The sequence below is a fragment of the Lepisosteus platostomus genome, chromosome 4 (assembly GCF_059453375.1).
Source record: "Lepisosteus platostomus isolate fLepPlt1 chromosome 4, fLepPlt1.hap1, whole genome shotgun sequence".
Taxonomy (NCBI): Eukaryota; Metazoa; Chordata; class Actinopteri; order Semionotiformes; family Lepisosteidae; genus Lepisosteus; species Lepisosteus platostomus.
This window is the reverse complement of record NC_142614.1, coordinates 17964623-18098762: the sequence shown is the minus strand read 5'-3', so window position 1 is coordinate 18098762 and position 134140 is coordinate 17964623. Positions and strand designations below refer to the sequence as shown.

Below are 134140 nucleotides of genomic sequence, written 5' to 3'. Positions count from 1 at the left end.
GCACTCATACATTTTATTTACTGGCTATATTACTTAAATGCGACAGAGTATACTATGAGCATGCTATCCAATACCTGTTGTTGGTATGATATTCCAGGTCCTCACAGCCGGATCTGATGAGAGTTCTGACAGTTCTACTGAGGGTCAGGTAAGATTATATTGACACAAACGATTACCATGGAAAGAAATCGTGGGCTGCTCTAAATCTAAAAAATATTTGGTAATGTTATAAAAGATGTCTTTATTCCTTATATTTCAGAAGCCAGAAGTAGCATCTAATGAAAGTGCTGATACCACTGATAGCACCGATACAGATGAGGAAAATGTAAGTGAAAATGTTAAATTCACTAACCATAACCATATAAAAACAGCAATAGCTTTGATTAAGGGTTACAAATTCAATTTATATTTTATTTGTACTGTAAATGGCATATACAGTATCATGACTTTATAAATTTAGTCTCACAAATGTAATAACTCACTCTGTACTGCTGGATAATTATGCATTAACAACTTAACCCTAATCCTGAATCACATCCCTAGCACTAATCTTTGTTTGTTTGTTCCTTCTATTATAATTTACTGTATGTATTAAGTATTTATAACTGTCTTATAATTCATTTATAAAGTTGTATTTTGCAACCCCCAGACTCAAATGTGACCCAAAAATCCTGTTTGCAATTGAGCTACATCATGTTACAGTGTAGGGTATACAGCACAGGGAAGTTTTTTTTTAATATCATTATTTTTTAAAAAAAATCAGGGTATTCAACTGCTTATGTTTATTTATAATAATTTGATTGTGATTCAGAAAGAGAAATAATAGACGTAAATTGCAGTGTCTGATTTTTTTATAAATCACATATTCCAAGAAATATACTAAAACAATATCATATTAACGATACAGTATGTTATGAATCTGCAAAATGTAGTTTCAGCCATTTACTGAAATGTTGCAATGCCCTCTGTCTATATATGATACTGTAAACCGGGGACTTTATACAGTCTAACTCTTTTTATTATTTTTTGTATAAGACTACACCAGCAAAAAATTCTAACACTGAATAATACAGATTGCAAATTTACTTCTTTCTTAAAGAATTGTTGTTCTGCTATAGTTTATCATTGTACCTGCCCCTGATGCATACAATACTCTATTTCTGATTTTGGTGGGTAAATGATTGCCTGACATTTTTACCACAATCATAATGTTATGCTTTACACCTTTCTTAAAAAAATGATAAATTAAAGTAATAATAAATATTATCCCACATATGAATACATATACCCTTTGTGTGAATAATGGCAACTGTCAAGTCATCCCTACTCTAGGTATTACTATCACTGAATTTATTCACTGTCTAGTTTGTTATTATCATTGAAAGTAATGATAAAAAGTGGATTGCATTATAATTTCAAACATAAGATGTACAAACCTTTCTGTTGTAAGGGTTACCGTGAACCAGATTAAAAACATTTCAGTGGTAGGAGACACTGTTGCAAACTTTTGTTACAGGACACAGAAGAAGCAGATGAAAGTGATGAGTCAGACTCTGCAGAAGACCTCACGACTGCCGGGACCTTCACAGCTGAGCCTCCATTCACCTCCGAGCCCACCGTTCCACCGTTCGTGCCCACCGGGAGAGGGGATGCTCGGGGCGACAGCATAGGATACTATGATGATTCGTACAGGAAAACCATGGAGTACCTGAAGAGCAACAAAATAGAAAAGGGACCTATGTACTATGACGCTGAAAAAATGGAAAAAAGCATGAACCTCATTAGCAAGAACGCTGTAGGTGGAAAGCAGAAGCCAATCAAATCCCTTCACACCAACATTGAAGAAAACGCCATTGAAAAAGACCTGAAGGTTTTTAAGGTCATTTTCTCTCTTCATTTCTAGGCATTACATGACACAACTACTTTATACCCAAACTATATAATAAACTCCAGTAAGGATACTCAAAATAGAAGGTAAAATAAATTAGTAACAAAAATTAGAAGATAAAAAGGGGCAAAGGACTTTGATAAATATTTGTGATAGCACTGTTCTGCTTGCGATAAACAAGAAACAAGAATAAACCAACAGCTTTTGTTCTGTGCTCCACAGGCCCTGCGGTTGACTGACGATTTGTTGGATGAGGACACCAGCACTCCAGAGGTGGAAAGCCAAGGGCTGGATGCACCAGGCAGCCCACCAAAAGAGCGCCAAGCCCCAGGGCCGCAGAGCAGCGAAGAAAGTAGCCAAACAGGGAGCACCGAGAGCGTGGAGGGCACCGACAGCCCCAGCAACGAGGCCCAGAGCAGCGAGGAATCGACAGCGTCGCCGGCCGCGGACAGCAACAGTGACGAAACCTCCGAGAGCGAAGAGAGCGTCTCCGCTGGTGATGTGAACCAGGGGGGCGAGAGGCCACTGGAAGTCAAATAAATGAATATGTGCTGATAATCGAGAACACAAACATGTTAGAAAACGAACCTTTGAAATGCCCTCTGCATTTCTTCATTGTAGCAGGTTACTATGAAAACGGCCCCATTGGCCCACTTACTGCAAATGTTTCTAATGGTTGAACCAGACATACATTAGGACAGAACTTCTGTTCATTGCACAATTATTATTTTAATTTTAATTTTAATTTTTGTACTGCATTTTAACATTTTTTGTTATTTCTGAATAAAATTCCCTTTGTTTCTTATGTGCTGTTCTTCTTTCAGTATAATATACATTTATAAAAAAAATATAAATATATAAAAGAGACACTAATGCTTAGAATACACGTATTTATCCTTTAAAATCTTATTAGATTCCCAAACAACAAATACTCAGCAAACCTTGATGTCTGTATTAGGGTAAAGCCTGCATAAAGGAATTGAGACCTACTGCATAGCTGTTTGGTCAGTGTTAAACTTATCAGCTACAGGTTCTGGTTCAACATACCATTAAATATTTGATATATGAAGCTTTTGACTTTAGTTGGAGTTAATTTTCACACATAGATAATTTAATCAAACACATAATATATATATATATATCAGCTGTGAAATTCATACAAAAGTCTAAAACTTGTAAACCTTCACATGGATCCAAGAGCTATAAATTGATAGTGCTCACAACTAACATACAGTAAATAGAGAGTTCTCTATATCCAATAGACTCCCTCATTGCCTCACTGTAGGCACATAAGAATAAAATAAACATTACAAAAGAGTATGCCTATTCAGCACACCTGGACTTAAGCTCAATTTGTCTAGCCCATTCTTAATATGGTATGAAAACATGGCTGGGTAGCTTGATCCAAACACCCATAATCCTTTGTGAGAAGTCCCTCCTTTTCCACTTGTGACCTCTGGTGCATGTTTCCCTGATGATTCTGAAGCAGTCCACTGTGTCTCCTTGTATTCCTCTCTGTTTAAGACTAAAAAGGTTTGCTTCTTTTAGCAGATCCTTTAAGCCAGGGAATGTGTCCTATTGCTCTTCTCTGGTCTGATTCCAGAGAAGCAAAAATATATGGATTTTCAATCAAGTGATCAAAATTTTACACATTACTCTAAATGTTGTCCTTCTAGTGCATTGTAAAATTTTAACATATGCCTTGATTTAAATTCTAAACTTTTAACAATATAGCCAAATTTGCCTTTTTTATTGCTTTGCTACATCATTGGAAGATATAAATAATATAATCATACAGTAAATACCAGGCTGTTCAAGTGGAGCGTACCCAAGTTATATCTATATGATTTTGCTATCTGCATGCCATATTCTGTATTTGTCTGCATTAAAAATTTGAGTGTTTAGTTGTATCTGCTGTAAGTCTTTGTGAATTGCATTTACTGCTTCTCTAGCATTAGTTAACAATACCATCCTAATTTGGTATCGTCTACAACTGTGCTATACCAGAATTTAGATCATTGATATAAATGTGGCACTCCTCTAATTACATGAAATCAGAATTCTCCCATTATATATATATATCTCCTATTACCTATCCATTAAGAAATGTATAATCCAACCTCAATGTCATTTCTCAATGTGTAACTCATATTCTGAAGGCCAGTCGTCCCAACATTAGAGTCTTGCTTCCATCTAGTGGCTAAAAATTATAAACGTCAGTATATCATCATTATCTTCGGAGTACAGAAACTAACCCGTGACATTCAAGCACGTACTGTAACGTTAGTGAACAGTGCTTCAGTGAAAAAAAAAACACAAACTTTTGCTAATTGTGACGATGTTATATAGAATAGTACGGAAGCGCATGTGCAGTATAGAAACTACATAAGCATAAACAATTTCTAGAGTTGACGCAAAATTGATTTTTAACCTTGGACGTAACTAAAAATGACTATCACCACTGAAATTACGCTATTGCATCTATTTTACATGTAATTTTCTATGTAACGAAACTGTATAATTTTGTATTACATTACACGTACCTGAATATCTATAGTGATTATATTGTAACGCTTACGGCCGACAGGCACTGTGTAAGAGCCGGCGTACCAGAGCGGGTGACGTCACCGCCCTTCCCTGTGATAGCAGGACCACAGCTACTGGGCTGTGAAGAGATCTCTCTTTAGCTCACGGGGCTAGGTCGCTGCAGAGAGACGCGGAAGTCCCGGGTTCGAGCCTCCAGTCGGGATGGGGCTGACCAGATGCGGCAAGGGCGCCCGCCTGAGCCCCCGTTGCGTTACATTGGTGTCAGAAGCGGGGTGGGATAGCCCTTCGCCGGGGACGGCGATTTAAGCGGGGGAGAGTGTAACGCTTACGGCCGACAAGCACTGTGTGTAAGAGCCGGCGTACCAGAGCGGGTAACGTCACCGCCCTTCCCTGTGATAGCAGGACCACAGCTACTGGGCTGTGGAGAGATCTCTCTTTAGCTCACGGGGCTAGGTCGCTGCAGAGAGACGCGGAAGTCCCGGGTTCGAGCCTCCAGTCGGGATGGGGCCGACCTGATGCGGCAAGGGCGCCCGCCTGAGCCCCCGTTGCGTTACATTGGTGTCAGAAGTGGTATGGGATAGCCCTTCGCCGGGGACGGCGATTTAAGCGGGGGAGAGTGTAATGCTTACGGCCGACAAGCACTGTGTGTAAGAGCCGGCGTACCAGAGCGGGTGACGTCACCGCCCTTCCCTGTGATAGCAGGACCACAGCTACTGGGCTGTGGAGAGATCTCTCTTTAGCTCACGGGGCTAGGTCGCTGCAGAGAGACGCGGAAGTCCCGGGTTCGAGCCTCCAGTCGGGATGGGGCCGACCTGATGCGGCAAGGGCGCCTGCCTGAGCCCCCGTTGCGTTACAATATTTTCTGTTTTGGGAAAATAATAATAATTCATTATTAGCCTGTAATACAGTATACTGTACATGTACTGTATCGTTGTTGCTGTAATATTCAATGTAATATTTACTTAACACCTACTTTTGATGTGTATTATGTTGCAATCAATTTTTTTTGCTATGAATTGTTTTAGTGTTTGTCTATTTTACAACTGCACTAACCTGTCAATATTTGTACACTGAAGTGTATTTGATTTGATAAACATATTTGGTAGTTAAATATATTTTATCTGCAATGGTTGTTGTTGATGTTATGTTATCACAGGGTGTTAGTTATATGTCGAGGTTTATATATTGCTTATTAACTGAACAACATATGCGCTCGAATAAATCAACTAAGTTTCTTAGAAATAATAATAGAAATAATGGCAGCATATTTTACTGCGTCTTTTATTTTTTGAAAATACACTGTACACTGTAATTCAATGTTTACAAATCTAAAAGAGCACAAGTACAGGTTATGTATGATGGTTTTATACAGTTCGTTGCTAATTTTGAATATAATATTAACATACATAATATACTGTAAATACAGTACTATATGAAATACGGTGTGCTTGACCGTAGGAAGATGGCGTCGCAAACAGCACATGTTGGTTTACGGCTAAAAAACAGTGCAGGGCTGTATCGAGTGCATTTTATGGGTGGTATACGCCCTCTCCCGTTATGTTGCGGTGTTTCACTGAAAAATGTCCAACTCTTAGTCTCATTTAGGACAGCTGAACACAGGGGAACATTTATATGAAACTCCAGCAAAAATGGCTGCTTCTGCGCTGGGATGTGAGCATTATGAGCGTAGCTGTTCATTAAAAGTAAGCATGATTTTCATTTCATTGCATACAAATTATTGGTTAGCTGACTTGTGGATTGTAGATCTGCTTAAAACACGCAATTTGTATACAGGGAATAACTACGACCACGAAGACGTGTAAGAGGTGCCTGTAAGCACTCATTTCGTTGTATTCTGTACAAGTCGAGTTCGAAATAATTTACAAAGAAGGGTAAATGAAAATTGCTTAAACTGGAAACTGGAACTTAAACTGGAAATCGGGGCACCTTCAGCACGTCCAATATACAGCAGGACACAGTGGTGTTTGCATTTTGGACAAACTTAACAGGCCTGGGATTCTTTGGACTGTTTAGTATGTTGTTTGATTTCTAGAAATAAAAATCGTTTTTTTCTGGGCAGGTGAATGTTTTTGCTACCCTTGTGAAGAAGGATTTAAAGGACTAGGCCGGTTAAGGACCGTACATCTGTAGTCATTGATTTTCATAATTTACCGGTGGAGCTTATCGTGTACCGGTACTTAATTGGGTGCACTGCCGTTCGATTCAATAGGCCAACTAAATTACATGATAATAAAAATAATCAAATAATGAGAGCCGAGTTAGACATAGAGGTCAAAGTGTTATGCTTCCTGCATGCGTAGCATTGTAATCTTTCCTCCTGATGAAACGTCAGATCAGCACTTTGTGCAGATTATTGTATAAGAATGGAGGTCATTCGCCCCATCAAACATTCGTTTTGTTGTAAATTAAATGCAAAATATAAACCCGCTTTTCCTGCAGCTGGAATTTTAAGACGACACTCAAAAGTGAAATGGGGCTGAATTTTTTTTGTTTTGTCTAAATAATCGTGCTGTTCAAAACTGCCATGTTTTGGCTCTGCACTCATGATTAAAGATCATGTAGGCACAACACAAAACAGAAGAAGGGAGTGGACCTGTAGCTGTGGAGAATGCTGAATGGCTGGAGTTACACATACTGTATAAGAAGCATGGTCCTATGGGAAACATTAAAATTGTGATTTTGTCTGGAACTTTTAGTTGGTAGATTAGGTATGTACTGCACCATGATTGTATATAATGTTAGTTTAATTATAGTTTTCAATACCCCAGTTCAGACTTGTCTCTCACCATAGTGTAAGTTGTTTTCAATCTTGTTTCAGTGGACAAAGCTACCGTGCCTAATACAATGTGTCCATGGTGTGTTTCTTGTTCCTATTAAGCTTATTTCCACTTTCGCTTTTGTCACTCTGCTGGGCTTGAAAATTGTGAAACGCAACAAAAATGTGCTGTCACCATCACAATTCTTGCAACTAGAGTTTTTTCCATACTCTGTAATGTGGTGTTGAAGTCCTGTACAAGATGCTGCAATCATGGTAAGCTTGTCATTGAAAATCTGGTTTCTCTCCACTCAGGCTCCATGCTGCGGTAAATTTTATGTGTGCCGTCTGTGCCACGACGCAAAAGAGAACCATCAGATGGATCGCTTTCAGGTGAAAGATGTCAAATGCTCTGTGTGCAACACAATCCAAAAGGTAAAGTCTTGGTGTTCAAACTCCAGTTAGGAATGTTTACAGTTTACATGCAGCAATTGTTTTGGAATTCTAATTCCACAGAACTCACAAAATTGAATTCCTTCCTGTGCCTTCGGACAACTAAGTGGTGGTTTTGTTTTGTTTGTTGCTTTTAGAGGAGACTTGATTAATGTGACTTGCAATGATCGAGTTCTCCTTTCACAAATGCAGGGTTATAGAGGTCTGGCTCAGCTGCTTAAAGGCTTATACTCAACCACACTCACTTTCTGAGGTTGAGTTGGTTTTATGTCCTCGACTTATCATGAAGTAGTAACCTGTTAAAAGGGAACTGCAGTCCCAATTTCTCAGACCGGTTATTAAATCTTGGTAACAAAATAAATTCATTGAGAGTATAGAAAAAATAGACAAATTTTAAATTATACCCAAAATCTTTGTGAACTTTTTGAGAGTACTGCAAGTCGCCATGTTGCCATAAACCCCTGGTCTCACCATGGGGAGAGAGTGAGAGTTCCTACGAATTGTGACGTGATGTAGCCCTTCCAGCTCGCTAGTCACTGTCATAATTAATGTGATGCAATGTACGAGCGACTAAATACAGGTTGTGCAGCAGATATTTCACTGTAGACAGTTTCCAATGTGATCTGTGTGCAGAGTTAACAAGTAAGTTCCATTTGTTGGCAAAACTGTCTTGAAGTCAAGAGCAATATTTCTATTGGATTAAATAAATGTTCTGTTTTGTGTTGTTTGCAGGACAAGTCCAGGATTTTGCTAGCATTGATTGCTTCATTTCATAGTTTGTTGTTATTCTAGCTGATTTCACAAAGTTTTATCACATTCTTCTTCTCATTGCAATTAATACATTCTTACAGTATATGCAGATGATGTTGTTCAGTGTGTCAGCTTCACCAAGTAAGCAGAACAGTGAAAGCATAAGGAGCATGTGATTTGTCATACGGGTTAAGCTAGTTGCATTAAAGATTCTGTGGTTGATTATGTGGTCATATTTTAACAAAAATATGATTTTTTAATTTTCTTTGTCTTAGGCTCAGCAGACATGTGAAGAGTGCCGAGTGAAATTTGGTGATTATTACTGTGACACGTGCCACTTGTTTGATAAAGACAAGAAACAGTATCATTGTGAACAATGTGGAATATGTAGGTAGGAACAAATTCTCAGTTTTTGTACAAGTATGTACCAATGGTAGTCTGAATTGTTTTTCATTTTGCTTTTTTGCAAGACATAAAAAAGAGCCCAGAAAAGACCCATTTTGTGTTTAAAGGTTTAACTCCATTTTTAATATTGTCATTAAAGCAGTATTAAAGTAAAAAGTAATTTTGAGCTCAGCATCACACAGAGATTGACTTGGTGTTTTAAGTTACTGTTGAATCACTAAGAAATGAGTGGTATTAATATTCAAGCCAGACAAACATCTTTGTTTAATTGCCTCAGCTTAGAGAACAAATACCACTGTTCAAAGGTGCATTAGTCTGTATATTTCCACTTATTGGTCACCTGTGACTAGTTTCTGACTTGTTTGTTTACACTGTACCTTTTAATTGTCAGTGCCCCTTTAATGCAAAAACTCATTTATGTCTCTCGGTTATACTGTATCTTTGTTCTGCACACATCTTTTTTGGTAAAGAGTAGTTACCTGTGCAGGTTAAGTAATGAAAGTTTTTGTTTTTGCCCTTTATCAATTTTTGGCCTGATTTTGGGGGGAGTTGTAACACCATATTTGTTCAGGGCAGGAGTGAATTGAAAATGGCTTAACACACTGTGGGAGTAAAATGTCACAATGTAAATCACCTTACCCCAACTACAAGGATATTATACAATGTATATCAGAAAAATTTTGATTAATAAAGGGAAAAGTAGGATCAGACCCTTTTAAGGATTTATTAGTCTCATTTAAGATCTACAAAGTTGTACTGCACAAAAACTTTTAATAGTTTTAAGTACTCTTTCAAAGAAACCCTCAAGCACAGGTTCTTTCTAATGCAAGTGGAACAAATAATGGAAGGACACCCAAGAGCCGGTTGTATCAAAAGCTTTTTCACGTGTAATGCTATAAATGCAAAAGCAATAACTGCAGGAGTGTAACAAAAGGCCATCACATCATCTTGCTGATAAATTATTTTGCAACAAGTGTAAATGCAAAATGGTTATTTAATTAGTATAATATATCTCTGGTACTATAGATTGTTACAGCTGAAGATGGTTGTCTGATTGTGGTTAATTCCAAGATCACCAACAGTTATATATTATCCAGCTATCCCAAAAAAAAGCACACACAGGCCCACAGTCACAAAACATCAGGTTGGATGGAAGAGAAGACTTTTTTTATGACCACATATTGCACATCGTTGTGAATTATTGCATTTGTTGTGTTTAGTGCCTTTAAAATAGACCTGGTATTACACTAACTCTTACACTCCCTCTAAGTACTAGTAGAGAAGCTTTCTGAACAGCACCTGACGATCTTGAACGTCTTTAGTGCCTTAATGCATATCTTCCCTTCCCTTGGACAGGTTCAGTTTTTCCCTCATCAAGATCTTTTTTACAAAGCAACCTCACCATTAGAAGTCATTACATCAAAGAGCATGCATATTAAAGCAAATTACTAAAAATATTTAGTGCAAATTAAATCAAGAAATAAATATTGGGATTTTTTAACCATGTTAGACATGATTGATAAGATTGACATTAGTGTTTGTATCTGGACTTTTGCTGACCATCAACACAGGTAAATTGGTTGGGTGGGAGGTATACTTCCTTTAGTGATAATTGTTAAGGGTGTGATATGGTCATAGGTGCCTGCGTGTTCTGGTTGGATCACATTTCATGTCTACACAAGTGTGTCTGCAAAACAATTTCACTCACTTGTTCTGACGTGCACTTTCTTAGCTAGACATGTGACCTTGTTTATTTTCCTATCTAAATATGTAAACATTTTACTTAGAAGAGGTGACTCATTTTAAGCAAAACTTGTCTTCTTGACCTATCTGTAAATGGCATAGCAAAGTTAAGATCCAGTTAAATTTTTATTTGGTTTATTTTTTTTTCAAATTGCACAAAATAATCTCTATGATAAAGCTCACCACTTTAATGTCCCACTTTCAGCATTAATATGTGTTTCACTTAGGTTATGTTTAGGTGTTTTTTTAAATACGTTGTAGTATTCTTTCATTGATTATTTTACAGTATGTCAAAATGGTAATATGATGTTTTTCTTTTTTAGAATTGGTCCCAGAGAAAAGTATTTTCACTGCCTGAAATGTAATCTGTGTTTAATCAGCGACCTGCAAGGAAATCATAAGGTATCTTATGCACACTTTTTTTTTGTAGCAATATCTAATTTTCTTGACAGTGATGTGTTTTAAGTTTAAGGTTTAAGTTAATAGCTTCAGTTATTTAAGGGCATCACAGCTTGACTACTGCCTGACCAATAACCACACACTTTGAGTTTAACAAACTTATGCAACTTTGAGTTGCAGAAATGTTTCCATGTTGTTTTTTTTTAAATTGAACTATTAATTGTATGGAGAGCAGCAAGAGACTCCTGAGTGGTTTTGCTATGCTAATTTGCAGCTTTGATTTTCTTATTTCATACTTAATTGCTTTTTTCAGTGTGTCGAAAATGTATCAAGACAAAACTGCCCTGTTTGTATGGAGGTAAGCCTATAAATCACAATTTAAGTTTTAATAAGTGTTCACATTTTTAATATTAAAAAAAAAATCTTGCTTACACATTTTTTATCAGATTTATATCAAATTAAAGGAATAAATCCTAAAACCCTGCAAAGTTAATTGGTAGCTGTCTGGGTGTCGTCCACAGATGGAAAGACTACCTTACAGCGTTAAAGGCAAGGACAGCAGTGCCATTTACCATTTCTATTTCTGTGTTAAAAAAAATATTGGATGCACTTTCAAATAACAGAATTATTCATTGTGATAGGCATGGAGTAATATTGAGCTCATGTTAAAGGAACTGTACTATATCATGCATATATTTAATATTCATGCACCTAAGTCTGTCCCTGGGCCTCTTGTTCTTTGAAATATATTTACTCATTTTTAAATTGAGTTCACGTGTCATGAGTCGTATGAGTACGGAAGAAAAAAAATCCTTCAGGTATATACAGTATTCTTAAAGCACCCATTTGGCACTTGGAGACAAAACAAATGTAAGTGTGCTTTTTTTAAAACAAATCGAGTAATGCAGCACACAAATCCCGAGTAATAGTGTTTCAGAGACACGGCATATAATTAACACCTACATAGTATGCTTGATAACTTAAGGTTTGATTTTTTAAAATCTAGATTGTCACTTCAGTTTCATTGGTCAATTGCTCAGTGGTCAATTTATACTTAGAACTTAAATCTGTAAAAAATCAAATTTTCGGTACATGTTACGTATGTCTAACTGTGTAAACGCATTTAAAGGGGAACTACAGTCCCAATTTCTCAGACCAGTTATTAAATCTCTGTAAAAAATAAATTCATTGATGTTATAGGAACAATTAACAAATTTTGAATTAAGCACAAAACTATGGACTTTGTGAAAGCACTGTAAGTCGCCATGTTGTCGCAAACTCGAGTTCCCATGAATTGCGACATGATGTGGCCCTTCTTGCTCACTAGTCACTGTATCGACTAATGTAATGTGATGTCTGCAGCACAACCTGTATTTATTCACTTGTATATTTTAACTGCAGAAATGTTGCAGTTTCATTTGCATGCAGAGTTAACAAGTAAGTGGTATCTGACGGCAAAACTGTCTGGAAATCAAAAGCAATATGTATGTTGTATTAAAGGCAGTGTATTCACAAGCCTGCTTGTTTATAATGTCATAGGGCTGCATGCGTCACTGGAAGTTTTGTTTTCTGAATTGCAGAATATGGTGCTGCAAATACCTGGACATTTTTTCTATGTTGTTATGTAAATTGGAGGCTGTACAAGTTACTGTGTGCTTCTAACTTTTATTGGAGTTTGAAGCACACTCATCAATTCTAAATCTTTCTAACCCCGGAATACAAAAAATGTGTTTTGCAGTTCCCCTTTAAATGAACCCTTTATAAGTTATTTTCTGTCAAAACAGATATAATGTTTTGCAGTTCCCCTTTAAATTAACCCTTTATAAGTTATTTTCTGTCAAAACAGATATAAATGTCTGAGTCCCACCTCCTTTTATTCCTTAGGATATTCATACGTCGAGGATTGGCGCACATGTTTTGCCGTGCGGTCACCTTCTTCACAAGTAAGCTCCAGTCCCTCAGTTAAAAACTGACTCCTGGTTAGTTCGAGCATCAGTGACACTTGGAGTCCAGTCTGAACTTCAGGTATCACGGCTTCATGTCTGAACTGTTTGATAATCCATCTATGACCCAGTAACCTTGGATCACAAGGGCAGCTTTGAAATAATAAGAAGTAGTTTTCATTTCTGTAAGGATAGTAAGCATCTATTGCATTGGACTTTTAAGTGCTTTTGATTTTGGTACATGTTGTTGTGAAGGGATTTCCCAGGTTTTGAATATATACCCTGCATCAGAACTTGTGAACTGCTTTGTAATGCTTTAGTTTGTGGTGGAACTTCAAGTTAAGATGCCAGATACCAACTTCACTTGTTCACTAAGTAATGTGGCAACTGCATTTGTTCTCTTTTCCAGAACCTGTTTCGAAGACATGTCTAAAACAGGGTAAGTTAGCAGATTGTAAGGATTGTTGGCTTCTCTGATTTGCTTTGACTTAATAAACAGATTTCCTTTTGTTTTTGTAGTTGCTTCCTTTTGTTCTGCTCCTTGCATGTTTTGCTTCTATAGTATGCAATACTTCATTTTCTTTGCTCTATAAACCTTTACTTTAGTTAGTGATGTGAGAAACCAAGACTTGCACTTGGTAAAACACACACTGTACCTAGTTGATGTAGCGGTAATGCATCACTTTACTTAGGCTACAAAATGAGCACAAATTCATGCATAACACTACGCAACTTGATTTAACAGCATGCATTATCCTTTATAACCTTTATAATCCTTTTGGTGAATGTAATGTTCTATGCAATATTGGTTTAGTAACAGCTTCTCACTCTTTCCTTTCTCTAAAAGGTTCCGATCCTCATTAAAAACTAAAATCAATTTTCTAACAAAGTAAATTTAACTCAGTGCATACAGGTGCCCACTGTGCATGCATTCTGCCTGGAATATGGAAGACTATTGGGATGAACTGGACAAAGAAATCTCGCAGACTCCAATGCCAACTGAATATCGGAATGTCACTGTAAAGGTAATATTAAAAGTAAACAGCCAAGCTGGTGTTTTTTTAATTCTCCAGAAACTGTCTAGAGCTTGTTTGACATTGAAAAATAAATTGCAAAAATAAAAATCTTTAGCTTTAAAAGGTAATCATAGTGTTTGTCTTAGTGTGAATAAATCCTCACTTAACGTTTTTCATTTAGTGAGGAGTGTCAGAAAACAGTTACCAGACAAGTAAATTAGTCCATATTTATCTCCAAAATCATTTTTTTGGTATAAACCTTGTTGTCCTGTTAAATATATACCATGCCATTTATAATAGCATTTGTCTTTTGTCATGTTTTAAAGGCAATAGCATAGGTTCTGCTTACATTGTGTGAAGTATTTCAGCTATGTCAGGCAGAATTTGCTGTTTCTGCCTTGTGCGGGAATGTTTTGTTTCCTAAATCCTGTTGTACAATAGCAACACACTTGAGCTGGTTGATGTAAAAGGATCCAATGGCATAGGTAGGGACAACAAAAGATGAGACTTGAGAACATAAGGAAGAACTTGTATTGAGAGCAGCTGATGCCTACCCCGCTGAGAGAACATTGTGACATACGGGTATAACTTCAGGACATTGAGACTGAGAACATTGTAAAATGTCTGGGACCCATATACAGATGCATAACAAGTTTCTTCAGTGGGTGCTGTTACAGATGACTTAAATGTGGATTGTCATTGCTATTTTTTACAATAGTATTTGTGACTTTTTTAATAAGTGGATGATTAAAGCTTTGAGACCTTTTTGAATATGAGGTTGATATTTTCAGACAGTCTCAAATTGTAAGAGAATAAAATTAACACCACCGTGTCTTCTATGGGCATTTGACTGTACAATATTTTTTGCTAAAATACAAGCATTGGAACCAGTTCGGCCATTGTCACATTGTGAATTGCACACCAGCTGCTCAGGTAGGGACTTGTGCCCTCCAAATATATTGACACCATTTATCACCATTACCTTAGATTACCTTTTAAAATAAAAAAGTTCTGTGTAGTGCATCTCTTTACTAGATACTCTTTATCTAGTTGCATGCACTCACATTGTTCTATTACGAGATAAAAGATAAAAGATGTTAAGTGATCTTAATCATGGAGATGCTGTATGTAACTTTTGGAATTGTATCCCTGGTGTATGAGTTACATGCGACTACAGTATATGATTGAGTGTGACATTGCATGTATATGATTTAGCCATAGTTCTATGGCTCTCTAACTGCACTCTCTCAATTCAGTAATTAATTTCAGGTCTTCTGCTATAGTATTGGCAGAAGTTCACTTGACCTCTTTTTTTTTTCCTTTAGATATTGTGTAACGACTGCCAGACTCGCTGCACAGTGCCTTTTCATGTGCTGGGAATGAAGTGCAGTGGGTGTGGATCCTACAACACGGCGCAGGATGGAGGGCTCATGCCTCAGGAGGACACACAGTGATGGACCCACTGTATTGCTGCCTAGAAGCTAGCAAAATCCCACAGTCCCACAATCCCACAGCTAGCCTAATTTGGAAAAGTGTTCATAATCTTGTAGAGATTCATTCATTGATTATTTTAATCATGTTCATTGAACTTGTTTGAATTTGGTCTGCAGTGTGCACAATCAATTTGGTTAAGCCCTGATTTGTACAAGAATATTTATTTGGCTGGTACTATAAACTTTAATTTACCATTTGTTTTAGTATGATGTTCCTATACTTATTCAAGTAGTCTAATAAGTCGATTTGTGCAGTTAGCGTTGCATTGAATGACCTGTGCAGTGAGAGTACGGAACCAGTTATATTGGAAAACCTGGATATTCTACTATGCGATACTCTGAAATATTTTTCTTTCTCCAGCTCGTTAGAAGTTGCTTTTGTTCTCTTCGAGCAAATACATGTTGGGACAGGAAACCAGAAATGCATTTTTCCAGTTGTTCAGCAGAATGCCCTTTTGTACTCCTGATGTGCCTCAAATCACGTCACAATGTAGAACAAGTCCTGTGGTGTTAGTTCAGCCCTGAGAAAAAAATGTTTTTGCATTGAAAATTGGCCACCCAGTCTGTCTTGATGAAACAACTGAAGGCAGACACTATGCAAAAGTGATAATACCTGTTTTAGCATTTTGTGATGTAACTCCTTTAAGCAGTTTCAAGACAAATCCAGTCATTTGGTCTCTAAAATACATAAAAGTAAAAATAAAAGTGGTAAAAATAGAAAAATAGTGTAATCATTATACTGTATTGAAAGGCACTTAGATTAGAAGATTTCCCTAATGCATCAACTGTTTAGACACATTTTCCATTACTTCTTGTCAGCCGCCATTTCTTGTAATGCATTTAAATCTTATAAAACATGAGATTCCACGTGTTTTAACTTTATTTTTTTTTATTAATGTCACGTTTTCTGCTCTTAATTCCTAAACTCATCAAATCTCAGGTTTACTTAATTGTTCAACTTGGTATATTGTCCAAATGCAGGTTTTAAATGGAGATATTATTGTTCTTAAACTGCAGCAGATCAAGTCTATGTGAGAAAGTCATACTTCTAGAACAGCACACAATGTTGACCTTCCATTAAATAATTGACACCCTTGGTTTCTTATTTATGAAATGTATATTGTGTAGAAAACCTAGTTTGGCTTTTTCCAGTATTATACTGTACATCATTGTTAAGGCCTTATTTTTATGCTTATTAAAATAGGATTAGTAACTTAGATTAATTGGGCAGTTATTCTGCTTCATTAAGTTATGAAGACAAAAATGTGAATGAATGGTGCATTGCTCCTGTGAAATACGTTGCTGTGTTTCCATTAGTTTCTGCTGTTTGAAAATACATTAAAAATAAGCCCTTCTTCAGCTTTGTCCTGTTATTTACACATCTTTTGCACTGTTAGTATGCCTCTGTGTTATATTAAAATTAAAAGCATTGTTTTTCTGAAACGTTTTCTACAAAGTATATAAGAACAACACATCAATTCTAGATTACTGAAGCATTAATATTTTGTAATGTCACCCGAGTGTTCACACAACTACAATTAGCAAGTTTTTTTTAAACTAATGTTAATGATGGATTCGATTAGGTTTCCATGTGTTACTGGTGAGGCATGTGGTGATGTTTATGGCCTAGTATCCCAAAACAGCAAGAACTTATGTTTAATGAATTACTATTAAACTTTTAATGATTTAAATGTATAAAACAAAATTGGAGGGAAAATTGCCAAAGCACGTGGTTTGTAAAACATTGATGACAGGAAGTTAATATAAAATACAAGATAAAGATGTCAACTACAGTAAATGTAATTGGATTTCTGGAAGACAAACTCAGGTAGCACTTATAATAGTACATTTTTAAGACAGTAAACGTTTATGCTCAGTGTTGAATTACTCTTTAGCCTGGTAAAACATTTGCTAACAATGACTGACCGTGTTACATTGGGATTAAGAGAATCTTTATATGCTTCTTTACAAGGTAAAACAAAACAGAAAAGTGCCATTGCTTAAACATGTGACAGATAAAACATTTTCACCGTAAAACATACTATTCTACATCTAAACAACAACATTCTGCCTTTTGTATTTAGTTGTTTCAAAAATCAATCGTTTTCTCATGTCACATATGGCTAAGTTATTAATATGCAGCAATTTTGGCAGTGACTAGTTTTCCTCTAGTCATGGCTTTATTTTTTAAACAGAAATACAGTAGATTTGTGGGTCACTTTTATGTATATTGAGTACTGTATGTATCCTTTTAACAAAAAGATTGCAATGAAAATATGGCATTCTAGCAGACCCTAAATTAACCTAGTTTAGAATAAAGTTTCTCCAGCTCAATTTGTGTACATTACCAAGATTGGTCACAAGAGGGATCAGTGAGATAACTTTTTAAGTCCAAAAGTCTCGACAAGAGTTGTTAAAAGCACAATTAGTGAATAAATGACAAACAACAGGATATTTTAAAAGAATCGCCTTTTAGAATGGCACCACATATTTTTACCTTAACCATGAATAAATTGCAATTCTTTGTATTGTCACTTATTTCCAGAAGAGGGAAATCCTATCTAACATATTATACTGTTTTTTTAGCCGTAGTGGTCTCAGCCACAGTCTCAGCTGTAGTTGTCTCGGCCACCGTCGTCTTGGCTGTAGTTGTCTCGGCCACTGTCGTCTCAGCTACTGTTGTCTCTGCTGCAGTTGTCTCGGCCACCGTAGTCTCGGCTATTGTTGTCTCGGCCACAGTCGTCTCTGCTATTGTTGTTTCAGCTGTAGTTGTCTCGGCCACAGTCGTCTCAGCTACTGTTGTTTCAGCTGTAGTTGTGTCGTCTAAAATAGCAGCAGTAATAAATGTTATATCTGCCGCAGCTGTTTCAGCTACTGTCATCTCAGCCACAGTCGTCTCTGGTACTGTCATCTCGGCGACAGTCGTCTCAGCTACTGTTGTTTCAGCTGTAGTTGTGTCATCTAAAATAGCAGCATTAATAAGTGTTACATCTGCTGCAGCTGTTTCAGCTACTGTCATCTCGGCCACAGTTGTCTCTGCTGCTGTCATTTCGGCCACAGTTGTCTCAGCTACTGTTGTTTCAGCTGTAGTTGCTGTTGTAGTGGCAGCTAAAGTGGTGCCAGATATGTTTTTTTCAGATATAGTGGTTTCAGCTAAAGTTGTTTTATCAACAGATACAGTTGTTATAGTTGTACTAGCTGTTGTTGTGTCGACTGTAGTCATGTCTCCTTTGGTGGTGGTAGCTACAGTTGTGGCAAGAGCGCTTGTTTTACCAACAGTGGATACAGCAGAGCTTGTAGTTGGGGAACCCGTTGTGAGGCTAGGGTGAGCCATAAGCTTTTGCTTGTGTAAACGATTATGAGGAGCAAAGACATATGGTATGACAATAATTCGACCTTGCAGATTTACAATGCTTGGGAGGGATGGGATCCTGGGCATTGAGGTTGGAATTATTGCAGGGGGAAGAGGTGGAGATGGTGGCTGGGGCTGACGTATTGTAAGACTGGGCTGTGGGCCTGGCGGAAGTCTTGGAGATGTTAAGTGTGCTGACAGGGTCTTCTGACCAGGCACAAACAATACACCAGGAAAGGCTGCGCGGTCTGTTGCAAACACAAAGCGTGGACCTGAACGCGACACCGGAGGAGGCGCCACAGCAGGAACAGCGCGGCGCAGGAAAAAGAAGAGCGGAGACACTGGCCTTTGGGCCTGAGGCGCCAATGGAGGCGATCTCACAGCGACTCGAGTGCTACACGGTTGTGCCGGGTCTGGCGCGGTAGAACGGGCATCCAGCTGAGAACCTCTGTTCTCAACAGGTGGTAAGGGTGCGGGTGCAGGTGGTCGGAATGCATAAACTTGTGGTCTGTGAAGATGTGCAGGGCCTGCTGGCGGCAGAGACAGAGATGAACCTCGTAGAGGAATAGAAACAAGTGAATTCTTGCTCATTTGAGGTCCCATGACAAACACTGTAGAGTGTCTCCGGTATGTGCCTGAAAATCTGGGTACCACAGGTATTGTTCTTTGGAGTGGGAAGAGTATTGTTTCTTTTTGGGACTGAGGCTTGTTCAATGAGGACGCATTGAAGAAACCTCCAGGAGACATGTGCAGTTTAGAGGAGAGTGGCATCCTTTTTTCTGTGGGCTGTGTTGAAGGGACAAAGAAAAAATGTTAATTATAAAGGAAAACCAAAATAAAATTTACCAACAGCAGAGGACTTTGACTCACTTTAGTTCTCAAACATAGGTTGTGAGTATGAATGTATTCTGAAAGATAACAGCTTAAATTCACAAATTAGCCCTAAGTATGATCCTTTTGAACTCATTAGTCCTTATCAACTCAGAACTGTCAGATTATCAACAATTATAAATAAGTGTACTGTATAAATGCACTCCATAAACACACAGCTGGTTTCTATGTTTACTAGCTCACATGATTCATTAACACCTCATAAAATGTATAAGACAGTGTTGTGCTCATGTAAGTACACAGAGTTTTTCACATAGCAAATCTTTTATAAGCCTATAGTACATTTCTATTCATGTACAGTACAAAAAGTGATATGTTAGGTATGGTTTCATGCTAAATAAAACTTACATAGCTCTGTCCCTTTAATGAATGAGAGAGTAGAAGTATGATAGACCCTTCTCAAAAGTTTGTTGCTTAGGATGTTTCAAACTAGTGGAAAACTCAGCTTGATATGGTGCCTCCTAATACGTTTCAAAAACCAAAGAATGTTCATATTTTTTTATTATTACTGAAGAAAGAAACACAGGCATTAGATGATCAAATCTCCAATTGGCTCCAAAGCAACAACATAACTACTGTATAAGTCACATTTAGGAACATTTAGGTACAATGGTATATGTTATCCATATTTAACGTTTTGCATAAATCGTGGTTTAATGACATTTGAAATATAATTAAAACTACCAATGTTACCATATCAAAAGCTAAAAATATATTTGAATAATAATAACAATAATAATACTTACTACAACAAAGGCTTTGCTGTCTAAAACAATCAGAAAACAAATGTAGACTTTCATCTTCTTCACTGACTGATAGAAAATCAATAGTTCTAATAAATATAACAAAAACATGTTCAGCAGTGTTCGTGCAACTGTGAGTTTTCAGTGCACCGGTTCAGTTTCTTGATGTGTGCTTGCCTTAAATCACTAAAACACCTTTACCCCCCCCACACACACTTCAAAACATCTCTTCTGCCTGCAGCCAACTAAGATTGTTTTAAACCCCATTATATTATGAATCAATGAATGTATGTTAAGTATAGATCATAAAATAAAGGATTCCAATGGACTTGAATCATGCATTCTTTCATTATTACAGTATGTATTGCTAGTCTGCTTGAGTAGATATAGAAATCACTTGTGCTATTTTGCAAAGTTCAGCCTGCCCAATAATTGAATAATGGTTAGATTAGATATTTAACTAATCAGTTATTATGCATGCCTTAGTGGCAAATGACCCAGAGAGACACTTGAATTAATGCTATTGCAATAAAATAATACAATGTGTCAATTGTATGATAGTAAAATACCAACATCTGTGGAAATAAATGTAAGTTATATTTAGGGTATTATACATAATAATACATTATAAAAAGTATTTATACAGGTTGTATTGTGAAATTTCTTAAAATATTATTAAAAATATTTGTATTATATTTTGGTTATGCAAGCCTCCTCTTATTTGTAATATCAATACCAATAAGTACTCACAAAGCTCTGGGTTAAATTTTTGGCACCAAGGAAATATACCACACATTTCCTGACTTTCTAGTACACTGTAGCAAAATTATTTTATGTCTCAAGATTTTCTAAGTGAAATATATTTTTCTGAAATCCTCTCTATTTCTTGTAACGATCAAAACATAAAGGTATGAATAATTTGTGTGTGTTATTAATTTAATACTGAGGCTCTAATGAGTTCTCATCCATCTTCTGGTCTGCCTTTAACTCAACATTAAATTTAATAATAAAAGCAGTTCTGGCATTCTACACCTAATCAACAGAAACCATGTGTTCCAGTGGCTACTTGTTAATGCTGCAGGCAATTAGTGTGATCCAGCAACTATTTACAGAAATTGCTCACATGTGTGATGTTACAAGTGTAAAGATGACAAAGCCAACATACTTCACTTACCAATAGTCCCAAGGTGTAAATTTAATTGGAGCCATAAAGAAGTCTGTGTTGTTGAATTTCAAAACCAGTGTCTTACCCATCAGGTATGTTAATATAAAAAAACATAAATCTCCAAACACTACTTTTATACATTTCAAGAACAGAATGTAAATATGTCTCATTTGATCTCTTATTTGGATCTCTTCTTAGGCTGTTTCCACAAGGTGAAACAGTGAAACAAACCAAAAACTGCATGTGATAACTACTGTATATGGAGTGTATTTAAAACTGAGCAGAGGTCATATTACTCTGCCAAAGAGGTCAGTCAAGAGTGAAGCAGGAGTGAGGCAGATCTGCCTCAGTATACCCATGTTGTAAGAGGCACATCTGCTGACAATACTACATTTTGATAAGTACAAAATAGTACAAAAATTGACAGAGGATGCTTATGTCCCTGAAACAGTTATTTTTGGGATTTCAGGATCAATATGAAGTTACAACAGCATAAAGAGTGTTAAAGTGTTAAACAGGAGGACATAAGAGAGTAGCAGACCAAAAGAACAGAGATAGAATACTGTTACTGAGCCAGCAGCCGGACAATAAAGACAAAAAACAGATTGCAGAGGGCTGACAACAGCCATAACTGCTCAAAAGGAGGAAAAGCACCAATTAACAAATTAACATCTTTGTTTGAAGTATCAAAACAAACAGGGAGAGAATTACTTGCTCATATCAGAAGGCTTCAACTTAGAGGATTTGACTGTTTAGAATTGGTCTCCTTGTAAATGTTGTGGAAGTGCTACTTAAAGCAGCAAGCTAAACATAAACAGAGAACATGCCTGCTTCTTCTCCAAGATCATTATCTCTATGTTGAAATGAAAGAGCCCTTATAGTTCACTAGCTTTATTTTTCCTTCTGTTCTATGTGGCCCTATGTGGTCATGTTGTTGTGCAATGTGAAACCACCAGGTATGGTACAGTATGTGATTATATTGACCACAGCAGGTAAAGGCAGTATGTGAAGATAAGAAAAAAAAACATTCCTCAGGGATACAAAGACAAGAATTATAGTGCCATATCTAGTTTGCAGTACCTTTTGTTTTTTTTCCTTATATTATATCTTTGTATGCAAACATTTAATGCATGTACATTTCGTAAAAGAATATGGTATACCACCCATTATTAGAGAAAAAAGGTTTATCTAAAACCTAGCTTTTTATTTTTTTCTGTCTGCTAACATTTTTATAAAAATTAAATCATTTGAGCATTTACCATATGTTCTTATTCTATATGTTTTCATTTAATGCACTAAATGGGGGGTTATAATAGGAATGTGCACTGTGTTCTCTATTGTAAGTAACTGTCCTACAGTATACACCTCTTCAGACTCCTGTGGTCTGAGATTACTGTTGAAACCAGGAGAGAGAAGATCTTGCACAAACCCCAGTGCATTCACTTTAATTTCAGTCCTTAATATCAGGTTATTGTCTTTTCACCAGCTGCAATGTTATTAAGAGAGCCCTCCCTGTTTGTTCGATTTTTCTTAACAGTTTAAATACTAATCTATCATATGGCCTTAGAAGCTACAGTTAATTCATTTTTGAACGGGAACACCAATGTCTTTAAGTGACATAAAAAGTGAAAAAGAATCGACATAAAGCAGCCATTTGGAAGAGCAGTAGTGAAAGTAAAAATAAAAATGACTAACAAGTGCAATTATGTTGACTTTCTCTTGATGTTGACTTTATGAAGGTCCTTCCCTTTTCAGATTATTTCAGCTAAATGTATGCTTTTTCTACAATTTAAAGAAACACAAAGTAAAAAGAAGGTTTCTGATATTAACATGGATTTTGTAATGTATGTTTTCTTAGTATTTGATTTCATTTGCTTAAAACAATGATATCAATCTGTATATTTTTAGTTTATTTTAAAGACAATATAATCTTCCAACATTTATATCTGAAACGGAACATTTGCACAATGCAAAGATCCAGGATTTGCAGACCACACTATTTTATGCTGACAAGACTGAACCTGTTTCACACTTCAAGGCAAACACAATTTTCCCCACTGGCTACTGGTTTGGTTATGTACTCACAGCCTGTCAATGTTTTCTTAAATTGTTCTGATAAAAATTTGTGGGATTTGTAAATGACTAAGTACTGCATTTAAAATATTTTAATTTAAATATTCAAAAATAACACTGTTTATAACGTAAAAAATAGTACCCTACATTGTATATAATTTAAAGTTAGAATGACTAAAAATGTGTAATCCATAGTAAATCTATTTTTCCACGCTTCTTGTGCATTTCAGTACCATATAGAATTAAAAACAGATGATTAAATTCAGAATGCCGAATTAGTGAAATCAGTAAAATGGAATTATCTTGCTTCTGAAGAACTTTCTATATTATAGAACTCATTTCTGCCTTAATTAGAAATGGTTATTTGATAACAGTGCTACTGTAGGATACTATGGAAAGGATATCCTGAATGTTATTTTTGGAAAATTCCAGAGAATTATTCTATAATTCTATTATTTCTCACAGAAGTTTTTTAAATACAAATTCAATGGATACCAATTTAAGAAAATCAAATCCAGCATAGATATATTGTATCCATGCTTTAATTACCTTTCCCTGGAACATTACTACCACAAAAGTGTGACTTTATGTATTAACGGCACTATGCATTAACAGAATTATGCATTAACGGCACTATTGCACTTTCTGATTGTTATTTAATTCTCAAGTTTTGTATGCACTGCTATGCACTGCTAGCTCTCTACTGTCACCTACTGAACTGACATCTTTCTATGAGACTCCCTGTTAAGAGGAGAAAACTGAAATCTAAAGTGGTTAAAGAGGCATATGGTTAACAGTGTCTTTGTCTTATGATGTATGAAGTATGATGTTATTATGATATCCTAAATTAAATGACTGGCTTGATCAACTTTACCAAATAACAAACAACAACTCAGCTCTAATAAAAACAAAATTAGAAATGTGAAATGTCCATGACTAAGACTGTGTATACGTCACGATTGTAATCCCTCCTCTTAAGGGCACTCTGGCTCTTTCACATTTCAGTTGATCATGTGCACCTGTTTCCAATCCTGCCCCTCCTTATTTAAGCCAGGCGCTCTCGCTACTCCTGGCTCTGCATTGGAAAATGGACGCCCGGAGACCCGCCTACCATCAAGTTGCCCTACATCCGCGGCTTGAGGGCATAGGCCTCCTATTGGCATCCTGACCCAGCTGAGTCCGGGGCTCAGAGCGCCTGGCCCCGTCATCCCATTTTTATTCCCTCTCCCTGCACCGGATCTCATTCCGGTTTTTAACTTTGTCTTGTCTTGGATGGATCACCTGGTTCTGGACTATTGGACTTCATCCTGGATTTTCCCTTGGACTCCTCTGGACTTGTCTGCCATGGCCACACACCCTGATTTCAACCTGCCCTGATCCTTGTGTCCTCCCCGTTGTCCTTTTCCACCTACTTCAGGATTATGCTGTCTGCATAGGGTCTTTAATAACGCACATCGCAGGTGTCAGTACTGGCTTCCATAACAGTAAAATTCAAAACATACAGTTTAATGAGTTGAGAAATTCTACTAATTGACATACAGTATATATGCTGTATATACTACGTATATATAAAGGTAAGGCCTGCAAATATATCTAAACACTTATTTTACACTCTTAAAATTGTACTCTTTTGCTTTTGGTCAGTGCTAATCACCACAATATACTGTACAGTAAATGTGATTAAAATGAAAATGTTTAGAGGTTAAGTGAAGATGTCAAGCAGACGTCTTCAGTGTGAGAAAGCTTTGGAGAGCTTTATCGACAGTTAATCTTCTTTTAAGATTTAGCTTGATTAGGCAAACATTTCAATTGCTTGGGCTTCATTAATAAAATTCTGAATTATCATTCAAAAATGTTTAAAGTAAATAAACCAACCAAGCCTTTGCTGATGCTGAAAGACCTTTAATGCACATTCACAGTACAGAGAGTAGACTGTTTACTGTAAAACATAGCACTGACAAGATGACAAAACAAAGCTTTCAATTTAACATGGCAAAGACTAAAACTGGAGATAGCATTACCATTTAAAAGAAATAAAAACTATTTTTCAAGCAAAACTAAATAATAACCACTGTTCCCTGTGATCTTGTATTGTTTGCTGTTGGACACCAAGAAAAGCTTGTATACTGTACATATGCAAGATTTACTGTTTACTGTATATACTGTATTTTATCATTTTCACTATTTTGCTCACTATGCTATTAAACTAAATTACAGATTTGATATCAAACAATATACAGCAGTCATACTATTACTAATACAACCACTATCATACTACTATCAGATTTAAGAACAATTATAAGTCTTCTAATTAAGGAAAGACTAAAATTGATAAAAACCATAATTGACAATGCTGAGACTTCTTTCAGTAATCTCTGAGTTTCCTTCCAATTATATTTTGTACAACGCAAAACAGTAAACATCATATTGTGGTAGTTCTGAGTGGTGTTCAACAAAACGTAAATTGACATATAGAATATATATGCAAAAGTAAAGTCTAGATGATTATCTGCAGAAGGATTACAGTAGATATAAATTAATGTTATTTTATTTTCTATTAGTAAAGGTCAAATATTAATTTCTGTGAAAAAGCCTGGAGTTAAGAAATCAAAAAATCATGCTGCACATCTTGCTTCGCACATAGTGAAGTGTGGAATTGTGGTTGAACTAATGGACAAGAGGTTTAAATCTACAAAGTTTAGCAGGTATGAGACAGTGTTATTCCTCGGCACAGGGAAGTGTTGACCACTCTACTAGCTCTAGTAATCACTTAAGTGTAGTGGCAGTAGGAGGTAATGTTGTAGCCGTAGTACTAGTGAGGGTGGTTGTAGACTGTACTGTAGTACTTGTTGTAACAGGGGTTGTTCTAGTAGTGACGGTGGTGGTTGAAGTTGGCGCGGTTGTAGTTTTTCCCTTGCAGTGTGGGTCTCTTCCGGGGAATTTAGGGTGCTCCCCATGGGGGGGGGGAGGCCTCCTATCACCATGTCTCCCTGGTCCCGGCAGAGGTGGCCCTCTTGGGAATGCCTGTTGAAGTAAAAGCCCTTTTAATTCTCATGTAGCACAACAGCCAAGGTGTATCAAAAGCTGCAGAAAATCTACTATGCTTCATTATTCCTAATTTAAAAAAGGGGATGTTTAAGTGTTAAAATATATATTTCTGCCAGGTATCTTACTATGTATTTCAATTATGATTATAATTATATAATAATCATTCCTAGATACAGAATATAATGTAGAAACCGTATAACTGAAATATCCCCAAATACCAGTGATTTACAGCAATACAGATCATATAAAAAGAGTAAATTTTAATGATTTAGGAATAAAGAACGGCAGCAGGAAAAAAACATAGATAAAAGGATAATTAAAATGTGATGATTTATATTACCTTTTCTAATTTAAACATGGCTGTGTTATACTGAACTGAGCAAACTTATTTATTTAAAAGATACTTACAGAAACGCTGACAGCTGCAACCACGCAGAATAAAGTAAGCACAAAAAACTTCATGGTTGATGCAATCACCTGAAAAATAGGCGACTTTATTAATACATTATATTTGTTAGCACTTACATAAGAATGTATATCCTTGCGTGGGTTTTAATCTGTACATTTTTGTCACATTTTACACATGTTGAAAAGACATCCTTAAGCTAATGTGAAGTTATTGGTTACAAACAAAAGGAGACCATTTAGCCCACTAGCTCATTAATCAAATAAATTTAAATTAGGGCTTTAGGAACCATGGGACAAGCATTTAGAAATTTCCAGAAGTGTATTCTATTAGGTTCATCAGGGATTTTGGCTTGGAGAGCTGTGCCAAAGAAGCTAGCGTCTTGTACAGTAATTCTATGACCGGATTCTGCAGTGCCCATGAACAATCACCACACCCCAGCATAGTGCTGAGAGTAAGCATGCACCTTCTTTAGTTTCTTTGCACCAAGGTTAATTTTATTCTACTGTCAGGGTGGAAAGAGACTATAATTATGCCTGAAAAAGCAGAATACTATACATATGCCATCTTGGGGCAGAGCAGTGGCACTGTGGCTAAGGATCCATGCCTGTGGCTGGAAGGTTACTGGTTCAAATCCAGCAGCTGGCAGAAGAATCCTACTCTGTTGGGCCCCTGAGCAAGGCCCTTAACCCCAACTGCTCCAGGGGAGCTGTACAACGGTTGACCCTGTGCTCTGACCCCAAGCTTCTCTCTCTGTCTGTGTGTCTGTATCTCATGGAGAGCAAGCTGGGGTATGCTAAAGGACAAATTCCTAATGCCAGAAATTGTATATGGCTAATAAAGTGATCTTATCTTATGTTTGGGCTCACAGATTTCTGAGGAAAGGTCAGTTTGTTTACACCTGAGTGACTGAACACCAAATGACTAAGGCTGTTCTGGGGTGCAGGAAGGCTTTTTTTACCCTGTCTGTTTGTGCCTTTGTCATATTGTGCATGAATCTGCTATGGAGAAAATGGCAGAGTATAAAGGAGCAGTGTCATTTAAGAAGGACTACAGTTTAGCTTATTGTCTTCTGCTCCAGAAAGAGCAGCAAAAGCACCACAAGTAAATCTACAGCCACTGTGCCTCCTTCCATAATGTGCTACTCAAAATATATATTTACAGTAGATAATCTCATGTTGCTTTGAATGGAATTTCACTGTTCTGAGATGTGTCATTTAAATTACGTTTTGGTTTTATAAGCTTGTTTTTTGGGATTGCAATGGGTGTTGCTCATCTTGTTCATTGCAGCTCTGTCACCTCGGGGCAACACAGAAACACAGTACAGTGTTAATGGAAATCTATTGTGTGCAACATGCTAAACTATGACAGTATTAGGTATATATACTGGAAATTATTACAAATTATATGTAAGTTATATATTAGAAATATGTACATATGATATACTGTATAAATTATTAAAAATACATACTCATAGTATTAACTGTATAATTAAAAATTATGAATTGAATAATAAATTCGATCTGTAAGTTTGGCAAACTAATATGTGGTTGTGCTGTTGGAGTCTTGGGACAGACTGTCACTGGTCTGACTGTTCTTTGAGTTACAGTACATTTTACAGACAGGGCTGGAACTGTCTACTATTCTCTTTCACAGCTAATCAGTAAAAACATCTGTTCATTTTAATTATCTATAATGTTCAAGCTGAGCTAAAAGGTAAATGAAATAGTAAGAGTTCACAAGTAACCTATTTGCAGCATTACAATACAACTGAGCAGGTATTTTGAAGATATCCCGTGCAGAGATATTAATATTAATATTAACAGTATAAAGAGGTAAGAAGCTGTGAACAGATACTTTGAAAATATTTTAAACATCGCTCTTACCTGTAGCTTTGACTGTAACCCTCTGTGTGGTTATGAGTGGATTTCCAATTCTTTCTGTCGCAAAGTCTTACAATGTAATGCAGGTCTGTAGAATAAAAAAAGGAGCATCACAGGCTCTTAATATTTTCACTCAGACATTTTAATCATGGTAACCTCTCTGATTTATGATGATAAAACAAAATTCATAGAATAATACCATTCCATCTACTGTTACTATATATCATAAAGAATAAAATCTGCTATTGGAAATGCAGGAAATTGAAAAAATGAGAAACAAAGGCTTTTAGCTCTGGTATTATAAGTAGATATTTTACCTAAAACAGTATGAAAATAATCATGCATGCAATTCAGCCAAGCACACCATAGACTTTCTGTTTTTTTCTGATGTTAAAAACAGATGTTAAAGTTAATACATTTTTTTACCTGTCAATTGTAATAAATGTTTTACCTGTTGGCTTGTTGAGAGAGCAGATTAGTGAAGTTCAAATGTATTGCTCTTTATATAGTTACCCATGTGCGTGTAAATCTACTTGTGTGGGCCACAGGGATTTGTAATGGAAAGCTTTAATTGGAGAAAAATCTTGAGCATAATAGGAATAATTATCCCATCATGTTGAAATGGCTTAGTTATAATATTGCACAAACAATGTAGGAATTATAAGAACATACACAAACAAAAGGAGACTATTTGGCCCAGTTTTCTCATTAATTTGGTTGGTAGGTTAGTAACCAAGCACAATTCCTCAACTAGTGCAATCTGCACAGCTGCTCTTTCAGTCCCACCTTCAGTTACCCCACCCTTTGAAAGCTTAAACAGGGTCTTTTCTATTGCAATGTCGGACATTATTCTTAAAATTAAAACAACTACATGTTCCTTGGATCATATTCCTATGCCTGTGTTTAAAGCCTGCTTCTGTTCTGATTCAGTTTACCACAGACCTGATTAATTAATCCCTTGAGACTGGAGAAGTGCCATTCCTGTTCAAAACAGATGCTGTTAACCCCTCTTGAAGAAATCTAAACTTGACCCCAACCTACTCTCCAGTTAAAGGCCTATCTCTGACCTCCACTTCATCTCAAAGGTTCTCTAGAAGGCAGTAGATACTCAGCTACAGTTTCACATGAGTTCCCTCCAACTCTTTCAAAAATTCCAGTCAGGTTTCCAACCCTTTAACAGCACAGGGACCGTCCTTGTGAAAGCTTCCAACAATCTACGAATGTCTTGTCTGACTTTTTCTCTCAGAAGCCTTCAACACTGTGGATGAAAATATTCTTCTGCAGAGAGCAATGTTGGACTACACGGCACATCTCTGACCTGGTTTTTCTCCTATCTTTTCTACTGGAGAAACAAGATCAGAGTTGTTGCCAGTGACTTGTGGTGTTCCACAAGGGTCAGTTCTGGAACCCATATTGTTTCTTATTTACTGTACTGGCTCCCTCTGGGAAAGATTATGCAACATTGGGGCATTAACTTTCACATATATGCAGATGGCACACAGCTGTATATTAACACCAAACCTGATGTGTCCACTGCATTGGAAAATTATCAGGATACGGATGAGCCAGTTTTCTCATACTTAATAACACCACAACATAAGCCATGCTAATTTTACCAAAACTAGAAACTGCAGTCATCATCGAAATGTTATCTCCATGTCCTCAATGGACAAAAATTTGATGCTTCCTCATTTTTTTGGATCATGTGTAAAACATCTGTAAGTTCTCATAATTGCATTTGGAAAATACCTCCTGGCTAAGGTTTTCTCAATTTTGCAATTTAAGTCATACCTTCATTAGCTTCATCAAGCTTCAGGAGCTTGGCCTACCAGTGCCTGATCACTGGTACAATCACCAGCCTGAAAAAACTGTGGAGACGGAGAACATCACCATCATGCATGACATGGCTGTTAACACCGATCTTACCATTGGAGCAAACCGATCGGACATCATCCTCCATGATCAGAGCAAGAAGCAATGTTTTCTCATCGATTTAGATGTTCCAGATGACGCCAATGTCTGTCTTAAGGAGGTTGAAAAATTAAGCCAATACAAGGACCTTGAGATTGAGATATCACGCATGTGGAACACAAAGGCACCACTTCCAACAGCAACCTTCAAATTTTTCCAGGAGGTCTCCCATCAAGGTTCTGACCAGGATCACACTTACTTAGCTTCAGTGGGATGCCAGTGGTGAGCTGCAGCCTGAAATGGCTGCTGACAATTAGATTAATTAAACTGCTTGAGAACAGCACTGTCGGGGTACTCACTAGAGCAAGGCAGTCAGGCCATATTATCCTTATTCTAGCAAAGCTCCATTAGCTTCCCATCCACCAGAGAGAGGATTTTAAAGTATTGTAATGGTCCTGAATACCTCACGGACCTTCTACTATTTCAAATTTCACCCCGGTTGTTAAAATCTTGAAAATTTAATTTGAAAATGGAATCCCCAGAACCAAACTAATGCATAAATGACCATGCCTTCTCCACCTATGCCCCTTGTTTGATAACCTTCTAATCATCTCAGACAAACAGCTTCAACTTTGACTGTTAGAAAAAAACATAAAATCCTTTTATACCTTATCAACTTTCTGTACCATAAACTGTTTTATTGACAATTGTTTTCCTTCTCGGTTATTGTTAAGCTGACTTCAGTAAATTACCCATGTGCTTAGGCAAGTACAAATGTAAGATTTATTTTCATTTATGCCTCAGCCAAATAAGATTCTAAATATTTGTACATTTATTTGTCTCACTACGCACAGTCTCACTAAAACATTAAAACATTACACATGTAGTGGTTTGATGGGTTTACTGAGACAATTATTAATTGTAGCAGTAATCACGAGGTTGTTCGTTGGGGCTTTTAGAAAATCAATCGTCAGAACAACTAACAACGCACACACACGGGTTCAATACACGGGATACATTTATTAATATAAACTGTGCACCAAACATATACTAGTCTGCCTGGATACGAGCGGCAGACCTTACTGTGAGGGTTATCAATATACAAGGTATATAATCTCGAAGAGATGCAAACACAAAGAGATACACAACAGAGAATATATGTCAATATATATCGTTCGGTTACCAAATCGCTAATCAGTGTTATTACCCACTGTTACTCTAAACTCGGAAGTAAATACATTACTCATGAATTAAATTGATAACAACTTGTGTTGAGGTACAATTGAATTCTCGAGACGCAATGTAGAACATGGGGTTTACTTATCCACTGTGTTTGGATTTGGAATTTCCGGCACGAACACCAAACCAGCTGACAGGCTCTGTTGCAGCCTCTGTTCCAGCGGTTGTCCAATGGGCGTTGTGTCGGCGTCCTCTAGCTACCGGCCAACCAGTCGAGGTGCAGCTCGGAGTAGGACGGGTGGAGGAATCTAACTGCGGCGCGCAGGGCAGTCGTTGCTCCGAGGGGATCTACCAGCAGTCCGGCTGGCTAGTAGAAAGTCTCTATGCACAGAGTGTGACTGCGAGTCCTCACAAGTCACTCTTTTGCCTGGGAAGAAACTGGTTCGTTCCCGGTCCAGCGCTGCTCCTGAATAAGCTATTCAGGTTGTCGACGAGGGTCCAACTGTAGGCTGCCGTTGATCAAGCGGAGCATTCACGTTGGTAGAATTCTGAGTACGTACGGGATCCTCGGCCTCGCGCTTAGAACAAAGTCCAAGTCCTTTTGCAGACAACAGCAGTTGTCACGTGATTGTCTCTGAGGATGCGCGAAAATGGCCAAGGAGAGCTCAGAACTGAGCTTGCGCTCCCTTTTTGATCAAGACCCAGATGTGTGCTGATTGGTTGAGAGTTTGGCGGGCATTGGAGACCCACGTGGTATTACCACGCCCTGCCAGTCCCTGATTGGTTGGTCAAGGTGAGATATAAGTCACTTACTCTTGACACTTAGGAATGCAGTCCAGATGTCCATTCGGCACTCCCTAGACTGATAGGCGCCAATGGATGACCATTGATCATGATAGCCAGGCTTAGCTAATTGCATCCCCGTCTGGGAGCTTGTTTCTTATCAAAAGAAAACATCTTAAATCAGCCTGCATGAATTCTTTCTCTGTGGCTGCACCACAGAGATGGAGGGTGAGATGGGGCCTCCTTTAGGAGCATACCAACGCTTAATTCTGTCTTATTAACAAGCATTGCCGCTACACACATTAAAACCTGAATAATGTTCTACATCAAGATTGTATGATCTTTGTTGATAGTATGATTCCTCCATCCTGGAAGAACTTTAGAATACAAATTCTATATGTCCTATTTGTGTGATGTTGAATATCAAAGAACACCCCTCTTGCTTCTAGTATGATAAAACAAAAGTATTATTGCTGCTACTGTATAGGGTTTACATAAGCTGCCAGCTTGATTTTATTTCAGGGTGTCAGAGAAACCTTTGCACTTTTTAACAAACATATACAGTACACCGGAAGTAAATGTTACAGGGTATTGGGTAATGTAATGTTAAAAAACTCCCACATCAAAATTACTCAATAATGAAGTTACACATAGAGATGAACAAATACTGCTAACAATATTCAGACATCATAATTAGGGCTTTTAACTCTGTCACAATTTCTGTTCAATAATAAAAGGTTTTCTCAATTTTGCAATTTAAGTCATACCTTCATTACATCTTGTCTGGACTTGTCTTTGAGGAATATAATAATAATAATAATAATAATAATAATAATAATAATAATAATAATAATAATAATAATAATAATTGGATGGCTACAAAGCTCTGGACTAAAAGGACAGACAGAGAGTCTTATCGCGGCAGTTGAACATCAGGCACTGAACACTCACTATCATCAGAGGAATAACCTCAAGATGTGGATGCAGGCTGTGTCACCAACAAGAGGAGCATATCTGACATATTATTGCTGGATGCTCTATGCTAGCGCTGAAAGAATAAACGCATCGGCACAATAGAATAGCTAAATATTAATTTTAGAATAAAAATTCTATATGTCCTATTTGTGTGATGTTGAATATCAAAGAACACCCCTCTTGCTTCTAGTATGATAAAACAAAAGTGTTATTGCTGCTACTGTATAGGGTTTGCATAAGCTGCCAGCTTGATTTTATTCAGAGAAACCTTTGCACTTTTTAACAAACATATACACCAAAAGTAAATTTTACAGGGTATTGGGTAAAGTAATGTTCAATAACCCCCACATCAAAATTGCTCAATAATGAAGTTACACATAGAGATGAACAAATACTGCTATTCAGACATCATAATTAGGGCTTTTAACTCTGTCACAATTTCTGTTCAACAAAATGGCACAAGATAATGAATGTGGAAAGAGAACGTTAAACAAACAATGTGGACAAGCTTCTAATTGCCAATAATTCCAATTGATTTTGCAATGATAGGGAGCATGAGGAGCTGTCAGATTAACATCTCAGAGTACATTTATTTTATTTTATTTTATTTTATTTTATGTGAAATAGGAATAATGACAATGAATGGATGGATGCAAGCACATTTGGAGCCCCCTATACTTCATTTATTAAATCGTATTCCAATCAATGGTAAACCTATAGTAGATAAGAACCAAACTCATTGCTGCTGACAGAACAGATTTTATTTCAGATTTATAGCATAGATTTATAAGAATTGTGTGAAAGACACAAACAGCTGGCTAAAAATACATTGAGACTGAAAGACTACGTACTTACAAACTAATAACTTTAACCCACTAACCTAATTTAATTTTGTAACAACTTAAAACACCAGAAGAGGAAAACATACCTACTTAACAATGTTAACAATACATAGTTAACAATGCTGAATCCCCATTACTTTCAGAAAAAGTGAAAGGAATATAAAATATAAAATCATTATTTTTTTTCTAATATGACGTGATGCCTTACAAATTAAGATAGCTGGCATCTAGGGTATAATAGATAAATGAAGGATATTGTTCTTTGTTTTGCAGTTAGCTGTTGAGATTTTTCAGATGTGTTAATAAAACAAAAGACATAAAAGAGAGAGAATTCTCCAACATTTTATTTTTTTTGCAAACAGAAATTGTAAAATTTACAATTATTTTGAAGATGCAGGGACTAAAAAGCTCTTTTTGATCTGATCTTACCTAAAATATTGAATGTTTTTTAAAAAGTTTGTATTTGTTGTTTTAATTATTCTGCATAGAATTGTACTGTAGAACATTGCAGTAAAACAAATGGATGAACTTCCATAAAGGAAAGGGCAGAAACAGTTTTATTTTTCTATGTTAGGTCAGACTATCATAATATCCCCTCTGTTAGGTGCAGTCGTCCCAGCAGTGCTGGACACAGTAGCAGACGCAGACGACACAGTTGTGCTGGAGGTTGTAGATTGTACAGTCGTACTTGTTTTAACAGGGATTGTTCTAGTAGTGACAGTGGTGGTTGAAGTTGGCGCAGCTGTTGTCTTTCCCTTGCAGTGTGGGTCTCTTCCTGGGAACTTAGGGTGCTCTCCATGGTGATGAGGCATCCTATCATCATGTCTCCCTGAACCCGGCAGAGGCAACCATCTTGGGAATGCCTATTGAAATAACAACCATTTTAATTCTCATTCAGTATAGCACACCAGTCAAATTGTTTAGAAGAAAATGCAATTTTAGACTTCTTAAGAAGAGAGATGGAAGAGAAAGGGGGAGATAAAAATGTATTCAGCTTTGAATACTTTAAATGTTTTGCTACGAAAACTAATTTAATATTATCAAAAGAATAACAACACAGATAATGGAATATATCTCATTTATGGTCAACAGTAAATACAAATATATGTGTATGGTTACACTCAGAATGGCAGGAAGAGCAGACAGAGTACTTACAGAAATATTGGAGACTGCAACCAAAAACAAAACCACAAGCACAAAGTGTTTCATATTGGACAAAAGTGCCTGAAAATAAAAAGTCAGCATTAGTTTTGATGTACATTTACTGTAAATACAAACATCTATGGTGTGAGTCATTCAAATCTTGAAATATTATGCAGAACTTAATTTAGGTCTTTTTGCCTAAAGTATCAGACGTTTGTGAGTGGATTCATTGCATATGCTCAGTACAAAACGTTTCACCCTTGGACAGAACAATAGCAATTATGCCTATTTTTATACTTTATATTACTTTACTACTTTACATCCCCTCTGCCTAGTAGATGTAATGATAATATTATATATTTGACTTTGGCATCTCAAAGGAATTCAAACTGGATTAGATATTTATTTTATTCAGAAACTGTTTTATTGTACACAGGTTTTATTTCCTTTGCCTCCACCATCTTCTACATTCTTATGTCCAATCACAACAGAGATTTATAAGCCTTCCTTGCTTGTTATGTACAGTATTATTCCCACAGATATTTTATTTAACAATCCATCCTTGAAAGCAAACCAGACTTAAAAAAGACAGCCATTAAATTGTATGCTACATATTACATTTAAAGCTGTGTGATATCAATTAATACAAACCAGAACTGCTCAATCTATCACAACAAATACACTCTAGTAAACTTATGCTAAAAACGTAGACATACAGTACACTGATGCAATATCTTACCTTTTTGTCTCTTGACAATGCCTAATAACTGAAGTCTCAGGTTATCGTGATTTATATCTTTCTTGGATGGGTGGAAATGTAGTTGTTTTGCAACAGTGACGCACACTAAAATACATGGTGCAACATTTTCTCACCTGAAACTAATAAACCCTTTATGTTGTAACTCATATTTAATAAAACTGCACATAAACCACACCTTGGAAGTTTCTCAGCTCAATTGATAATGAATCACTCCAAGGTAAAATACATTGAATTGATGAACTGTAATAAGATTGTATTATACTTAAGTTCACAAACTATGTTGCAAATCAAATATCAAAGTGTTTAAGAAATGACAATTGTCCTGGTTTCACTCAATACTTACCGTAGGATTTACTTTCATAAAAGACATTTTTTAACTTCATCGAGTAAAATTATATTCTTTAACTGGCAGTCCTTTTTGTGTGAAGCAGCAAAGATTTATGCCCAGTGGAATCAGCACAGGTGTTTATGAGGGCCAGAAAATCTAGAATTTCTAAGCACTTTTGTATCTCTTACTGCTTTTTTAGGCCTGATATAAAATACAGAAGAGAATGAAAATGTGGTCAAGATGAGCCATAATTTGTGTGTTTATGTGACAATTCAGATGCTATTTTCACTGTGTGATTATGGCTGTGATAACATACTGTATCTGCCTCCATCCACTTCCACCATACCACCCTCTCTGCTCTCCAATCCACCTGTCTCCCTCTTCAGAATAATACCAAACATGGCCGGAAAAGAGGGAAAAGGGGTTGTTCCTGCAGTTTATGGATTGGGTGAAATAGATGGTTATTCTGCAAGTATAGATTAACTGGGCAGGTGTTGGATCCACTGATTTGGGCTGATGACAAATCCAGAAAGATTATATGTCAGAAGAGCTGCTTTCAGTATTGTTCAAGAATGGTTGAGGAGGAAACCAGTATTGAATATTTGTTTTCTTAGCATCACTTGTAGATGCAAAACACACTTTTATGTTTTCTTTTGGGAGGCATCTCCCAGTATCACATACAGTACCTCTTCCCAAAACCCACATCCCAGTGTTCTTAAGGCTTAAGACTTAAGAGTGTTAAGACTCAAGAAAGGGTCACCAGATTACACAGGTTGCAACAGAGGTAAGAGACTGGTCCCATGCCAAATGTAGTGCATTTCAATAACAAAACATGCTGCATCTTACCATGATTCTTTACAAAATGTGTATTATGATGCCAGTGTTTCTGTATATAACTTCCTATATGGAAAAAATGTTTGTTCATTACTTTCTTTTAAAAAATGATTATGTACTCACTTAAAAGTAAGCAAGTCACTTGTATTCACTTACCAGTATGAATGTGTCTGTTGGGACACTGTGTGATGTGAAATATTCGAAATGTATTAAATTATATTTTTAGTATAACAAGTACCCAAGGAACCTTCTGAGAAACAAACAGGACTGTCAAATATCTGTGGGATTTATTGGTTTCGTGTTTCAGTTGAGCCAGGTAAGCATATTAGTGATGAAAGACACATGCAAATCTTGATCATGTTTCTGTAATAGAATGTAATGTAATAAGGTTTAATGGCTATAAAAAAGAAATGTATTACTTAATAAAACTGAAACTGTACACAGGCATTTAGATTTTTTATTTTTTTAAAATATTTTCTTTTCACAGTCTTCAGACGCACATACGGTATACTGTATGTACCAGAAACTTGAAACAGAATCAAATTGTGGTTGTGACATACGTAGATCATAAAGAGTTGTACATCAGACATCAGTGCCATCCACTGCAATCTGAAAGAAAAATGTTTTTATATAATTCTTCTTTTTAAAGTTAATATATTTGTTCTATAATTGAGAGTAGACCTATCTGATTGTACACCATTCAATTTTGTATATACTGCATTGGCATGTGAATTGTTTTGAAAACATATTCCTCCTTCTTTTTTGGTTAATGGTTTGTATGGTTTGTGCATGTTTTATACTGGCAACATATATTATGCAGTCCTATGAGCACAGAAAAATCCAAACTCAACAAAGGAATCCGTAAATGAACATTCAGACCTCAAATGTTATTTAGTGATTCTTGATTAAGACATCTTAAAATGTGGTCTTTTTGTTTACAGTTTGCAAGTTTCAAAAACATAAAAACTCATTATTTGAGGTTAGTTCTTCCTAAGGCCATGAACATGTAGTTACCTTTTCTGTTTTCTTACACCTTTGTTCTCTTCAGGAAGGGCTCTTCACTATTTTCAGTGCTGATGATGCCAGCATTACTTTGGGGACACTCAAAGGTCTTGGCTTTGAAGCAAATCTCAGACCTGGAGCTCTGAAGGACCGGTGCTTCTTTTCTATCTGGTCCTCCTCCACAGTTTGAGAGAGGGGGGGATATATGACTATGGGTGGGCTGGCAGGGCTGCTGGAGGATTTACCACCAATGCTACCTCCAGCTGAGAGCAAGCCTCCCTGGAATGACATGCCAGGTGGAGACCCATCAAGAGGAATTACAAAAATCTGTGGACTACCTGCCCCCGTTTTCCCTCCTCCTGCCCCTCCGCCTGCTGTTATTGCAAATCCAGGAGACCCTATTGAAAACCCTTCTCCTCCCCCAGTGCCACCACTAAATGCTCCAGCTGTCCCTCCTCCTGATGGGGGAAAGACAAAAATCGGCATCCCAGGGCCAGCTGACTGAACGATGGGCATGTTTGTACCGGAGGGTCCTGGTGGATATATTACTATTGGGGCTCCTGGGATTGCTAGAGTAGCTGTCCCTCCCCCTTGTTCTCCGTTTGCTCCAACTGCCCCATCTCCTCCTCCACCAGCTGCCCCTGTCCCTCCATTTCCTCCATCTGCTGCCTCTGTCCCTCCATATCCTCCACCTGCTGCCCCTGTCCCTCCATATCCTCCACCTGCTGCCCCTGTTCTTCCATATTCTCCACCTGCTGCCCCTGTCCCTCCATATCCTCCACCTGCTGCCCCTGTTCCTCCATATCCTCCATGTGCTGCCCCTGTTCCTCCATATCCCCCACCTACTGCCCCTGTCCCTCCATTTACTCCACCTGCTGCCCCTGTTCCTCCATATCCTCCACCTGCTGCCCCTGTTCCTCCATATCCTGCACCTGCTGCCCCTGTTACTCCATATCCTTCACCAGCTGCTTCTGATCCTCCATATCCTGCACCAGCTGTCCCATATCCTCCATATCCTGCACCAGCTGTCCCATATCCTCCACCTGCTGCCCCTGTTTCTCCATATCCTCCACCTGCTGCCCCTGTTCCTCCATATCCTCCACTTTCTGTTCCTACTCCTCCAAACCCTGCATTAAAAATAGGAGCAAGGCCACCACCTCCCCCAAAACCTGCTCTTCCTCCCCCACTACCTGCACCTGCTGCTCCGAATCCTCCTGTTCCCTCACTTCCACCACCCAGTACAACAACCCCACCGCCTCCTCCAGATTCACCTCCTGCACCAGCAGGGGGACAAGGATTGATCACATATATAAATGGCTGAGAGGAACCCCCACCAGCTTGTGAGGAAGCAGAGGCTGCAGGAGCTGGTGCTGGAGTGGCTGGTGCTCCCCCTCCTCTTCCTGTCGCTGCCGGGACAGGTGGGCGTATCACAAAGATATTTGGGCCTCCAGATTGTGCTTGACCACCTGGTAGAACAAGGACTTGGGGAGAAGACATATTAGAGGGCTGAGGGTTCTTAGGAGGCCACCTCTTAGTCATGGATTGTGGTAGCCATGTGCGACCAACCTGTGAAGAAAAAAACATAAAGACATAAATACAGTACACAGTAATTGGCACTCAAATTAAGAAATACCATCCTTGCTGAAAATGCATATTGTTGTGGTGGAGTATTTGAAGTATTGTTTCTATACCAGTACATATACTGTATAATCTACAGTAAGTATATATTGTAGGTCCATATGCTTACAAGTAACATGTAGCCTTTAAACACAGATTGTGTAGCACATTTTGGACCTTCATAATTACTGTTCAGAATAGATTTCATTTTTTTCCCCCCAGTTTTATAAGAAACAAGCTTCAAGAAATATCTACTCACTGGTGAACACAGGCATGTCCCCAATGCCCAGCATAACAGAAGAAAATACTTCATTTTGAAATCCTGTCAAAGCAATGCATAATTAAGACATAAATAGAAAAACATATACTCTTTTTTAAATTCAGACACTGTAGAATACACAACTTTTCTTAAGAAATTGATTAATAGTAAATTTAATACTCTGAATTTATTAACGTATTATGACCCTACTGTATCTCAATAAAACACTTAAATAGCAATTTAGATATTAAGTATTTCCAAATGAAAAGAGTTGTACAACTATGCAGAAAGAGTATCTGCCAGATGACTTTTGTTATCATATTGGCAGTGTGAAATTGTTTTAATTTAAATAAATTGAAGAAAACATAGAAAAAGATTAATTAGCATGTTATTATCTTGAAACCCAAGCCAATTAAAAAAAATCTTGGCTTGATCAATGCTTATTAAGTCCCATCCACTATCACATATACAGTACGTTCATCGGCCTAATGAAATAGTCCTAATCGATCGACCCAATCGTTAACCTGTTAACCGACTGTCGTGCAGCATCCTACTGTTGAAAGTGTTTGAATAAGATCATGGAGGGCACATTCACATGGACAGTAACCTTAGACACCAGAGGGCGCTAACATCATCAGTGTTGAACAGAGCAGACGATGCTGTACGGTGATATTTAGCTGTTACAGTGCCCTCTGGTGTGTAAAGTCGAGAGACTGCCTGTCCCATTGCCCCTTATACTGTATCTGTCCACTTTAATTCTTATGTTGCACACTTTTTGCAAAACATGATTTAAGTTCACCAACAAACTCTAGAATATTTGTATTTTTATCTGGGTGTGCATTACAATTGTGTGCCATGATGATATATACGAGTATGTCTTCTATTCCTTCGGTTTCAAATCTAAAAATGAAGCCTAAATTTACAATTGGGTCTCTTTAGGTGATAATAACCCCTTTGTTTCTAATTGATCTTACATTTTTTTAGAATAATCTGCATAATTAGTGGAAATCCGATTGCCCGTAATGATGCACGCATAAAATAACAATTACAGAAGTAGCCCATATGGCCTATATAGGAGCTATAGAACTAACCCATAGTTAGTTTAAATTAGCCAGATCTTACATAGTTTGCGTCATATACAATATGTATGGGGAGCTACTAAAAGCATTACAGGTAGCTACAGGGCCTATTTACCTCTAACTGGATTACAAATGCGAGGTACAGTATACTGTATTTCACCATTAGACAGCTCCACCTTTAGGTAGGTGTTTGTATTTGTTAGGAATTCAGCTCGCTAAATGACTATTGTGTTCTAACGAATTTATACCAATTTACTGTACATTCAGATTTTCTTACAATGTATGTGTCATAAAATACATTTTCTTCCCAATTAACGCTGAATTGTGAAAGAGAAAAGTTTGTTTATATTTATAGACAACACTTGCAGTACTGGCACTACAGTGGCAGGTAAGGCAAATATAATTAAGCAAGGAGTTTACGGATTTTGCAACACCTCGCGGTTTCTTTATACAGGAATGGGGCTAGCTTTCATCACATACTGTAACAGTACGTTCACCTCAAAACTTAAAACACGTCTTGCAAAACAGTGAAAGATGCAAGGAGGGATTTCTACAGTTTATACACATGATTATAGGATCTCTTCATGATCTTCGTGTTCAGACGAGAATGGGGATTACTGCCTTAGCGTTAAAAATCTGTGGTTTGGTGGACTAGTGGTACATCGGTTTTATGATCCAACAATAGATTTAATAGATACATTCAAATATAAACAAGGTTTAAGCTTAGAATGTTGCAGTTCGGAGGGTTTGTCTGAGTTGGTTTTTCCCCATGTTTTTATTAATTTGTTTTTATAAGCACAATTTATCCTTTTTCAAAAAACAAATGCTATACTTTGTAAATTGTTCACAGCATAATCTAAACCATGCGTGCCATTTAAAGGAATATGTTGATTTATATTTAATGTAAGAAAGACAGCCTTACCTTATCCAACAGATGCTGAAGTTGGAATGCTATTTACGATATTTTTTTCACCTTTCAGTAGCATAATTGCAATTTCATCTCTGCCATTTAAAGATAGGCTTATGGCTGAGATATCCAATGAATGCAAAGACATAAAAGTAGGTGTACTTTTACACATATCATTTATCATGTAGTGGGTTTTCAACATTAAAGCAGATTCCATCACAATTATGTCACACAGCTGTCCATGTTTATGATCTATTGAATACATTTTGTTTTGTTTTTTTCTTTTTTTTCAGGTAGTATCTGTGTAAATTGTTGAATGCGTGGCTTCAGTTTCTGAGGTATAGATAAATACTTGTCAATAGACTAATTAAGGCAAAGGACTCTATGTGATAACGTTTAAGGAAGCCACATCAGTGTACAATATCCTTATTTTTGAGGATTAACAGAGAGAGTTCTGTTACTGTCTCACACACACAAGAATAAGTACAAAATAAACAAGATAGCAAAGATATAAGTTGGATTCCCTGAAATTCCAAACAGAATTTATCAGATCCTGAGCTTGAATATTCATGGATTGATTGAATTTTCTGCGGAACATCACAGTGAATAATGATGGAGAATACTTTTTAACAAGCAAGATGCATTCCTGAAAGAGTCCTATAGACCATGTACAGTACATGACTCTATTATAGTTTTTTTACTCTAGGCGTGCAGAAATCTTTAAAGGTATTACGCAGCATTTATTTGTTATGTATTTTCAGGTATAAATTAAGTAAGAAATTAAGACAGATTTGTAGGGGGTATCTATTTTAAGATTTTCCTTAGGAGTCAAATTATGCAAAGTCAATTATAAGGTCCTGAATTATAGAGCTGTGGATTAAAGGAAAATTAAATATTTTACCCCAAATGCGACCTGAAACAAAGTGTCCAAAAAGACCATTTAGTCTTGGGAGATTCAATTTTGTGTTCTACTGTGAGACAAGCTGGTCATTGATCCAAGTATGATAGGAATAAGGTATGCTGTGTATTATAAGACTGTTAAAAATGAATGTAGTGTGAACTATTAAAAGCTGTTCAATAAAGACAAGTCAGTAATTCTCTTTTCACCTGCAGGTTTGTAATCTGTTTTTTTTTAATTACTGCTCACATGATAACATTTTCTATTATAATCAAAAATACTATAATACCTTTTTATGACTCAGTCAGTGATTATGTATTATTTTGTTGACTACCTTTTCCTAAGCACCAATTCTTTATAAAGCATTATAAAATTAAATTAGGACAAAAGACAAGCAGAGAAAGGTGATCTAAAACAAGCAACTTGTCTTTTCAGAAATACAATTACGAAATACTTTAAATGTCTAGCACTTACCTTACAAGATACACATTCCCTTTAATTTATCTTATGAAAATGTATTAAAAAAAGCTTTCTTGATGAAATGATAGCAATTATCTAATTTTGTTAGAAAAGGAAAAGGAAACCAGTGAAAGCAAGATACTGTAGATTTGACTTTCCTTTGTAAATGTGTAAATATTCCAGATGCTATAGCTTACACAGCCAATTGTAATAAAGTATACCTAGGAAAAAAGAAACTGAGAAGTGATCAAAAAGCCAGTTTAAACTGTAAACATTTTAAGCCTGTAACTGGCTGGTGGAAGGACAAAAAGCACATTCCTGCATGTGTATTATGATATCTGTTATTGAAGAGTTTGCATGGTAATTTTGCTATACAACATTTTTATATTGCTTATTATACAATACATTTATTTGGGGTTTACCCTAGCATGGCTCCCCATGGTTTGAATTGACCAGTACAATAAATGCTTCATAAATACTTCAAAAACACTGTGCTTTGCCTTACTCTGCTGGGCTCTTATCACTGAATACCACAGCGCACATTAATAAATGTTTTCACTATAAAATCACTTTTGCATGATGCTACCAGTGAAAATAAAAACTAGTTTGCAAAACAGTTGATTTCATGTCTTATATTCAAGAACCTTTATGATTTAAGCTGGCCCGCTGCCACTGTTTTTGCCTGTTAATTGACAGTGGAGTGGATGGTATGTGGAATACAGGCCAAGTATTCTACCTATTTACCCATTGGCTTTTATTTTATATCTGTACCTATCTTATCCTCCTGAACGTCTTTAAACCCTTAGTGTAAACAATTCCATCCTGCTGTCAGAATATGATTGATATCTGTCAGGCATTTTTGAGGGAATAGAATTTGGAATTTTTAGAGATCAGAAGAGTTTTAGGCTTAACCCAATGACATAACTGTAACCACAATCAGGAACTCTATTGTTTGTGTTCCAGACATCAGTCTGATGAAGGTGAATGTTTTCCTTGTTAAGAAAACAAACTTCATAATTGGATTAAATTACCACAGTATTTGTCAGGGCAGAATCCCAAAGTTGCTAAGAAGGTTGTGGCTGCAAAAGGAACATTTCTGATGAGATACCACATTTTAATTAAAATGTACGCTTGTTTTTTTCATTTCACAAATAGGCATTTACAGTTGCCCCGGGAGGTGCAATAAAAGTTCAGCAATCCAATTCAAAATTCACGTGAAAACTCCTGTATGAACACATTTAAATACTAAGGATACACCAGTTCAGACTTTTTTCAAAGTGGTACAGTATGTAATAAATGCAGTGTAAACAAAGCAAAAAACTGAGTCTTTTATTCTAGATGTATGAAGCCCTGTTTTGATATATCTACAAAGAATATCCACATAAAAATCCACTGACATGTTTCCAGTAAGGAAATGTATTAAATAAACGAGATTTGTCATGTAGTATAGAGGGATATAATTTGGGAAGACTTAACTCAATATTTTTGGACAGAACATAATTGATAAAAAAGTATTTATTTTTTTTTTCCATATACATTCCTAACACTGTATTAACTTCATAAAATGAAAATAATGGAAAACAAGATATATTTTAACTGTCTTGCACAGTGCTTGAAAGCTACAAATATTACATAAAGACAAACTGTACAAGTATATAGTGTACAGTATATTGTGTCTCAGGCACACAGGTTACATACTGTGTACTGTATGTTCTGCAAGAGTGAAATCTGAAGAGTAAATTTAAGATATCTTGTAGGTACTTCTGGACAATGTGGTACATAGTTTGTATAAACCACGCTGACTTTAATAGGATATGACAATGGCATAAAACAAAGATAAAGTAAATAAGTCATTACAACAATGCAAGATACACTATTACAAAGTATTGTAATTCTGTAATACTTTAACTCTGTGGACCAAGGTTTGTTTTTGCAGGAAAACCAAACCTACTCTTGTCCTCAAGTCACAAAGTAACTGTAATTTTTCCTGAGGTTCCACTGTCATTATAAAACTAGACATTACATAATGGAGGTGCTTGTTTTAAAACATGTTAAAGGTGACACTACAATCTATATAATAATGGCATCTTTAATACTAAACACAGCAAGGATAAGGTCTGTAATACATTTTCATTTAAAAAATGCTCCGTGTACTGTACCAATTACTGTACATTATTTTCAGCAGAAGATGCAATCAACTGGCAAAAAGGTGTGCTTGAGTACAAAAAGAGTCCAGTGTACAGGAGTACATGGAAAAATCCAGAAGAAAAGGCTGTGATCTTACCAGGTCTCTAGGGGCTTCTCCATCAACAAGAACTCAGGCAATGCTATCAGTAGTTTCACAGACCCCAATTAGCACACATAATGAATTACCTACTGCTAAATTCACTGTACTGTACATGCAGGGTTGGTGTTAATCTGGGTCTATGAACATAGTCCACATTGATCTGACTAAGGCCTAGACTGAATGAAAACCTCTTCACCTGTAATGTAAGGTAAAGTCCCACTACTTGACAGTGAAGGGAGAGCAAGATGTTTTGGACAAACAGAAATGTGATTTGCATTGTATTGCAAAATATATTTCCTTATTTATTATAAAATAATGTAAGTGCTTATTATTGGACAGAAAAGTACTAGAAATAAACCTTTGGCAGTGTTTTGGGAATGTTATCATTCAGGTTATCTATGTCCAGTGAAATGCATTTCCTTTTATACAAACCACTGATGAAATCAAAGAAACAATGGTGACTACATTTCCTGGAGAATTATAAAGAGCTGTGTGCACTTTTATCTTTCTAAATTTGATCTTTTTAGTTTAATTCAGTTCTTTCTCACAACGCCTGTGTCACAGTCTCTGACCCCTGCAGTGCACAACAAGAGGAAACAGTTGGGAGCTGCTGCAGAAATGCTCCTGTTGTTCCTGCTGTAATTGTTTTATAATTGTGGAATATAATTAATTAGACATTTTGAATTTCTCTTATTAATGGTTGGGATGTTAAAAATGCAAAAGGCAAGCCTCCAAATAACCTTAGATTTAACTGATAAAACATCAAAAGAAAAGAATAAATACAACAAAGCATACTGCACCTTATATATACAGTACATACTGTATATACAGAATAACCCATTTCTAATACATCAAGTAACTACTAATAAGTATTCATAATAACTGTGGGTGGAGGAAACCACAAGGAAGCAAGAAAACCTGCAATAGAGACAACACCCCATTTTCCCAGTCCACCTCAGTCTGCTGTCAACATAGCAGAGCAGTTTGTAAAGCCAATGAACTACTTCCTTCAAAATCCCATTTTAAGTCATGGAAACAACCACAACATCAGGATGAGTAAAGCACGTAAATCTGGATTATAACAGAGTAGGAAACTTTACATAGACAAGCAGACAGCCATGTTTCTTTCTTGTGCTATGTTGCTGTCCTTCGAAGAGCTTAAGACATGACCTTAATAAGTATGGTAATTGTGAAAATTGAAAACATTGAAAGACAAAACAAAGCTTGCATGTCTTTAACATAGTCAGCCACCTTACTACACTTCACTATACTACGCTATTCAATACTATTTGGCCTATTGATAATATAACCAAAACATTTCATGTTTTGATTTTGTTAATAAAGCAAAGGGAATTTATTTTATGTCTTGAAAAATTATTGATCAATATGTAAATATTGTAAAAGAATGCAATGCAGTTTGGGTCCCAAAGACCCTAAAAATCTGCAGATAGATAATAAATGCTGAATACTGTGAAATTGTTTTCTGTTCAGACTTCTATAGAGATGATTAATATTCATACAAATGACAGCGGTGCTTAGGGGATTCCATTACTGCCCATAAATCAACTGTTAACCTATTAATGTTTTATATAAATCACACTTTGATTTTTCAAGGTTTATAAAACCATTTCAAAAACGTTGTGATCACTCTGATTAGCAACAAAAGCCTGAAATATAATCCAACCATACTGTATCTTCCTTTTCATATAGTATGTCCTGTGTATCACAGTTGTATGCATGCAGAAAACCATAAGTCTGTATTTAGGCATATAGTTAAATAAATGCTTTTTATTATTTTTGGTTACATGAAAATTTCAATAAAGAAGAGTACGGGTAAAAATCGGATTAAGGTCTTTTTTCAATATAAAATGGAAATTAAATTTAGGTACCAGACAGAAGCAAACTCACAGTTATTAACTTCTCACTTCTCTGCTTGATCTGCAGTTTAGAGGAGCTGCTGCTTAAAACTGACTCATTTCATGCTTTAAGAGGATACCAACTTCTTTACTAAGAGCTTGTCCACCTGTCCTCTCTGTGAGTTTGCATTTGTGAATCATACTGTATCTGATTGATTAGTAAAAAATAATCTTTAGAAGCTAGAACTGATTAAGTAAACACAATCAAGTTATTAAGACAAAGAGATGAAAATGAAAACAACATCCAGTTGTGGTATCAAAAAATCTTTTTAAATAAGCCAAAACATTAACTATCTCCTCTGTTGTCTGTTGTCTGGACCATGCCTGTGGTCTGGCTTCCAAGTCCAATGTCTGTAGTGAAACAACTTGTGACGCTTGGCGTGGTGGTGGTCGTAGCTGTAGTGGTAGTTGTAGTTGTAGCTTTGGTGGTTGTCCTCCTCAGCAGGATTTCTTCAGAGGAGGAGCTGTCTTCAGATTCTGATCCAGATTCTGAACTGCTTTGAGAACGTGCTGCTTGCCTCAGTAGCCTTTCTGCCTGCCACTTGTATATCTGTTGTTAGAAAGGAAACACGATTTACAAAACACACTTGCCTCCTTGCCTCCTTGTAGCCTGATGTCATTAGATCTCAATCAAAACCAATGGGGATTTTCAAACCAGTATGGTGAATGAGAACACTCCGTTGGGCTTCCCTTATTTGTGTCAGATGGTAATTACTTTACCTCACTGTATACTGCATTGTGTACTGCATTTTTACACTGTTAATCACAAGTAAATTTTTTGCTGATGAGTAGCTCCATTTGTTTTGAATCTGATTATCTTGTGTTAAGAACAGGAGAAAATTTGCTAGTGAAAGACAATAAAATCATAATTTCGGTCTGTATTTTATTATGACATCTATCAACACTTATATAAACTGAAGAATTCTTACTGAAAGCGAAGACGCTGTTGCCACTAAGAGGGAAATAAAAAGCAGAGTCTTCATAATCTCCATGTTTGAACTGTACTGAACTGTAAGGAAACACAATTAACAGTAAAATTAGTATTACCAGACAAGCAATCAAGTCAATTACTAGGCCAGTCTAAACAATGTGTTAATGACAATGATAAGAAAAGGCAAGAGAGAAGTAATGATGATTCATAATAAAATATCAATAATTAATTGATAATGGTGAAAATGAAGGATTTTAAAAAGAGTGCATTTCTAATTAGGAAGTTTAAAGTTTTCAAGTTAAAGAAACTGTCACAGATATGCAAAATACATTCCTCTCTTCTAGGCTAGTTAATTAAATTGAATGTTTATATAGTATGTGCAGATTTGTCCAGTGACAGTGACTTTATTATCTCTATCAACCTCTATTCTCTATTCTGGTATCCACAATAAATTAAAATCATTACCTTGATGTATCTTCTCAACCAAAAAGACACAAAAACAATGTGATCTGCATTGAAAATAGACCTCCTCTGGCACATTAATATACCCAACATCTGTGAGTCAACCTAAAGCTGCAATGATTCCCTGTGAATTGTTATGCCGGATGTTGCTTTTTATTCTACTGATTTTGCAATCTCCCCTATGTTTTTTCTTTCTCATATTATATGACTAATTTGACAAGAAACCCATTATTACAGCTTTCCAACCGCAGTCTTTAAAGTTTCTGTGTCCATTGTATATTTTTGTAAACATTCATAAGATGTTTTCATTCCATGATTTTTAAGGATAGAGCCAGTTTGGCAGGTTCATTTAGGTAATAATGATCAGCTACTGTTTGTCTTTTGGGTTCTTTGCCTTCAAAATGACATTTTTACAACCTATTATCCTTTACTACTGTAGGTACAGAAAACCAGTCACCCATGGTGCCGTGTTTAAGGCCTTTTACAGACACGTGTTACCCTAGAAGTTTTGGAGCCACAGCCATGATGGTTATATGATGGTGTTTAAATGCTAAAAGGTACAGTAAAACACATTGAAAATGCGTAAAACAGAAAGCAAGGAAGATGCTTCAGGACTCTGGTTGTCATGTTTATATATGACATAATATGGAAACTCTTTACAGTCAAGAGTGGGTCATTGCCCTTTTGCTAGAATACGTGATGTTTATAATTTCTAACGTCTTTAAATCCGGCATTCCTTTATCCATGAAATTTTAAGGAGTCTTTTCACTTTAGTATTGTGTCCGGGTTTGAAGATCGTCACATTACATTGGAATTTATACCTCAAAACATAATTTTTTGTTTTTACCAGTGTAAAAGTTATAATGAAGTTGTTGTTGTTGTTGTTGTTGTAAGGAATTGTATTACTTTAATAAATAGTGACCTTACAAATTATAAGTAAGGTCAGCTTCAACAGATAACTTTATATGTACTGTATGAGAAGTATATGTAAAACACCTGCATTTTAGATATATTTGCTGTTATTGCTCTATTTGTCACTATTACAAATTGTTTTTATTCATAAGTGACTTCCCCTTTTCCATTGTTTTTAGTTAGATGTTTTAATCTACAAAACACAAACAAAAAAGGCCCTTGAATGTTCTTATCTTCAAATTGTTGCAAATGGCAAGTATATACATTTAATCAATATTTTTTTACAAATATTGGGAAATTTAAGGATGGGCAAAGAATGTCATCAAAGAAATTGCTTAACTTAGAATGTTTAATGGTAATACTATGAGTCAATTGCCTTCATGTACCACATCCATGAATGTCTCAATGTATTTTGTACAATAAAGCCAGAATACACTTCCTTTCCCCTACAGTCACGATTTCCAGTCATTCTTTTTATTTGAGGGGAGTTCTTCTTTAAGAATGACTTGGAACTCTTGCTCTCTTGACAACCACAAAAGACATAAGTAGCCCAAAAGTATACATTTCAGCATGAGTCTGTAAAGTAAATAATGTCCAACATCAGGGTAAAAATACACTCCATGCTCTAAAATAACAACCAGAATGGCCCATTGGTGTACTTTTTCCATCTTTCTCCAAAGCGTCATTCACTCTAACAGTGTGTCTTATAGATGGAACTAGATGTGTTTATAACTTGAAGGCTTATTAACATAGAACTGGTGTCAAATATATAATTAATATCTTCTATGGCTTAAAGAAAATAAGTGACCATTACATTATCATTATTAGTATCAACAGCAATAGCCAAAAAAAAACATCAGCATAAGATTTGAATTTAACTCCAAAAATTATTTCCTGCCAAAAACATGATCCCTGCTTGGATATGCACTGTAGTTTTCTTGAGTCTTAGGTATCCAGTTTGGATGCATAGTTAGATAATAATTGTGTCAGTTTGCTTATTTTTTCAAAATTGTTTAACAAAATTGCATCAGTATTTGAAAATAGTATCTCATCTGCTCTGCCAAGGACTTGATAGAAGAAGCATGAAATGGCACGCAAAGTGAGTGGTTTTTAGGATGGTAATGATTCACTGGAAGGAGATCAAAGTACTTGCTGTATGATCAAATGTTTAAACATGTATGTTGAAACAAACAAGCTCTATATGGATTAACAATAGCAGGAGATACTACTGAGCAAATACCTGTATGTTAAGGTAACATGGATGTAACAGGCTGAATGAATGTATAGTATATGTAAGATTCTTTCCTCCTACATTTCCTGGTTGGGAATAATTCAGACTTTTCTGAACTAACTCTGAACTAACACTAACACTTTATTTAGAGGATTTACATAACATACAGTACACTGTATTACAAATACAACAAATATTGGTTCAAATGCATTTTTATGTTGTTTCTCAGTATATTTTATTAAGTAAAATTTGGAATCTTCCCCTTGTCATCGCTATTTATTTATGGATTCATTCAAAAATAATCAAATGTGGCATAGTAGTTTTACATTTTGGTGTACTCGCTGTACTGTATATGCTGAAAACAGTTTACTGTTTTGCACTTAACAAAATAAAACTTACTAGAATTAAACCTTTCAGATGATCTGTATTGTTGCAGCTAATGCCAATTATATGAGTGCAGATTGTGCACAGAAAATCAGGGGGTGTTTGAACTTGGAACTGAGATCCGAAGGGGCTCGATTGGAATATCCTCTGGTATTTCGCCATAAGGGAAAATGGAGGGGATTTTAAATACTGGAGGATCCGAAGGTGATTCTCCAAAAATTGGTGGAATTGGATGAGGGGTGAATTTAATTGGGCCTGAGATTGGATCAAACACAATCACTGGTGGAATGTTGAAGGTCTCGGGTACAGATTCACCCTCAATATTAGGAAGCATTATAAATACTTGAGGCACTGGGATTGTCGTGCTGGGTGATGCCTCTGGCTCAGCAGCAGCAACAGATAGCTTAGAGGCTTGTGAAAGGAATGAGGGTTTGTTTTTTTTGTCTGGCTGAAATGCTAGAGATTTTGAAAGATGGAACAAGATTGTGGACACAGAGAATGCAGGTTTTCCTGTTACATTCTGTGTTGTGGACATCTTCAAAGGAACAAATAAGACCTTTTGAAAAGATGGAAGCTTTGAGTCAGATCGGATATCCTACAAAACATAAAACAGAAAGATTATATATACTAGATCTGACTGCAAACCTTTCAGTTGAGTTCAAGTCCTGTAGTTTGCCGAAAATGTAAAACTACATTTAGAAATACACATACTGTATCCATTGGAGGCAAGTTACAAAGATCCTGTAGTTTGCAGAAAAGGTAAAACTACATTTAGAAATACACATATCCATTGGAGGCAAGTTACAAAGATCAATTAATTCAACTTAAATTAAACATTTAGTTAAAATGTAAATCTTAAAATCAACATTATACTGTATAGTTCACACTGTTTTAATCATTTTAATCTTCATGCAAGATGAATTTTTCAGTGTAAATGGTTGCTTTCAAAATAAATCTGCCCCAGTAAAAGAAATGGCAGAGTCTGTCTTTTACCTTTGGACTTTTCCTGGGCAAGGCTGTAGGATTTAGTCCCTTCCAGGGAGAAAATGAGTCAGACTTGAACACCTATGGAGATACACACCAGGTATGAGTACTCCATGCTTGTTTCTACTGTTTAAGATAAAGTGTAATGGGACCACAGTTTGTTGTTATGTAAGGAAAGTGTGACTTATGGTAAGTTTGGAGAATTCAAAAGAAAAAAAAAACAGGAAAGACATCTTTACACAGGGGATGTGTCCAACTCTCCTAGTAATTAGAATAACTCCCATAATTGGACTTTTTAATTGGAATCAACTCCCCTATTATTCTTACATCAAAAATACATTTGTAATAAATCTACAAATTCCATGAATGAAATCTACAAGACATCGAACTAAAAAGAGCACTTTACTGTCCTTTCAATTAGGTATTTATGACATATGTATTGTGTACATCATATTTACAGTATATATAGTATACAAATATGTACATATTGCAAGATGCATTAGACATTAAGATATTAAAAACCAAACAGTTGTATGACAAAATGGCACAAGTGTTCAAAGAAATTTAAAATGTTTGTTTATGTATTTTCGGTTCTCTGTTGCTGAATGGGAAACAAGCAACATATAATGATTTATTATTAAAGCTAACCCTAATATTGAAGAGAAAATCTAATAAGGTGTACTGTATGAGAATCCATGTAATTTCATTAACAGAGCCCAGACAGTCAGATGACACCATCAAATTAAGATACCAAAGATTTATTTGGTACACCAGTGCATCAGAGATGATGTCATCTACTTAAAAAAACATTACACCATCGCAATACCAAAGTATTCAGACATCTCTGCTCACTGACGTACTGTACACCACATCTTAACCAAAATATGAGTGGGCTTTGTTCTGACATCTGTGTTGGATTCTGTAGATGAAAACATGAGTGATTGTAACTTCCTTCTGTGAAACAGAATGATGAGCAAGTAACTGATGAATATGTCTTTACTTTTTACCACAGCCCGAGTTTCAATAAAGTTTCAGTGTGATATGTTTGTTTCCAGCCAAAGGTATGAATACAATTAAATAAGAAAAGTCAAAAATAAAAAGTTATATATAGAGAGATATTTTATATATTCACCTATATCTGCATTAAAAAATAAAAAATTAAGATTACTTTATTGGCCATATGCAATTTCTCATATTTGGAATTTGTCTTTTCACATACCCCAGCTTGCTCTCCATGAGACACACAGACAAAGAAAGAAGCTTGGGGTCAGAGTGCAGGGTCAGCCATTTATATGGTGCCCCTGGAGCAGTTGGGGTTAAGGGCCTTGCTCAGGGGCCCAATAGAGTAGGATTCCTCTGCTGGCCACAGGATATGAACCGGCAGCCTTTCAGCCACAGGCGCCCAAGCAGTTCTGTTATTGTTTTTGATTCAGTTAGTGGTATCTATAAATTTTCTCAGTATTTCAAGTTCTCTATCCTGTTTAATGCTTTTTTAATTAATTTATATTGAATTATGTAATGTTAGTAGTAATAATGTTGAATTATCTTATACATGGTGGTTTCTTCTGGTTTATAGTTCTCCATCAGGTTTCTTTGTGATTCAAATATTTGGAATATTTGGAATATATAATAGTATATTGCCATGGATAAATGCATCAGCTAACAAAATGAGAAATAAGTTGCTTTAACTATAACTGTATTGCATTGTGTATTGAACTTAATGAATTAATAATTAATTATTTTTTCATTCAGTTTTTGATTTCAGAAATATCCTACTTTGGCTTTTTTCTTCCAAGGAAGATAACTAATGGAAAGGAAGTTTTCAGTCTTAATTGAATGAATAGTCATTGTCCTACAGTACCTATTCTGAAAAAACCCTTAGTAGGTTTTCAAATACTGATCTAGAGATATTGTACAAGTGAGAACTACACTCTGTAAGACACTTTTTAACCCTGCCCAATTTTACTCTTGAGTAATATCTCTTTCGTTAATTAAAATTTGTCAGTTTATAGAGATTTTTAATTAACTCTTTTTAATCATTTCAAATGCATTTTTTACCCATAGGAACAATACTACTCAAGCAATCCACAAATGTATCTGCTTGCTATTTAGAATATAAATTATTTTACGCCCATGTGTGTGTTCAATGAGCTATCGATGTAAACCTTAGACCAATGCGTTTTCATTGTGCCTTGGTATGTACAATATTTGGAATGAAGTCTGGTAAAAGGTTACCAAAGCCCCATCTAGTGGATGCAGGAAAACAGACATCGAACACAGTAAAAAGGCATGTGGTTTATCTTTCATGACAAAGATATAAATCAGTTCTTCTCAACTCCAGTTGTTCATTCAACTCCAGCTCATTGAGATTAGCTTGGTGTAATGCCACCTAATCCTACATGAGCATTTAAATGGATAATACAACTTTTGAGTTGTGTCCCATAAAAGCAAGAAAACACAAAAAATATTGAAATGCAACACTCAACATTCAGATTTTTACTGCTGTCTCTGAACAAAATGTAATTAATTTTCCATCAAACCACCATATTTATTGGGATCATTTGACCATCTATTACAAAAAACTACAATTACCAGATAACTATTTATTTTACATTATTTCCCCTCAAATGTGTTTTTTTTTGTTGCATTTCAAAGGAAGTATTACAAATACTAAAGTTATTTTCATTTACAAATATCCAAAATTAAATACTTCTCAAAGCAGCTTAATTTTAACACCATAGTATGATCATTTCAACTCAACTGAAAACTGGTTAATTTTTAAATTGGGTTTGGAAAGTAAAAATAAAGTTAGTATGTAATTAGGAAAATTAACGTTTTATCAAAATGAGGTTGTTTTTTCTTCTTAATCAGGTTAAAATCGTTGTTACTGCAGTAGAAAGAAAACTGGACTTCAAGAGAAATAAGGTAGAAATAAAGTAGAAATTACTCACAGGAAGACTCAAGCTTGCACCATAAAGGTATAGAAGTATCACAGCCTCCTTCATGATATCCAGCAGATCCTAAAAGAAGAAAAAGTATTGATATGGGATTTTATAAAAATATTCTGTGCCCATCTCCTCCATGTTTAAAACTAACAGGCAGACATAGCAAAAGCAGTACCCCTGTTCAGAGTCTAAAGTTGGAAGATTGTAGAAGATTCCTGTTTTACCCCTTTCACAATTTAAAATGGGTTCATTCACAATCAAATCAAATATCAGATTATGCAGTCATCCTACGTGGGATTCAGAATGTCTCAAATGAACTTGGGTGTTGATGAGAGTTTGCCCTCTGTGCCTAATTCATGAATTCCAGTAAAGGTTGCCCAGACACATAACAATCCAATTTACATTGCACAGAAAGCCTCAAAATTGACACCATAATTTGCAACATCTTTGTTGCAGTTTAAACTGCAGTTTAAAGGTAAATCAAAACAATGTATCACCATTATGTAATAGTAACTATAAGGAGTAGTAGTAAAAGAGGTAATACATGCTCTTACCTAGTTCTAAAAAATATTATTATGGTTTTAGATAAAATAATTTATCTTAAAAGCAAACAAATAAAGTTTATACTGTATGTACTGAAACCGTCACTTTGAAACAACTGGTTTCTAGTGCATGCACTTTATAAAACTGTTATATAAACCTACTTTTTGTGCATTTATAATATGTGAATTGAAAAGACTTTCATCACTGTATCCTATTACCAGAAAGGGATAACAACATAAAAAATGACCATAGTCCTCTTTATAGCATATTTATGTATTTTGTCTGTTTTGATGGTGTGGGCATCCATCTAACAGTAGAAAAAATGAATGGTAGTTTTGAACCATTGGCAATCTCAGAACAGTACTGAAATCACAAACATAAATATATTTATGATACAACATATTGTATCTTATCTGAATACTATTACCCATAAGTATATATTTGAAGATATTTTTGCAATGTCACATTCTTGGTTAATGAATCAATTTATGTTAGTGCTATGTATGAAGGTGCAATGTTTTTGCTAAATATCGGTCAAAATTTAAACAGATAAGATCTGAGAGAACACATCAAACCAGAAGGGTAACCATCTAGACTAACTTTCTTTTTTGTATGCAAAACATGAGTTTGCATTGAAAGTGAATATTAATATGTCATCTAAGTAAAAAAAAAGTCTCCAAACTGAAGTAAAGACATAAACAATCAAAATGTTTTGCTAACGTTAACAAAAATTCAAAATGTGGTAAGAATAAATCTTTCTTACCTTCCATTATAATTATAATAATAATTATTATAATTAATTATTATTATTATTAATAATATAATAATTATTAAATACGTATATATATATTTTTATTATTTATTAAAAATATATATATTTTTCTTTATATTTGCTAAGTCTTTAAGAATAGAAACACTGTGCTAAACTATGACTTAATTGAGCTGCTTGCTGTTTAGTCTTTGATTTAAATTGTTCCTTTGTTTAGTCCTGAATGTTGAATATGTCCAGGTTCGAGGGTATTGTTTTCAACACCATCTACACAAAGAACTTTACACAGCCTCTCCTCAGCATGTTGGCCATTATTTCTGACAAAACAGCTTTTATCAGGTGACCAGTTGATAATGAATAGACACAGGTGGGAATAACACTATCTTGCTTACATTTCAGGGAACAGAATTAAATGAGCTCAGTGCTGAAACTCAGAAACAGGTACAGTGGTGATACCAATTTCAAATCCCATTTGACTTTTTGGGTGCTGAAAACAAATATACCAATATGCCTCAGATAGAAATCAATTAGATTAAGAGCTTGGCACGGGTAAAAGCCAGAAGACAAAGAATTGCCCCAGGACCAGGGTTTGGAACCACTACTAAATAATGTTATTTTTTAAAGATGTTGCCAAAGATCATAAATGCGCTCTGTTGTAATTGCTATAGAGCTGATCTGAACATGTTTTTATGTGGTCTGCAATTTTCAATAACCATGATTTCTTGTTTATTAAGACGTGATACACTAGACTTAAAAAAATAAAATACATTATTGTACCAGGTCATGATGTGGCCTGTAGTTACGAGAACTGTAATATTCCTTTTCATACCACCATGGAATACAACATTTCAGCACAGAATAGCTGGTGAATTACTTTATATTAATATGCATTTTAACCAATGGAAATCTGTACATACAGTAATATAATAAAGATCAAATTATTTATTTGGTTCTTTCTTAGTAAAACTGACCAGCATATCTGCCTTCTCCTATACTTTCACACAATTGTTCTCCCAGAGTTTCCCTTAACTTTATGATTTCTTCTCATCTTTGTGGAATGTGTTGCTAATTACAGTATACATCATTGCCTTTTGTCTAGAAATTTTTAAGTTTATTCAATTATTTATCAGTGTGTTTACTCTGAGGGGTCTTGATGACAGCATATAAAACTAAAAAAAAGTAAAATATGAACAAGTTAACTCTGAAGACCACTACAGGTTCAAAATATCGTAAAAAAAATGTCTTTTCCAAAATCATTGTCTTTGAAATTATATTTTTAAGGCAACTGGGCTAGGCAATATAGTATCTCAACAACAGACTTTTAATCTACAGTAGATAGATATTCCAACACCACATAGCTAGAAAGCTACTGTATATGTTTACACATAAACAGTGAACTGTCCTGATACAACAAAGACTCTAGGATAGTACTATAACTTCCAAAAGGATTCCCAAACAGCACAACTTAATTTAACAACAAATTAATTTTTTTATGGACTTCAAAACTAATGTACTGGGAAAAAAAACAGTGGAGGCAAATTAAGTAATCATTTAAAATAAATATAGTATAAGATTTTACAAGTTTATTAATCTGAAGATATGTAACTCGTAAAACAAGATGACTCTTAGCTTTACACATTTATCTCTTTGGTTTGCATCTCTCTATCAGGCTAACATTAGTTTTCAGAAATACTAGTTTGGAACAAGCCTGAATCCCACAGTTACCACAAAGTATTGCTGGAATCTGCTTATTGTTTTACATGGCTGATTTTAAATAGGGGAAGTAAAGACCCATAATGATAACTTGATGCATGTTTTGCTTAAATATATATGCATTTGTATTATCAGAATCACTTAACACCAAATGAAGTTCCAAATTAAATTAATGTATTCTAAAATAAATTATAAAAAATTGATCTACTGTACATATCTATATAGTAAAATGGTGATAAACTGTATTCTCCAGGCTGTATGTTTTAGTTTTTCCATCATCTTACTTGATGTGAGATGTACTAAAATCTACCTTTTCTATCATTAATGAAATAACCAGTGGTTCTGTGGAAGTGCAGTACATCTGCAGGGACATGTATTGATTGACTCAGGATGAACAATCAAAAATGTTCATCCACAGTGGGACTCGTTCTATCCCATCAGCTCAGAATTTTTTTTATGTCTATTGCTGTATTTTTGCTGATTTTGTTTTTTTTAGCCAGATTTTAGTTTATTTCTCTTTCTTGGAAAATTATTTTTGCTTGATGACTTCTGGATTCTGGAATATTTCCCTGCTTCTGGACTAAGATGTTGCTTTTGATACTGTCAATCATAGCATCCTACTGGATCACAAGGATAATTATCAGAGATCCTGGTACTTCCTGTCACTGGTTTGGCTCTAATTTGGCAACCTGGAGGCAAACCATAAAACTTTTAAATTTGAAGTTATCCCACATATTTAGGGTGTTCCACAGGGTTATGTTAATTCACTGTATTTCAGAGAAGATTTTTTTCTTCAGAATGTTAACACTTCATGAATGAGTATTCATTGTTCAGTTTAAGAATCTGGATGAGTTCATCTGCAATCCTAAAGTATAGCAATTTTCACCTGCAGCAAGCTTATTTTAGTGTCTTTGTTATTCTTATTATTCTTTGTGGCTCCTGTTGCACCGCAGCGCATGTTGAGACAGACATTAGAGTAGCAAGGAAAGTATGCAATAAACAGAAAGCATACTATACTCTTTACATCTGTATGAGTGTGTGGAGAGCACATTCTTGTAAGAAACCCGTATCTCTGTACTCCTGAATATTATATTCACTACCATGCAAAATCAAAAAGGGGACAAATGTTCCACATTCTGCGTATCAAATGTATCTACATTACTTTTACTTATTTATGTAGTGCTCCATCTGGTTACAGCTGCGTGGTGATGATGATGTGTTAAAACCCAAGTGCTAGAGACCGGAGACTGGCAGAACACCCAAGTAGACCCAACTGATTGAGAGCTAGGATGCGCCAGGAGAAAGGGAAAGTTAAAGGAAATGGAAACAGAAAGGTGGTATTCGATTAATTGATTACTGACTGGCATAGTCAGTAGTGTGTGTGCAGCAGCCATATTACCCTGCAACTCACAATTGGCAACCCACTGAAGCTAAGCAGGTGTGAACCTGTTTAGTATCTGGATAGGAGACCTCCTGGGAAAAACTAAGGTTGCTGCTGGAAAAGGTGTTAGTGGGGCCAGCAGGGGGCGCTCACCCTGCAGTCCATGTGGGTCCTAATGCCCCAGTATAGTGACAGGGACACTATACTGTAAACAGGCGCCGTCCTTTGGATGAGACATAAAACTGAGGTCCTGACTCTCTGTGGTCATTAAAAATCCCAGGGCGTTTCTCGAAAAGAGTAGGGGTGTAACCCCAGCGTCCTGGCCAAATTTCCCATTGGCCCTTACCAATCATGGCCTCCTATTAATCCCCATGTATGGATTGGCTTCATTACTCTGGTCTCCTCCCCACTGATAGCTGGTGTGTGGTGAGCGTTCTGGCGCACTATGGCTCCCGTCGCATCATCCAGGTGGATGCTGCACATTGGTGGTGGTGGTAGAGGGGAGTCCCCATTACCTGTAAAGTGCTTTGAGTGGAGTGTCCAGAAAAGCGCTATATAAGTGTAAGCAATTATTAGTTATTATTAATTATAGTACAACTAGTACAGTTTTAAGTACAATTTCGGCTTACATTCAGTTGTCGTGTATGTAGAGGTGTAGGAGTACAGTCATTTTGGGTACAGAAAGAAGTGAGGAGAGTACAGTATGATGGGAGGAAGTGGGGGCGTCACCAGCTTGGCGGCTCGAGGGAAGAATCTATTTTGAAGTCTTGTAGTGTGCAACTGGAGCGTCCGGAACTTTCTACTAGAGGGTAGAGGGACAAACAAGTTATGACTGGGGTGAGTGGGGTCAGACATAATTTTGGTGGCTTTTTTCAGACTCCTCCTGTTGTAGATTTGCTGGATGGATGGTAAGGCACTGCCGATGATGTGTTGGGCAGTTTTGACCACCTGCTGCAGTGCCTTACAGTCGGATGCAGTGCAGTTGCCGTACCAGACTGTGATGCAGCTGGTCAGTATGCTCTCTACTGTACATTTACAGAAGTTGCTGAGGATCCGTTGATGCAGGCATATTTTCGTCAGCCTTCTAGGGAAATACAGCTGCTGTTGTGCTTGCTTGATAAGACTGGAAGTGTTGAGTGCCCATGTGAGGTCCTTAGAGATGTGAACACCTAGGAATTTGAAGTTATTAACCATCTCCACCACAGACCCTTCAATGTAGATGGGGGAGTGGACATTTCCTTGTCTCCTGAAGTCAACGATCAGCTCTTTGGTTTTGCTGATCCATCTCACCTCTCACCAAAGCCCTGGGTCACAGTTGCAGGGAGTGGTCCCAGTCAGAGTCCAGGAAAAAGAATCCTCAAGGAGGTTGATGCCTTGAAGGAAAAGAAGGTTTCGCTGGGACACTTGAAGGAAACAAGGTAAAAAGGAAAAAGAAAAAATAGAACCAGACAGCCAAAGAGACAGGAGGATGAGGAATAAAAAAGAGCCCTGACCAAAGAAAGCAACCACAGTAACCAAAGAAGAACCAGAAAGGTGACTGGAAAGAGGATAGAGAAAAGATAAAGTGCAAGGGACAGGAGTCGACAGGACAAAACCGAGCCATGGGTAAGGAGGTGTGGGGGCTATACAGACAGAGCCCTGGGATCCTAGGCAACAGAAACTGAGGCTGTTGAGGCATCTGCCAGGGGAACTGGAGAACAGGCAAGCAGACAGGATGGGGTCAAATAAGTAAATGCTAACATTTATATTATTTTATCCATAAAAGTGTCTTAATATATTCACTATAAAATGTGTATACATCTATATAATATGTATGTGTCAGTACCTAAGTACTAACTTGTCATGTGTCTGCTTAACATAGGTGTCATTATTTTGTATGAGAACATGGTAATTTTGTATTTTTTCAGCTTTTGTCTAGTAAAGACTAAATTAAAGAAGTCACACTTAACGCACACAATAATGTGTAGAGCTCTGGAGATTCTGGTTTTAACTATGAGAAGAAAAAGAGCACACACTGGCCTCCTGAGACATTTGGCTTGTTTCAAATATTTATTAGTTATTAAAGAGAGCAGGCACAACAGTTCAGTATTCATTAATGCATTTTCATATAAGTGTAATCAGGTTTAATGGTGGGGAAAAGAAGCCCTGACCAGTGAAGATTTGCAAACTATTTATTGCTGTTCTTTGTGATCTTTAAGTGCTTAAATGCAATTTAGTTTTTTTCAAATTGTAAATTCAAATGTATTAAATTATGGATTCATAATTGTATAACACCATTTTACAGCATTTTCAGAAGTAAAAAGTAATAACATAAGTAATGAAAAAACTCTTGCGAATTATAGATTGGAAATTATTAAGATCATCATGTTATTGTGTTTCTATATTTGCCTATAAGTAACTAGCACATTTAATAAAGTCAGCTTCAGTTTACAAAAAAATTCATTCAGCAAAGTAACCTTTAAAAAGTCCTTTAGTTTTTCAGTAAATCTTTTGTGTTGTCATGTATTTTTAGCTGTATTCTTATAGCTGTATATAACTTAGTAATATAGACGTAACACAAAGAAAGCAAGTATGAAGCAGTTTTAGCAAAGAATCCTCCAACATATTCAAGAGCCCAGATGCTGTTTCTTACACAACATACAGTGTTTTTGCCCTACGTTTAGTTCTGTTGCTTGTGTGCATGTTCTTTTCCCTAATATTATTTAGTCTTCTTTCTTCCTAAAGAAATGGCCAGTGGGTTTCTGGCATAAGCCTGTTTTGGAACCTGAGGAAATGTATCTTTCTTCAGAGCTGCAACCATATTCTCTGGTGTATTTGTCTTTTCAGGAATTGGTAAAAAGATCCCAGGAAAAATAAGAATATTAGGAGGTCCTGACTCTGCGTTGGATCCAGATACAGTACTTTCTTTTGTCGGAGTGGCAGCTGTGGCTGGCACAAGAGGTGTAGGTTTGGTTTCACCCATTCCTCCTGTGCCTACTGCTGTTCCCACTTCTGCTCCTGGAGCTGCTGCTCCTTGAGAGAGGAAGAAGGTTGCCATTCTCTGTCCACCAGATATCACCTCACCAGTCTGGAATCCAGAAGTCAAGGTGCTTTCTTGAGGGAAGATGAAAATGGGTTGTGAAGGAGGGCTTGGTGTTGGTGGTGGACTAGGTGGGCTGGAAGCAGGTGGGAAAATAAAGATTGGTGCCTGGTCACTTGTCTCTCCATTGTTGGATGATGAAAAGACATATATTGGGGGGATATCATCTCCTCTAGGCGGAGATGGGATAATTGAAGGAGAATCACTATCTGCCCCCGAGGGACAAGGGGTGTCTGCAGGAGGTGCAATGGGGGGTGGTGGAGGTTGCTCAGCAGGTGTGGGAAACCTTATCTCAGGAGTGGGGAGTGATTCTGATGGTTGTCTGGATTGTGAAGAAATTGTAGGTTGAAGGGGTACAAGACTGCTAGATTCAGAAGCAGAAGTGGAAGCAGCTGGGGCAGGAACTGTACCTGAGCCAGGAGCTGTTGGAAATGGTGGAAATATTATTATTGGAGGAGCTGGAGGAGGAGCTACTGGGACTGGCGGTTGAGGCCTAGGGGGAGAGGCTTGTGCGGGAGGAAAAAGAGGAAAAATAATAATTGGAGGTGATGGAGCTCCTGCACTATTGCCAGAAACATCTTGTCTTACAGTACCACCAGAGTATGTGGGGCCTGTGGGTGCAGGGCTTCCAGAGTACGTTGGGCCTGTGGGTGCAGGGCCTCCGGAGTACGTCGGGCCCGTGGGTGCAGGGCCACCTGAGTACGTCGGGCCCATGGGTGCAGGGCCTCCGGAGTACGTCGGGCCCATGGGTGCAGGGCCACCTGAGTAAATCGGGCCTGTGGGTGCTGGGCCTCCGGAGTACGTCGGGCCTGTGGGTGCAGGGCCACCTGAGTACGTTGGGCCTGTGGGTGCAGGGCCACCTGAGTATGTTGGGCCTGTGAATGCAGGGCCTCCAAAGTACGTCGGGCCTGTAGGTGCAGGGCCACCTGAGTACTTCGGGCCTGTGGGTCCAGGGCCACCTGGGTACGTTGGGCCTGTGGGTGCAGGGCCTCCAAAGTACGTCGGGCCTGTAGGTGCAGGGCCACCTGAGTACTTCGGGCCTGTGGGTGCAGGGCCACCTGAGTACGTTGGGCCTGTGGGTGCAGGGCCACCTGAGTACGTCGGGCCTGTGGGTGCAGGGCCACCTGAGTACGTCGGGCCTGTGGGTATAGGGCCACCTGAGTACGTCGGGCCTGTGGATGCAGGGCCACCTGAGTTTGTCGGGGCTGTGGGTGCAGGGCCTCCTGAGTTTGTCGGGGCTGTGGGTGCCGGGGCTCCGGCAGGACCAGCAGAGAAGGCTGGAAGTTTGGCTGCCGTCCCTGGAAATGGTGGACCAATGAGCATTCCTCTATAGAAAGCAGATGTTGTTGGAGCATAAGCAGGACCCAATATTGATGTCTGACCAAAGCCTGCAGTTGCAGGAATAAAGGGAAAAGACCTAACTGGAGGTTGAAATATGAAAATCTGTGGAGCAGAAGCAGGTGGTGACGAAACAGACGCAGGCAGAGAGGCTCCCTGAGCAACATTGGAAGAACTGGATGGAAGAGGCGGTGATGGAGAGGGGGGTGACACTGGGGCAGGGGGTGGGAAAATGAAAATGTTTGGTGGTGCAGGAGCAGCCGGAGCCGATGAAACTGCAGGGGGCTTAGCCGTGGCTGTTGGCATTGAGGGACTCAGACTGGGAGATGGACCTTTTTGTGGGGGAACAATGATAATATATGGGGAGTTACGAGAAGAGGTTCTTGTGGTACTACCTCCAAATGATCCAGCAGCTGGAGGCTGGAATTGAGGCAGAAGCATTGGTGACTGAGGGACTGTGGAACCTGCTGATAACGAAGGATTGGAAGCCCCTCGGAAACCCGCATTTGGACCAGTGAAGAATGGCATCTGTGGAAAGCCTGGCATGGCGGGCGGCTGGGGTGCTTGTGGAGCCTGTGGCCTCTGCTCTACAGGGGGCGAAGGAGGGGGTGGAAATATAAAGATGGGAGAAGTTGCTGGTGCTGCTGGGGGAGGGGCACCTGGTTTCGGGGGGGGTGGAGTGGGGGCAGGGGCAGTGGACGGCGACCCTGTGGGCTTCTTTTTCCTGATGATAAACACCGGAGGAAAGGGAGCTGTCTGAGTGGAGGGTTTACGGTTGGATGAAAGATGCCTCAGAGCTTTTTGAAGTCTTGAGCTTTTGTTGTGCTGGTCCTTCAAGCCCTGCATAAAAAGGAGAACGGTCTGTGTGTGCACCCCAAAATTAATATTCTTAAAGCCATTGGAGCAAAGTCCCTAAATCTTTCAAGCACCTTAAGACAGATATCATTTTAGAACTACTTAATATATACCATATTTTGACATGTAATACTAAAACATTCAGGAATTTCTATAGAAACATTATATGAATATATTTCAGTTTATTTTAATGGAATTTCAAGAAAATTGAGAATATTCACTTCACTCAACAAAATCATGGAAAGAGCAATTGCAAACCAAAAGGAATCAGAGTTTGTTAGTTATATTGACAACTGAGATGAGTTGCCATTATACAGTAACTATATGAAGTACTATCACTGTGGCTCTAACACTTGATCTTCGAAAAGATATAAGACGGAGTTTCCAAGCCTAGGTCCTGGTGGCTCAAGTGTCTGCTGTTTTTTTTTTTGTGTTTCACCTAAATTCTTGAAAATGTCAATAAATTGTATTCAGTTCTGAAACTGTTAGATTTTCCCAGAAATATTTTAAATTAGCTGGCCAATTCTGGGTTATGCAGTCCTGGGTTTGGCATTATATTGAATTAATTGGTCAAAAGCAAAAAAAAATAAAAGCTTTCTGTTAATTGTTCCTGCAGTTATCACAAAAATGTTGTGAAATAGAACACTAGCTATTTATTTACAGTAAAACGTTCTTACAAAATATATGAAAATATATATGAAAACCAGAGGCATAATACTTTTCTGGGGTAAACTAATTTCTATTGATAATGCTGGAATCACACTCTTTAAACACAACATGTGATTATCTTTATGCTTTAACTTACTAATGTATGCTATTGTTCAGCAAGGCATTCTTGAACTCAATTAAGAAGTATGTAAGTACCATGGCAATGTCCAATCTTGTTGAATAATTTAAATCATTACTCTAGGGCAAAAAATCTAGACTGATTCATACATCTTGATTGCAGTGGGCAGAGGGTGTTCTCGTGGCTGTAAATGATTTTGCCAGCAAGTGTAGACAAGAGTTTACCCAAACATTTAGTATAACATCAAGTAAATGAGAATGGCTTGTCACATTGTTCTTTACAACTTATTTGCAGCACTTCTGCTTTGACTTTAGAACATGCTGATACACAACTTTAACAGTCCAATATTTTGTTCTCTACACCAACATTTTCCCTCCTGTCTGAGTGATGACAGAAACACATCATAGTAATGTAGTTTTTACGGGTTTGGAGAGAGATGAAAGAAACATTTGAACATAAATCAAACTGGTACATTAGAGCAAATTATGTGGCAGCTAAACAGTCATATTCACAGTTCATATCAACAGTGTACACTGCAATTTTCTTTTATTTTTGTCTAGAATACCATTCTGTGTGTGAAGATCCTTAACTGTAAATCTGTTGAGTTTAAAGCATAAATGAGTAAATAATTGAAATGAACAATAACTAAGTTGTAATGCCTTTACCTATTAGTAGACAGATACAATTTTGTAATGTGTATTGATTGATCTTCCAGAAAAAAGACTGGAAAAATATTATGAACAATATACAGATTGATCAATGCAGAATTAGGTTGCATTGATAAATGAATAAATAATTATGCAATGCATTCCCTCATATCAAAATCATATAAGATTAAAATTTGATTATGATGCAATATGATTTATTGTGTAATGTATATATTTCATAATAACACTAACAGCAATAATAAAATATTTTGCTTACCAGAACACTGGGAACTATGCCACAGAGGCAGAAGAAAATAATTAAATTATTCATTCTTCTGTTACTGGGTCTATAAATTAACACAAGAAAATGTTGTAACATCATGAATAATTATATCACAAATCAGCTGTGTGAAAGCATTCTTCATTTCCAAATAAATGCATTCCATAGATTAGCTGGATAATTACATAAGTGTATGTACTTCACATATTTAAGATGAAAATAATTGTCAGTATCATTATTAAATAATATGTATATGGAAATTAATTAATCAATAATACTAACATAGAGCCCGAAAACAGTAGTAACATTTTTTTTTATTTTATGAAACTGTACTAAGTTAATAAAATAAATATAATCTAAATAAACATTAATACATAAAAAGTATTTTTCATTTAAAGTATTACCTTTATTTGGTGACAGAAGAAGTAGGCACTGTCTTTCAGGACAGTGAAAATTCACAAACTTCTTTCAGTTCAAAGTTATGCATGTCTTGAATGTGAAAGCAGACGTTCTGGTAATGTATGGCAAATGAACACATCTGGGATAGTAGGTGTGACTATAACTCCTTGCTTCCTTTTTTAATTACCCAAATATGAATTCCTGCCATATGAAGTAGCACATTACATAGTTAGTCTATCTGATGCTGCATTGAATACTTCAGAGAACGGTTGATGAACACATTATATTCACCTTTAAATGTCTCCAGAAAACTTTTCTGAAGTACCTTTTTCAACTCCTTACTCAAAACTTTTTCTTCTTTGTCACATGAATGCAAATTCACCCAATTACCAAAAAGTAGCTTGGGTTAAAGACATACATGTTATAGTTGATATTCTTGGATAAAAAACACTTTTTCACAAAACTTTTTGTTTTTACTGTTAAAATAAACTTCTCAGTTTCATGTGTATTTAAATTTTCTTGTCTCATTCTGCCTTTCAATTATGGAAAACAATTTTACTGATCATACAGTAGTATAATACTGATCATACAGATAGTAGTAATAAAAGATATCCTATTTTAATTTTTTGAGAGGATGCCATGCTCTCATACTACCATTCATCCATCCATGTGGAATACAACCTGGAGAGGATCACAGAGTCAATCACAGAGTACACACCGACGCAGACACAATTTTAATTATACTACCATTACTTTAAAAAAGACTTTAGATATTCTGTTTGTTTTTTTTCCTGATGTAGAGCCACTTGTCTTGTGAGCTTGCATTCCTGTGTTAACCTGAAGAGTGAGTGACGGCTCCCTTCTGTACACAAAGGTTGTGGTGTTTACATTCTGGCATCTTGTTGTAGTCAGGATACTGCTGTTTTTTCCAAGTTACATGTTCATAAATAATGACATGGACAGAATAATAGTTGATGCATTATGGAATTATGTACAGTATCAGAATACTTAATCATTCCGATCATCAGATCAGTTTGGACCTAAACACAATCATAAATGATTACATAATATAATGTACACTGCTTTGTCCCGTATTATTTTTATTTGAAGCCTCAGTTTTATAGCTGTTTCTTTTATTTGTATATACTGTATAGCGAACCAGCAATGAGCAACATTTTTAAAGTGTTTTAATTGTCATCTAGCAATGAGCTTTTTACTTAATTTTCACTAACTCAAGTTCAAATGCGTACCGTTATTATGCCAATGATTATTATTGTTAAAATAATAAACAAAGAAGATGCCCACTATTAAAAATTGTGTAAAAAACTTCAGAAAAAATGAGCAGTGAACAGTACATAGTGTTCTACATTAAAAAGTAAAGTAATATGGTAAACTGCAACAGAAACCAGCATGGAAAGGCGTGTGTTGGGTGAAATGGGCTAGTTATTATATGAATGCATTATAAAACAAACAGGACCTTGTGGTATTATTGAAAGAGCCATGAGACAACAGTGTGAGCAGTGGTTAGGTTTAGGTTTTGGACCGTTAGGCTGTGGGGTCAAATCCCAGGTCAGAGACTGCTTGTGCAAGGCACTTCAACTTAACAGTTCCGGCAAAATACCCAGCTGTATAAATGGGCAAAATGTAAAACACTCTGGATTAAAGCATCAGCCAAATAAATTAGTTAGCAAAGGTATGAGATGTCAATGATCTGGACACAAAGCAATAGAATGGATTGAATTTACTTAATATTAGGAAATTCTGAAGTAGATCCCAGGAGATGGGAAAGACTAACAGCAAAGTCTCAGGAAACAAGAGAAGATGGAATGAAGATGTTGTGTGGAAATGATGTGAAGGGGAAGGTCAGCAGAGGCAAATGTCTTTGACAAGCCTTTATCTAGCAGTGCACCAATGGGGATGATGGCAATGAAATAAAATGGCGATGGGCACTATCTTTGATAGCTGCAGGTCTTACTAATGATCTGCATGAGCAGAAGGGACTTCTCTCATTTGTAACATTTTTTATGTTCTTAACAGTTTTCATTAGAAAATACGTTTGACAGTCATTGATGATTTGGGGATATGAAAAAATTAAAAAATAAAATGAAAGTCCTGAAGGTTTGGTAATGAGCACCAGTAAATATATCATGTTAAATGAATAACACTACTGTGAAGAATTTAGGCTATTCTCCCTTTTATTTGGATGCAGATTAATTACAAAACTTCATATATAAAAAATAATAATAAATGACTTATTTGAATATTGATTATTTTGTATAACAAAAACACAGTAACCAAACCAGCAAATTAACTTTTTGAGTATTTTATTGAGTTATTTGTTGCATTTAAAGAAAATGAACAATAGTCAGGTCTCAAAAATATTTAAGTGAAAAACCTTCAGAAATTGATTTGGCAAATATAAGTTTAAAATCAATATACTTTTGGATAGCTCATTTACAAAAATGGACACTGCAGTAATAAACAAGCATGAAATCATTTAATTCTAAAGACATTTTTCTAATGTTTAGGAAAGGAAAAAGCTTTTTATCTTTCTTTTTTCGTATTTGCTGAAGATCATATCTGCTGTAATGTATAAATTGTTCCAGTTTACCATTTGTTTTGTTAATATTATGTATGATAATACTGAACAAAAAAAAAACATTCAAATTAATCTGAATGCACAGGTTGCTAATTTAAAAGTTTTGAAAGTATAGTGTTGTGTCTTTGGACACCCAATCATATACTGTACGAATGCTGTGCAACGTTTTGTTCATTAATGTACTTTGCTTGACATAAGACTGGAAATACACAAACAAATACACAACTTCATTCAAACTGCCATGTCATGATGTTTTGTCAGAGGTGGACTGCAAGGAATGCTAAAACTCAGTTATTTTATCTATCATTAAACTCAGTTTTAATAGTGCAGATGTCTCAAATAGAAAACTTAAAAATACATTGGAAGTAATCTTATATAAGTCAAATTGAATGATAGCAGCATTTCTTTAAAATTCCATTGTGTTGTCTGCATCCATCTAATTTGTTTAAAATACAGGTTGACTTGGAACCATTCTCTTAGTTCTTCGGTAGATATAAGGTCTTCTGTTCAGCATGTCACCTGTTCTTCTAGATACCGTGGCAGTTGGTTTTCTGATGGAAAACTTGGGGACAGACCTTGCTTTTTCATTCTTAAAAGTCAATTCCAGGGGACCTGGAGATAAATTGTTCATGGGAACTGGCGAGAAGGCTCCTGGGTAGATGAGAACTGGACCTGCTGCTCCATTTCCTGTGATTCCAGAGGTGGGCACTGGCTGTTCTCCTGGCTGCTTGGGATCACCACCAGGCACTGAAGAAGAAAATGCTCCTGGTGTAAAAACAAGACAACCTCCAAAGGCTGTCTCTGTAGCTGTATCACCTCATACTGCCGCTTTGGGGAAAATGAAAAGTGGGCCTTCCTGACCTATAAATGAAGAAGCACCAGAGGGAGAGGCAGAAGATGAATCGGGGGCTGGAGGGAATATGAAAAATGAGCTGAGAAGGGGGTTATAGAGCTGAAGCAGGTGATGGACTGGGTGGGCTGGGGGCAGGTGGAAAAATGAAGAGGGGCGACTGATCACCTGACTGCCCATTGTTCGAAGGTGGAAACACAAAGACTGGGGAAAGATTATCTTCCCATATTGAAGGATCAGATGAAGGAAAGTTTCCAGGCTGGTCTGGAATTGTTTCACAGGGGGCTTCAGCAGGATCCACAGCTGTAGGGCCTAATTCTGGATTCACTGGCTTGTACCCTAAATGGATGGATGGACCTGTGGATGGGAGTGAACCCTGGCCTGCAGAGATGGGTGGTAATTGCCCAGAAGAAGTTAAAGGGCCTTTGTCTGGAGGTGGTGATGGTAGTGGTGAAGGTGACTGGTTGGATCCTTGAGGGAGCGAGACAGGAGCAGAACCAGAAACAACAGGTGGTGAAGGAGCCTGGGCTGATGGAAATGATGAAAATATTATTATTGGAGAAGCTGGAGCTGGAGGGGCAGGAGGAGCCGGTGCCGGTTCAGGCTCAACAGAACCATCTTGAGGGGGATAAAAAGGTGAAAATATTATAATTGGAGGTGATGGAGCTGGAGCACTTCGAGTGCCAGGACCAGCTTGCCTACTAGAGAATGCAGGACCCGTTGGTCCTCCACTGGGGAATAGCGGGCCAATGGGAGGTGCTCCAGGGAGTACTGGGCCTGGGGGCCCAACAGTACTAGGCAATGTAGGGACAGTACCAGGAAGTGTTGGGCCTGTGGGTATTCCTCCAGGAGTTGATGGACCTGTGGATGCTGGACCAATGGGAATTCCAGGAATTACTGGGTCTACATGTCCAGCATTGGGCACTTTTGGACTGATTGGATCAGGACCACTTAATACAGGACCTGTGGGTCTCCCAGGATCAGGAATTATTGGAGCTGTAGGTGGACCTGTGGGTCCAGTAGTTCCAGGTAGAAATGGAGAAGTGGGTACAGACATGCTAGGGAGTGTTGGGCCTGTGGGAATTGTTCCTGGCAATGTTGGGCTTATAGGTTTAGTGCCAGAGAATCCAGGAAAAGGTGGAAATATGGGTATTCCCCCATAAAATATAGGATCTCCTGAAGGCATAAGTGGGTCTCTGGCTGGGATTTCTAGAACAGAAGGAGGAGGTGGGAAAATGAATATCTGTGGGGGAGGTGCAGGTGCTGGTATGACAGAGGCTGGAAAAGGGGGCCCCTGCGCATCACCAGAAGTGGGTGCAGGTGGTGAAGAAGCTGACAAATCAGGAGCTGAAGCTGGAGGCGGGAAGATAAAAATATTTGGTGATGCGGGAAGAGAAGGAGATGGTGATGGTTCTGTGGTCTCTGGAACGGAAGGAGCCGGGGCAGGGGAAGGTTCTGGGGATGGGGGGAAAAGGATAAAAACTGGAAGAGAAGGATAGCTTTGTGAAGGATGTTTTGGAACAGCAATTGGTGGCTTTGGTATTGGTTGTGGCCTTGGTAGTGATGGCTGTTGTGGAGGCACCGGTGGTGGCAGAGGCTGGGGCGGTGGCTGTTGTGGTGGCAGCAGTGGTGGCTGAGGCTGGGGCGGTGGTTGTTGTGGAGGCAGTGGCTGAGGCGGTGGCGGGGGAAATATAAAAATAGGTGGCGGAGGTGGTGGAGGAACCTTTGCAGGAGCTTCTGCAGGAGGAGGTGGGGGAGGAGCAGGCTGAGCTGGAGGCAGAGAAGCTGGAGGAAAGAGGAAGATTGGAGGTGGGGGAGCCAGAGGAGGTAGTTGTACAGGGGCAGGTGGTTGTGTCACAGTCCGTGGTTTAGTTTTTCGTTTGAAGATGAAGACTGATGGAGCTGGGGAAGGAGCACGAACTCCCCATGTATGTGGCTCAGCTGGACTATAGGAAGGGACAAGAGCAGGTTGTGAATGGACAACAGGTGCCGGCGGGGGAAATATGAATACTGGCGGAACAGGGGGAGAAGAAATAGTTGCCGTAGCGGTGTTGCGTTGAGCAGGGGCAGATGTGCGTCTTGAAGGTCGGGAGGGAGGGGGGAAAATAAAAACTGGTGGTCCTGCAGCAGGTGCTGGAAGAGAAGTGCTGACCACAGGCTGTACTGGTGCTTGAGGGACCTGAGGCTTCTCTGTCCCAGTTTGGGATGGGAAAGAGGGAGAAGCCACAGACGGGATGATAAAAAGTGGTCTGGAGGAAGAAGGCTGGGAGGCTGCTGGTGCAGAAGGTACTGAACTCCCACTAGGTGGTTTGGTCACTCCACGTGGAGGGGATGCTTTCCTGGGCTGAATCACAAACACTGAAGGATAAGGTGCACGAGGAGCATTTAGAAAAGAGGGCTTGAGGCTTGACAACTTGGATCTCAAAACTCTTTGAACATCTGGAACTGTTCTATATTTTCCATCCAAACACTAAATTAAAAAAGTAAATATAGCAATAAACAGACATTTAAAATGGAAAAGAGACAAAAAAAAAGAAAAGAAAATTAATAGAACACAAAAAGTACACTTAGCCACAGTTCTCATACAGAAGTTTAATTTTGTACTATTTTTTTTCTGAATAAAGTCACCCACTTAGAGGTAGTTTTGATATGTTAGTTAATCCCTTAATTATGGAGTAATTAATTAATAGATGCAGTGGTGTATCTGACTGAAACCCTTGAATTTGTGCAGAATTTTATCTAATTTCCCTCAGCTAGGAATTTAATCTTCCTTGTCAATCTGCCTAATAATTTTTTAGGCAAGGAGGAGGTCTTTTGCTATCAGATCAATATGACAATAAGACCATCAATGCTAAGAATATTGAGGAAGCCTTAAAGTCAATCATGATATTTAGTCTTTAGTTTTAGTTGTACTTTGTAATTAAGCCTTGTTAACGTGCATGCTATTATTTACAGATGAAGAAACCCCCATACACACCCTACACTCTTTTAAACAACATTAAAAATGAAAAATAAAATAGCTAATAAAATAACTAAAACTAATTACTGTATATGTAATTCAAAATAACAAACAAATAAAATAAGGTTAAAAATACTTTAAATGTACAGCATATTGTATAATGTGAAAGAACGTTTAAGAACTTTTAACATTTACAATGTAAAATTCACTTCTCGTGTTTTAATGGAACTAATTGATTTCAACATTTGATATTTGAAATACTGAAACTAAAGACCCTTTAGGTCTCTTTATGGATTATTTCTCCATTGTTTTATTGATGTACCTTTTTCCAAGCTTCCTTGTACTATTACTTCTTTAACTGTAACAATTAAAAACATCTGACTTAAATTTCCCTGTTAACCATATAATTAGTACATCAAATGTACACTAAAAGGGTATTTCTTATATTTCTAAAAACAATGAATATGAATTATAATGATTAATTTTAGAATTTGTCATTTTCTATATGATAATATAATAGTTATATACTCTATATATGATAAAAAGTTTTGATGTATCACTCACCTTGGCCCTGTGGAATATGCCAAAAAAGCAAAGAAAAATAACGAGGCTCTTCATGTTGCAATAAGCACACCTGCACATCAGCAGAAATAAGTAATGTTACCAACTAAGCAAAATGCATTAGAAAACGTTCACCGAGACAGAGGATGAGACAATTTGAAATGCTCTAAAGCAGTTCTGCACTAATGTAAACATAATGGTGTGGTAATAAACCATATTACATTTATGTATTAATGATTGCATTTACATTTATAAGCTTATTATGTAAAAATTACCTTTGAGTGGCTGAAGAAAAGGAATCATTCATACACTGGAGGGATTAGTTTCCTTTGCTCTGCTCAGTTCTGTGTACGCTCAGAAATTTAAAGCACCCTTTTGGAATTAGTATAACCACTGAACACAATTTGGTAAGGTAGGTGTGATTTCTACCTGTTTCAATCTGCTGTATAATATAATTATGCTTGTATAATAAGTGGCCAGTGATGAATTCCAAAAACAGTGACTCATTAATTTTATGTTTTACTGGCCCAAAGATAATTATGATTATAATTCTAGGACAGATAGGTCACAAACATGTGAATGTTTGTTTTGAAAGAGCCTTTCTAGTCAGGTGAAAAGCTTTAGGCATAGCCCATGGACAGGTTTCACTTTTATCTGTTGAGAAATAATGTGGAAAAACAGTACTTTCTAAATTTCATGTTATTGTGGGGTTTGATTACCCTAACTTTTAATATAACGTCAACCCCAATGTAGTCTGCAATACAATCAATGATCAGACAACACAAATCAAAATGAATTACAGATAGGTTCATGACAGGGAACAGAAGTAATTCCTTAAAAGAAAGCATTTTAGATTCCAAATCATATGTTTTGCTTCTTCTCATGTACACAGCATGCTTGTTTTCACGGTTCAGTAGAAGAGCTCAGCTTTACAATGTGAGCAAGCAGAATCAAAGCACAATGAATGTCTTTCATTGTAAACTTTTATTTAATCATTCTTTTTCAAAACTTTGTACACAAATTGGCATGCAATCAAAATTATTTTGTATATGCAGAAACATGTTTATAGGATGTGCATATTATCAAAAGTGTCTGATTTTACTTCTTGTCTTTCTATTTCACCTCTGCAGAGTTAATCCATTCATTTAAAATTTTCCTCTATCTCAATCTTTTTCAATCATATATGGAAAAACTTAATTTTCTCATTGAGAGTTTGAGAAAAAATGCTGTGTTTTTTTTAATTAGATCTATAGACAGTTGCTTAAGGCAATACAAATGCAAAAATTAAAAGGCATAAAAATATAAACCTTTGGACACCTTGTGGATTTGTCAAAAGGTGAAAAAGTTTAAACTTTAGTTAAATACAATGAAGATTATAAAATAAAATTCATATACAATTACTGTATTTATGACTGGTTTGAAACTCACTTATCCATGTGTGCAATAATTACAATAGTTTTATGTTATTAAATAGATTTAATAAACAGAAAATATGTAATGCTTCATGCCACATGGTTTACTCAATACAAAATAAGACCATGGATAAATATCATCTTCACTTTGCATGTTATTAGATTACAGATAGATTATTACAGATAGATTCACCACTTAAAATGCATTTTATGTTCATGTTAATAATTTGTGTTTCATGAAAAATGACCTCAAATAGTACATGGAGCATGTTTCCAGTCCTACTTATTTGAAAGAATGTCTGAATTGTCTGCCTAATGTATTTTCGTAAGTGTTCTAAAACACATCTGTTTAATTGTCTGAGCATTTCTGTGGTATATGTATCCATATTGGTCATACAAAACATTTGTTTAATTTTATATGCCCTCAGGTGTAACACAAAATGTGACATCTACGTAGTGTGAGGAGAGGTCCTCTGACAGGTCACCCTTGCTCTAAGGCCAGCAGCATGGAGCCTCAGAGTCCTGTCACTGATGAGGGCATTGTCTGCTGGCAGTTTCAGCAGCAGTACGGGTGGAAGATCTGAAAAGATCTCTCAGATGGACCAGTCTGATGTGACAGACCTACTCTGGTGTGTTCACTCGAGGGTGCCCAGATCTTGGAAGGTCATCTGTCCTTTCGGTCTGCTGAAACCTCCTCTGCAGTCAGGACACAGTGGAGTGGCTTACTCCATAGTGTCTGGCAATGCTGGCACATGACATGCCTTCCTGCAGCAGGCCAATGGCCCTCTCTTTTGCTTCTGGTGACATTTGAGGCATTATGGAATGCACAGAAAACTGACTAAGTGTGGCTATTTTTTGCAGTGACCTTAGCTTTGAATTAAGGCCTTTTTAAAGGTGACTTGATCAGGCATTGTTTCACTTGGATCTCATTGGGTAAAAGTTCACCTAACGAGCTTTCATGTGATTGGCAAGTTGCAATGCCTCACTGCACAAGCTGTATTGCTGGTCAGAGGGCTTAAAACAAATTTACAACTTTTTGTGAAAGTACATAGGCTATAACTACAGTATTCTCATTCCAGGAAATTTTGCGTTTCTTTTTTCCATTAGTATATTTTCTCTGGACACCATACTGTAAATGCTCACTGTTGAAGGATGATTTGGATGCACATTAGGTAATAATATAAACTGTGCAGTGGCTTAATGTGTTATAAATTTCATATGGATTTTAGTCTGGGTTGGTAAAAGTAAATTTGTTTTAAGCCAAAATGTGCAAAAAAGAAGAAAACTGGGAATATGTATTAGTAATAATATTAGTTTAATTGTGCATAAAGTCTTTAACCAAATTATTTCAAATGTTAGGAAATTCAGATTTGCACAGACAGAAAAACCTCACCCCTATTTGGATCAGACCTTAGACAATAATTGATGCTCGTTTACTTTGGAATTTTCATTGATTTTATTTCTTTTTATGTTATGACATTTTTTTATATGAACACTGAATAAGCGACCCCCACCATAAGGTTTTGAAGCTTTGTATTTTAAACTTTGCATTACATGACAAGCAACAATACATTTGGTTACATACAGTAGGCTTTTAAGACACATAGTGTATAATATTTTTATATACTCATAAGATATTAAACCAATGTTTCAAAAGACCTGTAGATAAGCAAATGGTCACCTTTGTGATACAAGTAGAAAGAAAGTATATTTTCATGGGTACATATTTATCTAGAGAGTGATTCTCAGACAGGCATTGACAACCCTAAGGTGTCCAAAAAGATTGCATAGGAGAAACCCAAAACCCAACACTGAAAGTTTTGCAGTGAAAGCAGTGAAAGCAGCCGATAATGCTGTACTATGGTACATTCCACTACCGTTAACTTTTGAACTAATTTTTTTTTTAAAGATCTGTGGTCTTTGCTGAGACTGATCTCTTGAAAAAAACTAGATAACTGCCACAAAAATAGGGAATTCCTTTGTATGTTCTACCTACTGTGTGCAATATTTAAGGCGATTTTACGAAAAATAATGAAAGTTGTGAAAAATGAAAAGTATTACTTGTGCTTTGTTTCCTAGTTAGTTTCTATTACAAGTTAGCTTGTTAATTATTCATTGGTTAAACATCACTACTGTATAATAATGTTGCTTATATATTTTGTATACAACTGGGACATCAAACAGTTCCTAGCTTGGATACTTTGTTCATGGTGTCAGATTAATATTGAAATCGATTTATATTTTAATCTGTCGATCTACTCCTTTTTGTGATTATGTGAGCTATTATTGGAGTGCAACTGTTGATAATGTCATAATCATGAGATCATACTGCAGCCAAGGACACAAGTATATGAAAATGAAGGACAGAAGAGCCTTTTTGGGGTGAGACACATTTGTATATTTGAAGACAAAGCAATCACTACACTATTCAAGGGGAAATATTTTGCTATTTCTTTAGAATTGGTCTCCTCTAGGAGGTTGCTCTGGTGCCTTGGTTGTATCTGGTGCCTTGGTCGTATCAGGTGCCTTGGTTGTATCTGGTGCCATGGTCGTGTCAGGTGCCTTGGTTGTATCTGGTGCCTTGGTTGTATCTGGTGCCTTGGTTGTGTCAGGTGCCTTGGTTGTATCTGGTGCCTTGGTCGTGTCAGGTGCCTTGGTTGTATCTGGTGCCTTGGTTGTATCTGGTGCCTTGGTTGTGTCAGGTGCCTTGGTTGTACCTGGTGCCTTGGTTGTGTCAGGTGCCTTGGTTGTATCTGGTGCCTTTGTTGTATCTGGTGCCTTGGTTGTGTCAGGTGCCTTGGTTGTACCTGGTGCCTTTGTTGTGTCAGGTGCCTTGGTTGTACCAGGGGCTTTTGTTGTCTTTGGGGCTTGGGTTGTTTTGGGGGCAGAGGTGTCCTTATCACTCCCACCTCCATTTGGCAAATCTCCCGGTAAGAATGTAGGGACTACCAAAATGGTGGGGAGGGCAGGTGACGGTGCTGGTGCAATTGCACCAGTACCTGGGACTCGGGGAGGATTGGGCGATACTTCATCCTTTGGAACCATACCCATACCAGCACTAGGAGAAACTCCTTGGGCCACTCCGGTGCCAGTGGAGGGGGCTGAAAGGATGACAAATGGTAACAAAGAACGACCATTTGGTGAAGGAGGAAATATGAATATGGGCTGACGAGAGGATGGAGGAGAAGGCCTGGGGGGTTGTGGTGGAGGAGGAGGGGGAGAGGCAAAAATGTATATGGGAGGGGAAGGCTTGGCAGAAACACTTGGTGACTGATTTGGAGGGGGAAATATAAAAACTGGTTGAGCTTTAGGCGCACCAGAAGCAGAACGTTGAGGCAGCGGTGGGATATAGAAAATTGGTGGCGGACGAGGAGGGGGTGGGACAGGTGCACGGGGAGGGGGAGGGAATACAAAGATAGGGGGGAATCTTCTGGAGCTTGTAGAAGATGCTACCTGTACGGGGGGAGGTGGTTGCACTGGTTGACCTGCAGGAGAGAAGCAAGGAGCTGGAGGTCCAGCAAAGGTTTGGGGCGCTGGTGCCACCTGGTTGGAAACTGTAGGATGAGAGAACCAGAATGGTTGATTCATCCTCAGACGTTGATTACCAGGCACTCTCTGAAAATAAAACATCCTTGCAGGTCTAATTTGTCTCTGTGGGAAAAATAAACAAGAACAAACATCATGGACAAAATTCTAAAATGATTTTAAAGTCACCTGGCCTGTTTCAACGGAGTGTATTATGAAAACTGCATGCCACTTTCCCACGGACAAAGCCCATGGACACTAAGCAGTGTTAGGTTAGACTGAAAGAATGAAGAAATTCAGAAAGAATAGGAAGGTAAGGTAGGATAGGTCAGAAAGAATAGGAAGAATTAGACAGCAAGAATTAGAAGATGAATATAGTAATAATTCTTCATAAGAATTAGGAAGACTATTACTCATTTGCATGTGTACCAGTTTTCACTCGTGTTATAGTTTGCACAATGCAATGCAAAGAAATGTCAGTTACTTCCTCTGTGATCCTTTTTCTGCAGCCCTCCAATATTCCCATTTCACTTTGTTTCATCCAATGTGTGTGTAGGCCTGGCATCACACCTTCCAGACACCACACACCAATAACATTTACTGTATTTGACACAGTCTGGACTCCTAGAATAGAATTTCAGTGGCAACTTCAATCATCTCTATCAACTACAAGTGTATCTCTTCCAAGAACTCGAATAAAATGCCATATATTCCTTTTTGCTCATGGTGTCAAAACCATTTGTCAAAAAGCTTGAGTGAACCACAGCAAATGAACAACAGCTCGAACTTATATCATTCTTAATAAAAGTTTTAAGTAGTATCTTCAATCAACAGCCATAAAGACAATTCTTTCAGTATTTATTTCGGTAAGCAAAACAGTTTTGCTTTTCTGAAAAGAAAAGTTTTATTTTAAGATTATTTTAATAGAGAATTTTAATATTAGAATTTCTAATCAACATACATTTGGATATTATGCACCACTTTTGACAAATTGTTGCTTTCAATATAGTAATAGTAATGATATAGCTGTAGTAATCTAGCTTTGCACTTAATTAATAAACTTATGAAATAAATATTTTTCATTATTTATTCATCAATATTTCTTTCTCGTTTTATTAGAATCACAAGTTTAATTTTTTATTAAACAGAATTTTGCATTTACAAAATATTGTATGAATGCATTATTTAATTCCCAAAATATGAATTGATTTAAAGCAGATTAGGTTATTTTACATTTTAACAGTGCAGGAAAAATAAGTGTTTTCTAACATACACAAATTTAGTTACAAGACATTAATTCTGTTTCATTTTCTAAATGAACTGCAAAGCAGTGTGTATTAGACATTTATAGACAAAATGAAATCTAAAAAAAATATGTAATATTGATATATTAATAAAGGTGTCATTAATAGTATATGTAACATATATCAGGAAATAAATATCTTGTTATTGCATTAATATGCACCATGCATTGTAATATTTGTAAAATATATGGAAAACAATTACTGTATACTTACGTTAGCTGCGCATACTGCCTCCAGAATACAGAGAAGTAAGATAAAATTCTTCATTTCTGTAGTTTTTATCTACAAATTAAAAAACTATATTTTATTAACCATTCATTACACAAACAATATATGAACATAAAAGTTTACTTATGCTGTATGTGATACTGTTATAAGAAATAACATTACCTTTCATCACATATACTTAGAGGTGAAAAAAATACATAACATAGTTTTCGTCCCATGCTTATAAAGGCCTTAGGCCTCATATATAAGTTTCAACACATGAAAAACATTTTTTTTAACAGTTGCCACAAATGGCCTGTAGGTGTTAACCATTGAAAAATGTCTTTGGGTTATAAATTCATTACACAATATAATTCTTTTTCTTTGTGATCCTGCAACATGTTGTGACACATTTCACACTCTCCTTGTGTTCTGCAGTGATGTTACAGAAATGTATGTAAATTTAGGTACAAAGTAGTTGTAATGACTTTAGTCCTTTAGTTAAAAAAACTTTAGAGACACTGTAGGTGTTCTTAAATCTTTTTGTTTTTTTGGTTGTCAGTGCAAGTCTCTAATGGTATCACATTCCAAATGAATTTTATTCTCCTCACTTGTTGATGCTCTATACAAAGACTTTCCACACAATGTGTTTACCATAACACAAAATGCAAAGACATTGCATCTAGGAAGCTACAGTGAAGCTGGATCATCATAGTGTATTTTCATTTTTCCAAAACTCAAGACAGTTTTTCTAGATCTGCACCTGCTTTTACCTATCCAGTAGTTTCTCTCACTAATTTCTGTTGCTTTGTACATATTAGTGAAATATATAATAACATTTAAAACGACACAGTGTCACACTTCATCACACTTAACTAATTGAGCAAAATGCAACATATTCTAACATATAAATGAAAAATAACAACAGTAGTATTTTGCATCCTTGTTCAAATAGTTCTTAATATGTTAAAACTGGTTCTTATGTCCTGAAGCTTTGTTTTTAAAAGATTTTGTTATAATTAGCCTTTGATCAGTGTGTAATTAAATTCTTTTTTCAACCGCAAAGAAACAACTGCCTTTTGTTGGTATTTGGCATTTCAACATGTTTTTATAATACAAGGATTCCTTGTGGTTTAGATTTGACATAGGCACGTGTCTGTACGAAAGATTTGACAGATAATATCTCTAAATTGCTACTAATAAAACTAAAATGTTTCAGAGTAGCCACAAAACACAAAGGAAAACATATCTGTAAAGATATTTAAACTTAAAAATGTATTGATTAATGTACATATATTGTGAAATGTATAGTATTTAAAGCATAGCATATATAGAATTATATCAGTTGTACATAAAGGAATCATCACCCTTTATCTGAGAGAATTTAACCTGCTAAGGAATTTAGTTTTATAAGCAGTATTTAATTACACTTTTAACCAACAGCAGTTTTTTTTTGCAGTTTATTCCCCAAAATTATAGGTGAGTCAAAGTTCAGAAAGAGAATATTAATGCTTATACAGTATTTACAACCCCAAAGAAACCTACTGTATGTCTAGCTTTCTTAGACACATATGTTGGCACTTTGTTTCTGAATTTGAATTCTTCCCCGAAAACTCACAGCTGAAAACATAACCACATAAGAAAGGTACCAAACCAGAGGAGGCCATTCAGCCCACCAAGCCCGTTTGGTAGTTAGTAGTTAATGGAGTCAAGAATCTTATCAACTGCTTCTTCAAAGAAGCAAGAGTATCAGCCTGAAAGTCCATGTTGATCGCTGTAGCTCAGCATTGTTAGTGTGAGCCTAGATTGTAACACTGGTGAACAGTCACCAGGACTTCCTAATTGTATGGTAGCAGACAACTGGTTGAGTGCCACCAGAGTAGAGTTGGGATTAGTGGATGAGGGTTGTCTTGGCCTTGTGAGCATATGAAGACAGTGATGTCAATGAAAGATATGCCACATCTCCAATCAGCTCTATCTCTCAAGTACGGGTGCTACAGAGCTCGCACCATGTAAAGTGATGAAGGTTTCAGTAGGTGGGCATGTGGGAAGAGGACATTTGTGTCTCTCTTCACTCAAACAGACATATGAGTTTTTGACAAAGTTCCTTGTTTTAAACAACTTGTGATTCAAATTTGTTTGGGTGTATGAAAAAAAGTAATTTGTAATTAGAAATTTATTTTAAAAGCTATCAATTCTAAATGTGCTGCCTGCAGGCTGTGCTGCAGCATTTTTTGTGGTTCCTATTCCAAGAAAATACTAAACCACTGAAAAGTGATGTATGGGTATCTTTTGCAAACTATTGTCAATAACTAAGAATACCGGTATCCAATAAACAAAAACTAGGGAATAATTGTAAATTGTTTAATTCCAAGTAACTGTGGTTATCCACAAAAATGTTGTGCTGTGATGTGTGCTTATTACTTACTAGACATGTTGTAGCTGGATCTGTTTGCAGCAATTAAATCTTTGTGCAAAGATTTTCCAAGAATGGAAGTTTCTAATTGATTCATAATATTGAAAAGCAGTTCAACCTAAATATCTAAAAAAAAGATTTGAACATAAAATGTAATATTATTTTTACTATCTCTGTCAAGCAAAAGATTCATGCATTTATAACATCAAGGCTTGATTTCTCCAGCTCTTTACCTATGGGCTCTCAACAAGTTGCAATATGTTCAAAACTCTGCAGCTAGATTATGAATTCTCACCAGACCCTGGCAGCATAGCACTACACTTAAGTCTCTACATTGGTTGCCTATAATGTCACATATTCAATATTAGATCTTGTGGCTGACTTTCAAGGCTCTCAACAATCTGGCTCCATCAAAAATCTCTGAACTCCTCTATGTTCACACTCCCCTATGAAGGCTCTTTTCTGTCAGGCCTGTTCCACTACTCACTGTCCCCAGGACTAAATCACGGACTGTTGATGACCCTGCCTAATCTGTCACTGCTTCACAGTTATGCAATTATCTTCCTGAGACTCTACAAGAGAAAACTTCTTTAACTGTCTTCAACTTCTAAACTTAAAACTTGCTTTTTCACCAAGGCCTACGTCTTATTGCCAATGTCTATAAAAACCTGTATGCTTGTTTTTTTATTCACGATGTACAGTGTTCTAAGGATTGTAAAGGTGCTTAATAAATAAAAGTTACTATTATTTATTATTATGGTTATCATATGTAGTCATATAAATATATGCAGTGAAGAAGGGACCATGAATCTCATGTAACTAACTTTTCTTAAAAAATGAGGCACAAAAATGTATTCCATTAAAATTTGATATACTGTACTATAGTTCTTTCCTTAAATTCCACGGATTAGACAGCAGGCCAAGCACAAACTAAGAGGGTAAAAACTGTCTTCTCTTATATCTTTAGGCCTATGGTAGCCCCAGAAAATATAATATATAGGCTTCTGGGCAATTATGCATTCTTCTTTGTGTTAAGAAGTTGAGCCATCGATGGCCAACACCAAATCACAACATTTCTTTGCATTGATTTGTGCAAAACGTAGAGTCACATTCATTAAGGCTATTAAAAACATCCATTGCTGGACATCTCACACCTCACTCATCTTGTCTCTGATCTTGTTAACTACGGTACAGAAAGACATAAATTGTTATAGTTGTTTATGCCATTTGTACATATGATCATAATTTCAAAATGGTATTTCTTCAGGAACTCCAGTTTTTCTCCTTCCTTCCCGGGACATGTTATCTACTGTAGGTTGATTTGTGTCTAAAGCGTCAGTGTGCATGTGCGCCTTGTGATAGACTGGAGTCCCTTCTAGTATGTAATCAGCTTGCATCCTGTGCTTCGGGGATAGAGCTCAGCTTGTCAAAACTCTTACCAGGAAATACCAACTTTCTGAAAGTTGAAGAAAAGATGTTTGCAAATAATTCTTCTCATCTGACTTGTACTTTTTACTATTTTTTCATGAGAAGATTTTAACTAATTGGTGAAGGAACCTAACCTACAACTAAAAGACAATCTCACATTAACATCCTCTCTGCCTTGAAAGTTTCTGAGTATCTGAAGCATAATTTTGGAAAGCAGTACCTGGGATATGGTTAAAGCTAATTTTGGTTGGCTAATTGACCTACGTGTGGCTTCTGGTGGCTGGGCAAGGGCTACAGGATCCATATTAACAAATTGATTCCCTAGAAAATTGTTAAAGTTCTGTGTTTTCAAATGATTTTCTTATTTAGTTATAATGTCTATATTAAAATATTTAAATTTAACAACAGTTTCTGCAACTTCTAAACATATTGAAGACAACAATTCTTAAAAAGTGGATTGGATCATGGATTAGAACATTTTAAAAGATTGACAATGCGTGTTATGCAGTCCTATTAACTTGAATGAATTAAATGTTAATACAAGTTACACATGAATTATTACATTTAATTTCTATTTGAAAAAAAAATTCACAAAAGAAACACACTTTTGAAAATATTTATGGGTTGTATTTCAGAGTTGTATTTCAAGTATTTAAATACATGTTTCTCAGCTGGTTGTCATCTTGTTTCATTTCATTTACAAAACGGAAATATAATCATATATTATAGAGCAATACAATTCAACACAGTTCACAATGTTTTCTCGTATATATATATAAAGACAGAGAAATGTGCTTAAGCAGGAGGAGAGGCAATAGAAGCTCTGATGCACAAATTCATACTGCCATATTCAAAAACTGTCCATGTGCTGTCCTTTCAGCTCCTAGAATGTGAAACCTGCAGGGGTCTTCCTGTGGAGAATAGTCTAACAAATCGACTTGTGATTGGGGAGAAGAGTGTCTTAGGTCCCTTGCCACCTTCATTCCCTCCACCATTCCCACCTCCATTCCCTCCACCGTTCCCTCCACCGTTCCCACCTCCATTCCCTCCTCCATTCCCTCCGTCATTCCCTCCTCCATTCCCTCCACCGTTCCCACCTCCATTCCCACCTCCATTCCCTCCACCATTCCCACCTCCATTCCCTCCACCGTTCCCACCTCCATTCCCTCCACCATTCCCTGCTCCATTCCCACCTCCATTCCCTGCTCCATTCCCACCTCCATTCCCTCCACCATTCCCACCTCCATTCCCTGCTCCATTCCCTCCTCCATTCCTTCTTCCATTACCTCCACCATGACCTCCTCCATTCCCTCCTCCATAGCCATTTCCTTTACCACTCCCTCCTCCACTGTCACCAACACTATATCCTCTGCCATAAATTGGTGTGTATCCCCCTCCATACCCTGCTCCTCCATATTCAAAACCACCAATTTGCTGAACTTCAAATTCGGAGTCGCCATCTGGGAAAATGAAAATAGGAGGTGGGGGCACCTGAGGAGCCACGGCAGGCTGTTTAGCTGGGCTGCTGCCAGACATAGCTTGATCTACATTAGAGTCCGTGGGGGACGAGAAGATAAAGATAGAAGGGGGTGGGGCTGGGGCTGGAACTGGAACCGAGCCTGCTCCTGGGGATGGACCTCCAGATGACGTTTGCATACCCCCACCTGCAGACCCTAGACTGGGACCTGGGATTATTGGGGCAGGAGGAGGGAATATGAATATCGGAGGAATGGGAGGTGAAGGGGCTGTTGCCACAGAGCCTGTTCCTCCTGCCGCACTTGGAGGTTTAGGTGTTTGGGAAGAAGGTTCTTCTTCAGCTGGAGCTGGAGGGGGAAATATGAAAATGGGTGGACCAGGGGCAGGGGCAGGGGCAGGGCCAGGGGCAGGGGGAGGTGGAGGGGCAGGGAATGGTGCAGGGGCTGTTGGAACAGGTGCTACACCTGCTCCTCCAGCAGCAGGTCCGCTTGGAAAAGCGGGAGGGGGTCGTTGTGGAGGAACAGGAGGTGGGAAGATAAACACTGGAGCAGTACCCTGAGGTGGCATCGGTCCTTGATCTTGTTTAGGAGCAGGGCTGGGGCTAAGGTTTTGAGATAAGCCTCCACTCTCTCCATTGGCTGATCCTGCTCCTGCTGGTTGTTCACCAGGTGGGAAAATTAGGATGACTGGAGGTGATGGAGATGGGAGCTGCTGAACAGGTAAAGATGCTGCACCGTTTGAAGGACCACGATTGGGTGAGGTTATAATGGGGAAAACAAAAACTGGAGGAGGTGGGAAAGGGCCATAACCATAACCAAGTCTGCCTCCCCCATTCTCTGCCCTAGGAAGGCCAGCACTCTCTCCTCTACTGAAACCATTAGGAGGGGCACCACCTGTACCCCTGTCCTGAGGAGGGCCACCATTTCTGGCACCTGGACGTCCAGCTCCCGTTCCTGAAATCCCACTCCCAGCAGCTGGACGCACACCCCCATTAACTGCACTTCCATCACTGCCACCACCACCTGGACCCCTATTTGCACTATTGCCTCCTGTTCTGCCTCCCCTACGGGCCAAAAGGATGATTGCAGGTGGCGGAGCTGGGGCAGGTGCTGGGGCTTTGGACAGAACTATGATCTGTGGGCCCCTTTGGACTGGTATAGGGGGGGCAGCAAGGGGAGGAGCAGGAGTAGGAGAGAGAGCCTGCCTCGGTGCAGACAGGGGTGCCTGTCCTGCTGATGCTCCTGAGGCAGGGGGTGATATGAAAATCACGGGAGGGATGGCCAGGGTTGGGGCTGGAGCTGGACTAGCAGCAGGGCCTCCAGTGATGATCACTGGGGGAACAGCTGGTGCAGGGGCTTGGGGAGAAGGGGAGGGCCTGGCAAATATGACTGTAGGAGTGGCAGGTCCAGGGGCCTGGGGAGCATGTGGAGGCCCAGCAATTATAATTGGGGGCACTGCTGGTGCAGGAGCTCGGGGAGCAGTGGGGAGCCTGGCGAATATTATTGGAGGCACATCTGGACCAGCAGCTGAGGGAACAGGGGGGGATCCAGGTAATATTATTTGTGGGTACAGCCTGACATAAGTGGGGGCTGCATATCCTTCCGACAAAGACTGAGCTCGGTGCTTTTGAGTTTGGCCTCTTCGTTGTGTAAGCTGAAAACAACCAAGGAAAGGTCCACTTCAGAAATTAGTGCACATGGCTGTGATTCAATGATAGAGAAGAAAATGGATCTATAAAATTAGCTGTAGAAAAAATTACATACCGTATAGATACCACATGCCTTCAACTATATGTATATGTGGGTTGAGCCCTTTCAGTTATGAAGTAATAATATTCAATATATATTCAGAATAACATTGCTGTTTTAAATTAACTACTGAACTTTGATATTATATTATTAAACATTAATTCACACAAATTGTATACATCAGTGTTGTGCACAATAGTTCCAAAATCTAAATCTAAAATTCCAGGAATTAGATAGATTCAACATTCCTGTTCATGCTTTTCAATAAATCGCTTACATGTTCTATTCAAATAAATGTTACATAACTAATTATCCTTCTAAACAATATTATAATATTATCGTTTTTCATAAAATACAAGTAAACAGAATATTTGATCAAAGAAGTTAAAAACTTTATGATATTGTTATTATTTTATATGTTTATTAAAATATATTATCTGTTTAAAATGAATATCTTAAAATATTGTAGGCCTCACAGAAATACTTACAAGGGCATTATGTACTGAGCCAAAGAAACACAGGCAGAGAACAGCAAACATCATGGTTTATTGGCAAACCTATAATTAATTAAAATTAAAAGTATTGATATTAAATAATCAACAGGTGGGAAAACCACAATCACATTATTGAAATTAAAGTCATATTTTTAAAACTGCAATTCTGTCTGAATATCTATCTAAAGTTTTAGTTATTTAATTCAATCCAATTAAATAACTAAAAAATGCAATGCACAATTTATGTTTAATCGTTTAAATAATTTGCTGTCATTTTACCACTGAAAAAGTCAGTTTTTATGCTCAATGTGATTAGAACAATCATAATCAAAATCTAAAATATAGAGTAAACATCTTGTTTTAACAACTATTATCTTTTTACAGTATATGTTCTATTAAATTATTATTGTTTATTTTGTATTTTGTATATGTATATTTTTTCTTTATTGCATTTGCATTTATTACATTTAATCTAGTTATGCTAAAAGCAGCAGGGCTGAAACTATTGAAATAAAGCATCTGGGTTGCTTTGATAAATTGAGTGCAGTAAGACACAAAATACAGGAAAATGCCAAAAATGTGGCCTTACCTTTTACTGCTGCTTGAAGGTTAATTTTACATTTGAGGAATGTCTAGTGACAATGACAAACAAGTTGCTTGCCGTCTCCTCTCTTCTGATCTGCAAATAGTCAAATAGCTGATGTATTTAAACCATAACAACAAGCCTTAATAACCAATCAATTCCCCTCAGGTTCAAACCTTGGTCTTTAAAAATTTTACTCTTTCCCAAAGCATCATTTCTATTTAACCATCTATGATCTAATATTGTGTTTAATTGCAAGAGCCTTAATTTGATCTTGATCTCCATATTCACCTGAGGGCATCCAGCTACAGAAAAGAATGCTTTTGAAAAGTTATGAAATCATTTCTGTGTATGTACCTGCCTCATGCTATTATTCGATATTAGGCACAGTCATAATATCATGCACCTTTAAATAAACACATTAACTAATTTGTGCTACAAGAAGAGGCAAAGAATACTGAAAAAAACTAAATCCTTCCTCCCGGCGGCTGTCAGGGTGTATAACCCTGCCCTAGGCTAGGACTGTTAGCCCTTTATCTGCTCATCTATGGACAGCATGTTGCACTCATGTACCTTTTGGACACTGCATTGATATACTGTGGTACTTTCAATCTATTTATACCTATGCACATTTTGCCAAACTCTATTTTATTTTGTATTGCTGTACTTATTTAAATTTTAGTCTATTCTGATGTCTGTCATGCTTGTCTTGGGCTGGGTTGCTGTAACACCTCAATGTCCCTTCGGGATCAATAAAGTCTTATCAATCTATCTAAAGCAGCTTATTGCAATATCTGACCATTCTCAGGTTTTCCGAAATTCCATACTAATATTCACTCCAATTTCAAGTGTGCCGCAGTCGACCAGTCCGCTAGAATGTAATTTGTAATCCTCACTGAGTAAAGACCTAGAAAGCAAACACTTAATTCATACTTAGTTCAGGTCATTAAGAATTCAGTATAGAATGAAAACCAGAAGACCAGAACATCTTTCCTATTCAGATCACCAAATGATGGACTAAATTAACTTTTTTTACTTGAAAGAAACCAGGGATTTAGCTTTAACAAATTTTAAATGACAGTTGTAGTAAGTACATTATTTTGTCAGTGCAACAGTAAAAATCCTTTTCTTGTATTCTCAGCTCCATCAATTGGTTCTTAGCATATTTGTTCACTGCCAAATTAACCTCTCCATGTAAGGGGAAGTTTCATATTGGAATGTACGTTTTTTATTGGCTTCTTCTGCAAAGTTAAAGATTTTTAAAATGGAGGACCCTTATTCAGAATTATCATGCTAAAGATAAATATGGTTATGTAATCTGTAAATGTGATTAAAGATGTAACTGGGGCACTTGATGAGAGTCTAACAAGCTCAGACATAATCAAATAATGTACTCTTCCTGGACAGATACCCAGAATCCATCCCAGGACACTGGAACTACAGACAGCAGTGCTAATTCCCCCCAATAAAGTGATACAGTATGTAGATACCAGTCAGCCTATCTAGTTTCAGCAGAGTGAATTGGGTAGAATCAGGTGATTGGGTAGAATCAGCTCATATGACACAAGGTACTATGATGTTGCCAATCTTGGGCAAAAGCTATAACCAGCACTATATCAAAATTTGCTGTATATACTTTATCTATTTCCACTATATCAAATTTGATATCAAATTCACTATATCAAACTTAACATCGCTATATCAAATTTCTGTGTAAGTCAACACTGTGCAACATGGGACTTTTCAAATCCTTAATGCAGTGAAAAGAAAATGCAAATATACCTCATGATCCAGAAATACATGAAAAAGGAAAATCAACATGTGTTGGGAAAACTGGAAAGCAAACACTAGTGATTGTTTTCTTTATGACTTGCTTATTACAGCCACACACATCTGATTCAGAACTTTAGTCTTTGCCTTTTATCTTCTCCATTCTGTAGGTGTACAACCCCTCTCACTCTCCCCCTCCCTTTTGTTCTGCCAGACTTTCTGTACCCTCTCTGTATTCCTGCACTTCCAGAACCTGTTCATGTCTCATTCTTTGCCCTTCTTTATAGCAGTGGAATGATGTGCCCACAGTGATCAAAACTCTTCAATCCCTGACCACATTTCAGTGCCTGCTCAAGAACATGTGTTTAGACAGCACCTGTGGGCTCTCAGATCTTAGTTGCATTCCTGAGTAACTCAGTAGCATAGTTGCTCTTAGAGTCACTGACTCTCAGGCCAGTATTGTGGTCTGCTGGTTTCTCCTGTTCACTGTAAACATGGAGGGAATGACACCAGGCTGCATTTGTTGCTGCACAGTGTCCACACTGTCTGTGTACTAGGGGCTACTAGCTTGTACTTCCCTTGTTTTTTATTCTGTAAGCTTGATGTAAGTACATACTGTAATTGTGACTGTTCATTTTGTATGTATTAAAGACATTTCATACCTGTACTGAAAGTCACTTTGGATAAGGGGATATGATAAGAAAAGGATGACAGCAGCAATCATTTTTGAAACATTTCTTGATCTAGGTTATCAGATACATCACAATCACTCGTACCATTAACCAAAATATTTTGGTTGATGAAGTTTTGATAAATTTCCAGATCAATATCAGTCATAATCTACTTGTACTTAATAGGTGAAACAAAGACATGGATGTTTGATCTGTTGCACAAAACAGAGGAAAAATTAATTCAGCCTACCTTAGCTGAATGAAGAGCGCATAATTACTCATCTTGCATTTTAAACTTAAAGTTAATAGTGATCCCTGCACATTTTCTATTCCAGTTCTTCAAAATCTGTTACTTTTAAGAACATCTTTAAGCAAACTTCAAAGATATTGTGTTAAAAACATAAATACATCTTTCTGTATTGTATTCTTTTGCTGGTGAGAATAGTTATCAGACTTTTAGGGTTTGGTCATTGCTTGTGTCAACAACAGTACTTAGACTGTAGACTATAGTTTATTAGTTATGCAGTATAAAAATGCACATACAGTAGCTTCTCAAAAAAGCAAAATTGATTGAGCAAAATGATAGTTAATCTGTAAAAACTGACTTTAGTCATTAAGCAGTTAAATGATGTGACATTTAGGAAGTGGAAGTTACTAGTAGCATTTGACTCTGTGTTTTTTTGTCAAATTGAGCCTGGAAACACCATGACTGTTTGAAAGTTGAATGGGGGTTTGAACAGTGCATACCAACAACAACCCAGAAGGATTACCAAGGTCATTCTTCTTCATATAGTATACACTATCTGCAATACTAGCAATTCTATTACTTTTTTCTATGCATTGCATCTTAATGATGTACTGTGTATCAGAGATATCCAATCCTTGTCCTGGAGGGACACTGCATGAGCAAATTTTACTTACAGCTCAGGTCTTAATGAGCTAAAGCAGCTGGTTACTAGTTTAAATGGACCAATGTTAATGTTGGGTCAGCATTGCTTTTTGTTTCAGTGTGTGTCCATAAACAAAAGCATCTCATTTCACTTACAGTACATTGTTGATTCACTTTAGTTCTTGAATTGCAACATGTAAGCTTGTATTAGATTCAGGAAAGCCTTCATACAATCACTTTAAAATGTCTGTAATGTATAACCAGTACTTTTCTAAACCTTAAACAACAATTGAAATTCTATTGCTGAAAACATATTTCTATACGTATTACTAATGATAATAAGTTAAAATAATTGTATATAGTGTCATGATAAAATGGAATTTTGCAATTAGGTAGAATTTACATTAATATACAATATAAAGAACACACCATTTCTGCTCTGACTTGCATTTCTCAATGTTACTCCAGTACTCATCCACAAACAACATGGGCCATTTTGGCACAAGAACTACCATCACATGTATTGCTTTAAAAAAACTCAGAAGCTATCACTTCTTCTCTTTCAGTAGTAGTGTAAGTAAAGACTTTGCACTGTAGTAATATTTTATTGCCAAAGCTTTGTTTCGTGAGTTATGTTTTACATTCACTAGAACTTATTGTTATTGTCTATGAAACCTCTTTTTTCTTTGCAAATCCAAACATGTCCTATGGTAAACCAAATCCAGACTTATGAATAATTGTGAGTTCCTGACAGTGTAATTATAAGGAATGCCACAGAAAAACACAACAAAAGAGATTTAGTATTGTATTCAATACTATTTATAATTTATTTCTACTTCAACTTGCGATCTTTTAATAAACTGGTCTTTTAGTTAAATGAAAATTAGATTCTTTAGATAAAACAGCACCAATGTTTTTTTTTCTACATATTTATACTTGACGTCATGGCTGATGTGTTGACATTTATGATAGTGAAAGTCTGTTAACTTAAAATATATTTTTTCATAGTTAAGCCTTCATTTACTACAATATGACAATGTCTAATGTAAAGTCTGGTATATTTAACACATACTCTGTATGAGGAATACATTCTACCTAACTGGATCAGTTCCAACACAAAGGCAAATAACTGGGGGAATATTGTTATTTACATTTTATTTTTAACACTTCAGAAGACTTTGTTAGCAAATACATTAACAAATAAATGTCTTTTACACAGAGTGGTGTCAAAAGAAACACAAAGGCACAGAGTTCCAGCTATGAAACAGCAAATAATTTCATTGCAAGAAAATTTGGTTTAAGCCTGAGTTCCTTGAGAATTATTATATTATCCGAAAAGTTCACATTTCTGCATTTTCTGTATTCAACATACTCTATGTTTTTAATAGTGAGGTAATTACATTTAATAAGGTGATTTTAAATTTTAGGAATAAAATGGAATATATGCATAGATATGCATAGTTTTCAAGAGTAGCAAAGATAAAAAAAATTACTTTTGGTGATGTGGAAATACAATTAGTGTCTTCTTTATCAATACTTTTTTCAAATAGTTATTCATTAACAAAATATAGAAGAAACATGCATAGCTCTGTGTTTATTGCTGAAGTCACATTATTATGAGTTGGTGTTAAAGTAGGTGAGTACATGAATATGTTGAAAATCACTTTCCTGTGGCTCTCTCAATGGTCTTTTATCACTTTACTTATCCCTTTTGCACTATTGTGCTTCTGGGTGATCTGCTTCCCTGACTGGACCTTTGCACGTTGGGTCTGTAGGAAGATGACTGTCCCACAGTTCCTCTCCTGTCACTGCTGGTAGATTTGGGAGCTTTCTGGAAGCCGATGGGGATAACATCATATCCACCATTTACTGGTTGTCCTTTGCCATCAGGGATAATGAAGATAGTAGGACTGGAGGGATCAGCTGGAGGAGAAGGGGGATAAGGACCTTGTCCAGCTAAATCATCAGCAATGGGGAAGATGAAAACTGGGGGAGCTACAGGCCCGTATCCACCCCCAGCACCTCCAAATCCGCCACCTCCCCCATTGCCTCCTCCCCCACCCCCGTATCCACCAGCTCCTCCACCATTTCTCCCACCCCCATATCCTCCTCCCCCATTCCCATATCCTCCACCGCCTCCATTCCCATATCCACTAGATCCTCCACCATTTCTGCCACCTCCACTTCCTCCACCCCCATTTCCACCTCCACCAGGACCTGCACCATTTCTCCCACCTCCATTTAACCCACTCAAATATCCACCCCCACCACCACCTCCCCCATTGCCCCCACCCCCATTTCCTCCCCCATATCCACCTCCATTCCCATATCCACCAGCTCCTCCACCATTTCCTCCCCCATATCCTACTCCATTCATGTATCCACCAGCTACTCCACCGTTTCTCCCACCCCCATTCCCATTTCCTCCACCACCTTTTCCTCCACCCCCACCGCCATTGCCATTGTCTCCCCGCCCACCCCCTCCGTTTCCTCCATCTCCGAACACAAGTCCTCCATCCTCTCCAAAGTAGATGTCATCCCCCACCCCTGGCATAAAGATGACCGGTGGGGAGGGTTGCGGAGCAGGATCTGGAGGACTGGAAATGATTATGATGGGTGGTTGAAATGGGTCTTGAGGTCCGGGGCCTGGCTTTGGAGCTGGGCCTGGTGATGGTCCAGGTGCCGGGCCTGGTCCTGGGCCTGGTGCTGGACCTGGTGCTGGGCCTGGTGCTGGTCCTGGGCCTGGGCCAGAACTAGGATCTTCTGAGTCACCAAACCCTGGCAAGACAATAATGGGGGGTAGGACTGGGAACTGGGGTGGTGGGGCAGGGGGAGAGCGGACAATAATGGGTGGCAGTGGGGGAGCAGGCGCAGGGGCAGGTGGAGGTGCAGGAACAATGATGGGAGGCAGTGGGGGTGCTGGAGGAGGCGGTGGCGGTTGGGCAGGTGGGCGAACAATAATGGGAGGAAGAGGAGGACCTGGTGGAGGCGAAGGGGCTGGAGGGCGAATGATGATGGGTGGCAGAGGAGGACCTGGTGGAGGCGAAGGGGCTGGAGGGCGAATGATGATGGGTGGCAGAGGAGGACCTGGTGGAGGCGAAGGGGCTGGAGGTCGAATGATGATGGGTGGCAGAGGAGGAAAGGGAGGAGGGTGAGGGGCAGGAGCAGGAACAATAATGGGGGGCAGCTGGGGAACTGGAGGAGGAGGGGCAGGAGCGCGAATGATGATGGGGGGCAGCCGGGGTGCTGGTGGAGGAGGGGCAGGTGGGGAAATGATAATGGGAGGTAACCGGGGAGGAGGGGGGGGAGGGGCAGGCTGCCGAATTATGATGGGAGGAAAGCGGGGAGCAGGCGGTGGAGGAGGGATGGGAGGGCGAACTATAAGTGGGGGTACAGGAGCGTGACCAAGAGCAGAAGCTTGTGACCTGTAGACTGGATATCGGACAGGGTAGGGAAAAGCACTTCGGACAGGCTTTGTCAACCTTCCTTGTGCAAATCCTCCCATAGACTGCAAATAAAACACACGAAAAAACAAGATTAATTCTGCTGCTAATCAGTTGTGATCCACAAGTTCTTTGCTCTCTGTTATGAAAAAGAATGGTCATTGTGCAGTACAGTTGTCAAGATTTAGCTGTGGAAACAGGAGAGTTGCATCCTTACAGAATTTTAGAAAGAACTTCATAATAATCATGCACAGATAAAACAGAAATAAATAACAAATATGCATCAAATTAATCAAAGTTCTTTCATCACTTGGTGATGAATCATTTTCAGCTTGAGCTTACAAGTAAATATGGATTGGAGACCCCAGAAAATATGTTGGCTTAAGAACCACGTCAAGGGCCTAGTTATGCAAATAACTTTATACTGTGTCTCAACTTTTAATAGGAGGGCAAGTTAATTTATTGACAAAATAATTGTTTTTATATAGATGGTCATTCAGATAAATATAATCCTAAATCAATCAAAATATTTTCCTATTGTTTTGTTTTCAGATTGTACTTAACCTCAGACAAATCTATACTATAGTCTCTTGAGGCACTATTTTAACAGTGAGCAGGGTCATTGCATATTTTTGTGAAATGGAATTTCAGGAGGGATGAAGGCAACCAAGTTATTTTCTAAAGCCAACAGTTTTAAATCATATTTCCCAATGTTAGTTCTCCAAAACTATAGATATCACATACAGTAAATCCATCTCTTTCTATATTTCGTCTCCTGCATCCTCTACCCCATCTCCACCTGTGCAGCTGCCCCTTGGTCAATCCTCTGCAGGGGTCCAAGCCTCCTCGTCCTGTGGGTGGCCCTTAACCAAGATGGTTAAGCCAATACCATACCTAAATACCCAATAAAGAATCTCAAGCATCTGATTCTTGGGTGTTGTTATTCCTTGTAGAACATAATTACATCAGCTTTAACAGGCAAAAAGTAATCTAAATAAAATTGCAGCATTGTGCATCCTTGCTGAACTGTAAGAAATTAGATGGCATGCCCAAAATATGCATCCATAAGAAAATAAGAAAGATTTCTATTGAAAGGAGGCCACACGGCCTGTCTGACTCATTTGGTTGCCAGTAGCTAACTGATCTGAAGGACTCATCCAGCTGTTTCTTGAAGGAAGACAGGATATCAAGACATCAGTTAAAGGTGGGACTTCACCCTGGATGGTTTAATGGGCACCATTCCATTGCAGGACGCAGACAGGGAAAATTTAGAAACTCCTGTTAACTCCGTCAGTATGTCTCTGGGAGGTGGTGCAAGCCTATGTTTTTGGAGAAACTCATGCTAACATAGGTAAAACATGCAAAACCCGTACAGAAGACACCCTAGTTCTGGAATCGAACCCAGGACCCTGCTCTAATCATCAACTATTTTCCCACCTCATATGCCTAATGTATCCAAAACAATGTTGAAAGAGACAGCTGCAATGCAATGGTTTTTAACACTAAGTTAAAATGTCAAGATGTTTTTTTTGCCAAAATAATCAAAATATCCTCAACGAAAGTTACAAAAGTCTTTAGATGGTTATGCTGTAGTTTTTATTGTAAAACTGCATTTTTGATTTTGACACACAAGTTAAACGCAATTAGAAAACACTGAAATCCCATTTTATTTTTTTTAACTTTGTAACATATGTACAGTATGTACTGCAATATTTTAAATAAGCTCATGATACTTCAACAACTTTCCAATGTGTTTGGTGTAGGTCTATCTTAGTCGAGATAATTTAATTTCAGACCAAATATTGAAGTTGCCAAAAATGAACTCATACAAAAAAAAGTTTAATGCCATCTTAAAAAGGAGTAATGAATCCGAGACCTGGATTTTGATGCTTGTACTCTATTCCATAAAAATGATTTGATTTATTATACTGATTTATATTTTGCAAATTTTGGTTGCTTAAAAAAATTTTCAATTGATTGGGATCTAATAATTATTGTGACATCCACAACATCACCCTTAAAAAACACTTCTAAGTTTGTGAAGTTATGAATTGGTTATATTTCCATCATATACATTTGTACTCTATATGTATTGTAACATTACAAAGATGCACATTTATTTTGCTCTGTTTAATACAGTATTTTAAAGGAACAATTGTTAATCCCTTGTTTGACTTATAAATAACAATCTAATTGTATCTTCTTTCTTTAATAAGGAGTTATTAAAAACATTAGTTATTCTTATTCTTACCTCAAAGCTTGAAGATCTAGCTTTACGAGAATGTTTCTCAGAGACCTAAAATCAACAACCAACAATCAATAACAGTAGATAAAGTGAGAATCATCATATCAAACGTGTCTCCTCAAAGTAATATTCAGGTAAACTGTAATCCTTACTTACAGGAACAGAGTTGCTGAAGCTCACCAGGAACAAAAAAGTGAGCAAGAGCGACTTCATTTTGAAGCCACTTCCTAAAACAAAACATTGGTAAATTATTGCAGCATTAAAAATGAACAAGTCATAAGCTCTGCATGGACATTCCACTCCTTTTTCTAAAGAAGGAGCAAGGATGAACGACTTTACCTCTTTCAGGATGCTCCATTGCTGGCAGTGCCTGATTTGGCAGACCCTTAAAGTATTGACAGCATGATACGTGTCTCAGTTGAAACTCCTGCAGGTCTCTGCTCCAATCCTGTCACTGCTGTTTAAATATGATCTTAATTGTGCGCTAACCAATCAGCAGTAAAGGAGAAACCTCTATGAATTTAATGGGGGCTTTTACACCAAATAAGCATGCAAGCACATTTTTTTCAGACACAACTATGATGTAATAACCCAGTTATTTGCTGAAAAGAAAAGAAAACTAAAAATCTACGCATGTACAGTACATTTTGGCATGCTTTTTGATGATTCACGTTTACAAGTTATGGTTTGTCAGTTTCTCAATAAGCAAAACATCTTTGTGAGCCAAATCAGTACAAATGTCAATATTTGATCTTTGGAAACAATAACAAGGTGGTAATTATCCTTACCTTTTCCTTTTATGCACTCTGGCATCTTCTTCTTTTTTGTCCACATGCTCAATGAAAAACAATTAAAATAATACTTTATTAGAGGCTATATTTATAGGTGAATATTATATAAACCAGAAATAAAATATGTATAAAAAACAGACAATATTCTGCATATATTCATTACTATTCATGTGTACCTGCAGTAATACCTTTTGTGCATAAGGAATGACCAGATTGGGTGTGTTTGCAACATACATTGGGCAAACTCAGCAGAAACCCAACACAAATTAGAGGCAACTTTGAATATTTTTTAATTTACAAAGGAGGAACTAAAGATTGATTATGCAGATACAAATATAGGAATGGGGGTTTTATGTGTATGTTTAATAAAACACTGTTGTTAAATTGACTTTTGACTTCACCACAGCAAAATCATTCAGGTGTATTTAATAATTCCTTGTACAATTTAATTGGTCTGAGGGAGGTGGTTATGCTAATAAGTAGTCATTTAAAGTAATTATTTTTTGCTGACTGTAGATTTAGATGATTCGCAAATATAGATATGTTAAAAGAAGCAGATGTTATAGCACAACATAATTATGCTTTGTAGAAAAGTATTTGCTTTAGATAGAGATAATCTTCACAGACCACGAAACTGAAAGAATCCTTCTAAAAATGAAAACATTTCTAAATGCGTTTTTCATTTCTTCAAGGCATACAGTTTACTACAGTATGCTGAATTTCAAAACTACAAGACATGTTGTATAGTTTCTATATGAATGTTAGTAAACCTGCACTATTTCTTTGCATAGTAATTGTTTATAATGAAAGCATGTGAAAGCAAATCCTAAAATGACATGCCTTTCCAACCATCGTAAAACAGATGTAAACAGACTCAATTGAAGAGACAAAGGATGGCATTTTCGTTGTTTTTAACTGCACACTTTAATCATATGCCTAAGTAATGAATACAGTGTGTATATGTCTGTTGTTATTTTGTTTACCTCTTTGTTTTTTGTCAAGTATTTCAGCAGAAGAATGGACTCAGTGCTGGATAGGTATAATTTCCTTGTAAAATAAACACTTGAGCACCTAGGATTATGGAAACACTTGCACGTAATCCAGACATGTGTCATTTAATTGTCTTACATAATGGAATACAAGGCAAGCAGTGTACACTTAATTATATGTGGTACATAGAAGAAAAAAACAGATTTGGGTTATAGCTGATATATGTTGTGACCTTTGCAATGACTTTATTTTTTTCTTCTAGCATTCAAATTCTCTTTCAGAGATCAAAGTTTTCACTTTCCAATATACAATAAATACATGTAAGTTTTAAACAGTACAGTAAAAAAAATGTTACATACAGTAGTTGTCATAATTATAAGCAAAACACATTAATCATTCATGCAGTTGCTGTTTTATTACACATTTTAATCATTATTCTTACTACTAAATGTGTGCAGGCATTCATTTTTTTAGTTTAATTAGATTTTGTAGTTGTTTGCATACATGTCTATAGAAACAATACAACACTTGAAAAAACCTTTATAACGCTGAGACAAAAATATTATTTCACCACATATTTGATTTAGTACTTGTTTTCATCTTGTTTGCATACTTTTACATGAAACCAAATTTTGTTGGCATTGAGTGCAATGATTTTTTAGCCTTTGTCCTTTTTAGAATCGTTCCCTGCTGAGTGGAATTTGAAATGTTTTCAGAATGTTGAGCTTCTTAGGTACCCAGTCTTCCGTCAGGATCATCCACGATATCCGGGTCAGGAAATCTCAATGGACAATCCAGCTGCTTTGTCTTTTTACTCTGCTGTACTTGTCATGACTGTGTGCTTGGACTTTAGCTGCCCTGAGATGTTAATCTTTTGTTTATAATTATATCTTTAGTACATGCTATAGTATTGTTTTTATTGTCAAGTGTTTTTTTTTAGTCAGTAAAATATCTTTGTTTCTTGCTGCTGCTAGTGAACAACACTTTAGCAGGGTTTGGTTTTCAGCTAAAGAGCAGCATTTCTTCCATGCCTAAAGGCTCATATAAACCACATGAGCCCATATAAAGTACAGCTATAGTATCTTCAGATCTGGATGAATATGCTCATTTTAATTATAAAATCACCATCTGTAGTTAAATGTTAAAGCTCAGTAATTCTTGAATGAATAATTCTCAGTGTAAGACATCTTCTGACAACCTGTCTAATCTGAAATTCTACACAGTGTTACCAAGTCTCAGAAGAAAATCAAAACAAGCCTAACACCTTTCAAAGTTAGGAGAGGCCTCTCCCTTTTCCCTGTATTTGAAATTTGTATTCTGCTTTGGAAAATACAGATCAATGTTATTTAACGAATAACACCATTCTGGCATAGAGTTATAAGGTTTGTCTTTGTGTATTGTATGGGCTTTATTGTGTATATAAAAATAAATAAAAAAAATATGAATATTTCATATTAACATAGTCCATGTTAGAGGTGGCATAAGAAACATGAGATGTGTCACAAAACATGAGAGAAAAACTTAATCATTTGACATCTTAATGAGACTGAACAGCATTATTTTGCACTTTTGTCTGTATATGTCACAGTTGTTGCATCTCCTGGTTTCAATTGAAAGAAAGCTGTTGAATTGGACGCTCTTGCATGTCATTTAAGAAAGTATTACTGGAAAATTGCACCCATATGTAATAAGGTGACAAAAGTAACTGTACAACAACAATCATTATTCATTAATGTTACATGGATAATTATTGTGAATTTTATAGAAGTATATAAAACATCTGATATGGTATAATTAATTTTTCTGAATGCTTTTGAAAATGTGCCTCATTATAGATCAATTCTGTACTTGCTGCCACTAGGCATTCAAGGAGATCCATGTGTTTGGATTGGTTAGTGGATAAAAAACAACAAATGTGGATAAAGGGTGATTATCACCCATTTCAATCTGGGGGCTGTAATTAGAGGATCACTACAGGAATCTGTATATGGATATGTTTGTGGATAACTGTTCTAACTAATGTATAATGAACAATGAGTCTGAAATTACCCTGTACCTTTTTAGGGCTTCAGTTAAATGCAAAACCACATAATGCACACACAGTGAGAAGCTACCGTTCATTGTTCATCATACATGGGTAGGCATTTTCCTCTTCTAGTGAAATTTGAGCTGTTATTTATTTATGCCATATTGTTCTTTAGCAGAGGAATTTACATGAATTAACTTATAGTCCATGCAAGTTTTGGAATCACATGATGAATGACAAACCTCATGTTCTATGTGCCAATATTAAGAGCATTAAGTTTTGGAACTCGGAAGCACAACAACCTGATATGTATGTGGAAGGGTAAAAACAAGGTTTTAAAAGAAACCGTATAAAGGAATTAGCTGTATGAAATGTGACACTATACAATTTGAGTTGCATGCACACTATCCAATGTGATCAGGTATTATTGAAGAGATTTAAATTCACACTGAATTGCAGAAGAACTAGGAAGATGTTTCTTAAATAGTCATGTGTTATTCCTGTGCTATTGTTGTCAAATCAATTAGGAATTTGTGTACAGTATTAGAAATTGTTAACCATTTAGGTATAAAAACAACATATATTTGTCTTTTTTGACAGACTAGTACAGTATTTATATTCCTTTAACCTTCACCAATGATACAATTTCTAATGTTTTCATTAGTGGATTAGAGAGGTTGTACTGGTTGAATGGGAGTTTGTTTGGGATAAATTCTTGGAAAGAGGTAAACTGGAGCGAAAGGAGCAGTACTGCCTGGGCCGGTTGAAGGTGGGACTGGCTGGGGAGAGGCGGGGTCTGGTGCAGGCTGGTCCGGCTGGATAATTATAATGGGAGGCAAGGGCTCTGGAACTGAAGGAGCCATAGGAGCAGGTAAGAGGATTATTGGAGGGGGAAGTGGCTGAGAAGGAAGAGAAATCGGAAATCTTGGAACTGGAAATGGAATTGGAAAGGGATATCTTGAGAAAGTCTGCATCATCCTTGGCATCATGAATCCAAAATCCTATGTAAGAACAAACATCTGGTTAAAAAATCAGCATCTTGATTTTTCACATTTCCTGAGATCCTTAAAGTAATAGACAGAGACTGTGTAGAATAATTAGTTATAAAAAAAAAATCTACAAATTTGAGCAAGGTGTCCAAAAGGGAGAAAAAAACTAATTTAGTTGAGAAAACCTGGAACTGTTATTTTAAACCAGTTCAGAATCAGGGTATTTTGTTGTGCTGGACAATTCAGGACCATTGACTTTAAGTGGCTGAATCTGGCTTTCTTTTGAAAATAATTTTAATAAAATATTTAACTGCAACGCAAATCTTTCAACCTAATAAAATGACAAAATTACAATCACTTCGGCATTACCCCACATATGTGATCTCTATTTTGAGCCAATCATATACAGTAGGGAGAATAGTTCATGTCATCATAGGATTACCATATATACCAAGACAACACCTGGAGCACCATCAAGTGCTTTGGTTTAAGAAGGCGCAGTAAGACCTGCTTGCACTTTTAATCATAGTCTAAGACCTCAATGTCTTGAGTCATTTATGTAAAGAAATCGTTCATACACAAGTGCTAAAATAATACAATAAGCTCCAATAAATACACAGTCATACCAAATACAGTAAACATTATCCCAGTGATGAAAAGAGATGGCATTATGCTAAATAAAATTATGCTGAGTATAATTATCTTGAAAAGAATTGTAATTTAATGGATCGTTACAGTATAACCCTGGTGAAATATTTTCTTTACATCAGAACATGAAATGACAGGACTTTAATCTTACAGCAAATCTATTTCTTACCTCATAACTGATAGATCTGGCTTTTCTCTCATGCATTTGATTCACCTAAATCACCACACAAATAAGTAAGTTTAAAAAGTGTGAGTGTAAGATGTCAGTATTTAAGACATTGATATCATGTAGTGTTTCAGGTACTTACAGGAGCAGCTAGACAAGAGCTTAAAAGACCCAACACCAAGATTATGTTCTTCATATCTTAATCTCCTCCTGTAAAAATACATTGTTTTTTGGTATTCTGTTTTCTTGTTGTAATAATAATTCAAGATGGTTTTCTTATAACTGAGGGTCCCAGTGAGCATTTCATTAAAAGCCTCATCAAAAGATATATGATATTAGTAAACTGTAATGATGTTATAATATCATAACTCATTAAATACTGAGAACTAAGCCAATACTGTATTGAATTCAACTTCAACTGTAATGAATGCAAGTAATACAATTACTGTACTTAAGATTGTAAATAGAGAACCCCCCTTACAAAGTTGATTAGGTTACAGATAAAGACATGTGTACTACTGACAGCTGATAGAAGAAGAATCCACCAGGAGGTAGACTTTTAAAAATGCAATCACTTTCCTGAGAATTTGCAACATGTATCTCAATGCAAACCAACAGTGCTCACAAATGCAAACTCTTATACAGTCTTATTACACGTGGCAAATTAAAGAATAACCTTTGACACCTGTCTGAGTGCTGTCTGATTCCCAGCAAGTAATAGTGACTTTGCCAACACATTAATTCTATTTTCTTAGAATTGCTCACTACCAGACTTCTTTTGAGGTTACAAGATGAATTACCAATGATTATTACAATGTGAGAGAGAATGATCTCTTCATGGGTGGTTATGACACTATAGTTAATGGTGGATTTAATAACCTGTTTCCTTCCATTTATGAATTGATGAATATATGAGCCTAATTCAACATTAGCATTATATTATCTCTAATCATTGTTATATAATAAGAATAAACATATTATTTATGTACTGCATTTGTTTAATCTAACCCTAGACTGGTAACATAAAAAGTATATTTGCTAAAATTACATCAAACAGGGTGTCATGAAACCAGACTGCTTTTGCTGTAATTAACAACATTTTTATCTAATGAAATGAAAACTATTAAATACAAGTATATTTTAAAAACAGCATTAGGGTGGATTTCTGCATCATTCAATTAGCTGTATATTTATCTGATTTGGGGGATGAGGGTTTAACAAATCTGAAAAAATGTGATTACCCTTACTTTAAAATCATATTCATCTCTTTGGAAAATGTTGACTGATTTCAGCAAGTATATTAAAAAAGAACTTCATATGCAATTTAAATTCAAACACAATACGTAGAATTACTCATAGAAAAAAAACACTTCAAAAATAGAAAAGGTTTTTTTAAAAAAAACAAAGCTTTCAACTGCTATGATATAAATATTAAACAGAAAAGACACAAAAAAGACAAAATCAGTCCAAAGAGTAAAATTCCTAATAATGCAATAATAACAAAATAGTAAATAAATGATAAACATTTTAATAAAACCCCTTACCTTTCAATTAATGAGAATGCTGTGTCAGTTTTCTATCTTCAGACTCTGGTTTTGTCTAAAAACAGCTGACTTGCTTGATATGAATGCTTACTCTGTATTATGTTATCCAATCAGAATCACTTTTTATCATGGATATGCTAATGGAATGGAATGCTAATGGGTTGCTAAATAATAGCACCCCATTCTAGGGTGTGTTCAGATTTTTTTTCTTACTTTATATAAATTACAGCTCCTAAATGCAGATTATAAATTCATGTTACCAGAATTCTGGGACATAATGTGTTGCTACTAGTGTCATTACTTCAAGGCTGCTTCCTAGATGGGTTGCCAGTCCATCGCTGGGCTCACAGACACACTCACACATGAGAAAATCTCCAGACACCCATTGACCCAGCTAGTGTGTCTTGTGTGATGGGAGGAAACCACTACTCATGCAGTCATGCGAACATGCAGAGAACATGCACATGTCACACAGAAGGTGTTTCACTCCAGAATCAAACCCAGGAGGCAAGAGTTATAAGGCCTCAGCACTAAGTGCCATACCATCATTCCACTTTCTGTATTCTAAAACTTTCATACTAGAATAATTACAAAACCTTCTCCAAAATTTTAAGTGTCTGCTTGTCTAGAAACAAAAGTGATGTGCCCACATAAACACCTAAGGCTTTTTAAAGCTGTAGAAAGGATTTGGCTAATGTGCTAATCAGATGTGAGCAAATCATTTTCATCTCTAGAAAATTGAGTAATGTGTCAAACACCCTCATCTCATTTGGAAACCTTCCAATATTCTTTAAAAATCTTCCCAATGCTCTTAAAAGATATTAAGAATCTTTCATTTATATAGATGTAACACTTTATCTAGAATGTGAATCTTTTGTGGCAGAAGGCCACAGTAATGATATGATAAAATATGTTTTTAATTATAAATTGCAGGAACTCATACAAGTGAATTTATTTCAATTTGTGTTCAAAATGTTAAAAACAGTTCTGTGAAATTGTAGATGAATTCATATTCAAATTGGAATTTGAACATAATGAGCAAATAGCAATTTAGACTTCCACAGGTTCTTGTCATTGTTTGTAATACATTCTCTTAAAATGGGTGCAGGACAGTTATGGAAAAAAATAGGCAATGCTTGTATGCTTTGTAGTAAATTGCCGGGTCTTATCTTGTCTCATGATCACAATGATCACAATGCTTGAGATAAATTAAACTGTAGTGATTGTAATATTCTACTACTAAATTTTTCTCAACTACTTTTTTGTCAGTAAACCTTCATTCTTCCTGTAGATTTCTCTAGATGTACTTGTGTGAAAATCTTTAATTATTTAAAAACATAAAATTGTAGATAGTTTTACAGTAACTTGAGATTACCTTACAAACAAATGACCTTATTTATTCAACTTGTACTTTCTTTTCGTGTTATTTACTGTTATTTTTATAATGTGACCATAGATGTTTAAAAAGCAAAAGACATACTGATGTTATAAATAATTTTTAGGAGTTATATACAGTAATGTATATGCACAAATACAGTATATGAGGGTGTTGTCATCTCCCAGGCCTAACTCAAAATAACTCAAAAACCAAGCATAACTCATACTGTCTTACAAAAACTTTAATCTCCAATCATTGCTCTTTACTGAAGTGTAAGAAATGCTGAACTCTACCTATTTCTGAAACATGCTAGATTCTTGCATGTAAAATATATGCAAATTAATATTGTGTTCCTTTTTTAAAACAGAGAATATGGCAGTAGTAATGGGAAAATAATGTCTCTACCTCTCAGCATATTGTAAAATTACTAGTGTCCAGCCAGTTTGAGTAACTGTTTTCCTCTTAATTGTGATTCAAAATGTAATTAAAAAGTAACAGAAGAGAATCTAAAAAAACATTTTTTTTTAGGATAAGTCCAAGACAACTATATTACAGTGATCTAATGCAAAATGAATATACACTGATTAAATATTCCAAACACATCTCATCCTTTAATACTAGTGCTAATGCTTTGTACCTACTTTTCTTGTCATGATATTCATATTATCCTCTTTAAAAGAGTTTCTGAATTTGATAACTGCATTGCTGATGTTTAGGGGACAACCTGATTTCTTGGTAACCTTGTTCAGACAGAAAACTGGCACATTTCATTTAATTAGACCACTACAGAGCTACAGAGAAGCACACAACTGCGGGTTGCTCATGTCAAGGTATTTAAAGCATTTCATTAAATGTGGTTGAGGCTTTGAGCAAAACGGGGGAAAAAGTTTAATGACTGCAATTAAAAGTCTGCAGTAACTCACATGTTAAAAAGAATGTGACAAGCCTACTTTAATTTTTTCAAAATAAAATAACAGGATGAAATGAATGAGAAAAGCAATTAATTATGTTTGTTCAAAGCTTTTTTAAAAATGAAAACAATATGACTGCCCTTAGAATAACAAATTACACTCATAACATAGAAAGAACGTTTTTTGTTAAGAGCAAATCTCTTTTAAATCACCCTATTGCTTTTCTTAAGGATAAAATCATATTAAACTTGAACTTTCAGAAAATAATAGACTATATAGGTGGCAAGCCATCATGCTACTTTTCTTTTTGTGACATTTGAACAAATGAGAAAATTAATGAATTGAATGTTTCAATGTAAACATGGAAAAAAAGAATAGTATTCATTTACAGAGAAATACTACTTAAAACTCTTTCTTCCTACTTAAATTTTGGGGTTAAACAAGACCAAGCAAGACTACAGGTTTATGAGCTGTTGAATGTTTGAATGGTAAATCCTTCCTTTGTGAAGCAAACCTCATGGGATGATCGACGATTGAGTAATAACCCAAAGGAATTGGTGGTCTAGCATGGATTTCCAAAATTATTGCGGGTAAGACAGGCATTAAGGTCTAAATCGTTCTAGAAAGGGAGGATTAATTACCTAGTAATCAAGCAGCAAATCTTGTTTTATGTCTACTGTGTGTCTACCAACTCAACACAGTGAGACAAAACTGAAGGGTGCTACTTGTTGTGAAATTGCCTTTACTCCAAGATATCGTCTGACACTGTTTATGTTTGCCTCTTTGCCCTTGGATTACTGTAAAACATAATGACAACTAATGAGAGGAAACCAGTCAACTCATCAGGCTCACTCGGTTGTTTCAGTCTTATTCTTGATCCTGATCATACCGGGAACAGCCCCACCCCCAGAAAGGGACAATTTATAGTAATCAAATGTATCCAGCATGCGGGGTAGAAGGAAGCTGTAGAATTAGTTTTAATAAACTTGGTTTAATAGTCAGTGTGCAGTGCTGAGGGGTTTACTAAACCCCATCCCACCAGGAACATTCCTCCACTTAGAGTTAAGCACTGAAAAAAAAACAACAAAAAAAGAAAATCCTTGAACTTGACTTTAATCCCCTTAATTAGTATGACAATGTCTTACCAGGCTGCTCAGACTCTTGCTGTACTCTGCATGTGCAAGCTCTGATGTGAGCAAAAAGTAGCCTGCTCTCCAAAGTAAGTTTTTTTCTGTTAAAAGTACATTCTACTGAAAAATCAATATTTGTGCATGTCTTGCTTGAAAGGGTTAGTCATAAAAGGTTGCATTATGTGCATTATGCATTATGTTTTTTGCATTATGTGAAAATTACAGACATTAATGTTGGTGATATTTATAATTATGAAGAATATTTTCATACTGTACCTGTTTCTTAAGGGATCACTGAAGTTTAAAAAAAGAAAGTTTGTCAGGTTGTGAATACTAACAAATATGTTTGGTTTAGCAACAGATAACTTTAAAATGTGAAAATGTATTCAGGGATTGTAATAAATGTACTTATATTTTGCTTCGTGGAGAAAAAACGATTCTGAATTTGTGAGTATTTATTGCAGAAAACTAAAGCAAGGAAAGAGCAGATTGTACTCATTGTAATTTGACGTACCACGTATTGGCATGAATGGCCTGAGAAGCATATCGATATTTTATACAGCTGAACAACAGAAGTAAAAAAAAAAAATCATCGCTGCGTAATTTGACCTATTTTAAAAACTAAAAATTAAAAGGGAAATATGTGATAGCCTAGTGAAATTTGAAATGTGGAACTTAAGTGCCATCTTGTGTTTAGTCTTTGCCAGTAACTTTACTGAATTATCCAATGTGCGATTTGTGTAGCCTAATGGTGTGGCGCTTAATGTGGCTGCCTAATAGCTCTTAGGTCCTGGGTTAATTAGTGGACAAAACTCTCTTCAGTGCTTCTGTGTGGATCTCTCCCTATATTTGCATTAGTTTTATCCAGGTGCTCTGGATATTTTCTTTCACCTCCGAAACATATGCTGAAAAGGTTAATCAGCTTCTCTAAATTGTGTGTGCCCTACCATGGACAGGTTTCCACCACAGGCTCCATATTGCTATGAACCTTGCTAGAAATAAGCGTCTTTTGACAACAGATAAATGTGAGATGTTTTTTATGTGAGCAGGCTAGCGTTCACAGTGCAAAAAATGTAATAATAATAAAAAAAGATTAATTTCAGCAATCTGAATTGTTCCCCGAGCAGGGCGAAGTATCATTACCATGAAGCAGCTCAGCAGAGGGCTGATGATATTCATTGCTGTCTCTGTGACTCTGTCTACCACCACGGTACTACTTCTGTTGTTCAATAGAGCATCTCATTGTGAAACCATTAGTAGCCTTTCTGTAACAAAATAACAGGCAAAAATTAATTACAGCACAGTAGCAATACTGCAGATTTTCATCCAATTCAGATATGATCATTCTGTGTGTAAAATGTTTTGCTGAATTTTGTTAGTAAATGAAGACACCAGTTTAATTTATATACTTGCATACATATACTTACCCTGGCACAGGTAACATTATATGAATACTTCACTTTGGGGGAAAGTTATTCATTTTAGTTGGTTATTAAAACAATTAACCAACAAACCAATTAAAGTACTCATAATACACAATATGATAAACCTATTGTTTTGATCAGGAGAGCCTAACATGAGGGCCCCGTGTTTCTGTCTTTATGACCTCATTCATGGAGGACTTTATGTTGAAATATTAGAAGCCATGTGAGGTATTTCTCAGTGTCAAGATGATATAAATAGTGCCACAAAGATGTTGATATGCTGATATGCAGCTAATGTTTCTAACAAAAAAAATTAAAGGCAATACACATTGCCAAGATTGAAAGATTTACAGAAGTTTAAGGATGAGAGTACATTATACAAAACATTTTTAGTGGAAATATCTCTTTGTTAAATTTTACAGAGCAACATTTGTTGGACATCCCTTGGCAAGGGATAGTTCATGTGTTATAATCGTTGTTTGATGTTCTTCTAAAAAGAGAGCAGAAATTTGACATTAGTTCTTATTAGTGTAATTGCTGATTCTATTTCACCCTTCTGTAGGGTTCCAGAAGTCGAAGCAGAAGGATGTTGATCAACAATCAAGGAAAACTAATAGCAGTAACTGTAGCAGATGAAACAGGTCTTCTACATCAATCCATTTCCCAAATGTGTAGCTTCTTCAGAGTGGATGGGGCTTGAAAGCAGAATCTTATTAGGCTCATTTCAATCTTTTCTAGATTGTATGCTCTTATTCATACTTTAGGTAAAAAAACAGAAACAAACAGGGGCTTCAAAATGATACTAAACCCCTGGAATGTTGTATTGAATTAATTATTTCTCAATTTGTAGAGCTTGTTGGATTTAATGTATTATCCAGTCAGGATTAGAATGCAGAATTCCAGGACTTACAGTAAAAGTGTACACTAAAGTTCTAGTCCTGTCATCACTTATTAATGTTTGGTGTTGGTTTCTTACAGAATATATCAAGCTAGGTCTAAAGAAACCACCATCATGGAATTTTAGGCATAATTTATTTAGCAAATCGTTGAAATGTGGGGGTAGGTGACTTGTGTAATGAATTCCTTAAATAATTAGAAAGAAATCCAGCAGTCACACTAGCTCCTGCGGGACTGGAATAATCCTCCTGCAGTGCTTCATTAAGGCAGCCGAGCAAGTGTCAGGACTGTCCAAAGGAATTGGGGAAAGCTGTTGAGCCAGTCTGATTCAGGCCAGTAATTAAAAGAACTGTGGAGTTAAGAGCTGTGCTGAATGAAAACTGCAGACATAACATAACATGATATTTCAGGAAACTAGTGTAAATGTAAGCTTTGTGTAGTCCCAGTCCACACTAAATGCCTCACTTTAATGGGAAATTACTTAAAGCAGTTTATTATTAAATTTGATTTCATAATTTGACTTGACTGTAGTATTCACAGTGTTCTGAAATTTCAAGATTACACTGTTGCATATCTCCTGTTTAAAAAACAATTTTTACTCAATCCATAAAATTAAAATAGTACAGAATATATCTGTCAATAGGCACTTTCGTACTTCAAAAGCAAGTGATTTCTATCAGTATCCAGTGCAAATCCTACTTTCTAGAAAAAAAAAGTTATGTTCTGTTTCTCTTTATGTGATATGTTTAAATATGATATAAATTTATTCCGGACATTCTAAGATGTGGGAAAAACTCTTAATGTCAGTTTAACAGTCTCTAACATCACAGTAGGTAACCCCTGTCTACAGAAGAAATGTTTAAAGCCAAAGGGATCATGGTGTCAAGTGTTCACTGGAGAGAATGGAGTGCAGAAAACGAAATGCGTTTGTCCAAGAGCATGTTCAAGGTGAGAATGATTAGGAATTGTATTAAGAGGTAATGCAAAATATTCCCTCTGTTTTTTAAACATCTGAAAGAGGTAATACGGTATAGTCCCCTGGATATTTATAGTGTCTGCAGAACATGATTTCATGGTCTTTCATACAATTTACAGTTCATTAATCTTTCTTCAGCCTCTCCCAACTGACATCTACAGAGCATCTACCATCATGATAGCTCATAAAGGGACAATTATAATGTCCTTCTCCTTAATGGCCCATCATGCCAAGAGGCTCAATTAAGCACTGAGTTTAATTAGTCTCACACTAGAAATTCTGTACCAGAAACATCCTTCACCTTATAAATGTATGTCTGATTACAAGTTGAACTGATGAACAAGATTCATTCATTTTTTATCAACAGCTTTTTTAGTGGTTAGCCCCTGTTCAATGTGAGACTGGTTACTTGACTACAGAGAAAAAGAGAAACAAAACCAAATAATCACAGTGGGCCGAATGGCTCCCTCCCATTTGTGGCATTGCTGATGTTCCGATGACTCTTTTGCTAGAGAAAGTAATACAGTGGTTTGCCCTGCAATAAGTCTGTAATATTTATAAATATAGAGTGCCATCTTTATGTCAAACTGGTTTAATATGCTATTAACTACTACAGTGCACTTATTGGTAGTCGTTAATGATCATTGCATTATTCACAAATTCCACAGATACAGTTTAATTTTTGAATTTCTGATGTTTCCACAGTAAACTGGATCCGGTGTGCAGTAACTATGGACGACAGTATAACAATGAATGCTTGCTTCATAAGGAAGCCTGCAGCAAGCGCAGATACATTAAAGTATCTTATTATGGCAAGTGCTTAGGTAAGAGAAACCAATATATCTAGTGACTCTTGACCTTATCATGGAAAAGAAAATCCAAATAAATCTTCTAATTTATTGGATATTTTTATTCAATATATGATGATATGTAGGTTCCAGGCCTGTCAGTTTGTTATTGTTTTTTGCTGTTTCAAGTTAAGTTTTTGTGTGACTAGGACAAGGAAACATAAAGCCTTTTTTTTACACATTTGTAGCTGAAAATAGCTAGTGAATAAGTCTAATTAAAGGGAAAAGTCTAGATGCATCTTTTATAAACCATGTTCAGGCCCATCTTGTTGTTGTGCCGCAGAAGAAGAAAGCAACATTTACCTCTTAGTGCAAGCCTTAGGCAGGCGATAACATGACAAGTTAATAGTGTCATCCTCAGTAAATGCATAATTCACTACAATTCATGAAATGTACACAATAATAAAAAATCTGTGCATTTTTAGAATGCATTTTCATCCCAAAGGATTCCAAAGTGCTTGAGTTTTTTGTAGGGGAGCCAGTGCATCCACAACTGAAGTGCAGTGCTCATCTGAATAGTTCAGCAGATCTGGTTGGAGAAGTGAGGAATTGCTTTACCCACTGAATTAAAGGGGAGATCTTAAGGGAGGCCAGGTAAAGAATCAATGATAAAATTGGATTGTAAATTCCAAAGTGGAATCTCCTGGAATTGTGGAATCTGTGACCAAGTCAACATTCACCATACGGGGCCATGGGTTTGGAAACTGGTTCAGAGCATTCTCGTTTTCCTACCCTCAGAGTACTAACCAAACCTAACTTTGCTTAGATTCTGACATTTGACGGGATCAGGCAACGGATTGTTATTTCTGGAAGGAAATTAAATCCATGTTATCCAGACAGCTGATGCTGCCACAACTATTCCATCTCATCCCAAGCTATCCCTTTTGTTTTCCCAATCCATTTCCAACCCCCTTCCCTGTTTCTACCTCACAGCTGGTACAGTATGTCACTCTAGGGAGGTTGGGTTTTTCTATCCCTATAGCAGGCACTCCTATATGTACACAGAATGTAGCGCTTGTAAATAAATACAGTATATTGTTCTGAAAAGTGTATTGCTGGCTGCAGTAGAATTCTTTTTTTCTGCTTTGAGAAAAAGAAAGCAGAGTTTCTTTCTATTCTGTTTAAAAATGCATTAGCTTTTTCCAACACATTCTGTTAATGCAGTTTCTCATGAAAACACGTACACACCTGTGCATGTCAGTACTGTATCAAGATTTTACACATTACATAACCATAATCATATAAGAAGTGTATCATCTTTTCTGAAAGTAATTAAATAATCGTTGCTTATTTTTTTAAAGAGGCCCTGAACTCTTACCCAGATTATGATATTTTATGATAAGTGATGTATGTCTAGTTTAGATTACAGCTTTTCCCCACTAAAAATGTTTGCTTTTCTTCAGTTTTCTTAACTTGTTTGTCTTCTCTGCAACTGAAAGTTACAGCTTTATTGTTTTTTTATTATTATAGTTTGCTTAACAAAAGTTCTTACTGGGACAAAATTGGTGAGCACACCAAAAATCTTCATTAAAAAATAGTTTATTATTATTTAAAATAAGAAAAAACCACCAGAATATCTCAAATTCACAGCTTCACGAAAAGGGACTTGTACCATAAATCTTTCTCCTATTATGCAATGCCATAAGCGACAATGGCCATCTCTTTTCAATTCGTCAGTAAGAATATATGAATTTAGTTGTCGCATATTTTAATTTCCTTTCTAATGGAAGTGAATTGAATCTTTAATTCTGGAGATACATCACCAGCACTGTGGCAAAGCTAATGGGTATGAGCTATAGTCTTACTGTATACTATATTGGTGATGTAACATATGGCAAAGCAAAAACCTTCCTGTGCAAGAAACCTCTGAAACCTTGCTTACCCAAAACATGAATAATTCAACATCTTGATCTGCTGACTGGAACTACAGATGTGTGGTGTCCAGGAAGAAATAAAATTTGTGATATGTTCTGAGATGTGTATTGTTCTACAGAAGCAGTGGAAAGTGCTGTTTCATCTCTTTCCATCGTTATTTTAGCTGTACGGTATGTCCTGTTATTTGTATGTCTGAAAGAGGACTAATAACTGCATTGCGCATTCATGATAAGTGATCCAACTGGTTCTGAGTTATAAGATAAATCTGGGATCCGTTTAAATTGGACTAATGTTCTTATCGAAGAATCAAAATGAAAATGAAGAAAAACAATAAAACAAAACAGCAATATACTGCTTCTGGATTATTCTGTTCCCGAAGGAACAGTGTGCTCATGCTGAATCTCAACTAGAAACCTTAAATTAATAAAACGCTTAGTAAGCATATAGAAATTCTCTGAATGTGTCAAGAGATCTTCAATGAATTGACTAAATGATACACAGTAGCATTGACTTTGTTTAACTGCATCAATTAACTTTTACTTATGAGTCTGTTTACTTACAGCCTTTTTGTATTTCCATTCTGAAAAATGTTCCTTATAAAAAAAAGATGTCCCTAAAAAAGCAGCTGGGTTTCTGCATGTGTGGGTGAAGTAAGCAACTATAGTTGCCCCTTTTCCGGTAGATGTTTTATTTGGTACATTGAATGCAAACATTCATATAGAAAATTATTGAGGATTTTTTTAATTTAAGGAATTAAGGAAATATTAAGGAAAATTTTAAAATAAGGACGGTGAACTATATTAACTGTTTATTATCTCTATATTTTCTTGTCAGGCAGTGAACAATATAAAGGTTATTTAAATACATACTTTATATAGTACCCCTTTGGTCTTTAGTAAGATACACAATTGTATTCATCATAGACCAAAACATTGAGAGGAAAATTTAATAACATTTCTTTTATTTACAACATAGTTTATAATAGCATAGTTTTTGTGTTGTTGTTCATTTCTGTAACCTGTATTCATGGTTGACAGTTAAGCACTATTGACAGAAGTAAAACTTATCAGTGATGCCTTTAATCAAGCCAAACAGGCACCCTGCTCTAAGGGAGAACTTGCTGAATTCCCCTTCCGGCTGCTGAACTGGTTCCTACATCTGAGAGAAATTGACGAGTTTGAGAAAGTGAATGACTCTTCAACCCATGCCTTCATGACCAAGAGAGAAAGAAAAGGCCTTGCCAAGGTTTGTGCTGAAAAAGTGAATCTTCTGTAATGCAACTGTACTTAAATTATTTGTTATTTGTTAATTATGTGGCAATTGGGGTGGAACTTCATGAAGATTAATTACTGCATTTGCAGTGGCTGAATAGATTTGATCTTTTTAGGGTTTCTATGTACTGTGTGTACCAGTGAGAAGAAAGGGTCTTAATCATTTGTGATGTAGGCCGTATAATTTAATCCCTCTCACTATTGTCGTTATTGTAAAAATCTTCCAAATAAGGTCAAGCAGCATCATTGCCAGTGACTTGTTTCATATTCTGCCTGTCTTTCTGCAATTTTTGTAACAAACATTTTCCAAAACAGTGGAGATTTGATCTGTTGGATGTGGGCAAAGATGGGGTGCTCAGTCAAAGAGACCTGCTGGAATTCCGTTATCACCTGATGCCTTTGGAGCATTGTGCCAGTGAGTTTTTCAAGTAAGTTACATTTCGCTCTGTTTTCTCTTATAATATTGACTGTTCTGCTGACTATCTAGGTCTGCTCTAAGAATCATTAAATGGCCTTTTTGTGGCTCTGACTCTTTTAGGGAATACTTTTTAATTTTTCATTTACTGAGATAATATACTGGGAAACATTAAAAATGCAGCAAATGCAACCAGTATTATTTTGTTGTAATTTTAATGCTTCTCGGAATTGAGAAGGCCAGTTACACATTACCATGCTTGTGAAATGTAGTAATACATATTATTGCACTTACGTACTGATAAATTCTAGAATTACAGTTCTGCCCAGTAGAATCTTTTTAGACCGACACATAGCTACTGTATATGGAATTTGTTTTCTGTAGATTTAGTTTATTTCATGCTGCTTGAGCACATCCTTTAATGTTATAAGTTAAATTCAATTGCCTTTAGTGTCTTATGCGACTGGCATTCCAAGCACAGTGTGTTGTTTCTGTGGCCAAAGGTCTTGTGATGCAGACGGAGACCAAAGTGTCAGTTTGCAAGAGTGGATTTATTGTCTTGTTGAAAAGTCAGAGAAGTGGTATGAAGGATTTATGGGTGAGTGATTTCATTTCTCTCTTGTGCTCTTTTTTTATAAATAATTGCTTGTGAGGACTGCCTGGTAATGAAGGCTAAGAGAGAGCCTTGTTTATTCATCATGCATACTGCATGACAGATCTGCATGACAGTTATCTCTATATATCTCTCTCCCTTACTCAGCTCAACATTAATCCAACAAATAGTTGTTTCAAAATCACTTGGTATGATGAAATCAAATGACGTCTTTATACCCAGACACAGCAGCATTCTAGAGAGAGTAAAGACAGCATGGATGTTGACAACCCTGAACTGGCAAAATACCTTCAGAAAAAAATATTTAAAAAATCTATTTTGATCATTATTTAAGGTGCTGGAAATTCCATTTAAACATTGATTATGTATATAAACACAAACAGATCCCCCTATAAATGATTGATTTCACTGTTATTATGAGATATGCTCACATACAGAAACTGCATTTGTAGCCCCTTGGAATAAAGTCTGGAAAATTACAGATGGATGTACAACGGGTCACTTTTTACACTTTAAAATGTTTGGCATACTTTTGAAATTGCTAGCTTTTTCAAGATTTCTCACTTTCATTTTCACTTGCTCTATTTAAGTAATAGATATAATATTAATCTGCCAAAATGCAGCCAGGAGACACAGGTAATACTCCAGTCAGTGATGTATTTTGTGTTAAATGAAATGCAAAATTAGAAAGGAGTTTTGTCTGAGATAGTTTGGTGTGAGAGATGACAGCTTGGTCAAACAGACAAGACCATTTTAGTTGAATCACGAGAAGAGCTCTAGGGAGGAGAGCCAGAGGTCCTGTTTTTATAACCTACTGAGCAGGTGATTGGTGGAACACAGGGTGTTATCTTTCTCCTGAATGTTGTTGTGGACCCCAATTAATCAAATTATTTTTTTTCCAGGACTTCAGTTATATTAGTCCAATATAAACATACATTACCCAAATAAGTTGACTCAGTTGAATGTGCCAGTAAATTGTCTCACTGCTACATTTTGTATATTTGCTTGTTATTTTGGTGTATTTTTGGGTATATTTTTACTATAGTTTATGTAAGAGGGCTTGTTTAAGGATATCTTGTTTGAGGAGCAATGCAAACAATATTTTTTTACTTATACAGCTAGGAAAATGGGACCAAAGGAGATCTGGATCAAACCCAAAAGGAAGATCTAACTATGAGCTGTACTGTACCCTACTTTCACACCTTGGGTTTACTGTGGCTCATTCCTCTGTTTGATGGATGTTACTGAATGGCGGTGCTCTTTTGATCTTCTAGCAAAATATGTTAGTCCTGTGTTCAGAATACAGCAAGGAAAGCAAAGAGTCCTCTTTATCTTTTATTTCAAATGGTAGTTGACTACAGAGAAAACGCAGAGAAGAAGAAACTGCAATGTTTTCACATTTACGCATATTCACATTCATATGCCAGCATGCAGGCTCAATAGTCTTTTCACAAAATTCCCATTTATATGTATCACACACATTCAATTTTGTTGAGTCACTAAATAAATAATTCAAAGGTTTTAAAGTGTGTTTTGTTTTGCTTGATATTGGTCTGCATTTCAACAAAGAATTACCCTGATATTTCTGCACAATAGAAATAAGAATTTCTGTAAGTAGCAATCTATTTGTTGTTTGACTCTTAAAATAGTATAAGTATTAAGTTCAGTTTATCTTATCATCTTAACGGGAAGGGTTGGCCGTTATTACCGAATGTCCATTAAATTAAAATTGACATTTTTCAGCCCCAAAACACAATTTTATACAGGAGTATATATAATATTTGTACATTATAGTTATTTTTTAACAGTCAATGAAAATTGTTCCGGTGCTTTTTTATCTTAAATGCCCAAGCATTTATTTAATGTATTGTAAATATACTGTGTACAATTCAGACAAGCATATGAAACAAATAGTATCAAGCGATTAGCCTACCCATTGATATTTCTGAATTTTAAACCTATGTATTATTTATTTTTACATTGTTTGATCATTGTATTCTTATGCCAGGGAAAGTCTGATATTTCTGATTTTACAAACAAAATTCTCAATTAGAAGATTTTGTCCATTAAACCCAAAGTCAATTCAGGCATTCAACTGAGGGTTTACTTTAATATATATTGCTTTCTAACCATAATTGTCCTTCTAGGAGACCTAAAAAAATAAGATTAGGGTTATTTTTATCTCTCTCATCTATTTTAGAACTAAAACTGTATAAAGAATAAATACGAAGTGTACTTGAGTTAAGTCATCTTCACGTTTATCTTATCATCTTAATGGGAAGGGTTGGCCGTTATTACCGAATGTCCATTAAATTAAAATTGACATTTTTCAGCCCCAAAACACAATTTTATACAGGAGTATATATAATATTTGTACATTATAGTTATTTTTTAACAGTCAATGAAAATTGTTCCGGTGCTTTTTTATCTTAAATGCCCAAGCATTTATTTAATGTATTGTAAATATACTGTGTACAATTCAGACAAGCATATGAAACAAATAGTATCAAGCGATTAGCCTACCCATTGATATTTCTGAATTTTAAACCTATGTATTATTTATTTTTACATTGTTTGATCATTGTATTTTTATGCCAGGGAAAGTCTGATATTTCTGATTTTACAAACAAAATTCTCAATTAGAAGATTTTGTCCATTAAACCCAAAGTCAATTCAGGCATTCAACTGAGGGTTTACTTTAATATATATTGCTTTCTAACCATAATTGTCCTTCTAGGAGACCTAAAAAAATAAGATTAGGGTTATTTTTATCTCTCTCATCTATTTTAGAACTAAAACTGTATAAAGAATAAATACGAAGTGTACTTGAGTTAAGTCATCTTCACCAAAGACTGTTATTAAGTGTTAAAAATAGGCACTGCTGAGAGTAAATAGAAGTCTCATATTTATCATTACTTAACAGTACCATTAACTAACCTACACTAATTACAATCGAAAAACTTTCACAGTTACATGCAAGTTGGATACACTTTTTGTTGATCAGTGTTTAGTGCTTTCAGCGAGAAGAGCAGAGAATTCTGCCAGAAATTTGTGTGGTGGTCCCTGGTTGGGGTGTTAGCATGGAGTGAAACAAATATGCATCTGTGCTTCTGGCAATTGGCAGCTGATTCCTTCTCCATGCCCATGAGTAGATGTCTGTTCATGATACAATCACAATTTTCTGGTGTTGTGAACAGTAATGAGATCTCCTGCCAAAATCTGCCTCTAATCATACGCCACTGAGAAGCTGAGCTATCTGCACTAATGATGGATGATTATCTGTGTGCACATTTCAGGCTGAGAACCTGCCACAGAAAGATAGATTCTGGCTCTATTGACTGTAAGCCTGCTTAAGTTGCCTCTGACAACAAAACATGTATAAAAGAAGATATTTTTCAGACCAAAAGATGACAATTCAGTTTTGTTTTGCAATCATGCAAAGAAAGATACTTAGCATGGAATCATGTGATGGTAGGTGAGCAAATACCTGAGAAGAAAGCACTAAACATCTAAAGCAAAGCTCTGTCTTAACCTGACAGGTTGGGATCCATCAGAAAACCCTACACTGCTGAGCTGTAGCATTGTTATGATGTCACTGAAATCAAAGAGAATGAATACTACTGAATTCTCCCAGATGAATACTACAATTTATGCAGGATAACAATTGAGGTATAAAAGGGAAATATTTACTTATATGGCCCATTATGTTTACAGGACGTACTGTAGCTATTATGAGGATTACTAAATTTAGTTTAGAACTGCTTTCATTTTTGATCGTTGCTTTATTATATAGTGGCTTTCTGGGAAGAGAATGAGCTTGGTGCAAAATGGTTAACCATTTCAGGTTAAATAATTCCAATGAACTTACTTCTTTGTATTGTCCTAGATGGGTAATTTGCTTTGTAGGCTCATAAGAGACATAACGCAAGACACAAAACACTTAACACAACATGAAGCCATTAACAAATAAGAAACAGACCAGACATGTATGATGAGAAAGAAAAAATAAATATATAAATAATGTAAAATACACAATCAATTGTCCAAATGCAGGAGGTTAATTGCCATGGGAATAAAGACTAAAATTTAATTCTATTGCACTAGAATCCAGGTAGACTAAATTGAATTCCAACCATCAAGCAAGCTGGAATCTTCAAGGCTCATTAGAATGTCAGAAAACCCCAACTGCACTGCCCAAAAGTAAATTGAACATGCAGAAACAGTTGCAATGGAGAAAAAATAAAACATTGGGATTCAAATAAAGAGCAAATAGGGGTCCGTGGGTTTATTGGAAAAGAAAAGAGTCCTGATGTACATGGAATTTGGCTGGACAGAGGAAGAGGAATGGGTCAACACCTAACATTATGAATTGGATCTGAAGAGAAAAGATTGGATCAAAAGGGAGGCTTCATGGAACAGATGAAATTAAGAAGTTTGCACAGAGTGACATGGAAGAGATAGCCAATGTATCTTAGGAAGCTTTTGCGGTTCAGTGGCTCTGTGGCTAAGGATCTGCGCCTGTGGCTGGAAGGTTGCTGGTTCGTATCCCGTGGCCGGCAGAAGAATCCTTCTCCATTGGGCCCCTGATCCCAACTGCTCCAGAGGTGATGTATAAATGGCTGACCCTGCATTCTAACCCCAAGCTCCTCTCCCTGTCTGTATATCATGGAGAGCAAGTTGGAGTATGCAAAAAGCCAATTGAAGGACTTAAAAATATAAACCTATATAGGTAAGTTGAAACAAAAGTACAATACCTTATCTCTCTGAGTGTATAACATGGGCAACCACAACAAGGTGCAGGATTGCAAACAACAATGTTTACACAACAAGTACGTGACAGGCCACACTTTAAATTGCATGTTAGGTTAACATTATAAGTAATTTAATATAATGATGTGCATCAGTTATTAATTTTCTTTTTAAGAGCTAATAAAATTCTTTTAGTCTCTTGTGAAATGATCACTGAGCATTGTGGTACCCCAGCTGTAGCTTGTTTCACTAAATTGCTTCCGTATATTTATAGATTTTAAATGCAGGCTTAAGCCATGTTAATGCCTAATTACATCTTGTATTGTTTTGCTGCCTCGATAATGACAATGGAGGTAAAATACTTATCTTTCTGTCATTATAAAGATGAACTAGAGATTCACTCTTGAATAAAAACAAAGCAAAATGAGTATAAAGTGAATAGTAATATAAATTCTTTTTAAAAAAACTTAAAGGTCACACAGCTTTGAGCAATTAATAGTGCACCTGCTGCCTCAATAGCAATAATGGGAAACAAGATACTCTTCTCTTGAAATACTTGGTGGGAAATGTACTAATAGGACACGATGACAAAATATGTTCATTTTTTATATTTTATTTTTCTAACAAACAAAATCATATGGACAACTGTTGATTTTTATTTAGAATTCACAGTTCTAATATATAATTAGGGAGGTACCCACCCAATTTGGAATCACCACTTGTGTGTTTTTCACTTATGGCTGTTGTACGTGCTAAAGTTTTCCTGAATAATAATTTAAGAGCATCAGTGCACAGTAACAACCCCAAAAGTAGACTTTTAAAAGATAGGCCACTGTTTGTCCCACATCCAATTTCCTAAATCTATTCATGCATCTGTAATTATTGTTTCCATTCTTTATATCTTTGTGTATTTCATTGTTTGTTTTATTTCTTTTTTTAAAGATGATTTCATTCCTGTTTTCAGGAACAAGGATGTGTTCCATTGGTGTATCCTTATTTTTTATTGGTCCACACTTTTCCTTGTTACTGAAAAGGGACAAATAAAACATGGTTTCAGATAATGATTATAGCCCACGTCCCAGGGCTGCCAGCATAAGACCAATGAATCATAATGTCACAGGGTTCAGAAAAAAACAACAACAATTCTGCTGTTTCTCTTGTAAGGGAGAAAAGGCTTACTAGAGGGTCACAACAACACCTCCCATACCAAAAACAAAATTCATGGGAGAGCATGAAAACAGACTGACCGATGGCCTTCCACCTTAAAAAGTAAAACTTTTTAAACTCACTTGTCACTTGAAGGTTGAACAAAGAAATACTGTAAGACAAACCCTGGGCAGGGCAGGAGTGATCTGGGACACCCCGGATTCTGAATTTGCCTCTCACACACAGGTTTGGAAAGGAATGTTTGGTAGGTGCCAACCCCTATCTCATTTCACTTCGAGAAAGACCCTTACCCCAGGCATGGTCTTTGATCAATGATAAGAAATATGTGTTAAGTTCTACTGCTAATTTGCACCTCCCACTAAAACCACTGCTGCACATTAAGAGAAAAAATAAGTACAGACAAATTTACGGATCCACATACATTGTGACATGCATTTTTTCAAAAAAATCATAATATATTTCTCCTTAAACTTCAGTCAGATATGATGTATGGAAAACAAAGTACATTTCAATAGCAGTAATAATTTATTCACAGTTATACTTTACCACATAATATCCCAGAAACAGCATTAACAATTTAAAAAACAAGAGAGACATATGTACATCAATGTTTAAGAACATGTGACTATACAAATTACAATATTTTGACTCAGTGCACATTATCCATTTTTCCATTATGACTTGTAATCTTTTCTTTTCTAATCCTGATGTAAGACAGTGTTGATCAGCTTCTAGGTATTGACAGACCTAAGGGGGGAGTCAGCAAGGTTTAAAAAGATTCAATAATGTTGGTTTTCAGCATGTCCTGTTATAGTCTAGCAGTGAAATATTCATAAGCTGCCCTAAAAAAGGAGTTCACAGGTGACTCTTTACTTTCTTTCATTGCTCTATTTTTTTTATTAAAACGATGTTGCCTATTTATCAATCATATATGTTTGTATTAACATAGACACTGGATTGCTTCAGAGAGGGGAAGTTCACACACTGTATCATTCTCTCATTGTGCTTGAAGAAGCTAATCGCATTTACTTACCTAATGGGAACTTTGATTAGCAACAATCTTTAAAAAAGGGAGAATAATGGAAACTCCATTATTTCTAGACCTGTAATATGGTAGAAAAGCAAGACATTTTAAATGTGAGAGGTACAATGCGTTGATACTACAAACTCATTTTTGTTTATGTACACTGAGCAGAGAAGGCCTAAAAAATAGAATTTCTTAAGCTGAACGCTGCCCGGAAACAGAGAAAAAACAGTTTTGAGTTCTTCACACTGGTACATTTCAAGTGTCATTAAATCTAATGTGAATATACTTGATTTTTTACATTGTATTTGCACAACACTTGAGAGATGTAAATGCATTTTCACAAGTATTTTCCATACCTAATTTATTTAACAGATTAGACCCAGACAGGCACTTATTTCTGAAATCTAACAAAAATAAACTTAATAAATATGAATATATTTTGCCACACTTTTAATCTTCTTTGTAACAAATCAGAATCAGAAGATTTATTCTGCTATGCATAGGAAAAGCAGGCAGTTTGTGGAATAATGTTGCCATCAGAATTGATCTGTGTCACATAAAAAGCGAAACAGTAGAAAAGTTTAAAGTATGAATTTTCTTACACCCCTTACATCTTACATTTAAAAATGAAACCAAACTGAGGACTGATTGTTCTTTCAGTCCACACCCTTGGTTTGGTTAACCAAGCGCAGCAGCTGCAGCCTCTTGGACAGCCGACCGTCATTATTAGTTCTCATAGAGAGGATTGTTAAAATTCCCCACTGATCCGTAGTCAGTGTCGTCCAGAAGCCTGCCATATGTAGCACGCCTGCAATGCACATAATCACACAGAAGTCAGACATATACTTTCCCAGTCAGCTCTTCAGTGTTTACTGCTTCCCTTTTTTTTTAGGTGAGACATGCTGATTCTGCCAGTGACATTATAAAAAAGACATTGACATTATAATATTGAAAAATGGCATTTGAAAAATAAAGATTTTGTAAAAATAGCACTATAGTAATGTTGCTTATTGAATTCTTTTTACTCACTGCCTTTGAATGTATGAAAATTAGTGGTTTTATGTTTTATTTTCTCCCTTTGATAATTGCATGCTACAAGTTCCCAAAATATGGTAATTCCTTTATGTGCTTATTAAAGCCCAATGGCCTTTTCCTTTAAGGGTTTAGGAAATGCAGCATAGTGCTAGTAAAATGAACCTTCCTCTTCAAAACATGTATGTGAGCATTGTACACCATGCTCTAAATTTCTTATTTCTCTTGGATCTCAGACACATCATTTATTTTCCATCCTTCCTGTATTCTAATGTTTTTTTTTTAAAAGAAGTAGTAACTTCGTTTTGCAAAGAAATGACATCATGTCTGACAACTCTGTCAAACAGAAATACAATTTCTGTGTTCCCTAATATGAACACCATAAATGAGCATGTCTTCAATGATCATAATAACAATTTTTATTAGGACCAAATTATGATACTTTAACAGGCACCAACATGAAGCCTAGAAATTGGTGATCATTTGCAAGCTTCCTTTTGCAAATTAAAACTAAATTGTCCTTTGTGTAATTATGCTCGGATGGAAATTGCTGTTGTTGTCAATTACAATATCCATTAACCCCTGTTCTTTGAACCCTTTGGAGGAATAGTGATTACTCATTCTAAACTTATTAAATTGCCACAGGTTCTGTAGCTGATGTTTAGCCTTCAGCAGATGTTGTACATTTGCTTCTTATCACACAATTACTCTGAAAAACAGTGCTCTAAATCTAATACATACTGTTTAATAAATACGTCTAGAAATGGGTGAGTAAATGATAGACTTGACCATCATATTGAACCTGTGTGACTTAAAGTATATCTGGCACTCTAATATTCAGTTCAATATGATGAGGCGTTCATATTTTTACTTACCTCATCTTAAGGTAGTAGGCTGCCCCAAACACCAGAACTACAATAGCGATAACTGCACTCACAATTGCTATTACACTCCCTGGACAAAACATAAGAAAGAAGGTTCAGTGCTGACCTCTACAGAAATCTCCTAATGAAACAAAGCTGTAGGATACTCACTATTGACCCTGTTTCTACTTAGATAGAGTGTACCAACCATTTTGTATGTTATGCAGAACTCATAACAGAAGGCAAGCTCTTTTGCTCATCATCACATTAAAACGGGTATTGCTTTCTCTGAAAACAATGGATGCTGTCCAGTGACATGAATACAGTAAGTCAAGGACAGGTTAATAAGTGTTTGACATTTGTAGCCTGTATTACAAAACCACAGGGAATCACTGAAAACAATGAAAGGGTTTAATATCAATCATGTAACTGAAACTCAACAAGAAGACCAGGACTGGAGGGCTAGTGCAAATTCAATTTAAAACAAAAGGTTTTGGTACTGTGCATTGAAGCTTAAGAGAAACCAAGACAGAGCAGAAATACAATTCCAAATACATCCACCACAGGGGCAGTTTTTCTGTTTTTTTGGTAATGCTTTATTTTGAATGAACCTATTTTAAAAACAAACCATCGTACCTCCTTCATAAACACTACACAACACAATAAGACAGTATGCGCAAAACAAAACCCATAAAGCAAAATAAAATTTCACATAAAAATACCAGGACCATTGATACGGAGCTGCATCAACAGAATGTTTTTGTAAGCTATCAAGTTCTTAATAGCATCTTCCATCATTTTCACCTGACATCTTTCTACCTGTAGCTCTGATCTCAGCTTTATACTGAAACAAGGTACAGTATAACTGCATGCCTCTGATATAATTTGCACAAATGGATGTAAAAGATTATGCATGTTTATGAAGTTTATGAAAGAGTTAATACTGTGTTTTTTAGTCTTTTTCAAGTAAACAGTTAGCAACATTTTACTGGATTCGGTAATAAGACTAAGATACCTATATTTCCATATCCATATCTGATTCAATCCTTCATCTTCTGCAGGATATATTTCCTCCCCTCTAAATGGTAGAATGTTATCATTTTGTGCCCACCAGGGAATAAGTACTACTATGCCCACCAGGGAATAACCACACTCATTCAAGGCCCCTCAGGACAATTCCGGATCACCCAGACAGCATCTTGTACCTCCAGCAACCTTATTTACTGTATCTCTTGCAGTAAATGCCCAGCCATCTACATTGGAGAAACAGGAAGGAGACTTGGAGACCGCTTCAGAGAACACGTCAGGGTTGTGAAGATTAAAGATCTCTCCAAGCCCATTGTTTCTCATTTCACCTCTGACGGCCATGACCACTCTAATCTCTCCGTCTGTGTTCTCAAAGATGGTTTTCCGAACTCATACATCAGAAAGACCACCGAAACCAAAATTATTCTGCAGCTAGGATCACACATTCTCCCTTCTCTTAACGACAGACTACTGTTCTTTTAAATTTTTTCCATTCATTTGAAGTTTCATTTCACACCTCTCTGCACCCATTCTGACTTCACACCTCTTGATTGGCCTCTCTTTCTGTCCCCTGCTCCCACCTCTCACTCCTCCTCCCTCCCAACCTTTGTTCTCCCGCCTACTGCCCTGTCTCTCTCACACCTGAAGAAGGCTCCTCGGCCAAAACTTTGTGTTCTCCTTCTTCTTTTTTTCAGCATAGAATAAACCTATTACTTGTTCCTTTGCAGCCTACGCATGCTGATGCAGCTACCCACCTGAACAAGTACTACTATTGCTCTACAGTATGTCCTCTACAGTAAACAGTTGGATATTCCTTCAGCAGATGTTTTTCTGGAGTGTGTGATCTCGGTCTTTGCCACAGCCATGCTGAACACTTAAGACCTTAGAAACTACCCACAATTAAAATGGGTCGATGCAAGCAAGAACAAGATTTTTGCCAAGGTCTTTCCTAAACCTCAACTCAAATGCTTTCTTTTGCAATTATTACTCATATATCAAAAGATGATGATACACACCTAAGTGTTAGAAATTATCACCTTACATTCATGTTCTATTCAGGCCTGTAACTAAACTTTGTGCTTAAAGACTGTTGAGCATACTATTTAACAAACTTTAACACTAAATACGCAATTACTTTACTAGTGTTGAAATTGTTTGCCATTTACTTCCCTCATCACCTTCTAGATATCAATTTGAAATTGTGGAAAGATATAAAGATGTTTTGAATCCTACATTCTGAAGATTTTCACGAAATAAGTATGCTCTATGTTATTAATTTCCTTACTTCCCCGAGGTGGCCATGTGTGCCATAAATCCTGCCTGTTGATATTAATTTAGACATTTAATGTAATCATTTATTCACAGGTAGGTACCTTAAAGCCAGAGGAACAGGTTAACAGCTGAGGACAGTTATTGACAATCAGAACTGTCACACCATCAACAAAATGCTCACATCCAATTCAGTGGTTGACATCTCTCTTCTGAGCTACTTTTCATGTTCCTTAGTGATAATTTATTCTGCTTTGCCCTTTTGACTGTTGTCCAGTTATAAGCTACTAATATTCATCCACTGGCTAACATCTTTTGTTAACTCATTTTTAACTGAGTGGAATGTCAGACCAAATGTTAAGCAAAACGAAAAATAGCATAGAACAAGCAATGCAAAAATAGAAAACAATGAGTCTAATTTAGACAGGTCTTGACACTGGCGTCTTTCAAGACATGGCTGGATGAGATCCTTCTAAAATCCCAAAGCACTAGGTGGGCGGAATGATCTTCTTTCCATTGTAACCTTTTTGATATTCTTACGAAATAAACTAAAAAAGTATAATTGATTTGACAGGCATCAACTAAGAGCATTTCCTTTTGATCGGTGTGCACTCCTACAAAAAAAAATCTATATTTGAAGTGAAATTTTACCAGATATTTGGATCAATGATTAATCACCCTCTCTGGGCAGAGGTTGCAATAAAAAACGCAGCAGTAGTGCCAACAGAGGATAATGCAATGCCATAAGCACAACACTGTAGAAATGTCACAACTGTTTATGGAAAAAAACCATAAGGAAGTGAAAAACACAGCAATTTTGCAATTTGGACTTTAACACTTAAAAGGGTTATATGGCATTTTTATGATAGATAGCCTGCATTAATTCTTTGGGAAGTACATGCTGTACAGTTGCGTTAAGAAAGTGTATCACTGTGCTTTGCTTTTTTCATTATTATTGCTGGTTCATTGTCTCATTCTAGCCATCCACCCACTATCAGAAAGACACATATTCCTGGTGAAGGTCACAGCAACCCAGAACCTATAATTAAGGCAAAGGGCTCTAGGCAGGACTACCTACCTACACCTTGGAAATGACACCAGTCATCTCAGGTTACACCATGCATGCACACAGGGGTATTTAGAGACACCACATCCTCAATGTAATTTGTGAAACACTTTGTTTCTATCTTTCACATTTATATATGAGTTGTTCCAGCTTGATAAAGATATAATATACTTATGGTCTTTCCTGTACACTTTGTGTACAGTGAAGCCTAAATAACAATCTGTGGCCAAAATATAGTTCTAAGGGAACAGATATGAAGAATCAAGACATGCAGTAGATCTGTAGATAAAATAGGATTAACAGTCATGTAAAATATAGACATATGGATACAATGGGATACTGTATGTTCTTTTTGATCCAAACATAAGCTTGTGGGTCAGATATCCAATTCTCAGTTTCGAGCACTGATTCCTGCAGAGATCCTAAATACAGAGCAATGATCAATATGTCTGAGAACTGTTCTACGTGTTTTTTGTTAATTTGTAAAGGTCAAAAATTGCCTCCGTATTACTAGCTTGTGTATAAAAATCAACAAACCCATTGTTCAAACCTTTATCAACAGGTTAACCAAATTGTAGGCCTTTTTTGGGCTTTTGTCTCTCTGATATATGAAAACCCTATGAATATGTTACACCACTAAAAGAAACACCCACAAACAGTACAGAAGAGATCAAAGTAATGTGGTTGAAAATAACAAATCTAGGAATGCATAATGTGTCTATTTTTAAGACACCAGTGCCGAAATATTTCAGATACTTGCCCACCATGAATTGGAATGGATTTTTTACCTGCACTGAGAGCCTCTGGGGAATGTTGTTCATGCTTTTCACCCTGGGCAGTCCCCAGACTAAGCGCAGTAGTAGAAGGCGGTCTGCTTGCCATCGTTGTTGCTAAAGATGTGTTAAACACCAGATTTGGGTGTGTTACTGTTGATCGTAAAACTGTGGATGATCCCACACTGGGAGAGTGTGCTGACCCTGCTACTGTGGTGGTAGCTGCCTCAGTAGTTAATGAGGAGATTGCTGCTGAACTGTTAGCTGTTTTTGGAGAGGTTGCTACTGCAAGGCTACTTTCGGAGGTTCCATTGATCATGGAAACTGCTGTAGGGATGGTAGTCTGTGTTTCAGTCGCAATAGTATTTTCTGTAGGGGAATGCTCTGGTTTTGTGGTAATGCTTGAAGAGAGTGGTCTGGTAGACTGTGTCAGAGGCATGCTTGTCAAGTGGGGAAGAGCAGTTGTTGATACAATATCTGGAATTTCAGAAGAAGTGGGTTCCTGTGCTGTAGAAGGCTGACTTGTGGTCACTGACAAATTTTCCATTGGTCCCATTGAAGGCTGAATAGTAGCTTTCCCAACCACCAAAAAACCTTGATTACATAAAAAACACAAAAAGATTATGTTAAATTAACATTCAACATTTATCATGAAACGAAACATAAATCAATGTTTAAATAAGTGAATGGATCAACTTCATGGTTTTAGTCTATTAATAAACTGCTCATCATATTGCAGCACTTTCAGGTTCACATGGGTATGCGCCCTCACCACTGCCGCCTCAGGTCAGTCGGATTTTGATATATTCCCCAAAGCAAACTGTATCAGTGAGAATGCCTCTGGCATTGCTCAACAGGGAACCAGCCAGCTGAGCTAAAGGGAGTTCTCCCCTCAGCCCGCCGGCTGCGGTCCCTGCTATACACAGGGAAGGGCGGTGGCGTCACCGCGCTGGCAAGCCAGCTCGCACAACCTGTAATGTCGGCCGTTTGCGTTACAATATTTTATATGCAGATATATTTTTTAACCCTATTCATCACAGTAGAGGTAACTACCCACTTTGTAACAACTGCTGTATATCAGAGACAGATTTTGTCCATAGAGAAAATCCGGGCCTTATAATACTTATTCCTATTCAGGTTGTTTGCAATTTTTCATTAATTGGTGTAATGTCACTTCCCAATTACTTTAACCTAGTCACATCCTAGATACATCACCCAACTGCAATGTTTTTCCTTAAAGATCCTGATTTAAATGATACATCTCAGGGTCAAATGACAGATTTTGACTAACATGTCAAATTCTTCCTAACATAATAAATTACCTTTTCATCTCTTTTGGTATATTTATTGATAACACCCTATTTCATTGCACCCTGCAACCTACACAATCTTTTTCTCTTTCCCTATGATCCTGCTAAATTGTACATTAAAATGCCCACATCTGCCCACAATTACACCAGAATGTGTTTTCTTTCTTCTTGCATGTAACCTTCTTACATTAATAACGTGCGCATTAAACAAAAAATCTGAAACCCCTCTTGTCACTCAGTTTATACATAAATAATTCAGGTACTGTAAAGCATAACATCCACAGCCCAACATGTTACAGTATGCTACAATGATGAGAAACATGATTCATTTATTTTGCTGGTACACTGCAGCATGAATGATTATGTTTTGGTGTAAACATTCAAAGTGGGAACTTGCAGTCATCCAAACAGTACTTGGATGACTCTGACTCATAGCAACAGGCTGATAGCAGCTGTGACCTCATGGTTCTGGATCTAAATAAAGAACACACTACAAGTCAGGCAAGGGCCTCAGTTACAGAAAAGTTGAAAATAGGCACTTTTGACTATTTAATACTAAAACACTGAACATGACAAACTCTCTTTATGATTAATTAATCCTTTTAAAAATGATATCTAGTGCCCCCACCCCATCCCAGAAATGCAGACACACACACACTAAAGCTATTTTAAATTAAGAAAGTCTCTCTGATATTGTGAGAGTAATTACACCGTTGACACCACCACTTTGGTAATTTTTTGGTGCCCCAATATAAACCCTGCCTTAATCCTAATCCTATTCTTTACACGAACTGCAAAGCAAATCCTAAAAATAACATAAACATATATGGTTTTTGGGTCTTGTGCTGGCAGTGACAGTCATCTTAGTGGCCATTTCTGAAATGGATCTCAAGGTGATGGGGAAGTGCACGTGGAGACTGAACTAAGGTAATCCAATGACGAGAATGAAACACAATAGCAGTGCGATATGAGCAAATTCCCATTAATGAGTCCTTGATCTTTGTCCTGTTACTCAAAATAAGGAGTTCATTGCTTTTTACTTTTTCTTTGTTTTCTACAATATGAGGATACTGATTATTATTTCTAATAACATAAAGCATAAAGCTCAGTACTCAGCACCTTCATATTCCTATTGTAAATTAAATCTGGCAGATTTTCTTTCTCCTACGAACAATAAATAGGAAAGCGCTATTCCTGATTTTTTTTTACTGCCTGTTTTCTGTTCCTATTATGTTAATAAGTTAATTACTGCAACTCTGAAGTCAGAAAACTGCATCTGTGGAAGCTTACGCCACATCCTTATGTATTAGATTTCTTTTTTTAGAAAAATAGTGCCTTATGTTTAAATTATTGGTTTCTGATATATAGTGTAATAAATAACAAATCTATTACTACAGTATATACTGTATTTTCTGTGGTCGTGACAGTTGTTGTAGAACTAAAAAAAACAGGTAATGCAGGGGAAAAAAAAACATTTTTAAAGGTTTGACAATTTGTTCTTCAGTTAATTTAGGATGTCATATCGATATTAATACTGCCCATACTGTACCTGCTAATGCGAAAGTCATAACTAGCAATGAACCAAGTATTAATTTGGTAAAAACACAGTTTGCAGCTAAAACCTTATGGTCAAATCCCGCGCACTTTAAAAGTGACCCGCACTCTTCAGAGACGCGATCTCGCTTACCATTATGTTTTTGTTTTGCAAAACGTCATTTTTCTTGCCATCAAAATAACAACACGTTTTATACTGAAACATCAAGCAGTTGTCATTTACTTAATGTCGAATCTAAAAAAATTTAACAAAATGTACATTTACTCGTATCAGAGATCCCAGTCTTTAACGAAGGCACACGCGATTTCAAATGTTTTCATACAGAACGAACATTTATCTTAACGATATAAGGCTGTTTTCCACTACGCGCCGTTTTCTTACAGTAATTACAAAAGAGAACACATGTACTGTACCTGTTGTCAGAATAAACGCTGACAAAGTAATTTTGCGTATCATCTTTCTTGCCTTCTTCCAACTGTTGAGAAACTTGAGGGTGGTTTTTTGAGCCCGCTTCCTAGAATGGATCGAGATAAAATTAGACTTTCTGCGCGGTCTTGTTGCGCTCACAGTACTGTATTGGAGAGGCAATGATCTGTGATTAGGACAGATGGTTCTAAATAGAGAACAATGAGAGAACGAAGTCACGCCTCTTTCTTGACATCTACAGGGACTCGCAGATGTTCTCCCCTGCAGTGATCACACCCCTCCGTAAATAATGCATAAAAGCAAAATGAGAGAATACTCCGAGGTAAAAAGGTGAATGCTCCTTGCTTCTAAAAAACGACTATTAAACATAGGGCAAATAATATCAATCCTAACAATATATTATAAAAATACATTTATTTCCCTAGCGGTACATTTATGAACGAAACTCCAAGCACTTAACGGAAAGGTGAGACAGGATGACTTTGGATACTTCCCTGCTGAAGTTAATTATGATATAGGTCATGGTAACACAGGAACTTTACTGTGGCAGATGAAACCAAGTTGTAGGCGATATTTTGCCATTATTTTCACTACTTCACTTTAGTTAGTATA

At 36.7% G+C, this 134140-nt stretch overlaps 12 protein-coding genes and 3 long non-coding RNA genes across 18 annotated transcripts in view; 3 read left to right on the top strand and 12 right to left on the bottom strand.

Moving 5' to 3' along the window:
- The window catches only part of spp1 (secreted phosphoprotein 1), an 8150-nt gene extending 4352 nt beyond the window's left edge, over nucleotides 1–3798 (top strand). Inside the window, exons 4-7 of one of the 2 annotated variants that reach the window (XM_088628811.1) lie at nucleotides 98–148; nucleotides 260–325; nucleotides 1517–1870; nucleotides 2111–3798. In XM_088628811.1, the coding sequence (XP_088484937.1) occupies nucleotides 98–148; nucleotides 260–325; nucleotides 1517–1870; nucleotides 2111–2428 (789 nt within the window). In that variant the 3' untranslated portion in view covers nucleotides 2429–3798. Of the gene's footprint in view, nucleotides 1–97; nucleotides 149–259; nucleotides 326–1516; nucleotides 1880–2110 lie in introns of both variants that reach the window. The other variant, XM_088628810.1, reaches the window with a different exon arrangement.
- Nucleotides 3799–5983: 2185 nt separating this feature from the next.
- rchy1 (ring finger and CHY zinc finger domain containing 1) lies at nucleotides 5984–16772 on the top strand. 2 transcript variants are annotated; one of them, XM_088628808.1, is made up of 9 exons: nucleotides 5984–6138; nucleotides 7527–7646; nucleotides 8690–8805; nucleotides 10886–10964; nucleotides 11275–11319; nucleotides 12846–12904; nucleotides 13314–13343; nucleotides 13809–13929; nucleotides 15246–16772. In XM_088628808.1, exons 1-9 carry the CDS (start codon nucleotides 6085–6087, stop codon nucleotides 15372–15374), a joined length of 753 nt encoding a protein of 250 aa, XP_088484934.1. In that variant the 5' UTR covers nucleotides 5984–6084; the 3' UTR covers nucleotides 15375–16772. The 2 variants fall into 2 exon arrangements, with proteins under 2 accessions (XP_088484934.1, XP_088484935.1); XM_088628809.1 differs by lacking the exon at nucleotides 5984–6138 and adding an exon at nucleotides 7014–7164.
- Nucleotides 16773–17106: 334 nt separating this feature from the next.
- LOC148672847 (uncharacterized) lies at nucleotides 17107–20537 on the bottom strand. The gene is made up of 2 exons (XM_088630828.1): nucleotides 20403–20537; nucleotides 17107–19551 (listed from the first exon to the last, which is right to left on the bottom strand). The coding sequence occupies exons 1-2, from the start codon at nucleotides 20508–20510 to the stop codon at nucleotides 17983–17985; spliced, it is 1677 nt and encodes a 558-aa protein (XP_088486954.1). The 5' UTR covers nucleotides 20511–20537; the 3' UTR covers nucleotides 17107–17982.
- Nucleotides 20538–25518: 4981 nt separating this feature from the next.
- LOC148672846 (uncharacterized) lies at nucleotides 25519–29486 on the bottom strand. 2 transcript variants are annotated; one of them, XR_015935887.1, is made up of 4 exons: nucleotides 29426–29486; nucleotides 28978–29062; nucleotides 27094–27162; nucleotides 25519–26661 (listed from the first exon to the last, which is right to left on the bottom strand). It is a non-coding gene; the product is annotated as an uncharacterized LOC148672846 (long non-coding RNA). The 2 variants fall into 2 exon arrangements; XR_015935886.1 differs by having other exon boundaries at nucleotides 29401–29474.
- Nucleotides 29487–38168: 8682 nt separating this feature from the next.
- Nucleotides 38169–42740, bottom strand: LOC148672845 (uncharacterized). The gene is made up of 4 exons (XM_088628806.1): nucleotides 42609–42740; nucleotides 40608–40670; nucleotides 38744–40297; nucleotides 38169–38338 (listed from the first exon to the last, which is right to left on the bottom strand). Exons 2-3 carry the CDS (start codon nucleotides 40659–40661, stop codon nucleotides 38774–38776), a joined length of 1578 nt encoding a protein of 525 aa, XP_088484932.1. The 5' UTR covers nucleotides 40662–40670; nucleotides 42609–42740; the 3' UTR covers nucleotides 38169–38338; nucleotides 38744–38773.
- Nucleotides 42741–48005: 5265 nt separating this feature from the next.
- Nucleotides 48006–49704, bottom strand: LOC148672844 (uncharacterized). The gene is made up of 3 exons (XR_015935885.1): nucleotides 49550–49704; nucleotides 49083–49162; nucleotides 48006–48703 (listed from the first exon to the last, which is right to left on the bottom strand). It is a non-coding gene; the product is annotated as an uncharacterized LOC148672844 (long non-coding RNA).
- A 2106-nt stretch (nucleotides 49705–51810) lies between these two features.
- On the bottom strand, nucleotides 51811–56299 carry LOC148672843 (uncharacterized). The gene is made up of 4 exons (XM_088630827.1): nucleotides 56178–56299; nucleotides 56009–56077; nucleotides 53067–53138; nucleotides 51811–52668 (listed from the first exon to the last, which is right to left on the bottom strand). The coding sequence occupies exons 2-4, from the start codon at nucleotides 56060–56062 to the stop codon at nucleotides 52165–52167; spliced, it is 630 nt and encodes a 209-aa protein (XP_088486953.1). The 5' UTR covers nucleotides 56063–56077; nucleotides 56178–56299; the 3' UTR covers nucleotides 51811–52164.
- A 6139-nt stretch (nucleotides 56300–62438) lies between these two features.
- Nucleotides 62439–67952, bottom strand: LOC148672842 (uncharacterized). Its single transcript, XM_088628805.1, has 3 exons — nucleotides 67799–67952; nucleotides 67392–67461; nucleotides 62439–65665 (listed from the first exon to the last, which is right to left on the bottom strand). The coding sequence occupies exons 2-3, from the start codon at nucleotides 67443–67445 to the stop codon at nucleotides 63107–63109; spliced, it is 2613 nt and encodes an 870-aa protein (XP_088484931.1). The 5' UTR covers nucleotides 67446–67461; nucleotides 67799–67952; the 3' UTR covers nucleotides 62439–63106.
- A 2148-nt stretch (nucleotides 67953–70100) lies between these two features.
- Nucleotides 70101–75183, bottom strand: LOC148672841 (uncharacterized). Its single transcript, XM_088628804.1, has 3 exons — nucleotides 75038–75183; nucleotides 74766–74835; nucleotides 70101–73712 (listed from the first exon to the last, which is right to left on the bottom strand). The coding sequence occupies exons 1-3, from the start codon at nucleotides 75067–75069 to the stop codon at nucleotides 71337–71339; spliced, it is 2478 nt and encodes an 825-aa protein (XP_088484930.1). The 5' UTR covers nucleotides 75070–75183; the 3' UTR covers nucleotides 70101–71336.
- Nucleotides 75184–77606: 2423 nt separating this feature from the next.
- LOC148672840 (uncharacterized) lies at nucleotides 77607–81472 on the bottom strand. The gene is made up of 4 exons (XM_088628803.1): nucleotides 81394–81472; nucleotides 81217–81285; nucleotides 78597–79825; nucleotides 77607–78535 (listed from the first exon to the last, which is right to left on the bottom strand). Exons 2-3 carry the CDS (start codon nucleotides 81268–81270, stop codon nucleotides 78629–78631), a joined length of 1251 nt encoding a protein of 416 aa, XP_088484929.1. The 5' UTR covers nucleotides 81271–81285; nucleotides 81394–81472; the 3' UTR covers nucleotides 77607–78535; nucleotides 78597–78628.
- Nucleotides 81473–85656: 4184 nt separating this feature from the next.
- LOC148672839 (uncharacterized) lies at nucleotides 85657–89556 on the bottom strand. The gene is made up of 3 exons (XM_088628802.1): nucleotides 89362–89556; nucleotides 88767–88835; nucleotides 85657–88183 (listed from the first exon to the last, which is right to left on the bottom strand). The coding sequence occupies exons 2-3, from the start codon at nucleotides 88818–88820 to the stop codon at nucleotides 85931–85933; spliced, it is 2307 nt and encodes a 768-aa protein (XP_088484928.1). The 5' UTR covers nucleotides 88821–88835; nucleotides 89362–89556; the 3' UTR covers nucleotides 85657–85930.
- A 4267-nt stretch (nucleotides 89557–93823) lies between these two features.
- LOC148672838 (uncharacterized) lies at nucleotides 93824–98847 on the bottom strand. The gene is made up of 4 exons (XM_088628801.1): nucleotides 98713–98847; nucleotides 98530–98600; nucleotides 98380–98424; nucleotides 93824–96193 (listed from the first exon to the last, which is right to left on the bottom strand). The coding sequence occupies exons 1-4, from the start codon at nucleotides 98729–98731 to the stop codon at nucleotides 94388–94390; spliced, it is 1941 nt and encodes a 646-aa protein (XP_088484927.1). The 5' UTR covers nucleotides 98732–98847; the 3' UTR covers nucleotides 93824–94387.
- A 3893-nt stretch (nucleotides 98848–102740) lies between these two features.
- LOC148672837 (uncharacterized) lies at nucleotides 102741–105588 on the bottom strand. Its single transcript, XR_015935884.1, has 4 exons — nucleotides 105528–105588; nucleotides 104126–104193; nucleotides 103987–104031; nucleotides 102741–103181 (listed from the first exon to the last, which is right to left on the bottom strand). It is a non-coding gene; the product is annotated as an uncharacterized LOC148672837 (long non-coding RNA).
- A 3362-nt stretch (nucleotides 105589–108950) lies between these two features.
- LOC148672836 (SPARC-like) lies at nucleotides 108951–118791 on the top strand. Its single transcript, XM_088630826.1, has 9 exons — nucleotides 108951–109035; nucleotides 110071–110156; nucleotides 110933–111011; nucleotides 112098–112215; nucleotides 112949–113067; nucleotides 116054–116211; nucleotides 116553–116665; nucleotides 117156–117250; nucleotides 118384–118791. Exons 2-9 carry the CDS (start codon nucleotides 110091–110093, stop codon nucleotides 118434–118436), a joined length of 801 nt encoding a protein of 266 aa, XP_088486952.1. The 5' UTR covers nucleotides 108951–109035; nucleotides 110071–110090; the 3' UTR covers nucleotides 118437–118791.
- A 4902-nt stretch (nucleotides 118792–123693) lies between these two features.
- On the bottom strand, nucleotides 123694–133711 carry parm1 (prostate androgen-regulated mucin-like protein 1). Its single transcript, XM_088628799.1, has 4 exons — nucleotides 133516–133711; nucleotides 130253–130831; nucleotides 126116–126194; nucleotides 123694–125016 (listed from the first exon to the last, which is right to left on the bottom strand). Exons 1-4 carry the CDS (start codon nucleotides 133556–133558, stop codon nucleotides 124935–124937), a joined length of 783 nt encoding a protein of 260 aa, XP_088484925.1. The 5' UTR covers nucleotides 133559–133711; the 3' UTR covers nucleotides 123694–124934.
- Nucleotides 133712–134140: the final 429 nt, after the last annotated feature.

Coding starts and splice junctions, on each gene's coding strand:
- LOC148672839 (XM_088628802.1), bottom strand. CDS start 88,820: ATGATGTTTGCTGTTCTCTGCCTGTGTTTCTTTGGCTCAGTACATAAT. Junction 88,184..88,766: donor GCTCAGTACATAATGCCCTT/GTAAGTATTTCT, acceptor GGTTGTTTTCAG/CTTACACAACGAAGAGGCCA.
- LOC148672841 (XM_088628804.1), bottom strand. CDS start 75,069: ATGAATGATTCCTTTTCTTCAGCCACTCAAAG. Junction 74,836..75,037: donor TTTTCTTCAGCCACTCAAAG/GTAATTTTTACA, acceptor GCTGATGTGCAG/GTGTGCTTATTGCAACATGA. Junction 73,713..74,765: donor GCATATTCCACAGGGCCAAG/GTGAGTGATACA, acceptor TTTTTAATTTAG/TGTTTGGATGGAAAATATAG.
- rchy1 (XM_088628808.1), top strand. CDS start 6,085: ATGGCTGCTTCTGCGCTGGGATGTGAGCATTATGAGCGTAGCTGTTCA. Junction 10,965..11,274: donor ACCTGCAAGGAAATCATAAG/GTATCTTATGCA, acceptor TGCTTTTTTCAG/TGTGTCGAAAATGTATCAAG. Junction 13,930..15,245: donor ATCGGAATGTCACTGTAAAG/GTAATATTAAAA, acceptor TTTTTCCTTTAG/ATATTGTGTAACGACTGCCA.
- LOC148672842 (XM_088628805.1), bottom strand. CDS start 67,445: ATGAATAATTTAATTATTTTCTTCTGCCTCTGTGGCATAGTTCCCAGT. Junction 65,666..67,391: donor GCATAGTTCCCAGTGTTCTG/GTAAGCAAAATA, acceptor CTTTTTATGCAG/GGCTTGAAGGACCAGCACAA.
- LOC148672840 (XM_088628803.1), bottom strand. CDS start 81,270: ATGAAGAATTTTATCTTACTTCTCTGTATTCTGGAGGCAGTATGCGCA. Junction 79,826..81,216: donor AGGCAGTATGCGCAGCTAAC/GTAAGTATACAG, acceptor TTTTTCCCACAG/AGACAAATTAGACCTGCAAG.
- LOC148672843 (XM_088630827.1), bottom strand. CDS start 56,062: ATGAAGGAGGCTGTGATACTTCTATACCTTTATGGTGCAAGCTTGAGT. Junction 53,139..56,008: donor GTGCAAGCTTGAGTCTTCCT/GTGAGTAATTTC, acceptor GTATCTCCATAG/GTGTTCAAGTCTGACTCATT. Junction 52,669..53,066: donor TGCCCAGGAAAAGTCCAAAG/GTAAAAGACAGA, acceptor TATGTTTTGTAG/GATATCCGATCTGACTCAAA.
- LOC148672838 (XM_088628801.1), bottom strand. Junction 98,425..98,529: donor GCTTCAGCAACTCTGTTCCT/GTAAGTAAGGAT, acceptor TGTTGATTTTAG/GTCTCTGAGAAACATTCTCG. Junction 96,194..98,379: donor CTAGATCTTCAAGCTTTGAG/GTAAGAATAAGA, acceptor TTTTATTTGCAG/TCTATGGGAGGATTTGCACA.
- LOC148672836 (XM_088630826.1), top strand. CDS start 110,091: ATGAAGCAGCTCAGCAGAGGGCTGATGATATTCATTGCTGTCTCTGTG. Junction 111,012..112,097: donor AACTGTAGCAGATGAAACAG/GTCTTCTACATC, acceptor CTAACATCACAG/TAGGTAACCCCTGTCTACAG. Junction 117,251..118,383: donor GTGGTATGAAGGATTTATGG/GTGAGTGATTTC, acceptor TTACTTATACAG/CTAGGAAAATGGGACCAAAG.
- parm1 (XM_088628799.1), bottom strand. CDS start 133,558: ATGATACGCAAAATTACTTTGTCAGCGTTTATTCTGACAACAG. Junction 126,195..130,252: donor CCCAGAGGCTCTCAGTGCAG/GTAAAAAATCCA, acceptor TGTTTTGTCCAG/GGAGTGTAATAGCAATTGTG. Junction 125,017..126,115: donor GCCTACTACCTTAAGATGAG/GTAAGTAAAAAT, acceptor TGTGCATTGCAG/GCGTGCTACATATGGCAGGC.
- LOC148672845 (XM_088628806.1), bottom strand. CDS start 40,661: ATGAAGTATTTTCTTCTGTTATGCTGGGCATTGGGGACATGCCTGTGT. Junction 40,298..40,607: donor GGACATGCCTGTGTTCACCA/GTGAGTAGATAT, acceptor TTTTCTTCACAG/GTTGGTCGCACATGGCTACC.
- LOC148672847 (XM_088630828.1), bottom strand. CDS start 20,510: ATGTTTTTGTTATATTTATTAGAACTATTGATTTTCTATCAGTCAGTG. Junction 19,552..20,402: donor ACAGCAAAGCCTTTGTTGTA/GTAAGTATTATT, acceptor CCTTCAACACAG/CCCACAGAAAAAAGGATGCC.